This window comes from Blennius ocellaris, assembly GCF_963422515.1.
Source record: "Blennius ocellaris genome assembly, chromosome: 13".
In the NCBI taxonomy this organism is placed as follows: Eukaryota; Metazoa; Chordata; class Actinopteri; order Blenniiformes; family Blenniidae; genus Blennius; species Blennius ocellaris.
Window position 1 is genome coordinate 19,231,294 of NC_137662.1, and position 144,179 is coordinate 19,375,472.

Here is a 144,179-nt window from a genome sequence, read left to right on the forward strand (position 1 = left end):
CCCTCTCAGAAAATACAGTACTTTCCCCAGTTGAAAGTATAGGTAACATATTGAGTACATTTGAATCATCATATTCAATAATACAATGTTGACTGAATATTTCATATGAAATTTAATTATCAAACTCTTGATGAACGAGTAATTTTTCCAATCATGACTAATACTCAACCAATTTTGACCACAATTCAAAGCTGATTTTAAAAATGTGTTTATTAAAGGATATATGTAAACCCATGTTATTATATTCCCCCCAATTACAAAGAATAAGTCATACATTTCATGATTAAGTGCAGTATTTAATTTGCTTCACTGTGGGATGCAATGCTGAACTCATGGTTTCAGAGAGTACGATGTGACCAACTCCAATGAAAACGTGTAAAATTAAGAATATATAGCATCTAAAGAGCATAAAATCCAGGTGAGTTGGAGACTGGGGGGGTTCTGGAGCTGGTATTGGTTCAGACTCAGAGGCTTCAGATGGGAGGAAGCGGTAACTCTCTGACTTTAGGACCCTGCGCAGTGTGAAGCGCACATGGCACCGTGCGGCCGCTCCGGTACGAGAGGCGATGCCAAGTGCGCTCCACTATACTCCCCAACATCCTCTCGCTCTGACTTTTCTGTCGCCTCCATACATCCACCTCTCAGGAGCAACACCTCCTCTCACAACACATGTATCTGTGCATTCCGCCCACCCCCCTCAACGATTGTTTTTTTTTTCTTTCTTTCTTTCTTGTGAGGAAAAGTTTTTGACAGCTTCTTTCTCGAAGTGACAGCCTGAACGCATCTCGCTGTGGACTGTGTATGGTGAAGCGTTTTGGGTTATTCTTTTTTTTTTTTTTTTTTGTCTCTCCCTTAATATCTGCACCGCTCTGACCCGTGTGTCTCCATCCGATCACCTGTGCGAAGTATCCGGCTGCTGCCGCAGTCTGATCGGAGCGCCTTCGCGCCCACCCCCCCCCCCCCGGGATCAGTCCTCAGGAGAGCGGCCACGATGCGGACCTGGAGGCGGCGGAGGAACTTTGCTTTTCTGCTTTTCTCTCTGCGCGTCTGGTGCCTGTGCGCCGCCGCGCAAAACGCTGACCACACGCTTTCCAACGCAACGGAAGGTGAGTGGCTGGCAACGTTTCATTCGTCATTCGTCTGGTCGTTTTGTGCTGCAGATGTTAAAATCATGAGCACCTAAGCGGGAGATTTCCAGGAGAGTCGGCCCTGGATTTGTATTTATTTCAGTGGGAGTGACTGCGTGCTTAAAAAAAAACACATGCAACAGCATCCATTCATCCCTTACTGGTGACATTGTCGACCCCCTCCCCAAAATGTCTTGAAGCTCCTTCTCATTGTCATGCTGTGTCACACTTCGGGTCAGCCAGGGAGGAAATAGAGTTTGTTATTTTAGATCCATCTTTGGGTTGAGATGGAACAATAAAGGGAAGTCAGACCGCTGTCACAATGGACAGATGAGTTTACCATACAGGAGGATGCAGCTCCTCTGTAGGCTGTAAACATAAACCAAAACAGGATGTTGTTTTTGATCAGCTTCTAAATTTAAGCCACTGCATGAATGAGAAGTGATAACAGATTATTGTGCTGCTTATGAGATGGAGCATGTGCCACTATACCAATGTGTGTTGCAGTATCAGAGTGAAATTGAAGAAATAAAGGAGGAAAACAAATGGAAACCTGGATTTTTTTATTGTCAATAATAGTAGAGGGTGCATACATTTTGCTGGTCTGTCAAATACAAAGAGTGTCAATTATAATTGAATCCAGGAGATTATCTCTATCATGTCATTCAAATATATAATGGATCTGTAAAATGCACTGCTAAAACAACACTGCAAGTCATTCACATTCAGAGGGGAATGTACAATGCTCACAAAGTAAATAGGAATGTCCTCACACACTGATAAAAATAGAAGTTTGGTCACTTATACAAATAATTTATTACTTTCCACCTAGCAAAAAGTGAAGTGAAGCACGAGCAGAAATGCACTTATTGTTACACACTTGGTGCAGGCGAACATGAAGCCCGAGGGCACATCATTAATAGTATCGCAAGAATTAAAGCAAAGCTTCCCTGAAAATTACCACGGCTGGTGGAGACACAGAAAGATACGGCTCAGGAGATGTTTACTGCAAACATCCGCTCAACATGGGGTCATTAGAGCTCTCACTCACAGAGTGAGCTCATATATGAGTGCGGGGAGTAAAAATAGTTTTGAGGGGTATGGTGGGTGCTGAAATGGAGCAGCTGCTTTGAAGTTAGTGGGATGTTGACTTTGGGATTCAATCTGAGTTGTAACCTGGTTTGATTATGTTTATCATTGCTGCTGTCTGGATGTTAGTGACTTGACATGAAGATAAAGACATTTTGTTTGCCACCACATTCTCTATGTTCTCCTAGAAGATTGTTTAAATTGAATGAAAACAGGGTTTCATAGTGTTCACCTCACAGCAGGTTCAAATCCCAGCTTGGGGCCTTTCTGTGTTATGTTTACATGTTCCCTCAGTTCATGTGTTTCTCCAGACACCTGCAGGTCTGAGCAGGAGTTGGTGTTATTTTTCCTCTTTTTACATGTATGTCCTCCTGTGTTCCATCCTCACGAAACCAGTGTATAAGATTGTCATGATGAAGTATTGATTAAGAAACGTGGTAGCGTTTTATAGCAAATGCTGTTCCGGGTATATAAGGATTCAATATTTGCTGTAGAAAAATTGCAGAGAAAATAAAAAAAAGCACGGAATCTTCAGACAGCTTTATTAATTTCAAATATGACATATACCAATGATGTATCTTGTTTTGGTTTGTAGGAGTATTCATGTTCTCCCTGTGCCTGCATGATGTTTTCTGGGTGCTCCAGCTTCCTCGCACAATCCTAAGACATCGATGTGAGGTTCATTGATGGCTTTAAACTAGTTGTGTGTGCTTTTGTCTTTTTTTTTTTTTTTTTTTAAAGGCATTTCTTACACCTAGCAAAGAGCACTGTCAGATTATTCAATCCCACCGATCAGAATATGTTTGCATATCTTTTAGAAATGTACTGCTTATTTAATTTGAACGACTTGTTGCCTGATGTAATTTAAGTAGAAGTGTAGGTGAAGGATGAAATTACACATTATCTCGACGGAACATTAAATCCATAAATATCCATTCAGCCAAAATGGTTTGGCTTAAATGTGGCCTAAATCCGACACGACTGGTTACTTGACTTAACGCGGATTTGTGACGAGCGCCCTGCCAGAATCGACAGAGCTTGGGCCAGCTCCACGAGTTGACGCTTGTCCAAAGCTAGCCTGAGTGATGTTAACTAAAACTTTGTACCCTCAGTGAAACTCTGCCACTGCTACACTTCTACTGCCAAATCTGACAATCAGACATGGACCAGAGCTGACTGACATTCAGTCCTCCTGTGCCAGAACATCTCCGAGTGTGCCAGCTCAAATCGGGCTCCTGGACAGAGTTCAGAAACTCTTGTGTTCGCTGTTATTGAAGTAAGTGACGCATCAGACACTGAGCACTTTCTCTTCGTGAAGTCTTGATCGTGCACTGATGAATATAGACCTGCTCAGACAGTGAGAGTAATGCACAGCTGAGTATTTTTTAAAGGAGTACTTTTGGATTAAAGTCTTGCTCTTGCACTTTATTGAGGTAGAGAGACAAATAGGGGCCTATTAAAGGGTTTTATGTCATTCTATGATTCAAATGTCCATCACAGTATTTTTCTCCATGTTACACTGAAAGAAAGTCCAAAGTAAAACGTTAGTTTGTATTCAGCAGTCTTTATTTTACATTCAGAATGAATCACTTCATGTTTATGTATGCTGATCGAAAGCTCACATTCAAGATAGTAACATGAATCTGTTTGAATTTAAAATAAGTCTCTCTTTATGGATGCTGGTTCAATTAAAATTTAAAAGCGCAGGCTATCAAAAAAATCTACAAAGTCAAAGTCAGGTGATTAGGAGTCCTTCCAACCATCTTCTCATTAAAAAAGAAAAAAAAAAAGAAAAAGTTGTTTACTGGACTGTGGAGCACATTTGAGAAACTGTTTGCGTCTTCTCATGTCAAGTGTCAGAGCTCAATTGCCTTGTGAACTTCTGCGGCAGGAATATAAGACGTCCCATGAGGGCAAGAATCAAACAGGCTATGTTTACAAATCTTTGATGAATCGTTCTGTCTCTGGTTCCGTGTCTCTGTCTGACTCTCTTTGTTTCTCTTCTGCATATCAACTGGTTTTCAGAGGGTCTGATCCATCTTTTTTTTTTTTTTTTTGTCTCTGGGTGGAGGAAACTCAATAAATAATTAGAGACAGAACCAAATGACCTGGATTAGATTTTAGGATATCATCTGGTTAGACTGCAGCGTCAGACAGAATTAATTAGAAAGATTAGAATGTCTGTGTTGCCTAAACAAACCGGCCAAGAAGAGAATAGCACCTGCCCCAAGTGCCCCGAAACATGACGGAAATCCATGCTCGCTCCCTTCGGTTTCTCAGACGTGTGACCCACCTTTCAGCACAGTTTCCTGGGAAGTAACTCAAACCCATCGCGCAGTCCGTGGTGGAATGCTGACGTCCCGGTTAAAACAGCCCACTCTCTGCTAAAGCCATTTAGGAAGCATTTTCACCCTGTTCTGTCTTCCAGACCCTTGAGGTTGGTGTCGCCTGACATTTTGAGGACAGACTGGCATTGATTTGTTGGCCACAAGGGAAGGACGGGCAACGCTGGAAACGTCTCCTTCTGTTAAGCCTCATTGGCCATTATAGCCATCAAGTGTGATTTAGCTTTCTCCTGCTCTGTCTGTGGAGGACATGCCCACAGATATACTAGATAAGCTGAGCTGGCAACATAACGAAGTACTAACCAAACAGTGTCCGTGAAGCTGACATGTGCACATACAATAATGCTCTCAAGCGATTCAGATGTCTATAGTCACGGGGTAACTCAAGGTGGAGAAGAGGGGGAGAAAAAAGGAGTGTGGGAGAGTGATATTGCAAAACTTTGAGAATCTGGCATTAAGGCGACAGTGGAGCTAAAGACCACCGCCTGCAGAGGCCTGACAGACAGCAGCCAGTCATGTGCAGAATGGATGAGGGTGGATGCATTCTCTCCTCATCTGCATCAGCCTTCAGAAAACCAAAAAAGACAGACAGGTGTGAAGGCAGTCACCCACCTTTGCCGCGGTGATTGAATGTGTCATACCTACTGTGAAGCTCCGATATTTTTGTGGGACAATTTCCTGTGCACTGAGGAAAAAAAAATATTACTTTTTCGCAGAGCAAAGAGACGGAGAAGCGAATAATGAATAGATGTAGAGTGGCAAAGGAACATGGAGTCACTCCTGTCACAACTTATCTGTGAGCGGCAAACTGCTGATATTTCTGCTGGAATACAGAACGGAGGCAAATGGTGGATTTGAGAGTTGGGCAAACATGCAATTGTCAGTTTTCACATTCAAAATGACTGAGTGGCTGGGGGGGTGCAGCCGGAAAAACAGGGGAGCATTTTGGCTTGCACAAAGCAGCTGCTGAACATATTAATTTTTCAGAACAGCCCCTGCTTGTTTGTTTCTTTTTTCTTTTCCTGACAGAACGCCCTTCTCGAGAAATTTTAGGTTTCGCTTGGATGAGAATAAGGACAAAACAAGAAAGTGGACTGATGCAACAATGCGATTTGGTCTTGAGCCTCACACTGTTGCGCAGCACGCTGAACCACCAGGTCGCCCTACATCAATAATTTCACAGCAGAAAGGTTACCGCTACTCTGTGTCAGTGTATTTACCTCACAATGTCATTGATTGGATCCAGCCATGCTCTTCACCGTTATATTGCTGATGGTTTTGATGGAAGGGGAAGAAGCTGTTTGGAGAGGAATGTTTTGTGAAGTAAACACCTTTTTACACAGACAGACCTCTGCGGCAGTGGATGGTTTAGCTTCGCCAGCAGCATTCAGGGCCTCTCGATCCTTGTGCGCTGTGGGAGTGCGCACATACTTCAATTTTCGAGCTTGAACAGACGATGTTTGGCACTGTTGGGGTTTTGTGTAAATTTAGTACATGTTGAGTCAATATCTCATTGACTGGTGGTATAATAGATTGCGGTTGACCCATTATCTGCACAAATCTCCCCCAAGCTTTCAGCTTGCGTGTGATCCTCTAATTACTGGTCAAGTTTAACCACAATTGTGCTGAACAGAGATTTTATGCAGCTTGCAATTCAGAGAGAACATTTTGATGGGAAAAAGTGATTGAACTACTAAGTTTCAAAAGAAATATTTAAAATAGAAGTTTGTGTATTTCATACACTGTTCAAAGAAATGTTAACCCCTTAATCGGTCTGATCTTTGACTCAAAATTGTAAACTATTAGTTTTGTTGGCAATTACAAACTTTGTGTTCAGATTTTGTATCACAATTGCATACTGGCATCTTGGAACAGGAAAAGTCAGAGGACTATCACATTAAGTATAGGGCTCATCCTCTGGGGATTACAGATGTATATTCAACCATCAGATCACCATCTGACTGAAATGGCAACCCACAGAACTATGCCACTGGCTTGATTGAAAATCTATATTTTGTTGAACCCTGTCTCCACAAAAGGCTGTTAGGTGAACCAGAATGTGTGATAAGTTCCATTTAATCCCCAAATCCTTCAAGCTGAAATCCTTCAGAGACATAATGCCCAAATCTCTGCAAGTCAAGATGGGAATTGGCTTTTTTTTTTCCCCCCGCGGATGGGAATGGGACACAAAAGCAAACCAGCCCACCTTGGGGAGTGTTGTATTTCTCTGCATGGCTGTGCTTATTTCATCAGGCTAATAATGGGGATCTGTTCGGAGTGGATCTGGGAGGTCCTGCGTTCAAGCTTAACACCTTCTCAGCTTCAGCTCTGAGGACTCCAGGGTGTCATCGGGTGGAACGTGAGCAATGTGACAGCTGATAGAAGAAGGGAGTGCTAAAAGGAGGCAGTGAGGGCCAGACGACAGAGATGAGACAATATGGGCTGAGATTGCTCCACAAAAATGTAGCTGTTTCATTTTTTTTTTTTTTTTTTTTTTTTTTTAACCAGAGTGAGGCTGTTTAAAATCAGTATGGACACATTACTGGGAATTACAATGCTGGTTTGTTGTTTTCTTTGTTCATTGGTGAATGACTTTGACATATGGCCAATGAGTTTCTATGACTTTGTCAAAACGTGGTACTAAAAATCCCTGAAGGATCTTATAGACTTAAATCATACACTTTTGTCTTTAACCCGAACTTCTCTTGTGACATTGACATTTTTATTATCATATAAAATATTCTGACAGAAGCTGATTGCAATAAAACGTGCAAATTTCTTTTGTGGTCAGAAGATAAATCTCATGTCTTCAGTAATGCAGTAAAGTCCTTTTTTTTCCAGATGCTGCCAACAGGTCAGAATTTTCACTCAACTTAGAAGAACTTACAGTATATTAGCATCTGCAGTAAAAAGCATCCCAAATGTGGATTCAGGGGGGAGAAGTTTCCCAGACAATGTATGACATTAGCTCCGACCGGCATTTTCCTCAGAATTTCTGTCTTTTGAATTTGTTCAGCACATTGACTACAGATGTAGCAAAACTCTATCAATTCCCAATTCCTGCCAAATTTGGAATTGACTGCAATGCTAAACTACATCAAAGCCTCGAAACTGCATCTCCAGAAAGGTGGGAACCCTTGTGACCAGCTGACTAAGAAAAATCAAAAATGGTGGAGTGCACTCCAAACAGGCCGTCCGTTCATTGTAGGACCAACACATACTAAAATCTACAAACACTTTGTCTTCGATTTACCCAACAAACACGTTTTTGGATTGTGGAAGACGGCCAGATCACGCCCACGAACGCAAACCTTTCTAGAAAAGCCCCATGCTCATGTCTGGGATCTCCATTCTACGAGCCAAGCACCTCCAGTACGACCTTGTCGACTCCTAGAACACACCACATCCATCCATCCATCTTCTGCATCACTTTATCTAAAATTTTATTGCATGGGAGCTGAGGATTTCCTCTCCATGTGTCTATCTACACCACTGTGCAGCCTCATATTGGAGGTCTTAAACTACTTATGGGTTTAATTTCTGAACCATCTAAAAGCACAGTTTTTGACATATTTTGAAGATAGGGAGCACTGTGATAAGCACTATTGGAGTTAAAAAAAATATTTGTTTCTGCCTTTTGGGAAAAAGACAGACAATGCAGTAATGTGGCAACAATATTTTGCCGTCGTCACCCACAACCACAATTTCCAAATAGATATACTATTAACTGAACTACTACATGTTCATCTTTTTGAGGGTGCTTTCAGTACACACCTTTGAAAATCACAAGTGCCTGGAAATTGCAGCTCTGGTCACCAATGTCTTATTGAATACACTACAATTTCCATTTTACTGCTTGACAACGCAAACCAGCGCAGTAAAAGCAGGCCTGTTCGTGATAAAACACAGAGATGGAAAAATCCATTTGTGAATTTTAGTCTCAATGCAGAAGACAAACCTGTACATGTGTTTTCTGACTGAATTTTTTTTTTCAGTTGTAAGATGTTTCTTTGAAGTAGTTCCTCGCATCAGACATCAATTCATTTGCGGCAAAGTAGCTGGGACTTCAGAGAGCCTCAGTCCCCCTTTTTTAAACATTGCTATTACTGCGCCTGAATTTATTTTATGACTTGAGGAACATCATATTGAAGAACTGTGTCAGCAGCAAGGCTTCTTTTACTGTTTATAGAAAGAAGAAAGGATTGTATAATGTGCACTTTGATGTCCTGAAAGCAGGAAGTATTTGTTGTGAAAAGAAGCCGAAGCTTTGCCACGACTCGCACTGAGCCCAGACCTACTGTAATAACATGTAATGCAGTCAAAGATTAGCTTGATGTCTTACTGTGTCACATAGTCCCTGCTAATTGAATAAATACCAGGACAACCTTGCAGGCATCAGCGACTGATTCATGTTGTGGGATCGTGTCAGCTTTACCTCGAGGAACAGCTTTGTTAAGACCGTCAGGAGCTGCGCTGTTTCAAAGAGACCTCATTCACCATTCTCTTTGTTAAGGTCTTTTTATTTCCAAGGGCACATTGTAGGTGTGTCATCCATCGTCGTATTTAGGTCAGTGGCTTTTTTTTCTTTCTTCCACAGAATCAGTAATCAGGTGTTTATAGAGTTCCACAGCTTCACTTCAACGTAAAAATCAAAACAGTTTTCCACCTTTAATCCTCAAGTTACTTATCTGAGAGGATCTGTGGTTATCTGTGGCAGAAGCAAGAAAAGCCTCGACACCTCAGCAGCATATCATTCCTTTGCTCTAATTCCAGTTTTTCTCAGGAGGGTATATCTCACACAGACCCATCTAAACAAGCAAAAAATACATTGTTTTTGAAAAAAACAAACATACTATTGGTAATGTTGTATGCATTCTAATCCCTGATCCTAAATCTAAAAAGACAACTTGTAATGAGTGTTTGTTTAATTTTGAAAGTTTGAAAGAGTCTACTATTGTGTAGTGCACAAAAGGTATTTGTGTGAACTTTATATTATAGTTCTCAGTACAAGTATGCATATGCCAAACATCATTAAAATGTGTATACTGTATATTACCCCTTTGCTTGGTTTGAACTATCAGTTCAAAGCAAATCTTAACATAAACAATAGAAGGTTCAGAAGATAATCTGGTTCAACAAACGTTTCCATTGAGTTCCTGCAATGCTAACAAATTGCCCTATTTAGGTCATCGTTCTGTTTTTCAAATGCAAAGGAGATTGTTCTTGGTTCTGCAATGTAACTTTATGTCTCACATGGTTGTTTGGGAGTTCACAACATATGTGCCAACATTCAGCCAAGAAATACTCATCGTGTTAAATTCATCCATTTATTCAGATTCCATATGCAGTCAATCAAACGTGGCCATTTCCTGAACAACTCTCTGTCCATCACTTGGCCAATATTTAATCCCACAAACCTGACACAATGTATGTTGTCATTGAACAGAAAGTAATTAACTAAAATAGAAAGCGTTTATTAATTCCAGAGCACAATTAAATGATATCGTCATGGCACTTGCTTTACATTTATTCAGGACTACATCCCTGATGTATGTTTACATAAATTATGGAATTACAGAATGCTTTAGAGGTGCGAGTGCACGTTTCGTTTCTCTCGATTCTTGCCTTTATGCTAAACCGAGTCGCATCTCAGTTGGCCACAGTGTCATTCATCCACCCATCTTTCAATCCTGCTTTGTCAAAGTCACAAGGACTGATGTTGCCATAAATCAAGGAGCAGGCACTCTTTGGACAGGCTGCCATCCATCACAGGTTAAACACACACACTCAGAGCACACACACTAAACATTTAGGTGTCGGTTGTGGGAGAAAGTTGGCGTACCTTTAGGAAACCCATGCTGTCACAGGGAGACCACTCAAATCCCGCCATCAGCGAATTGTTTTTATTTTGTTTTTGTCTTGCTGTACAAATGTGGGGACACAACAATTTTAAATAGTGAGCAGCCCTACAATGATATACTTGTCAAGTCTGTAGTGCAGAGGTTTTTGCAAGTTGATTAACTGGTTTTTGTTTGACTATTTCAGCTTTAGGGTGGAAAAAAAGCACTCGATTACTGTTAAACTGGGAAAGAGAGTAGTTTCAAAGAGTTACCTTTTTTTTTTTTTTTATCTTATACCTACTATTCCACTCTCAGATGCTGAAAATAAACCTCATTAGCCTCACCAACCCAGTTGATGATCTATAATTAAACAGAAGAATATATAAACGCTTGTAGTTTATCTTCTGATATTCTCGATGTGGACATGGCGCCTGTATTTTTTTTTTCTGGTCTTAACTCAAAGATTTCTGCCTGAATGCACCATTGATTATAATCTTCACAAGCTGCTCTATTCTGCATTGCTTCTTTTCATTTCATTTATGCTCTGTGAAAGTGTCATCGGATAAATGAAACGTTTGAGAAAACAAGCTGGCCGCACTAATGATAACACCTACCTCACTTTTCATGCTGCGGTTTCAGCTTGGCTCGATACCTTGCCCATTTTGCGATCGATATGAGTGATCAATGCAGTGGGTACTTCCAGAAATGATTTTGGGTTTGATCCAGACTCCCATCGAATTTGCAACAGATGAACTCAACCTCTGGTGAGTGTTGTTCATCAGCGTTCTGGTGCAAGACTATCTTCAGATTTTTTTAATTTTAATTTTTTAAGCCTTTTTGTGTATGCATGTTAATTTCAGTCATTTTTCGAGGGAAAAAAAAAAAAAAAAGCTCTTGAGTGACTCACCCCTGGTCACAGTTTACCTGTTTAGAGTAGCTACAGATGGAGGCTCAGAGTGGCAGCTTTTACAGCCTCTGCAGATATAAATCTTTGTCATTATCAACTTCATAATTTGAATTTTCATCTTCTCATTTTTCGGTGTTGCCAAACAACGGTACATTTTTCTGTTACACCAGAGCCAAGAGAGTGTTTTAAAAAAATTTTTTTATGCACTTTCATGCTACGGCATAATTCTTTCTTGTCCATACAAATCCCGGCACATTGCACGTATTTCATATGCAAATGTTGTTTGAGGCTAATCAGATTGCAGAAGGTCTTAGAAGTCCCACTGTGACATTCACTCTCTCTTGTACTCCCTGAACACCTTTCCTATAGATTACCTTCATCCACCTGTTTTGACCTTGTTGATTTTCTCTTTTTAGTCTCAAGTGAGGGACTACTTAATGGCTGTGTTGTTTGAGTATATACCGCAGCAAAACAGGTTGCTTTTTTGCTCCTAAACAAAAACAATGCTCAATCTGCATCTGTCAATATCCATGGATCTACAACCCCACTTTCAAAAGGGCAGGGACAATATGTTAAATGTGAATATAAACTGAATGTAACAGTTTGTATGTTTATTCAATATGTAAAAAGTCACATTTATGCACGATGCAACATAGGCAGCATGGTAAAAGTGAAATATATGACCATATAATGGATTATTTATTGATTTCAGATAAAAGAACAAGGAATATTTGGAAAATTAAATGTGACAGGAACTATAAAAGGCTTGGAGGAGGGTTTCAGGGAGGCAAAGTTGCTTTGATATGAAATCGAAATCTAATCAAAAATTGTGGAACAGTTTTGAGAAAAAAAACATTTTATTCTAAAGATTATGATTCATTACCCATTATATATAGTAACTGTTCTAATAATTAGCCAGAGACTTAGAAAAATATCTTTGCGTAACACTGTCGTTCTATATATGTGATCTGTGGGAGCTCAAACAGCACAGAATGACCTATTGGAAAACCTCTGCATGGTATCTAGAACACATCCAGGAATCATTATCTGCCATGCCATCGACAAATGTTACTTACACACGATCCCTGTAAAGAAAAAGCCAGAATTTGTCTTCTCAGGGTATAATCTATTCACTATCATATAATTTTAGAACTGCTGTAGCAAATCGTGCCACACACCCATTAAAAGATAGGGAGAAAAAAAAAAGTCAAATCTCTTGGATGAAGTGGGTAAAGGTATATTAAAAAGACTTTCTGACTGAAATCAGACAACTTCCTCCGCTTGACAATTGTGGCTCATTCAGTTTGCTTATGTCATGGGCTGTGTCACTTCCCTGCTGAGTACATCAGCCACTGTTTGAAATCCCATCACCTACCAGCTCATCAGCTTTACAGCCTAAATGCAGATATTAGATGGAAAAAAAACGTCTTTGTTTGCTCATTAGACATGGAGTTCCCTTTAAAAGGAATCTGATTTGTGTTGCTGTTGAGGGGAGAGCGATTTTTGGCTGCCGAACAGAGCTTGTGTTTTTTTAGATACAGGACCCGCAGCAGATTCTCCCTTGTGTCCTGGATTGGGGTACAACTGTGGTTGGCTTAGCAATCATGATACTTGCAAGAAAACATGTCGGATAACCCAGTTTTAGTTTGAATTTAAAAGGTTCCCACAGACGACAGACCTATGAGAATGATGGTGAATGCCACATTGAAATGGAATTCATCTTCTGGGTCGCAGTGACAAATGATGCATACTGAGCAGTAGTATGGAGAAAAGGCTTGACACACACACACACACACACACACACACACACACACACACACGGTCTACCTTGCCAGTAAATGCCTTATTAAAGAGGTTAGCACGCATCAAACAAATTGCCTAAACATCAAACAGCCTCCAATACCTCTGAATCAGGCATCCAACATTAAAGACAGTCTATTACTTCTCTCAAAAACTAACCAGCAGTGTGGAGAAAAAAAAAAAAAAAAAAAGGAAACGGTACTGGATTTTTACCTCTTATGTATTTCCTTGTGAAAGACAAATGCATCCCATTTAGTCTTTTTTTTGTATGTTTAAACAAGTTTAACCTTCAAGGAAAGATTGCCTGAAAGTGAGCACAGACTTTTCATCGGCATCTATAAGAGCAGATCTTCACCACACATCAATTATAGCCCTCCAGAAACAACTATAAACACTTCAGTTCTTCGATGTGGTCTAAAAAAAAAAAAAGAAAGAAAATGTGCGAGCTCGTTTGTTTCTGTCCCACCGCAACCTGCAGTCTCCTCTCTGAATCGTCCTCATTTAATGAACACAAGCTTATTTAGTATCTGAGAGATCCGAATGATTTGTGAGGAACATCAGTGGAAGTGTCGAAGGCTTTTTTTTTTTTTCTTTCTTCTTCTTTTTTTTAATTAACAAGACGTCTGCCTGACTTTCCTTTTACGGCTCTCCTTTAACGGCGCTCTCGCCACAGCCTGTGGTCTCAGTCATGCTGCTTTGTCTGTCTTAACGCTGGCTTGCATGGACCACTAAAACCAACAAACTACCACCGGCACATGTTCAAATATCCCATTAAATGTAGGAGGTCTCTTTTATGCCCGTGTTAGCCTATTATGCACCGTGGATAAATGGAGAGTCTGGGCCACACTCGTAGCACAGGGCAGCCGTCGTTTGCAATTTATTTGATCCGGTAAGAGACGGAGGTGAGACGGTACCGGAGTCATCACTGATTTCTGTCACCGAACGCAAGAGCCCGTCAAGATGTTCAATAGTCATCGTACATGCAAATCAACACACTTCTAGGCAGGAGGATTTTAGTAAACAGAAGAAAAAATGATGCATCCCGGTCTGTAAAGCGGAACTCTTGTCGCATATTGTGTCGTTCATTAAACACATGCACACTGCAACAATCTCCAGAGACTAGGGGGACACGTCTAGACTTGATTGTAAATAAAGATGCATCACAGTCTCCCAGGCCTGATAGTCAGAGCGTGAAAACAACACCCCCTCCACCACACACGCACACACGCACGCACGCGCACACACACACACACACACACACACACACACACACACACACACACACACACACACACACACACACACACACACACACACACACACACACACACACACACACACACACACACACACACACACACACACACACACACACACACACACACCACCCTGCTCTGTCTCCACTGTCTGTGGGTTTGTAGTATTTATTGGGCTTCACAGGAAACCCACTGTGTCTTCTACAGTGCAGACATGCTCAATAAGACCGCGGGAACATTAGGGACAGCCTTCAGTTGTCTGCGGGAGAAGTGGGTAGAGAGCTGAGAGACACACTGAGGGGGCTGGGGGCTTGGGGCGGGCGACTGTGATCCTCACATTCAGCTTGAAGCACTAATACAATTTGGCATGCTTCATCTTACGCTTATGCTATGTATACATCCCTTACTGTTTGCCTCCCAAGTGAGCTGACTTTTAAGAGCTAATTAGCTTAACTGACTTCTAACTTTGCTAATTTAATTTCAGTGAGAGTGAAAAAGTTGACTTGAGTGTTATGTTGAAGAGGAAGTGGGAAAGCTCCTCTGCAGAGTCCATTTCTGACCTTCAGTATGAGCCCCCCCCCAAAAAAGAACTATTTCATCTTGCCAGTTGTTTTCTCCCATTCTGTTTTTTTGTTTTTTTTAAATAACATTCCCATGTGGCAAGATTGCACTGGACGAGTTACTCATAAACTGCGTGAGAACATCTATTATTGATGCCCTGTCTGTGGCTTTGGTCCTGTTGCAGAGGTCCTTTGGGGGGAAAGCACATCCACTCTCAGGAAATGGAGTGAGCTTTTACTACTTCTTGCCAGCACTGTCCACAATATTTAATAGTGCTGAGGCTTCCCTGCCTTTTGATGCATTAATGGGGCCTTCAGAGAGAAACATTACTCACGTTGTTGTCCCCTTTGTTTGAGTGCATTTTGAAACTTAATTGATTCATTGATCAGGGTGATGTTTTGCATATGACCTGGAGGTCAAATTAAAAAAAGAAAACGAAAACTATACAGACTACATTTTATCTAATTGTTGAGATGTGGATCATTTCTATTTGCAGTTGCAAAGCTGTGATGCTTGTTGTGTGACGCTTGATTTGATCAGATTCTCATTATACTGTGCTGATGATCTTTTCACAGGAAGTCGTCCAGACAGAGCCGAGCACCATGGGAAGGCAACCCGACCACAGCGCTTTGGGACCACCGTACCTCTGATGCTGAATGGAAAAGAGCGCAGACCTCTCAGCCAGCTCACGGCCGGGGTAAATACTCACAAGACCATTTAGCAGCACGACCTTCTTGGTCGTAAGCAGGCTGAGACGGCAGCTGAACCGACGCCAGCAGTCTCAGCCAAGTGTGGATGTCTGTCTTTCTGTTTGACATAACCACAGTATATGATTTCCTCCTCTGCTGCTGGCTTACTTGATTTGCTTCAAAGACTGTATTTTTGCTGTTTTCCCCTTGTGGTATAAACTCTGTTGTGATTCCTCCACTCCCTCGCTCCCTTCGCCTTGTTTTGAATTATTGCCTCTTTTGTTCTTTGAATATGATCTTGCCCTGTAGGCAATACAGATACTGGAATTACTCCTGAATCTTAACATTTTTGACAGTTTTACAATTCAGCAAAAACCAGACCTGAAGAGTTTGACCACTTTGTAGTATTTTGCATACTCTGTAATTTCCTTTCTATGTCACACCATACAACACTAAAATATGCACAGATACATACAGTCAAGTTATCTGTTTGTGGATCCCTCTGGTTTGTGTTCTCAGGCAAGGAGAGCGAGCATGTCCCACTTACCACAGCTGGAAAAGAAAATGTTTGAAATTCGGCATCCCCCACCGCAACGTTAGGGAAACTTTTCCAGAGGAGGGAAATGCGTAGGTGTTGAGAAACTCCCTAAGCAATCAGACATTTTTCCTGGTCCGGGGAAGTCACCATCTGAGAGAGCTGCTTTTTTTTTGGTTTGTTTTGTTTTTTTTTCCTTCTAACAGAGTCAGTCAGCAGGCGATTGCAATGATGTTAATTACATGAACATTACAAACATGTCTCACAGGCATGTGGGAAATCAAACCTCAAGCTTTATGGACTTCATTATGCACTCATTTTCAAAAACGTAAGAAATGCTTCCTCCTCTACCACTGCGAGCATGCAGCATTTTCTCTTTGGCAGAAACAACAATTTCATTTAAGGCTATCTCCAAATTGACCCCCTCCAAATTAAAGTGACCACAAGGGCAGCTTATGATTGTCTTATCAGAGATTGCAGTAAGCTTTAAACCTCACTGGGTAACAGATTTATATAGCTATTTCTTGTGCTGGTAGAAGGTTATCAAGAAGTAAAGAATTGCACAGCCATTTCTTACAGTCTTTGCAGAATGGATAGACACAAACATGCGCACACACACACACACACACACGCAGAGAAACAGAAACAGTCGACAAAGAGCTTCAGAATGACGACAACGACAAAGTTATTGGCCCGAAGGCATCGGTCAGCAGTACCAAAAAATGTCACACAGAAAGACCAACCAGTGCATCTCAAATGTCAACTCCTCACACATAATCTCTATCTGTTCCTCATTCAGCGCATCAATATTTTTAAGCATCTCTACAGGTTCAGATGCATGAACCTGTTTTGTTCTAAATTTCCCATCTTTCTTTGATAAGATGACACCATGGTTATCCAGCACGGACTTACTCTGCCTCCGTCCTGCTGAATGAAGGCTGCTTCACTCTGATAACAGCGGGTCTCTGAAATGCATGAAGTCATCTGAGAGCTATTTGTTGGGAAATTGGAGTTCTGAAATTTGATAGAGGCTCAAATCTCCCAAAACACATTTGAGAATGCCAGGAAAAAAAAAAACCAAAAAACTTCTGCATTATTATCATCTTGGTGGTGAAATAAGTAGCATCAAAACACTCACCGATAGTGGTCAGAGGTGTTTCTGCATTGAAATTGCCTCAGAAACTTGTTGCACTGAACTTATGTTCTAGGCTCGCTATAGAAAATGTGATTCACATCTTGTATGTTGCAAATATCATCATCCTCTGTACCAGTGTTTTTTATCATAAAAAAATAGAGAGCTGGTTTATGTGATGCAGTGGTAACTGTGGCAAAAGCAATCAGAGTTATTGAGGAGCAGCTATATTTTCGGATTTATAACTGGCATGTCTACTTGAAGTGCAGCCTAACAATCACACATCATTTCGATAAAGAGGTGAGTCACTGGCTTTTTCCATCATGCTATTGCACATATTGGAAGCAGTTTTTCTTTTTTCTTTTTTTTTTTTTTTTTACAGAACAACGGGGGGCTGTAAATGCGGTCACCTTGCAGAGTAGTTGCAGGTGTGCAGCCTGTCGCCTGACAATCTTCAGCTAATAACTTGGTCTGGCAGGTCCTTGTTTCCTATGCAAAGACTACAGAATAAAAATAATCCTGCAATTGAATAACAATTCAAATTTATTTGCTGTAAAATCTCTCTATTAAAAGTCACATCATGTGAAATGTTTATTATGAAGCAGGATAATGGACTCAGGCATGTGCAGTATTTGTCCATATGTATATCTCACTGTCTGATGAATTAAATTGATTAATTAATTCCGTTGTGAATACATTCATTGTACGAGGTTCTACAAAAATTCCAACCACTTTGTGACAGCATTATTAGATACATATTGCTTATTCCACTTGCCCCCTCTGGGTCATGCAGAGACTTGAGGAAGTACAGCATGTGGAAACTTTCTTCCTCTTCCTCTAACACCATTGTGTCTTGGAATATCCTGCTTTGCGCGCAGTCTCAAAGTAAGATGAAGCCTCCCTCAAACGCTGATCCACAGGCAGGATGGGTGAGATAGAGGCAACACCCCCAACGCTCCTGACATCTCCTTGTGTTTCAGACGTATCCTGCGTCTCTCCAGCTGCTGGTAACTGCGGAAGGTGAACGGCTCGTCCTGCTGCTGGAGAAAAATGAGTAAGTTTCTCCTGAGATGAATCACAATGTCCATTCCCATGTTCACTGTAAGCACAGAAAGAAAGAAATCCAATTATGAAACTTGATATTTTTTTATGCTAATTGAAGAGAGCCAGATAGTAAGAAACACTTACTCTTGACTATGGCTCGCTGAGTTATATATGCAAGAAGGAGGAGAAGTTGTATGAGCCTGGGCTATGATATAGTGAATTCAAGGAAGGGGAAAATAATATGTCCCCTTGTGATTGGACTCTTTTATGGTTCAGTCCCTCTGAAGGGCCGAAAGATGAAAGCTGATATATTAAAAAAAAAAAAAAAACAAGGCAGAGAAGAGCTCGGTGGATGTGCTTGTTGTGCCCTTCTTTTCTCTTTCTTTCTTCTCATCAATGCTTTTCCTTCCCTATGGCAGAAAATGATACGGTCAACTCTCAAAACGCGGGGTTGGAATCATATGGAGTTCATAAATATGGAGATACACACACAGATACTCCCAAACTGTGTCCTATTGAGTGAAAATATCCATAAAGAGAGGGGAAAGAAAGATTGCTGTAAAGCCAGAAGACAGGACAGGTCACATATCCTGAGAAATTTTACAATCTCACAAGAAAGATGTCCTCGGTGATTGTGTTCTCGTTTCTGCCACTATTTGTTATTCAGCAGGACTGGAGACATAGTATTTTATCCAGCTGCTGTGGGATACAGATATTTGACATTGAATTGATGGGCTTGGTCTGCTACTGGTCAGACCCCCCATCAGTCGTAACTCTTGAACAAACTCACATCAGACTACAGAGATTCAGAATTTGAAAATGAAAAACAGACACTGCAGAAAACCAGGGTTTCCCCCTCAGTGCATCGCATGCTTGGCAGGCAGTCGGCTCAGACTGACCACCATACAGGCCTCGGCACTGGATATCTTTCAAATCAAGATTAAACTGGGCACCGCATGCACAGTTTGCTAGTTGGGATAAATGTTGGTGTCACCAATGTGGCACCATCTGTTGTCAACTGAGGCATTGAGCTTTTCATCCTGCCTATATTTTCTGGAAGCATTCCTAATATCCAGAATATCTATGGATGAATTGTGACATTTGAGAGACCATTTAAAATGAAAACAAGTGTAGAACATAATAGGATTCACAAAAATGCTGAACAAACCGGCATTTTTCCCTCTTATTGTGTATCTAACTCCTCCCGAGCCAAAAATAGTAGAGAATCTACAGGGAGTTACAGCCCTGTTTTGGTGTCATTTATCATCGTGTGAGCAGAATGTTAAACAGAGGCGAAGGTGTTCAAGGAGGTCACCAACATCTCAATAGAGGTCAGAGCCCAATGCACAGCGATTGCACTCATATTGAGGAATTTTGATTCATATATTAAATCTCAATTTGTGAGTGTAGCAACTGTTCTCTATGCTTTACTAAATATCCATTACATTTGTAATATTTAACTGTTGAATTATATATCTCTATTTATCTATTTTGGACTCACCAAATAAGAAGCATGAAATCTGATCATTTAAAAATAATTTTGGAGAAAAATTAAGCCTGTGAGTGTGACAGAAACTGCATCTGAAAATGTGCAAATTTGTTTTTTGTTTTACTTTTTTTTTTTTGGAGTGACCATGAAAACCAAGCTTCTAGTGATTTTCTGTGAGGGGGGCAGCCCATTAATGTGGTGGTTAACATTCTCATCTCATATCGAGAGTATCTCAGGTTTGAGTGCTCATTGGGTTGTAGCCTCCCTGTGTGGTGTTTGAATGTTCTCCCTGTGCATGTGTGGTTTTTCTTTTTTCGTTCTTTTTATTTTTTTCCGACTAGCCAGTACCCTTACATAGAATAAAGCTGTATAGAAACTGGATCGATTCTGTCTGTTACAGTCTACAACTCAAACTGTGGTGCAAAACATTAAAAGAAAGCACATGTAGAAATAACTTTCACCACTCCACTTTCTTGACGGTGCTCACTTTTCTATCATACAATCCAAACTACTTCCTCCAAAACCTGAAAGATCTCATTGCATTAATGCTCCCGTCTCGAAAATGTGCCCCACTTTAACACACACAAAAAAGACTGTCCTGACTAACCCGTCCGCTCCTTGTTTTCTAAGTGACCTCTGGTGACCTCAGCCTCAGCTGTGATTCATCCGTCACCAGCCGTCACCAGCCCGGGAGCACGTCACCATTCCCATCCGGCCTGTTCGCTGTCAGGCCAGATGTGTCCTCTGATATCGCTTCACCAGTTCAGCCAACTCAGAACAGGTGGTCTCTGACCTCCGTGTGTCAGCTGTGTCCAAGTTGCATACGTTCAGTCTGGGGCAGAGGAAGCGATGAGGGCACATGGAAGGAAAGGCCTCGAGGTTCAGAGAGTTAACTGCAGCATTTCCCATTTTTACCCAGAACTGCCCTTCCAGCTTCACTCGCAGATGCTCACTGTCAGCATACATTTCTTCTGTGGGTTTATATTTTTATGCCTCTCTGCAGTTTATATTTAGTGCTTCAGGCCTGTAAGAAATAGGGTGTCTTTTCCTTCTCCTTTTTTTTAAAGAAACTTGATAGAAGGAATACAAGTCTACAGATGTGTCCGATTTAATGTATAGCTTCCGTCGGGTAAAAGCCCCTGCTGCAAACATTTTTTATATTTTAGGGCACCGAGCAGTGTCCAGACACAAAACAATTTGCTTCTCAGCCAGTTTTGAACATTGCATTTTAGGTAATAATGCTAAAATACTGCAGTACTTTTCCATGGTTGATTATGCTCCAAAATAGCAGCTAATGTACTTTAAATGTTTAACAATTTATTTGAGTGACCTCATGAGACAATAACATTATAGACATTAAAGCATTGGATTTTTTTAACTTCATTTTGAATGATGAATGCAGTTTCAAACATTTGGAGGTCAAAACTTTACAGTACATAGAGTAAAAGAAGAAACTAGCTCTAGTGGAGGAGGACAGATTGAAATGCAGTGCACAGACCTCTGGAGCGTTAAGTTGTGCCTCTGTGTGCTGAGTTATTGCAGGTTTTTCGATGAAGGCTCATCCTTTTTTTCCCTTCTTCTTTTATTTTTTTCTTAGATTTTACATGAATCTGCTGAGCCCATGCAGTTTACTCATTTGGCACTGCTGCACAGTGCACACCTGTTCCAAGGCCACTGTGAGATGATCTTGATGCTCACCAATATAAACACACTACTGGATCCAATTAATAAACAGTTTGTTAGCCGCTTGGCACCGTCCCACAAGTGCTTGGCTACTTGCAAGACAAGTACAAATTTACTGACGAAGTGGGGGCTCATTGTATGCATGTGTGCATGCGGATACATGCATGTTTTCTAAGTGGAATACACAAAGCTTTTTTTTTTTCTTTTTTTTTTTGGGAAAGCCTTGTAAATGTCACAGTTTATTTCATATGGTTAAACCTCATTAGACTGGTAGAGGCCATGTTTCCTGTGTCCTTGCCAGCCTCTGGGATTAAAACAGTTGAAAAAACACTGTTTTGCCGAACAAGCTCCTTTTCACAGACTTTGTGTCATTTTCACCAGCTATTAGCACAAGGATCGCCATTACAGTTGTCAAAAGAGGTTCTCAGCAAACCTCAGTACATAGTGTTTCTCTGTGAATGCCAGTGACAAATAATCATCATCTCAGAGTAAATATTTGTCGGTTTGTACTCTGTTCAGAATTTCAATTTCTTCAGGTTTGTACTTGAGTTCCTCTCGAGGAAGTGACTTAAATGAGCCTTTCTTCTTTGCCATTTGCTCATGTGCTTGCTCATTCAAACCCAGCAGTACAGTTAAACCACAGGAAATGTATGCCCATTTCCATAGGAGTGCTGAGAATAAGTGTATTTCAGGCTTGATGTGTTGCACAGTCTAAACGGAGCCAGACAGACATGAGGACGTGTGCCAGCAGCAGCTGCTTTGAAGTAAAGCATTGATCAATGGCACAGTTGCCCAGCTTCAAATGATTAATGGTAGTCGTATGGGACATTCCACATTAGTCTTGATTAAAGACTTCAATAGCACTGTCTGGGGGACCAAGGTGTGTGTGTGTGTGTGTGTGTGTGTGTGTGTGTGTGTGTGTGTGTGTGTGTGTGTGTGTGTGTGTGTGTGTGTGTGTGTGTGTGTGTGTGTGTGTGTGTGTGTGTGTGTGTGGTGCGTGTGCGTGTGCGTGTGCGCGTGCGCGTGTGTGTGCGTTCGTGCGTGCGTGCGGGAAATGAGAAGAAAGAAGTAGCAAAGATGGTGGGTGTCAATAGATTTTGTTCCCCCCCAAAAAATATGTACACATGCACGCATGTTGTTTTTTTGTTAAGATACGGCACAGCTCAAAAGGCCCAAATGGAAATAAGTTATTTGCATTCTTAATGAAAACCAGATCGAGTCAGGCCTCGGTTGGAAACCGTCTGAATTAAGTACCTGTGTGAGTTTCCTTAGGTTATGAGTTAGACCGTTTTCATTCCTAAATGGTAAAATACAGCACTTAGTCTTAGGGAATTACGGAAATTTTCAACAAAGACGGCTTCAATAAAACTGCCTTATCAGCCACCATTTAAAAAAATAGAGGTGGATCATTAAGGACTATACAGGTCAAGTGTCAATATATCTTAAATGTCGAAGGATCGATGATCCAGCATGTTTCTCAAAACCCCTGCCAGTTCATCACATTTCATTGTAGTGCAGTTGATGGTTTGCCTGATTAATCACTTTTGCGTTTTTTGTATTCAATACTGCGCTAACATTGCTGAATGTCATTTACGCCATTGTGATATTGTGATTCATTCGGCCTTATCCAACTATAATATCTTCCGACAAAAAAAATTCTCTTTTCAGCTTTTCTCCTTGAAACACAATGAGCTGGATGTGTCCGCGCTGGAACTGGCTTTCTACACAAGACCATACATTTCCCAGTGAGAGCATATCCTTTCATTCTTCTGTGGCAGGAAAGAAAGGAGTTAACAGCCCGTTTGAAACACATGGCCACATCTAAACAACATCATTATGTCTTTTTTGACAAAGAAAAAAAATCCCCATAGCAACATCCTTGGCGTGTTTTCCATGAGAAAGAAGATGCCACCCCCATTTCAAAAACTCGACTGACAATGTCAAGAGGAATCATGATGTGTGGTACCACAGAGGAGGTGTATTATTATTGTTGTTATTAGTATTATTATTATTATTACCCAGTCAGTTCAATGAGCAGAGTTTTGGTCCAGACAAAGAAAGATCCCAGGTTTCCTTTGGACTTTAATTGGATCTGTCAAGGGTATGCGATACGTTGAACTATGTGTGGCTCCCTCTGTTTATGTGGAAAAGCACATAGGCTTGTTTGGCTGTCAGCTGCAGTTCCTCATCAGGCTTGTATGTGTAACTAGTCAGCAATACTGCATTCCCATGCGGTCTAAATAAACACATGCTGACCTTATGACATCTGCAAGGTCAGGAACAGGATGGACACAGGATGTTGAGCGAAGGGAAACTTTACAGGCAACTTTTTGACAATTTTTTTTTTCTTTTTCTTCTTCTGCCGCTCCCTCTTGCACCGACTCTTCCATCACTCCCACTCCCTCTGTCCCTGCAAATCTGCAATCAGGTTGTTGTGATGCCTTTCTTCCTGCCACGTCCCACCGATTCTCTCCCTACATTCAGGTTTCTCTACCGCCATCTTCTCCTATACTTGCCTCCCACACTCTCTGCACTCTGTCGTGTTTTTACTGAGCAGCTTCTCTGTCACCACGCCACCTGAGACCCCGTCAAAGTTACCAGCAGGGAGCGTTGGACCTCAGGGTCTCGTTTAGTGCCAATGTATGTGTACTTGGACTTTGGTGCCAAGACAGCGTGAATTTCCTTTAGGTGCCAAAGCATTTTGTTTTTGCCTGTCGCAATCACTTCATGCATTATTAGGTGAAACACCAGTTCACCTACAGGGGGTTTACATTAGCAGTTTCACACTCGCTTTGACTTATTTTTTTTTTTTTTGTGTTACCCTCTGATATTCCTTGTGTGATACTGTATTACCTCAGAAAGAAAATACTTTCTTTGCGCATTAAATGGAATTTAAGAATTAGAGTCACAAAGGGGCCACATCAAACATTAAACACATTGCAAAAAGCACAAAAATAAAAACATTGCAACATCATCTTCAGAAAACTGTGTGCCTCCAGCAGACATCCTCACCATGCAAACAAAACTCTAATAAGTACAGTGCATCCGCATGCAGATACGAGTCTGATTTCCTGTCTTGACACATCACAATTTACCGTCCATCCTTGCTTTTCCAGCTCTTCTTCATGCCGGCTGTGAATGCTGGTGAAACTGAGGTCTCTCGGTCTGGACCACGCTGCGGCAAAGTCACTATAACCTCCACCGAGAAACTTGTGTAGATGGGCAGTCTTCCAATGTACACTGAAACTGCCGACCACATGCACAGCCACTCGGTTTCTGAGCACATTTAACATGCTTGAACTTACACAAACATACGCAAACATTTGCAAATAAACAAACGTGGGCAGGTTGGTGCATCACTGCGCTCAGAATTCAAAAGGTCAGTCTGAATTTCAAAAGGTCTGTGCTGTGTTTTGGGGAAACGATCTGTGCGAGAAGTTTGTGCCCACTCTTGAGAGTGTCTTTTAAATAGAGTTTGCTGAAAGGTGGGTTGTTCTTCCTCCTGACAGTGCCAGACTTCCCTCCGTTTGCGATGCAGGTTAACTGCAGTAAGTGTAGGTCATTTACCTGCTGCAGGGTTTTTGTAGGTGTCAGCATTTGAAACAAAGTGCTCGTGAGATGGGATCTACCCACAGGTCTCCTTTCACGCTATAGGTGCGTGTGTGTGTGTGTGTGTGTGTGTATCCCAAAACACACGCACATCTTGTTTGTTGGACTATCGCCTCTTTTTTTGGAATTCCACCACTTTTTTCCCCTGATGACATTGTAGTTTTTGTCGAGCTTAGAGCACATAGTAATCGCATTTTGCCTCCTGCCATCTTTAATTAGTTGGCTGAAGAGGTTGTGGATAATGCCGAGTGCCCTTGGGGAAATTTGCCAAGTCTTGAAGGACACAAAAAGAGAGAGAGAGTGAGAGAGGAAGGGGAAGAGATTTGTCTCAGGTGTTGCCTGAGAAAAAAAGATTAGAGTGGTCTTTTTTTTTTTTTTGACCTGTTGGATCAGAGCCAAGTTGCTCCAAGTCTTTCTCTTCAAGTCATTGGGGATTTTCCACCCCTGCAAGTCCCCCTTCTTTGATTCACCCTTTTCTCTTTGCCTCCTCATTTCCTAGGGGTCTGATTGAATTCTATCAGAAAGTTTCAGATGAGTTTTTCATGATAATATTTGTATGTAAATTTGTGATGGAGCAGCATTAAACTTTCTGGTAATTAGAAGAAGTCTATTACAATTTAATTTTGTCACACAGAAACACTTGTGTATTTTAATCATTGCTAAAATAGATTAATGATACATTTTGTTAATGTAGTATGTCAAGTCAGAATATCATCTTTTTGTTCCATCATCTTTTTGTAGTTTTAGGGTTTCGCTGCAGGAAAAAGAATGTTGGCGCCACAGCACTTAGCCACTATGGTCACTTTGTGTTTTATCATACTTTTTCCTCTGGCTAGCGACCCTTGATGGGTCACCCAACAATGGTAGTGAGCTGGTTGGACCCAGGACGGATAAACATTTTACTATTTTACATCTGAGCACTGTGCAAAGAGGATCTATGAAAATAGGAACACATAGGTGATGCATTTGCAGCTTTTGTACAAGCTCTTTGAAATGGCTGCTGCTCTTTTTATCTTAAATTAGACTCAGTCATATGCTCAGTGTGATGCAGGCTAGGTGAACTGTTACCTTGGTGTTGGTGAGGAGAACATCTATTATCAGTGTCAGATTGTTTTGATGCGGTAGAGTGGGGCTACAGATGTTGATGATGCATAATATCCATATTTGTCGCGGGCATCATTCATCTGCATCAGCAGGAAACACGCACTTGAGTATATGGTACAGGAGTCATTACATTACCTCGCTATACATAGATAGATTTGTCAAGATAATAAAATGCACTTGTGATTTGTACATTATATTTTCATCCGTCTTTGACAGGACACAGCCATTAGTTTACACTATGTGATTGCATTACCCTTCCTCGACCAGGGAATCAGTCCACAGTGGAGTGTATCATAATCACATCTCACACACAGCCTCCAAAAGTCATTAGCCATAAAAGCAAAGATGCGAGTTCCTTTTTCGAAGTAGAAATTGCTTCGTTTGTATGATTCAGATCCTCCCATGTAACTCAGCTCAGTTCGGAGAATTGGTTAATTGTGGTGGGGTCATGAGATAGAAGTACTTTTCTGCCTGAGACAGCAAAACTCAGCAGCTATTGGACTCTCTTAACAGCAATTGTCCATTATGGTTGGATCTAATCTCCACCAAGAGTCCATACAGGTGTAATAAGTTACAGATTAAATAGATTAATCCACTTGAGACTGATGCTCCCAAGCTGAAACTACAAGTCTGCAACCTTGTAAAGATTATATAAGTTGTAAAAGTTGTAAATCTATTCAAATACAGTAGATAGCCTTAATAGAAATGGGGGCATAACAAGCACATGTCAAGAGGTATGTTTTGTATGCAGAGGTCACATTCTGCACACACAAAAGCTATTTTTAGTGAACCGGTATTACACAAAGAAAATATTGTCTTTGAATCATTATTTTTAGGACTTGCTTTCATCTGTTTTAAAGAGCGTAACGTCCCTACGATGTGATACTCACCAGATTTGTGCGTGCATGCAAGGTAGCTGTACAAACACGAGAAAGTGTGTGCATTCACAATAAAGGCAGATGTGTGCTGGGAGCCCAGGAGGGCAGGATGTGTGGCACGTAACATCACAGAATGAGAGGAAGTTGTTGCTGCACTGAGTCTATATTGAATATTTTATCATATGTACCGGCATGCAGCCTCTTGATTTGTTTGGAAACTAAACCTTTTCATGAATACTGACACTGATTTAAAAAAAAAAAAAAATTAATTACCAAAAAAAGAATTTTGTGATCAACACATTCATGGTCACTCATTTTCATTGTTTGACGTGGTCTTTTATGAGATAAATTACCAAGATGTGTTGTTTCGTAATCTGTTGAGTTGATTACAAGTACAGCAGTGTGATATATGTTTATAATGCATCAAACAATCATAGAGCTGTAGAACGGAAATGGAATTAAATATTCCATCCATTTATTCTATACAGCTTTATCAAATCCGGAATTGCTGAGCATTTGAGCCAATTGTACTGCAGTTACAGCCTGGAAGGCATCCATCCATCAGGGGGCAAAAGCAGAGACACACACACACACACACACACACACACACACACACACACACACACACGATGCACGTGCTCCAATGGTAAACTCCATATTTGGACCCACAACCTTGCTTTTATGGGACGAGGGTATCAACCACTACATTACTGTGGGCCTCTTAAACCACATAAGGTCTGATCTACTAAACGCTTACTACCTTCAGCCGATGTGCTGCTGTGAAGCATTTCTTCAGCTGACTCACCATAGGTTTTGTTTATGAGTTCATTGGAATATATTTTCTGTGTTTTATCTCAAATATAGGCTTTAGTCATATCTCATGTTACCTTTTTTTTTTTTTTTGTTGCTAATTTCATATTTATTTGCTGTAGCGTGTAGAGGAGAAAAAAACGGTGCCGAGTAACCACCGCTGAAGTGAGTTGTAGCCTGTGGGTGGTGATCAGACTGAACATATAGGCACGGGGTGTCAAAGAGTCAGAGCGTAGGAAGAGAGGAAGGTAGATGGAGTTCAAACGGGGGTCAGGTACCAGGGTGAGTTTCAAGACTCTAGCTGAGGACCTCTGATGAACAAAAACATACAGTCAGGCAGGTCTACACGATCAGTGCGAGCACCACAACATCAAGGCAGAATAGTAGATCTGTAGTGATATAGTGATACACCAAAAGTTCTGACATGACAAAATTTTATGAAGGTAAAGATGTGTACACTCTGACCAAACTGTGATCTGACAGTGGTGTGATCTTTGAAACGGAGGGAGTGAAGGGGGATAGAAAACGTATATAAAGACCCATGTATCAGTGCTCAGTCGTCGTCGGGGGTGGGGGGGTGGGGGGGTGGGGGGGGGGGGGATCTATGGCTCTCAGTAGTCATTGATGAGATCCACGGCTTAGAGTGTTTGCTCTGGAAATTAAAGACTCTTCTGCATCCAAGTCCGACTTATCATCTACTTTTTACTCCAAGGCTTAAGTTTTTTACCATTAGAGTTGAAGAATTAGTGAAAATGCTCATGGCATCCAGTTGTGGCCCAGATCGACATGCCATGATTTATTCACAGCAAGCGCTTATATATGTTTGATAACGTCTGTGAAGGCAAGCAAATGAACACAGACTCAATACGTTTCCAAATAATCCTTCTCTAATGAAGGCAAGACCTGCATTTTATACTCCTGTCTGTCGTAACGTCTTTATTCTTAGTCGCTCGCAGAAGTCATACAAACTGAAAGCACAGTTTATTTACACTTAGAACACAATTTACGAAGAACATAAACAAACCGTCTTTCATTTAGAGCCATTTCCTTTTTCCTTTTGTAAATATGACAGATGTATGAAAATGTTTTTTTCTCTCATGGACTGAACAGGCTGGTCAAAACTATTTTACTTTGTGTCAGCAACTCTCAAACAATGCATGCTGGTGAGTTTGCTCACAAACCATTATTGTCCCCTTGGAAATATTGTTTAACAAATCATGTTTAACAAACCTAAAGGCGGAGACGTCGGTTCTAAAGTATAGCCTCAAAGTTTTAGCTGAACAAATTATAGCGGCTGAAAGTAAAACGTTTGTCCTTGTAGAAAACTGCTGAATTTCTGAAAACTGCTGAATTCCCAAAAGGCACCACATAAAAAAACTACTGTGGGGGTCCAAACTATAAGTTCAAATTGTTCCCAGCATACATGTCCTGCTGCTGTCCTTGCTCCGCATGAGTCAAGTTCTTCTATTTAGTTATCTTTGCGTCTATGTTTTGTCTGAAAATGATCTTTCAAACGTTAATGTTTCAACGCAGCAAAGATGGGTGTGCCTCGATCTATTGGACAAATAAAGCCGCCACCTTCGAAACAAATATTCTTTATTACATGCATCTTAAACACACATTTTTATTTGGTTCATAATTTATCATTTCACCTTCCCGGGTGTGTCAGGGACAGGATGTGGCCCACGGTGCCAAGCTCTGTTGTATGTTTAATAGTGTTCCTCCCTTCACTTATTTTAACAACATTGCTGCTTTCCCAGATCTCAGTTGACACTTTACTGTTATAATAACCAATAGAGCCCAAACCCATAAAATTGGACCAGAGTCGTAAACGTGATTTGAACTTTAAATAAAGTTATTACTCTCTCATGATGCGAAGATATGCTGCAGAGTTAAACCCCCTGAAGATCAGCAGCATCCCTTCTAATCCTTTTACAGATCTTACTGAGAGGCCATGGGCTTTATGACTTGTACATCCTGCGGTCAGCGGTTGAATGAACGGAGTGCAGTAAATGTATTTTAGAGACTGTCGGGGCTCCAGTCAGCCCCCTGTCCCCGCAGGTATCCGTGAACAGCTGGAGCCCAAAACTAGAGCTCTGATTAACTTAAAAGCATTTTGTTGTTGTACCACCCATAGGCCATCCAATAATTGACATCTCCCGCTCAATATCCAGCAGCCATGATGACTTATGTTACACCGCATCAGCATCAGTGACAGATTGCTCACCCCGATCCTTATGCTAAACTGATACATCAGTGCCAAGTGGAAGTTTCCATCCCCAGCATGTTTGCAGGGTAATGGACTGAAGAATGACAGATTGTATGCTATTATCTTATTGGAGAATCAGTGCAGCATGCATGAAAGTGTAAAAAGTGGGTTTAATGGCGTGAGACATCTTTTAAGAGGCGGGAAAGGAATGCTACATGCGGCCTGGGACTGGAAAGATGACGGTCTGGGATGTGTGCTGGCTTCGGCCTGGTATAATGAAGCAGTTGTTTTCCTAAATGCAGCCTGTTTGAGTTTGTTTGCCAACTTTTAAGATTTTAAAGTGAAGAGGGAGATTTTAATAGCGTCAGTGGACGCTGATTTTAATTGATACATTTTTTTTACACATTACAGGAAGCATTGACGGGCTAAAATGCATTGAAGTAAAATGAAAGACGTCTTTTATGTCTTTTTTTGCTCGATACCTATTTGCATATTTCCCCTGAAGACAAAATAAAAGTATGACTTAACAATGAGGCTGCCCAGGGGAGCCACCATAGATTAATTGAACAGATAAGAACCCTCTGATATTAACATTTATGCATTTGTTTACTCTTTTTCAATGAATAATAATAGGCCACCTCCCTTGAAGATCCCAAGTCTCTCATTAGTTACGGTGTGTAGCTTGTTATGGATGGGACTATTGAAACAGGAAAAGCAAAAACCAGTTAATATCAGTGCTGTAAAGAAGTATTTGTCAAGTTTTTAAACAAAAAAAAATATTTTAATGAGGAACTGATGCTTCTTGTTCCCAATCGCATCAGTTTCAGTACGAAGACGAGTGAAGGTCGGGCGCGCTTTTGTTGTTTTGTTGTGGCAATTTGTACAAAAAGGTACAAATAGCTCTCTGACATTTCCAGTGCTTTGTTTGTAATTATTAAGTGTAGATCTGAGCTGAATGAATGGTCGTGAAATATTTTGTGCTCTGTGTGAGTCCCTGCTAACATTTTTAATCACATTTTCTGTTTTCATCCCTCATAATAACTTTCAGTATCTCCAGTAATACTGAAGTACAATACACTATCTAAAAAGATTTCAATGTGTATTATATGGATGATATTTAGTTATTTTCATCTGGTGAGCCAATAAAAAAAAAAAGTTTTTATACAAAGTTCGTCCTCCACCCCCCAGGTATTTGAAGCATAATGTTTGGGATAAAACTATGTGAGATTGTCAAGAAGGCAGTATATTTTAGGCGTGACCTTTAATGGTCATGTTAACTGGCTGAATATTCTCATTATTCATAAGGAAGCAATGTTAATGGGCTATTTATGAGGTCAGTGAGTCGTAAATTGTGTTTAAAATATAACAGCGTTATAGTCAACTCAAAACTTATTACTCACATTTAATGTGGATGCAGATATTACTGTTGTAAGCTTGTAACTTTATGGTATTGCAGGAGGAAAACGCAAAGCTGTTTAGCTGATGGCCTTCACAGGTCCCATGCTGTCATAAGATACCAATAACAGAAATATCAACATGAAGTTGCAATCATGAATGCAAATGGTGCCTTCTTATTAGAAAATTAGAACAAAGCTGAATCAAAATGTTTCAACTGTACCAGTCAAGGTTGATAGAGGATACTGAGTGATGATCTTTGCATTAGTTCACAGTCGTGAGAATCTTTTACTGAAAGCTTATAAGGAAATTATGCTTCAATGATCGTTTAGTGGCTGTGCCCTCAAGCATTTTGATTGCACATTGTCGTCATCCGGTGGCGGGAAAACACACTGAGCTCCTTCATTTGTGCAAAAATAAAAGTGATTTACTTTGACCACACATTTCACAACAATGGCGGTGTGATGTTTAGCTGTGCAAGCTTTGCGCATTAATTACAACTAACAGCCTCAGCGGTTCAATATGTGGGCAGAATATAAAAATGCCAGAGATGGATTTCGCACGTGACAGACAGGTCGAGTCTGCGTTATAACAAACGACCGTGCCCTGAAAGGAATAGCAGGCGGTTGGCCTCAATTCATGCACAAGACTCACTCTTACTCCAGTACAGATGACAGCCTTTTCCCTCCCACTCATTTGACTAACTATTCCCTTTAAAGGGAGCATAGGGAATATGACATCATGCACTTTGTACAGTTACAAGAAAAAATATGTTTAGTGTGGGAATCATTTAATGGTGTTAAATATTCCGGACGTGTAGGCCAGCGGCTATGAAACGGTTCATTCTTTTACGACTCGACCGTGCCTTGCTGCTGAGGTGGGCGCCGCTACATTTTCCCGGTCGAGGAAAATAACAACAGCGATACAGCTTTGGTACAAATCGCAATGTTTCGTGCCTAAAGTGAAGTGTGCTTTTCATTAGAAGTATAAAAAAAAAGGTTTTTTTGGGGTTTTTACTTCACGGTATTTTTAATCCTTTTTTTTATACCTGCAGCCTTTCATTTTTATCAAGACTGTTTAAGAGTATGGCCTCATAAAAAGCAGTGCCTGTAAAAAAAAAAAAAAAATAGGGTGATGTAAAATAAGAAATAGCAAAAAGCGTAAAAGATAAGGTTACCATTCCCTGCAATAAAAGAAAAAAGTAAAGCCTTTTTTTTTTTTTTATAAATAAGTGCTTGAGATATAAGGTGAGTACAAATTGTGAGGAAGAAATTGATTTCAGTGATCTTAGGGTGCTTGAGACGCCTACATGTTATACAGGGATACAGTCACCAATCATGCTGCGAAGAGAGCTACAGTCCTGTATAGATACCTGCGAAACATCAGTGTTATGAAAGTATATCCTTTTCTTATCTCTATCTCTTATTTACGTATATCCTATCAGTCACTGACCACCGTCTGCCTCCTCTCCTCCAAGGAGAGAAATTATGACCTTTATGTGTCATCATCATTTTTCTTCCGATTGCTTTCCGTCAAGCCTATATATTCTCTTTTATGGCGGCAACTTTCTTTTCTTTACTTTAGTCTGTAACCAGTCAAGAAATCAAATGCTTCGATAGAAAAAAAACCCTAAAAAACTGTCTTTGACCGGCCTGTGATTGGCAATTTTAATAGGGTGTGAATGCTTGTTTTCGTGCGTGCGTGCATTTATGTGTGTGTGCGCGAGAGAGACAGCCTCCAATAGCTGTATCACTGTACAATGATTCATCACTCACCTCTGCTTTCCAGCACGGGGAGCCTGGTTTCTCCCTCTGCGGTTTGTTTCACTCATGTGATGACTTCAGTCGCCCGAGGCACCACATCACACACACGGCCATGAAGCCTGAATTGAGGGTCACAGACAGAGGATGCTGTTTGAATATGTGCGTAACCTCTTGGTGATTGAACGACATAAAAACATTATTTATTTATTTTTATTTTTTTATGAGTTATGAGCAATGAACCAAACACAGTATTTTCCTGTACTTTGTGGACCTGACCACTCGTAGAGTCATTGGCGCATTGATGTCTGCGGGGTTTTTCTTTGCTTTTATCTCAGAAAACAAACGTTGTAGGGATAACTCAGGAGTTGGTTGTTTTTCTTCTCTTTCCCCTCTTATCAGAGCATTATTTTGGACCTTTTGTGAACTCACTGCAGGATGATTTGAAAGTAAACCAGTTGTTCTCTTTGTGAAATAAAGTGGAGATCCTGACTCACACAGAATGGGCAACCTTTGCCTTTGTTTGTCAGAGGTCAAATTTTGATTTTTTTTTTTTTAATTTTTTTTTAAACTTCTTTGATATGCAGCTGCTACCTGCTGGAATATTTCTGGTGGAAAGCTTGAATCCTCTTTCTCATGACTTCATAGCTTTAACAACAGCAAAGTGTTGTGAATGAGGCATATAGAAACTTGTCTTGAGGGCTTCTGGACTGCAGGCTTTGACATATTGCCATTCCTTTTTCCGATACAGACTCTTTGACATCTACCAGGTTCTTCTCGGTTTTGGGAAAAGGGACTCCTGTCATAACAAATCCAGGTCAAAGAACTTTGAGTAAATCTGGTTGCCTTTAAAGCAAGATTAGGATTCACAGAACTTGAACAATGAAGCATCACAGATAATACAATATGAAGTTACTGTTTGACACATTTTGAAGCAAAAAGTCCAAATATATTGATGCTGTGCACATAAAGAAAGAAATCTAATATCAAGTTCACAAGGTATTTCAAACACAGCTCAGCCCTATTTCTATAGAGTCTTGACTTGACTTTTTTTCTGACCAAAGTAGTTGTTTTACTTCAATAAAGTAGTGAATAAAGTAACTTGTGTCTCTCTCTCTCAGTTAGGATGTCTCGTTAATGCTCACACAGCTCTGCTATTGTAGTTGAATCTGAATTGGCTCATCAAGTTCAGATGAGTGGAAGTGAGTTAGTTGGAAGTGAAATGGAGTGCCACACAATGTTCTGGTCCGGTTGAGTCAGTAATATATGAAATCTGGCATTTTCAACTGTAAAAGCTTCTCTCTGCACGCTCCAGTGTTTCAACAGTGATGCAAAACTTGGCATCACACCTGATCTGGAAAGAAACAGAATCATGAAGTAATAACGATGGGAACAAAACACAAACAAAACAGCTGAGGTAAAGTACTAACAAGCACATCGCAGCAGGCAAGCCTGATTAGGGTAAGTCGATGTTTATTTAGGGCTGAATGTATTGTATGAGCCAAGGCTGTCTTTTTTTCTTCAGTTTTCTTCATCTAGAACAAAAATACCAATTGATAACTTCACGGAAACGTCAGTAATGGCAGCAAACATTTTTTTTAAAGCGGTCATTTACCAACGTATTATTGCCAAAAGTACTGCCGTTACACAAATGCTTTAGTTAGTGACTGTTAATTCCAATACTGCTCATTATTAGGCAGAGATCAGCACACTGTGACCTGATTCCCTAATTTTCTGTGAAATGCAGTTCCGCCACATTTTAATTCAGTGAACGTGATAAAAACCAGCCTTGACCTATAAAGAACTGATTCATTTTATGACTTTTGCATTTTACAGACTTGCAGTTTCGTACAATCGGAATCAAGACAGGCTCAGATGGACATTATGTCTCTTTTACACAACCAGTAAAGTGGAGGCACGCCCTTTTTATTCTGCATTTTGGGGATTCTTTTTTCTGTTTTGCTTCCCCTTCTCTTCCCACCCTCATCTCTGTCTCGCCCTGTGTTTTTCTGGCTTTGCTGGCTTTGTACACTCCAGTGCACCCACCACAGCCAAGCCTAAGCTGAAGGGACACTGAGCTGTATGTAAATCAATTTGGAACGCAGCCGTATGTGGAAATAGAATTAGAGTTGTCAGCCACACCTCTTTAGTTCTTCTTCTCTTCTTCATCTCTCTCTTCTTTCTCTGGTAGTCTGCTCTTCTACTTTTTTTTTTCTTCTTTTTTTTTTAGTTTGGGGTATGCGGCCATAAGCAGCAGCTATATAGGAAGGCTTGGGGTTAGGCTTGTGGGGGAAGAGGGGATTAAAAGAAATCACTGAAGTTAGCAGTCTTCAAAGGAAGCAGAGAGACTGCGAGAGCAGCCATGTTTCTCTCAAATGGTTTCAGGCTCAAGGGGATTTGTGTAATGGTGAATTATTACATGAGGCATAAAGTCCCATATATGTAAATGACTCTCAGCAATTTGAAATTGCACTCTCTAGTCTAGATGTCCAATGGAGAGATAATATTAAATGCAAAATTATGTAAACAGCGAGTGGTGGGGCCGGGTTTCGGCTTCATCGATTATGCTACTGTGGTGAGGCTGTCTGCGCGAGGTTTGATTTGTTCTTCTTCGATAAAGCCCATCGAAACACATGTTTTGGTATGGCAACAGCAGCAGTTCCATCTGCTCTAATTTCAGATATGACAGAAAGTCATATTTGCCTGTTTATTTGATGCGGCAGAAAACGGGAGGAAAGATTCTGGATGGTGGGCTGAAATTAGTTTTTCCGTTGCACAGTCTGTATGGTGTCTGCATTGTACCACTCACATCTAAGACATCTTTTCATTGATTGTTTTGGATGAAATGTAGGCATGTTAGCAATCCACTTATGTCGACAGATGGGAAGGGAGCGGTAACATACCCCATGTTCATCTGAGACATCAAGCATCCCAAGTTGAAGGTTATAGATCAGCCATTGCAGCAACACAATGAGTGTTCTCACAAAACATGTGGGTGTCTTTTGATTTAGATTTACTGCAAGGCATTTTTCAAATAGTGAATCATACCCCTAATTATATTCAAACAATATAAGCAAGAGAATGTACCAGGCTCAGTAGGCCAGCTTGGAAAACTATTCATCTGGCTTTTTAGAAACAATCAATAATTCATGCAGTAAATTAATTTTCAGGGAAGCTGAATTAATTCCGTAGAGCAGTTTGCGAGATGCTGAATAAAAGAGATGGAGGATTATTTTAGAAGACAAATAACAGCATTTTGTGCCTCCCAGAGGTGCTGTTAAAGAACCCGTCATTCATCACAATTAACCTGGGTGACTATTAGTGAATTGTTAATTAGAGGTTTGACTGTGTCTAATGAATCGTAACACACACTTTGGAGCACTCAATCAATAATTATCGACTTGAGCAATTATAGGAGATTTATATAAGGTTTTAGAGGAGAAAAAAATCTGAACTTTTCGCTGTCAAAAAACAGTATGTAGCTAGAAGTACAGTGGCAAAGATGCACCATTGCGCCAGAGGGCACTCCATAAATCATTCTACAACCTATTCAAGAGCTACAGCTGCAGAATAAATTGACAGTTTGAGGCTGAAACCATCGTTTCCCTCGTGCGCAATGAAGACATGTTGAAAAAGACAGTGTCTTTGCACATTCACCAGAAGCTGTGCATTTCCGTTCCATTCATAAATTTTACCACCTGTCTCTTATAACGCACTCAAGGAGAATTTAAAGCAGCACTTGGAGAGTTCACGCTGGGTTTTCTGGCGACTATTTAGGCCATTTTTAGACATTTTCTCTCTTTGGTGCGCTCTATTGAAATCACAATTGATTGGCTGTGTGTTCCTTTTGACAAAAACAGGGATGGAGGTGGATCGTTGTGGGTAAGAAAGTGGGTGTAATCACATATAATTGTTCTGATATGCTGGAGAGAAACTGCACAATTTCTCTCCTCAGTAGCTTTGGATTGGGATAAGAATTTTACCGACACGTCCAAAGTGAAGAGAGGGTAACAATATGCTTTCAAATGTCGAACAATTTCTTCAACCACACAGAAAGCTGGGGCCGTTTTTCAATGATTGTATCAGTTCAAAATGGAGCTTTGCAGGAAAAAAATAACACAGGCAACTGATTCCTAGCGCGGTCCTTTCCAGCTTTGTGAGACACAACATGGAGTTGAGAGGTAACCAGCAAAGGCAGGAGATATTCTCTTCAAATACACAGTAAACATTCGCATAGCCCCGCAAACTCCTGTGTACTCCTGCCAAGGAGTTGATTACAGGGAGATTCCACCATGTAAATCCTGCAGCTTTTCTGCAGTGTGTGTCATGGTATCAGAGGCCACGCTGCCCTAAGCTGGCTTTTCCCAACATGCCCCCAAAAAGTACGGCACGGGAGCATTTGCTCGGAATTACCGCTCACATGACACAAATCCCGTCGTTTCTGCAAACGGGGCATTTTGAATTTGCCTTCCTTTCAACGGAAATGTCATAGCCAGTGTCGGGTCCGTGCTGTTAGGAAGTGTCTGTTTATCGGTGTCACACGGCTTCTGCAAGTTCAGTGAAGGAAAGATAAATATTCCGCGTTTTTCCATTAAGCATACATGACCCTCTGATGTCTCATCAATTTTTAATGAGACAGACGACCTCTTCAAAGTGATCGCAGGCTGCTTGGCTTATCAGATTAGGTTTATAACTTGCTAATGGCATGATAAGGCACATTAAATAGATAATATGTATTTAATGAAGTTAAATGTGGTTAGATGTGGGACACGGAGAAGGGACCTTTTTTTTTGACCACGTCATCAAATAAATAAATTTAAATATCCATCAAAGATATAAAAATTGTAAAAAAATGTGGGGAGAAAAAGTGCATTGTTTGCTGAAAGCAGTCTCATCTAATTCTGGTTTTTGGCACATGCAAATTGTGTGGGATGGCACAGCATTGGTGGGATATGCGCGATTCCCACTGAGGTTTGGCAAAAGCTTCTTTGCAGTTTTTAAATCCTCTCCATCTCCCCTTCTGTCTTCATGACAAGGCAGTTGTCCAATTAGGAAGCAAACTTAAAGGAGACTTTCTGTTAATTCCCTTCTTTTCGCTGTTCTTATGCTAATTTCTAAAGTCCACTATACGCTGAAGTGACATTGGAGGATTCTTGTTTTAGATAACTGTACGGCACGGGACAGTGAGCACTGAGTTTGATTGCGTTGTGAACTGTTTGAAGATTTGAGGCAATCATAAATACAGTGAAGCAGGTGTGAAATTACAAGAACCCGACTTTGCATGTTGGCCAGCTTATTTTTAATACAGAAACTGAGCAAAAGAGGAGAGTTTGTGAGTTATATGATGTATTTGTAATGTAGCAATAGACTATTAAAACACTGGATGAACTGATGTAACTATATTTACATTGGACCTCATGAATGTATTTCATTATAGCAATAATACAAGTATAGTAAATAGTAAAAGTGATATTTTGATAAAGTAATTTGATTGTCAAATATTGTGCAATTAGTGGCGAGTGCTTCTTCCTCCTTTCAACAACGTATAGCATGTGACAAGCTGAGTTTGCAAATGTGGGACAATCTGGTAAATGTTGCCTGTGATCGTACAGCAGGAGTCTAGGAGCTCCTGTAATGGTGGGTGCAAAGCTCTTTTTCTGTGTTTTCTCGTAATTTTTTTCATTACTGGAATAGGGGTTGCCCGTAAACCAACCGGAGGATCCGGTCTGGCCCTTCAAATGACCTCTCAAAGACACGATTTCACTAACTGTAGTGAACAATGAGACTTGAAGGAACAGTGATGCAGCAGTGAAAACTACCTAATTACTGCTAGCATGAGAATGTCCTTTGAAAAATGCAACTTTTGTTTGGTGTTGTTGATTCTTTTGGCGGTTTTCTGTTTAGAGGGAAACAATGGAAACATGTAGATGCTATTTATAAGATATTATGATGTCTTATTGAAGTGTGGCCCTTGATTATGAGTTCCAATTATGAGAAGTAAGCGTCTCATCATATCATCATAATCTTAAAGTGGCTGTTATGCATTAGAATCATCTTTGGATACAGGTATCAAAAGGTCAGCATATCAACCTTTAAGTGCTCATTTTTACTGTGTTTTTTGCCTCCCTGTTTCTGTCTCACTCGCTCCTATGAATACATAAACACATAGTCACATACATCCTGAGATCATCCTGCCTGATGTCAGCGTGATCATGCAGCTGTAAAAAGATGGGCGTTCCTACTGCTGCGCTGCCAATGCTCGGGGTGGGGCGCACTGTGTCCATCTGTTCACAGCCGCAGGAGGAAAGCACACACACACACACACACACACACACACACACACACTGGCACAAAGTTTCAAATGTGTCCACCGACACAAATGCACACCGGAAAAGACACATGCACGTAACAATTACCTCAGCGGGAAGTCGACTCAGTCATCCCGAATGCCCGAGGAATCATTGACACGTAGAAAAAAAAAAATAGCAAATCAGAATGAGGCTTTGTTGGTGATCTTTTTTTTTTTTAATCAGTGCAAATACACAGTCAATCGTTCTGGTGTTTGATGCCTCTTTCTTCCTTTCTTTTTGTGTTCCCAGGGGTCTTTTTGCAAGCCATTACACTGAGACACATTACCAGGAGGATGGAAGTGCAGTCACCGGGGCTCACAACTTCACGGTACGGCAGCACTTTAAGTGCTTTTGACATTTATGGCCAAGTTGACGTGCAGCGGTGCTCCGAAGTCATGGAAAAATCTGACCCCTGTAGAGAATTTTTCCAAAGACAGATATTTTTTATGTATATTGGGTGTTAATTGAAAACCAAAAATTGAATCAAAATGAGATATATTCTTTTTTTGGGGGGGGGGGGGGGGGGGTGTGACCCATTTTGGAATTAAATGGTGTTGCTGTGTGGAAGGTCTATCATGTGGCCTACTTGATGATAAGCTGTGATTTATGCTGTTTGCTGTTCAGCCAACTTTGCCATCAGGATTTATTTTTTTTAATGGAATTTAGCAGCTGATGTTTTCCTGGGGGCTCATTTTGATTCAGCAGCATGCAAAGTGCTTGCTTCTCTTTTGAAAATGAAGAAAAGATTGTTCATTCTAGATTTCTAGCACTTGTCAAGGCCGCTCACTTTGGCACATCAGTGATTGGAATCAGTTTGCGTGGCTCACAAAAGGAAATCATAACTGATTCTTCGTTCAGTGATATTCACAAAGGAGAGAGAAGCATTTCTCAGTGGCTGACTTTGAAAAGTTCTTTTTGTACCATTGTTAGTAGACTCCTGAACTTTTTTTTTTTTTTTTTTTTTTTTTTTAGCTTAGCTGGATTGAAATCATCATGTTTAACTGAGCAGCCGCGGGAGCACAATGACAGGCTGCTTTACAGTTTGCAGGATCAGTGTTTGGTAACGCGGCAATGACTGACAAGACAATTTCCCATAGACTTTTACAAGCACTTATCCTACACACTGTCTCTCTCACCTTTAATTTTGCAAGCGCGGGATGGTACAAGCGTTACATCAGGCTGTCAAATAGACATATTGTATTGTCTGAGATAAGCTTCATACGGCTGCACACTTGCATGCTTGTCACTGAGCTCAACACTCTGCCATATGTTAATCATGCCTCAGTGGCAAGATACAAACTATAAATACACTTTGCCTTTCTATGAATTATCCCAATCCAACACGGGAACTATTTCTTTATGTTGCTGGTTCTTCAGCATGACAAAATAAAAAAACCTGAGCTGCCACCATTGCATCCTGTGCATCATTTATTGCAAATCGATCTTCATTTTCAATATATTGCTAAATATAAACATCTAAAATTTGAGCATATAGAACATACAGCATGGAATGAGGATACTTAATTCGATACCAAGAGGCGTACGCATTTTTGAAGCTGCAGGGAATTTTCCTAAACTAAATATTTCAAGAGGAGTGCATACAGCGACTGTAAAAAATAAATAAATTTAAAAAAGACAGGTTGAGGATGAAACAAGAGCACCATCACTGCCTGATGTTTTCATTTGTAAAAGGTGAGCTAATCTAGGTCAAGCATGGCCTAAGCATAGAGCCTTTGTAGCTGTTCTATTTTTATACTTAATCTAATGAATTTCAACTCCATTACCACCTGGCTCGCCAACTTGCACTGAGCTTTTCAAACCGAACACGGGACCTTTTTACATACAAGTATTTCCTTCCAGAGTTTAATGTCGCGCATGAGGAATGGTCAACGTGGTGGCCAACGACAGCTGATTTAAGCGGACTTGAGAGCCGCGAGACACTAACTGGACGTCTGTATTCCCTCCTAATGAGAGTCATTTCCTCTGCCCTCCTTGTGCTCAGACAACAGTGTTTTTACTGTCTGAGGAACCTTAAATGTTCCCTTTTCCTCCGAGCCGACCCGCCTGATGGAATAATGAACCATCAACAATTACCGTATTACTGTCAGCTCCCATGTGTGTCAGTGTACTTGCCTCTTGCCTCGACCGTGTGGGCCGCGTTCATTTCAAACAGCTTGTTTGTATAAAGAGGGCGAGGAAGAAAGTGTGTTCTACAGAGCATGCTAATCTATTTGAGCATGAGCCAGGACAGCGTTAGCAGAGTTCCACTGTGTCTTGTCCTCTTTTGCATGTTTGAAGTCAGGTAAAGGCTACACTACGTCTACAATAAATGTGACACACTGAGGTTTTTTTTGTTCTTTAAATATAATACATTTTTAATGGGACCATCCAGTGGGTAAAGCTTTTTATTTTTCCCTTTTTCTTTTTTTTTTTTACCCCTTTATCTTGTGTTTTATTATGTACAACCTCTTTCAGAATAACTGCTACTACCATGGGGAAGTGCAGGCGCATCCCGGCTCTGATGTTACCCTCAGCACCTGCTCAGGCCTTCGGTAAGAAACACAGGAGCAGTTTTGTATTCGAGCGGCATCCCAGCACTGCCCTTTAAGTGCGATTTGCCAACGCAATGTTTATATTTACTTAAGTCACTCAGCACAGCAGCCCATCGCTCTTAAGCCCCTTAAGCGTGCTGTCAGTAAGTTGTTGTGTGACTCGCAGGAATAGGAGAAAATGTCACACCTCATTGTCTACGTTCGCAGAGGCTTCCAGTAAATACCCGCACTCGGTAATTGGCATTTTGCTCCCGCTAATGACCGAGCACAATTCCAAGTTTTGTAAACTGAGCATTAGCCGAATCTTAACATACACAATTTCATCTCCTGCTTAATTAAACAACCAGAGAACATTAACGGAAAGAGAAAATGTGCAGTGTGCCATGACGGCCTTTTATTGACTCAGTATGTGCTAATGACATAGAACATTTAAGTTGCAATTTGTGGTAAATGTTCCCGATCTGACGTGAGAAATGCCGGTGAAAAAGCACTGAGCTGAAATAGCACTGCTGTGATTTGTGACTACAAAAGTATGAAGCCGTGAGAAATGTTTAAGTGGTTTGATAAAAGCATGTTTTATAGATGCAGTTGGCTGAACTAAGAGTGAGCATAAAGAAAAAGGGTTACCTTGGTTGTCAAATATTCCATTAGAGAGAGCCACATTCAATCACACTCTTACTTTTTGAGAGAGTTGTCGTGTTTTGAAGCTTTGTTTTCACACTTGCGCTCGCTCTGCTGTCTCTGCAGAGGCTTCATCGCACTTGAAAACAAAACCTTCATTATCGAGCCTGTGTCTGGCAATGACACTGGAGCACACTTCATCTACCGAGTGGAGGAACTGCGTCTGACCCCAGGAGCCTGTGGCCACGGCTTCAACATGTCCTCTGTTGCACCTGAAAATCACATCAAAAGCCCCTTCCAGTCCTTCCACAACAGGGTGAGACGAGTATTATGTTGTTTCCAATGCAAAGCTCGTTTCATAGCCACTGGATAGCACAGTTCAAAGCTGTATTGTCTTCAATTTAGGCATTTTTCACTGTCGAACGTTTCCAAAGGGAAAAGGCTAACATGGAAATGATGAAAGATAAATGGGCGTTGGACCAAAGATGAGAATATTGGCAGGCATACCTGTTTGGATAAGTTCCCCGAGGGTATTGCCTTGGGCTTGACACTCATTTTATCTGTGCTCAGAGTCCAGAGTCAAGGGCCCATGCAGAAGGGTTGGCTGATAATTTGCCTACAGCAGGTGTGAGATCCATCTGGCCCTATTTCTAGGCATTAAAAACTCCATCTGAGTGAGGAAATGAAACTTACCTATATAGAGTATTTAATGACCTCAGAGTAAAGCAGCACCTTGGCTGTGGCTTTTCAGAACCAAACTCATTCCACCTTAAAAGATAGGACACTGGAGTGAAAGTGATGGATGGATATAACTTGGAGAACTGGTGTGGTTGTCTCTCAAGTGTTTTTAATAATATAACTGCTGAATAACCCCTAAAGTGGTGCCATTTTATTCTTTTTTTTTTAAGTTTCACAAACAATTTAGTGGGAGAACCTGTTTCGTTTTATTCTTTTCTGTCAGGTTCATCAAAAAATGCAACATAAAACACAGTTAATCAAATCTACATGTTGTAATTGTCTTTGCTGGTGGGACATTGACCTTGATTAATCCTGGTTTAAATCCCACTTGAAGCAGGAAAAGAAACCAGTGTAAAAGCCAGTCTACTTGAAACCAATCCGCAATGCTTTTCTGTGGTTCCCCGTGTAAAAACATGCTGCTGGAGAGTAATTTTTTTAATATTTTGGAAATATTATGTTCTGGTCTATGTTTTTTTTCAATCAATTCTAATACACACTCTCATTAGAAACATTATAATTTGTAATATTCAAGCATGTTAAAGCTTTTCAAGCCTATTAGTGAAACATGTTGCATCCACTGTTTCCCTAATAGACATTTCAAGATGCCTGCAGATCTTTGTTAATCTGAAACACTGAAATCTATGTACATCCAGTTGAAAATGGAAATAGGAAGCTGTTAACCTCAATGTTTGAAATGTAAGTTATTATTAGGAGCTGTATATTTAACTAATGTATTGTATTCTAGTCAGGATTAAGTGAGATTGAAAGGTCCTGGTTGTTTTTGTTTTTCCGAGCCAAGCTTGGTGCAGCTCTCACCTCCAGTGTTCATGCTGAGCCAAGCCAATACACCCTTACACATAGCTTCACATTCATTGTAATACATGTCACTTGTATTGATCTGCCTGTCTGACTCTTGGCATGAGAGTAAAGAAACTGTTTCTTTCTGCAAAAATACAACTATTGCTTTACTGCTTGCTGTAACATTGAGAGGCTTAACGCAGGTTTATAACATTAGAGAAGAGGTTGTCCAAATTTGTATATAGTGTCAACAATTTTAGGATGGTGAAGTAGAAAAGGATGAATTCTTATGAACATGTAACTTCAATTTTTTTTCTTTACCCTAGCATAAAAGACATGCTCAGAAGACGACCAAATATGTGGAGCTGATTATTGTGGCAGACAACAGAGAGGTAATGCACCCGCGCCACTTCCCTTCACAAATACAACAGAAACAACATGGTGGGAATACAGCCTCTCCTGGTGGAGTAAGCAAAAAGAAAAAAAAGAAAGAAAAAAAAGCACACAGGGCAAGCTGTAGTTACAATAGAGCAGGTCCCACTAGAGCCCCAGAAATGGGGTCAGTGTGCAACAAGCAGTGTGGTCCTGTGGCAACAGCTCCAGTCTGACGGGAAATGCTGCTTTTTGATTCCCCAGCAGAGCAGACGGGAAACAGGAAAAAAAAAAAACACGTGGACACAGAAGCGTCTCCCGTAAGCACTGGCAGGCTCATTGTAGGGGGTTTCCTCCCGACATCCCTCTGCTCAAAACATCGACCTGAATGGAGAGGGAGGAAATGAGGGCGCAAAGTAGGATCAAGGACGTTGTTAAGATTCGCCTTGCAGTTGGGCGTCAGTGCAGGTGAACACGCAGTCGGGTGGATAGAGACTGAAAGCTTTGCAGGCTGTCGTATCTGCCAATATCCCCGCTCTCTACGGCTGCGGAATCCAACACCGGCAGAATTTCCTAGATCCAGATGGTCGCAGCTTGACAAAGTGCATAATCCACAGAAAGATGCATTGCGTCAGACTATAGGCAACTCATTTATACAAATATAATGGTGCCTCATGGTTTTCTGTTCTAAACGTATCGATCTCACTTATGGCTTGTCATGAATAATTGATCCTTGTGGTTGTAAATAGTGCTTCAGCTGACTGTCTACATTTCTTTTTTCTTACAGTTTCAGAAACAGGGGAAGGACCTGGAGAAGGTGAAACAGAGACTTGCAGAGATAGCCAATTACGTGGACAAGGTAAAACATCCGCTCCCTCTTGCGCAGGAGGAATAAATCACTTCTTTAAAATAGAAATATTGTTGGCAGCAGAGATTAATGGGATGAACGTGTGATATATTAATTTCCTGCTAAAGCAGCTGATCTTAGTCTGCCTAAAACCTCTGCCAGAGCTGCGGATCTGCGACCAGCAGGCGATGCCAGCAGATAGATTTACTTCAGGGAGGCATGGATAAAGAGGGGGAAACAAGCATGCTCTGAACCTATGAAAAACATGTGAAGTAAAGGATTTAGGGCTGCTGTAATGAGAAGGAATATAATTCCGTAGACTGCAACACAAATTGTCTCACACAGTTGTTTGAAGGTCTTGTAAACACAATAAAAACATACAATCTAATCTCACGAAGCCACCTGGCATTTCTATTCTTTCTGCCGATGATCGTGCTCTTTTTTAGTTTTACAGAGCCCTCAACATCCGGGTGGCCCTGGTGGGTCTGGAAGTGTGGAGCGACTCTGATAAATGCCCCATCACACAGGATCCCTTCACCACGCTGCACGAGTTCCTCGACTGGCGGAAAGTCAAACTGCTTCCTAATAAACCCCACGACAATGCCCAGCTCATAAGGTAGACGTCTGATTATCCAGAACTGCCAAAATTGCACAAAGTACATTTATATCAGTACTCTGAAACAAAATCCCAAAGGTCTGCATTGATAGTTTCACATCTCAGCTCATTAACCACAAATTCACATCTATTTTAAGTTTGCCAGAGGATAATGTCGATTTTTACACAATATTGACATGTTTTTAGATCCTGTTCCTCATTATTCAGGCATTTCCATAAAATACCCCATACATTTTATGAGTTTTCTTCTTGGGTTTATAGACTTGTTTATTTACTTGTCTATATACCTCTTTATCGGAAAAATAATAATGGAGAACATGATTTTGAGAAACATTGTTGTGGTATTTTTACATGACTTCCTCTCCTATTTTATTCCTGTCATGCAGTGTTTGCACCAGAGGGTGTTTACAGTTGTTTAATCCAATATAAATACAATAATATGCACCATCACTGCTGCCTCCACGTGTATATTCAGCACAAAATTGAAAAGTTGAATAGTTTCAAGCATTTAAAAAATGCACCAAATCTGAATAGATTGAATCAAAATAAACGGAATAAATTTGGAGGCAATGTCTCCTCCAGTGTATCATATTGAAATATATTATATAATCAACAAATGCTGCCACTCAAATTACAATCAGTGATTATTCTTTTTTTTACTATCAAATCAACACAAATACCTCTCAGCTTTATAAAAAGTTAAAGATGATAACAACTAGTGGAATGATGTACTTCAACTGCTTTAACAGCTTTATCTCTCCCTAATGTTGTTTGCAGCGGGGTTTACTTCCAGGGCACCACCATTGGCATGGCGCCCATCATGAGCATGTGCACGGTGGAGCAGTCTGGAGGCATTGTCATGGTGAGTGTCCAACCTTCTCTCTGCTCCCACCACTCCCTACCCCCACCACCGCCCCCCCCTACACCCCTCCTCTTCCTCCGTGCAGCCTGATGGTATCAGGGTGGACATTGTTCAGATTCAGCTGGCCGACACAATCCAGACATGATTCACACAGAAAAAGGTGTCCGCCGTTTGCTGGAAGGGCACTTATGTCTGCTCGGAAGTGGTGTTTCAAAGCCTAATTATATTTTGAGCTGGCACTCCTCTAACGTTACCCACATGCACCAAACAATATGTAGAAATGTTCTCTTAAAAGGATTGGTCTGCATGCGCGCGCGCTCAATTGAAGTCCTGCAGTCATGCAGTCAGTCTTCGGCGTGTCAACTCCAATTCCTCAGTCAGACCCACACAGTGACACGAGGTACGGGTGTAAAAGGTCTCTCTGTATGAGTCAGCCAGCTCGTGGTGTATCATGTGTTATTGCTCATGACGATGACCGTATGATATTTCATATGGCTTTGAGCAATTCTCATTGTAATCATGGAAGTACTCCAACTTGTTGACATAATGACTAAAGAAATCATGCTATGAGGTGTATTTTCTTTTCACATTCTCAAAGTAAAAATACTCTTCTGATAGTCATCACTGTGTTTTGCTGTCATTTAGCTATGCATGTGTTTTGTATTTACCATTCGTGTATCTATTTGCGTCATATTAAAATAAACGTAGCTTCTCGGAGCTCAAAACACAATACAGTATTACTGCAGGTATAGTACACCACAACCTAACAATCTGCTCATATTTTACCCTGGAACAGTACAACAGCACAATACTAACAAATGAGTTGATTCAGCAAACCAATGTCTGTTTTACCGTAAATCTTTTATAGAGTATTTTCACATTCAAAATATGTCCTTACTGTTAAAATGTGTTGCATTTGTCTTGTGGTTATGTTTGTTTTTTGACAGGAGATATATTGACATTATATGAAATATATGAATGCCTTGCCTAATGACCTACTCTTAATTAATGAATATTCCTCAGTCCCAAACCTTTAAATCCAGAACCCTGAAAAACAACAGCATGAAATTAACTTAAACAAAAAAAAAAACATACATACATACATACAGCCACTTATTTCAGGATTTAGTAAAAAAAGAAGAAAAGAAAAAAAACCACTGGTCAAAAAGTAAGTACATGTATGTTTGTGGGTATACCTATGTTGGCAGTGTTCTCAGTAATAAATCTTCTACCATTGGAAATTCTGTTTTTTTCCCCCCCTTTTAAATGGTGCTATATTTGTAAGAAAAAAAACATTTGTGGGATGAGCAGCAGAACTGAATTTATGGGTTGTGTCGATAACAAATTACCCTAATGCATAAATTTATGACCACTATAATGTGCCTTATTTATTTATTTATTTTTGCTATTTTTTTTTTATGACGTCGGTATAAGCGGAGCAGAGAAGTGAAAACCCGACATAAAGAGAGGAAAATGAGCAGGCCGGCATCTGGGACGACAGAAGGTCATTCTGAAACTTCATTTTCAGCTGGTAGTTACTGGGATATTTCGGCGTGATTCTCAGGTTTATAAGCGGCGTGATTGGAGCTGCAGTGCGGCGTCGAGTCTGTTAACAGGGAGACGCAGGGTGACAGCTGTCGCTTGAACGAGTCTGACGCGCGCTGAACGTGCGTTGAGAAGACTCACCTCATGCTGTGTGCAGATCTGCTCTGTGGGAGTGGTATAAAAGGGTTGGAGGGGCACAGGGGTAAATCAAATGCCACAGCATTTGAACACAGCCACATTTACATTTTTATGAGGTGTGATAAATTGTTTATGCCATTTCTTACACTGCACACGTTTGAATCGAAATGCCTCTGCTTTTTTTTTTGCATGCATGCATGCATGCATCGCCTCAAGTACACTGAGTCACCACATACAGTAGATTATCTGGCTGTTAGGATCCCCTGCCTCTTATAGCACTTGACACCCGTGCCCGATCGCAAAGTGGTTATCAGCCCAATGCCATTTTGCTTCAACACAGATGTGGATGCGCCATTAATAGATATGTTTTCTGCTGGCCGAGCGCTGTGGTGAGGTTTCTCCAGATGTTTGTCTTCCCCATTACGTACACCGAGCAGATGGTCTGGACCGAGATTAAAGTGCCTCATAAGTAGTTAGAGGGCAGTCAGAGGAGATGAACTGTTACTCAAGACACCGTTCATTTGCCACGAATCTCAGGCGTTTTGTCATTTTATACATTTTCAACAGTATAATGTCATTCGTTTCATCTCTATCCTCCTTGAAGCACAGGATTCATCTTGGAAATAGCTGGAAGTCTTCAAGAAAGACAGTCGAAAAAGTGCCCCAGTTGTTGTCAACACAGCAAGTTTCTCTCCATCGCAAGAGTATCTCACAGCTCCTTTTATTGTAATGACTGCAGCTTCCAAGAGCCTCATTCATTTTCTGCAGACTCTCGCATTACAGTTTGTTGTTGGGAATTGTTAGGCTGTGAAATACACATGTTCATTCAGGGTAGACGTAAAGCAGGAGAAAGTTCGGAGCCGTGTCCCATCAGGCTCCGAACTTTCATCAGAGCAGGAAGTGGCTCAGCTTTGTCTCAATTCTGACTTATGAATTTGCCTTCAATTTGTGTTTCTCTTACATTGGGCTGCCTTTTCCCTCAGGGACTGCAAGAATCAAAAAGCTGAACAATGCATGTTAGGAACATGTTAAATACACACCCTTATATCAGATTGTTTGATATGAATGCGAGTTTTGCAGAATTTCTCCTCTTATGCTTCAACAAGATCATTCTCAGGGCTAAAAATCCCCAAAACAAAACATCCCAGCATTTCCAAATCTGCCATGTGGCATACATTTCTTGTTTGACGCATTATAAATTCCGATTTCCGTGTTTGGTTCCTTCGCTGACCGACATAAAAGAATCAAAGCTAACATACTGAGACTGAATTTGCTACACAAACTCACTGCACAAAGATCTGCTCCATCAAATTACAGTGCAAATAGATCAACTGCACTTGGGATGAAGCTGCACACTGCATAATCATATTGTAGTAATAACATTTGTCTCTTTCTTTTCACCATATCTCCACTCGTATTTAACATACTGTATATTTCACAGTGGCTTAATTTCTCAGTTCCACTCCAAAGGCTCCTTTGTCTCTTTTACTACCTCCCCTCCAAACTGTCTGTCTATAAAAGCGAAACACCCACCTCTTTCTCTTCCTCCTTCCTTCTCGTCTGCCTTGAGAAGGGCAGTTGTCTTACTTATCAATGCAGTACCAATTCCTACAGCGGTAGGTTTGTGGAGCTTCCTGCAGGAGCTGTCTGCACTGTCAGTGGGTATGATTGGGTCTGCGGGGGTAGTGCAATGGCAGATGAATTGAAGCCTCCATGAGGAGAATAGGTAATGGAAGAAAGTTGAAGGGGGGGTGGGCAGGTTGGACAGTTACTGCACTGTTTTGTGAGTCTGTAGCTGAAAAAAAATGTGTCTTTGAATTTTTTTGCATTTTCCTCATGCTTTCCTTCTCCCTCATTTTTGGTCGATGCGCCAAAAAGACCAAGATTTTTCTGTGTGTGTGTGCAGTTTTTGGACTCAAAGCTTTTTTCATGTAACTTCAAAGTGAATTAGAAAAGACAATTGCACATTACTGTTATGTTTGCTTTTCAATGCATTGTAGGATCACTCCGAGAACCCTCTGGGTGCAGCTGTGACTTTGGCGCATGAGCTCGGACACAATTTTGGCATGAACCACGACACCCCGGAGCGAGGCTGCGGCTGCAGGATGACCGCTGATCGGGGAGGCTGCATCATGACCCCGTCAACAGGGTGAGATTTATGCTTCTGTGTAAATATTTTGGAATATCAGTGTTTCGCCACAATTTCAATTCGCCACAGAACATCAATTAGGCTGAATGGTGTTTATTTTTAAACCTACAGGTGAAGTTTTATCTTCATTTCTATTCACAGTATCTGGCCCACTCTTACAAAACCTTGAAAAACATCGGCTCAGAATCCAAACGTTAGAAATTATTTAAAATAATATGACTAAATATGACTATTTTTAGATATATTTTTGGTTCAAGCTAACTGAAAACTGTTTAACAAACTTAGCTTGGCTAAATTCAGCAAATCAAGCCTCTGTAATTATGTCCAAAAAGCAGAGGAAAGGTGTTCCTGGCTCAATAAAACTTTTTTTTTTTTTCCCACTTTAATTTGCTTCCATCCTCTTGAAGCATTTTCTTTTCCCAACGATAATGGCCCCCCAAATTCCGGATAAAAATTCCGTATTAAAATGAACAAGACTCAACTTTACATAATTATATGACGAAACCACAACAAAAAACATTCGATTTACGAGTCACGGGCTTCAAATGTGTCTGGATATTCAGATTCACTCGGGAAAACGCCGCCAAATAGACCAGTGAAGAACAGCTGATGATGATGATTGTAGATCACAGCTTTGCAACCATTTTAAGATGGTTCAAAATAAAATTGCACTAACCAACAGCTAAGAGTCCAAATATGGATCTGTGTGAAATTGATGTTGAATTAAATTTCCTTTTTACCATAATCAGTCCAAAAAAAAAAAAATTTAAGTTGCAGTAGTCTGACACACGTGGTCATATACTGTATGCATGGTGCTACGGCACATGTGTTCATGTGTGAGAGAAGGCACACAGAAACACACGCTAACGCTACACAGAGCACATTGCACGCTCTGCACTCTTTGGCCTGAGACTAAAGAGGCCGGTCTCTGCATTCTGCTCATGTTGCCTGGGTCGCCAAGATAACAGAGCTGCTGCAAGTGATGGACTCTGTGAATGTTGGTAAACAGCGAGCAGATAAGGCAAACCCAGAGCGCAATACCAGATTTCAGCCCTGGTCTCGTGCCAGTCTGATTTGTCTGAGGGTGAATTCCCACAAGCCACAGATGAATGTGGTCAGGATGAATTCCACAACACTGTGAAGAATGTCTTAATGGTATAGCTATTGCATTATGTATCAATATTAGGGTTTCAACAACATAGCAAGAATAAATATTAAACTCAAATGAGATCATACATACAATGACTATTTGAAAGCACACGTGGAAAAGATCTCTTAATAGTTGATTGATTCAAAGAGAAGAAAATGCAGCAAAGGGCTGCAGAAATAAAGAGAATGAATGATTGTTCATCAGTGAGATAAAGAGATCTGAAAAACAAGGAGATTGTACACAATGCTGCTGCTTATTCAGCATTAACCATAATGTTTTAATGGGAAACTAAGCATCAGCGAGACGCTGGTGTAATATATTTCGTCAGAAGTCCTTGTTGATGTGTGGTTTTATTTGTTTTACTTGTGTCTGCTGTCATTAAACATTGACACTAAAAGCAGCTGAAAGCTGTTTTTGATCATTGTCATAAATCAGACATGGGAAAAAATAAAAACTACAGGCTTTTAGAGTGTGGGGTTCAAAAGCACAATACAATATGTTGACACTTCAAATAATGTAACAGTATGATTCAAAATTGTTTCAGAAAAACTTTATTGACCTCTCACTTTATAAATTGAGGGGGAAAAGGGGCATGGCTGTCAAAAACTGCTCATTTGTACGGCCGCCAGCAACAATGAGCTCATCCTTATGTTGTAAAACATTTATTAGAGCACAAACATGAAGAGGAAGAGAAGGGAGGAAAAATCATGCACATCACTGCTGGATTAACGCAGCACGTCTTCAGAGCGAGCAGTCAGCGTACTGACATGACGACTTGGCTTCAGCAAGCTTCCTAATGATGTCATGCAAACGGTTCAGAGAAATGACTGTCTCATCGAAATGAGTCACAGTGAGTCATGTTATTAAATCCTTTATAACGGCAAAAAATAATGAAACACATTTTTTTAGAAACCCCCCCCATTATAAAATTACACATATCAACACTACAGAAAAATAATCAGTGACCTTCTCGTCTGAACCCCCCTTTCTCCGTTTGCTAGTCAGACGATGCAGATCAATATATACACGCCGGTACGCTGACATTTTACTTGTCAGCGTTGCTTTGATGCACCAACGCCACTTATCAATATTTCCCTATTTAATTATTATTGTTGCACTTTGACCGTTGCTCAGTGCGGTCTGTGTATTTCATAAAGAGGATCATTGATGTTTGTTGTGGCTCAGTAATGAGAGTCAATGAGAAGAGTGCGTTGAAAACCAGAAGAAGTCTGTTGAAGGATTGACTGAGAGAGCAGTTTATCACAGGAATACACAGACCTTTATTTACTCCTGCAACCCATTGCAGTTATTATCATCGATCGTCTGTGTGGGAGTTCGTTGATTCATTTAGGGAAAAAAAAATCTTTAATGCGACACTAATTACTGCTTTTGTATAAAATGTACAGTCTGACATTTCTATTTATGTGCTACAGGCTAACATTGAACCCAAGCTTTATATGCAGATGTGATATGAATAAACAGGAAATAACAGTTTAGCTTTTCATTGTCTGTATGAATAGCGAAACACAAGTGAATGAAAATGCAGTCTTCTCAATTCCACAGTGTGCTTTTTCTTCGACTCAGTTTTATTTACATATATAGCACCCATTATGACATAGCCGTATATAAATGATATACAAGATAAACCCCTGCAATTCCGCATGAGCAAGCACAGATGATATTAGAAAAGAAAAACGATTTTTCACCGGGGAGAAAATCCTCCACAACGCTCAGAGGTGGGGCACTGTTTGGGTTTAAGGGATTCGCACGAGAGGAAATGGACAGGAAAGTGAGAAACAAACACGATGACATCAATCTAATTTACTCACTGAACTTGACGAGAACACTAAGTACAGATTGCAAGTTACCGGCTTCACGGTCAGAGTTACATGTAGGATTAGAGTGTTTGGGTCGAGTACGACATATTGTTTTTGAGGAAAATTATCTCTCGTCTAGGCTTTTATGTCTTTCAGACAAACTTAAAGTTTTATTAGTTACTTTATATGAAATCTGTGTAGCAGTGCTCCATAATAGGATTCCTTATCGGAAACTGGTATATTATGGAAATTGCATCCGTTTATCCTTCTTCTATACTACTTTATCCTTTTGAGACGATCCCAGCTAGCTATTGGCGACATTAAGGAAAGTATGGGGACTGAAACTGAACAATCTTTACATTTTCACGAGAGAAAAAAACGTGGCGTTATTGAATCAACATTTTGTTTCCTGAACAAAATGGAGCTCGCAAGATATTTTCCTGTGGACTTGGTGTAAGTAGATGGCACAAAGGGTCAAGCGGTCAGAGCACTGGACTGGAAAACATCAGGGTGAAGGTTTGAGTCTGCTGTGGTTATTAAATTCTCTGGGTTGTGACCTTAAGCAGCTCTGTTTACCACACCGCCTCCTTCGGAGTCAAGACATGTTGGCTTACATATATATTGTTCTCTTGCCTACATGAGATGGATGTGTGACGTAAATACACTTTTAAGGCTTTTTTTTTATGTTTTAAAGTCATATGAATGAGTTTGGCTGCCAGAGCTTAGTATTGAGGTGAAACATCCCTGTGGTTTTCTCATAGTGTCAGATTGTGAGCTTGTAGGCTGAAGATATTTCATGGGACAACAGATTTACTAAAGTTTCGTCAAAGATGAAAATTAGAAAGTTACTCAAGTTCAAGCTTGACTTAGCTGCTTATCTTCTCTTAAATTGAATTTCCTGAACTATCAGCCTGAATTTGCAGTTTCCTGATGACAAAAACCAATAATATTCCAAACCAATCTAGAACTCATTTCCTCCATCACAGATCCAGTTTCTCTCTCTCTCTTTTTCTTTCCTTTAACTATTAGCAACCTCCTTTGACCCTCAGGCGAGATGCCTTCAGCATGATAAACGCAGCGTCCGAAAGGCGTGTAGCTCGTTTGAATGTGTGTGTTTGGGATACTCTCAGCTTAGACTTGCTAATGGAGGAGAGGACAGGCTGCATCTAAATGACGTGATTATCAGTGACGCTGCCAGCTGCAATCAGGGCCAGGGCACAGAGAGAGAGATCCGCAGAGAGGTGCTTTATGCCTGGATAGACAGACGGAGGGAGAGGGGAGCCGTGGTTTCATTTGTCTTTTATCTCCCACAGTGGCAAAGCGGGACAAGATACACAACAAGGGATAGAGGTTAGAGTGAGAGGCAGACATCAGAAAGAGGACAATGAATGGATTATTTTTGAGAGCATGAGGGGGAAAAAACTGAGACAGGTCGCAAGAGCTTTAAAGTTTGTCTATGAGCGGTTTGTGTCTCCACAACAAGTGAACAGAGGAAAACAGCGGTTTACTTTGGCGTTTTTGAACAGGGAATGCCTTTTAGAAGTTGAGCTCAGACTTGCGTCATGTGAATGCTGGTGAGAATCCTCAGAAGTACTCTCCTGTGTCTGTATCTGTATCTGTAGAAGTAGACTGATGAAGCGCAGTGGGGAGCTGTGGCTGGACTCGGAGGCCAGGAGGTGAGCCCATTGTCAAGACAGTATCAGGGAGCTCCTAACTCTTGTTTTTCTCTTGTCAAAATGACAATGCAGGGGAGTTGAGAAGGTACCAAATGCCATTATCTCCCGACATTTTGCTGTGTGGAGGAGGAAGGAAACCAGTGCTTGTGCTTTTTTTTGCTTGTTTTCCCCCTTAATGTTTAATCACCACATGCCTCTGCCTCAGTTGCAGCCTAACATTTACAGAAAGGTCAAGCATGTCTCCTGCTTAGCTCGGACTAAACGCACGTCAGTTGATGGTCCAGCTTAGAGAGCGATAGACCGTCTGATGTCAGACAGAGGGCTCACAGACAGACGAGCACTTCAAAACCACAATGTAACCATTGAATCTGCTCTCGACACACCTGTCTTACTCGGCATCCAGTCACCCACTGACCTTTAGTCATGTGCTGATCTGGCAGGAGACATTTAAACTGTGCATGAGACTTATTTCACAAAAAGCAGTTTGGTGCACTGAACATCACATCTCTACATCTCACTGCAGCGTAATATCATTTTGTCAGCGGTAATGACAATGGCAACTTCCTGTATGGCCTTTCCACTTCAGTCAGTGCAGCTTGCAAACAGTACAAATGTCTGTTGTTATAGGTACTCATAATTGTCTGGAAAGCAGATGAGAGCCAGCTGCACATCGGTAGGAGGGCAGAAACAGAAAGCTGTTGTCAGGGTGAAATCACAGACCCAAAAATGTTTGATCTGATTCCTATTAAAATGCCAAGTTATGCTTGTATGCAATTTGGGAGTTCTTTTAATTATGACAGGGTGGCCTTTTTAAAATCCCTGGAAGGGCTATTTGTGATTTTGCTTTATGCTTTATCTTCTGGTTGTCATTGTAATGAAGTGATCTGTTATAGTTATGTGGTTGAAATCAAACGGGCACAGGGAAATTGATCATTTCTGCACATTAACATACAAGCATACCAAGAACAAAACATAAAAATGAAAGCACTCCTGTTTCATATTTGATCTTTTATTCTGGTTAGTCACACAGGCTACCTTGAGGTTGTGTTCAACTTCGTGGTACAAGGTTATGGTCTAAACCAAAGTGAAATAAGTCTACTCAATATGTTGTCACCAAAAGAGCTGAACAGACAGTTCTTTAGGAACCCTTTTCACTTCCACAACACTGCTGCATGCTCTGGTTTATGCATTTGTGTGGTGATTTAAAGCTTAGTAAATGTATGAGTCAAAACCTCTGCAGGAATTTCTTCCTTCCATAAATCAGTGGTGCATCCAGTACTGCATGTGGATGGTGTGGACATTTTTTTTTTTTTTTGGAAGGGAGTGGTGTCTGTACTTAATTTATTATTCAAACCACTTGTTTGGTGTGCAACAAGGCTTCCATACTTCCACATATGAACTGTGGAGCTATTGGACACAGGAAAATATTTTGATGACAATAATTATTCCATGAAAACTGTTAATGGAGGAAAGATAGGACCGCAAAGAACTCAACGAGTTTTCTTTATAAAATTTGGTGACAGATATGAACTTTTAAAGCTCTGTAGATTGTACTGGATTTACTGTTTTCATTGCTTTTTGTCCGTGTGAGAGATTTTGAATCTTTCATTTTTGTTCAATTCTGTCTGAATTCTGTCATTATTAAATGCTGGATTGATCACCATGCTTTTTACAGCATCACTCATAATTGAAGAAAAATACAGGGAAAAAAAACGCTTCTTTTTGAAGAAAAAAACTGCAAATCTGTGTCAGTGTTTCACACACTTACATCATTACCTCCAGTCAAGGGTTGCAGTTGATGAGTGGACACGTCAGTCATGTTGCACAGATCTCGGCTTACAGGTTTAAAACTGTTGTGCAGTATGTCGATGTATATGCTGTAGCTGGCTTTCAAACAAACTTGTTCTTGCCAACAGAAAGTGAGAAAAGTGTTAATTTCATGCTTTGTTTGATATTATATTTCCTTTGAAAGCTTTGTTTCAAGGTGCTCACCTCAGCAGAGTGCGATCCAGCCGTCCTTAAAATGAAAGGAGCTTTTATTAGTGGTGAAAGGAGCGGAGGTGATGGCATCTCGCTGTGAACTGAAGTTCTTCTCTTTTTTCCTATTGTCTTTTCCTGAACTTTTTTTTTTTTTACATTTTGATGGCCTCCTGCCTTTACTTAAGATCTTTCCAACCTACTCTTCAAACCGGTCCAATGCAACATTTTTCTTGTCTGTCATATTCAGACTGCTGCTCAGAGAACAGATGCTCCATCTTAGTGAAGCATGCATTGGCAGATAATTAAATAAATCCCACCTCTCGAAAGGCATGTCAATGTGGGACGAGGTAAACGCCCTCTCTTTTTCTCCCATCAAACACAACAGAACAGAAATGGCATGTGAATATATTGGGCGCAGCCAATAAAAACACAGACAACGGTGATGGATTCTCCCTTGCTGCAATGTGGCACCTTCACTAATAGAGTGTAGTTCGTGCGAAAGCGCCGCACATTTTTCTCCCAGATTTATGAGGCTGTGTGGCCGCTGATGAGATTAAGATTTTTAACAGTGTGTGTCATTCACAATGCAAATGACATATTTGTCTTTCAAACAGTGACAGCAGCCAGAATAGGGCCTGACTAATTAGATTCGGTACAACTGTTGTGTGCAGCCAAATTAGTTCCACCACAGTAAGCCACACCTGGAGAGGGTGCGGGGCATTAAACCAATATTATCCAGGGAAACCTACACTCGCTCCTTGGCTAATTTCCTGGACAGCGGAGCAGCCGTGCGGTCTCGGCTGCGATAATATGCACATTTGTCTCGGCTCTTTTGAAAACTCACTGGAGCCGTTTCTACTGTAAATGTATAGAACCGTTGCGGTTGACTTTAATCAAGTTCTTTTCTTTTCACTCAGGTATTGCATTCGAATATATTGAATGGGTCTTTTTTTTTTTCTTTTTTTTTCCGAACTCAATCTTCTATTCTTGTTGATGTTTAATGCAAGAGACAGACAATTTGGAATTGAAAAAATGTTGGTCTGCCAACAAAACCGCCGCACTGAAACTTTCGCCACACTTGACTGTCAGTCACGTGAACAATGATTCTGGGCTGCCTTGTCCTGTTCTCATACATTTACCAACCCTCCCCCTCAATCTGACAGAGTTTCAGCCAATGCCACAATAGCCCTCAAAGAGCACAACGGCAGATCTCCATCCTTGATTGCGCATTTGTGCTCATCTGTGTGTGTGTGGACAGGACACTCCTTTGGCGCATCTGCTCATTGTCATGAAGGACTGCAGCAGTCAGCGGGTGACAGAGTATTTCACACAGCGTCCCTGGGCACCGTGTCAGGCTGACACTGCATCTGTTACCAGGATGGAGTGGGCATCTGTTACCTGGAGGAATGTCAGCTGCAGATTAGCAGCGCAGCTCAATTATCAAAGAACTGCCGATACACAATTGCCGGCCACATTAGACGCCAGTTAAAGGTTGATCATTTAGAACAATTTCTTGGCTCCCTTCCCCCCACGGCTCCCGTAGATGCCCTTTGCATTAAATCAGCAGGCATTTAAAGGACAGAGAGGTGTTTTTTTTTATTATTTCTTAAAATGTCATTCTACTTATTTTAAACCAGATTCATTAGTTTCTGTTGTGATAAAGGTCTCAAGTGGACTCCTTATTTCAAATATTCTGTTAAGAGAGAAATCAGATCAATCTGGATGTAAAAGTCAGTGCTTATATAGATTTAGTTTTATTCGTGTGGAAAATTACAAGCATAGCTAAAAATACCACATGATAGCAGGTGTGCAAATACAGCCAACAAGCACCAACAGATGCCACCAAAATGCTGGACAAGAAGAGCTTCAGCTGCAGTGAAACCAAGGGACCTTTTTCCAAATGTTTCGTGATAAGCAGAAAAACAAGTGGATGAAGAGGGAAACACCCAACTCTCCAAAAAGAATGCATGCAAACGTTTCTGATATCACAGCTTACTCGTGCATTCTTCTTTCTTCTGGCTAAATTCAAAACGGATGTTTTCTTCCATGGGAAACGTCATATTTGGATTAATAGAAGATGTTTTTCCTCTTCTATCGATGGGTTATCTTTACTAAGAACAAATCATAGATGGAGCCCAAAATAAGAAAATGTCTTTATGTCACGCTTCTTATACAACTTCTTCTCTCAAAGGAAAGTCAAAAAATTTTGACATTTTTCACTTATCTTACTATATGCGCTTTAACTGAAACATGTGATACAAATTGGAGTCAGATTTTAAAAAACTGATAAAGGAGAACCTTCTTCTCATGTGCTTACCTGTGTTTAATGTACCAACATTATAAAAAGGAATGAAAATAACATATATTTGAAAATACAAGCTTAAAGCATAGGATGGCTCAAAAGGCTTTGTTTTTTTTTTAGTGGAGCCAATTGGATGGCTGTACCAAATATCTTGTGGTGATAGCGGACACATGTTGACGGATGATGAAGTGAATTTTTGATTCCTGTTCAAAGTTGTTGCACAAAGAAAGTCCATAAATCAAAAGGGAGTTGGCCCTAAAAACATGTGCTGTGTTTAGATTTTGCCTCAGGGATTCAGATCTTGATTTATGTTGCTTTTAACGTGCATTTATCTTCCAGATCTTCCTAATAGTTTCCATGCCGCACTTATTCGGCGCTACGAAACCGGATTTTCCTCCGTGAAGAAATGCAACTGTCCAAACTTTAGCCTCTAATGCCAGTTTATGGAGTGCAGACGCTGTTCACCCCTTGTGCGCGTTCCATCTGCTTTCCTCAAGCATGCCTCTGTTGTGTTATCAGCGACAGTCCTTTCTATTTACAAGGCCCGCTCCGAGCCAGTTTGATATGCATAGTTTGTCTGTGCCTGTTTTCATTGCTGGCTCTCCAACGCACTGGAAAAGGCAGCTCACCAGTCCATGTAAAAAGAATCGAACAAGTGGATTATGTGAGTCGACAAGGTGGTGCAGAAGCAGGTAGATTGTCTCCTTGCCAATGGGAGATGAAAGCGGCTGACATTCAAAGGTGGACAGTCAGAGTGAAGTGCAAATAGCAGTTTGACCCAAGGGTATCAGTTAGAAGAGGATGTTTTTCCCAGTGTTCTTTGGGAATCTGTTTCTTTTCAAAAAAAAAAAAAAAGATTTTGTTTCCATTGAATGCCTCCATTGTTATCTCCTGCTCCCTCCGGAAGAGCCTCACTATAGTCAACTAACAGCAGTGAAATATCCATGCAGTTGCAGCAAGCAAATCCCCCCAAGGCAAAGGCAAAGCATTACCCCCCCCCCAACTCCGTCCGATGCCAGGCTTCACAAACATATTCTGTGTAATGTTGAATTTTCACAAATCGGCCCTGTCAAGCCTCAAGCTTTGCAGACAGTCTCCACGCCCCGATGCGTTTGAAGACCCCAGTCAGTCTATCGCTGCATAACTACGTGTATGACATGTTTCTGTCTGAAGTCGAGCATATCAGGCCAGCTCCCTTTCACTGTGCCACGTCTGTCAATCCTCTCCGCTAACTTTTGCTCTCTTGGCTCCCCAGATCCTCCACCTCCTCTTTTTGAAGCTAGACTATGTCCCATGATGACTGGTGTGAGCTGTGAGATACCAGTTTTACACCCCCAAAGACCACTTTTCGAAGAATTGTTTTGTGAGGCAAGTCTTGTTTCTTGGCTGACATGAAACAAGAGGCAAGGTCTTGGCTACATCGCTACCAAACACTGGGGATGTTATGCTGCTGTATATGTCCTGTGGCTTGTGTTTCGCACTGACAACAAGAGGTCAAAGCCGAGCACAGGCTTCAGACGAGACAGCACAGTGGCAGATTTAGCAGCATTTGACCGCTGAGACCAGTGCAGTGGAAAGGGGAACACACTTGTGGAACACTTTTAAACAGACGACGAGTCAAAGGCAACCAAAGAACTATACAATTAAAAATATAAACCTCATCAGTTCTTTCGAAATGGAGCCATTCTTTAAGTTACCCCTCAAAAATCACATAACCAAAAAAAGAAATAAAAAAACCCTGGTCTATTTAATGAGTTTTAATGTCCAATTAAAGTGCCAATAGCACCAGCATCCCTAATACAATTACAAAAGTAATTTGTTTATTTGATGTTGGTGTTATATTTAGAGCATGTGTGACTTATGTGTTTTTGTAGCTTTAGGTTCAGTAGTTGAATTTTTAACGTTACATTATTTGACATGATTAGTGGATTGATTTATGCTGCTTGTGGCAGAGCTTTCCATACATACATACATACATACACACATACATACATACATACATACATACATACATACATACATACATACATACATACATACATACACACACACACACACACACACATACATACATACATACATACATACATACATACATACATACATACATACATACATACATACATACATACATACATACATACATACATACATACATACATACATACATACATACACACACACACACACACATACATACATACATACATACATACATACATACATACATACATACATACATACATACATACACACATACACACTTCCATTTTTATGTATGTATTTTTATCTTTGTTTTGCTGTACTCACGTTATGCTGTTATCGACTTTTTCGATCACTTCCTTTTTTTAATAGGGGACATTTTACATGTCTTTTTTTATTTCATTGCATTGCATTTTGTGGTTTTGTTTTGTTCCTTTTGGTGGCTATTCCGAGCTCCTTTATAGTCCTTTAGGGCTGGCTGTCTCCTCTGTCTAACCACCTGGTGAAATAACAATATTTCTTTTCATATTTCTGTTCCCCTCTCCATAGACACTTTCCTTGTCTTTGTTTCTGCCTCACAATGACTTGGTCCATTTTTGCCCCCACTGTGTAAAAACCTCCTCTTCTGCGCTATTTGTCTACAAAATGCTTGTTTTTCCTTTTTCCATCTCTCATTCCCTTTTTCCTCTTATTTATCTTTTGTCATTGGTCTGTGTGGCTGCAGCAGTTCTCTCTTGCAGGAGGACGGTTCCCCCGGGGCTTCTGTGCAGTTTCATCTTTAAAGTCATAACATTTTCCTCCTTTCAATATGAAATTCCATCTCTTTCCTCGCTAAATTAGATGTTAGTCAGCACTTCAGGTAAGTGATATGAGGGAATGGAAATTATGTGATTTCGGGGCTCGATGTTTCATTGAGGTTTTCGCATACACATTCATCTTCACACACAAATTATCCACACCCAATACACAACTGCCCAAACTACTCCCTGAGGTCAGTTGCTTAAATTGTCTTTTTAGCCCGACTATGCCTTCTCAAAATGTGGCTGCCAGAGAAAACGTTTCTTCGGACATTTGAATCCCGTTTATTTGTTGAGCACAATACAAAGATAGAAAGAAAACATCCTTGACCTGATGGTCATGCAATCTCAGTAGTTCATTAGATTTGTGTGAACAGGCCTCCTGAATGAGCATTTTGACCAAAAGAGTGAAGGCTGCATTCATATTTCATGCCAGCAGAATTACTGAATTCGATTTTCTTGAGATCATGTGTCGCATTTTTTGAACAGCAAATGTACACATCAAGCAGGATTTATTAATACTCTTCATTCTCGCTTTTCACTCAGCCTGTTCTTTCTGTTCTTCTTCCAGGTATCCATTTCCAACAGTGTTCAGTACATGCAGCAAGAAGGACCTTGCTGCCAGTCTGGAGAAAGGCGTAGGCATGTGTCTCTACAACATGCCTGAGGTCAAGGTCCTCTATGGGGGACAGAAATGTGGCAATGGCTATGTGGAGGAAGGAGAGGAGTGTGACTGCGGTGAGCCAGAGGTCAGTAAAACATGTACACATGAGGCAGCCATGTGAATACTGCACATTTGAAAGCAGCTTGATTGCCGTCAATAACTGATCTACTGGCAAACATAAAAGCCCAACTTTCAAACTGCAAATCTCAAACGAAGTTACAAGTACAGCTTTTTCCATGAATCATGTCGTCCTGACCTCCTCTTGTTCTCTCGTCACCTCACGATCGATCCAATACATGACTGAATTCTGTGCTGTGATGTGAAATGTGATGTTTGACAATGATTGGAGTTATACAATGCAGCCCTGTGTAACGTCATCGTATAATGATGTTCTGGTGAGTCATGATTGAGAATAGTTTCAAATGTGGCTCTTTCCTCCTCCTGCCTGAAGTAAGCTGCTCCTTAAATCCATCCGTCCACCATCTTCTTCACCCCCGTGTCCAAGTCAAGGTTGCCGGGCCGTGGAGGAAATCCCAGCTGACTGTGAGAGAACAGGGCCACAAAATGTCATGCAGCTCATTGATCAATCTCAAACACAGGTTTTTGGCCTGTGGGAGCAAAACACACACATTCAGTCAAGTCACAAGTTAGATCACCACCTGTTCACATGCCAAAGTGTCCTTGAGCAAGGCGCTGAAGCCCAAACTCCTCCCAATGGATGGATCGAGTGCCTTGGTGTGTGAGTAGTGAATGTTGCTGTCAATGTAAAGTGCTTTGGGAGCTACTAAATCAGTGGAAAAGCTTTATTTAAGTGAACTCCATTTCTAATTTACACACACAGAGTAGAACATGAAAACTATTAACGATTCCACCACTCTTTAGCTGCACCTAAAGTCAACATATTCAGTCCCGGAGTAAAGACAGACTTGACAGAAATTAATTTCACGCATTGTAGGATTTCTTTTTTAACTTGACATTCCCTTTACAAAACCCATTGTCCGACTAAAACAATGATAACTGTCTTGTAAACAATCAAGCAGAACCGACGCAGGTCTCAACAGCTCACTCAGAGGCCCCTAACAAAGCACAGCAAACTTCAAGCTCAGCTTTCTTTTGACACTGATGTTGTTATTGTGACCTGAATGCGCTGAACGCTGCTGTGCCATAAAAGAAATTCCTTAAAGCACAGCCACACAGGGCCTCCAATGTAAGTGTTTTATTTACATCGCACCTCCTCTTAATCTCCCACATGTGCTGAGCAGAGCTCTGCCGGGCTGCCTCGGTGATGTCATATCCCCGCTGAAAGCCCATTAATCACACCACTGTCCAACTGCGTGACAAAGGAAACAAACAAAAGCCTAATCGGGTTGAAGTTGAGGCAAGCTTTCCTTGGCATCCTTTACGTGTTGCAAACAAATGGGACTGCGTCCATGCAGTTATTCTTTGTGTGTTTTGCTGTCATATACGCCGCATAATACCATGGGAAAAGAGTGAGAATCATATTCGAGGAGCAAGTATAATTCAGAAATATCTCCGGCAGCTGTATGTCTTACTGTGCCTGATTCCCTTATGAGTTTGCAGGTTGATCTATATCCAACAGCAGCAATCACTGTCCTACAAGCAACATGTATAACTGAAATATTGACTTCATGATGATGTTAAAAAAGAAAAAAGATTACATTTTTGGTGCTTAATGATAAATTTCTCCCACATAATGTTTCCTTCCACAATCCAGTGATTGTGTCTTTCTGTGTTTTAGAGTGTACCCTGCCTTTGCCCATAGTCAGCTGGGCTCAGCTCCAGCATCCTGTGACCCTGAGTTATATAAAAGATGGATATGTACGTATGGTATAAAAAATGAAGGAGTGGGTAGAAGTTGTGCCGAGGTGTGAGGGAGTGCCTGTCTCTCTTTGTTAGCCATGTGTTGAGCTGATAAAAGTCTTATAAAACAGCTGTAGAAGATGAACACACATGCTGATTTTATTATTTCAACAGCACATATGACACATTTGACATATGACACATTTATCATGTTCAATCATCTTCCTTATATTTGTTAAAAAAAATATATGTAAGCTTGACTTTTTCAGATACCTGAAATTATAAACAACTAAACCCCAAAGATTCAGATTAGTATTTATCTTTCACTCGCTGAGCTGGCAGAAACGCCTCAAAAATGCCAAAATGAGATCAGCGGAGGATATGAAGCGGTGATAAAATATGCATCAGATGAATTAAAATAACAGTTGTAGCCCACTGAATTTTACACCTTATTTTTCAGAAGCAATTTACTCTGGGGATCCTAATGTGGAGCTATTAGGCTGATAAGCTTAAAATATTAATACGGTAAGAATAAAAGTTTAACCAGGAGATTTTCCTGAAGCTGACGTGATGTGATCAGCAAGATTGTTTCCCTGGAGGAGAGGTTTTTTTTCTTTCTTTCTGCTGATCTTGCTGAGCTACAAAAACACGCAACCCACTAACGGCTATAGAATGATGTCTGTTGATGATGTATAATTTTGCTGAGTTGAGTTTTCAACTCCACCAATGTGGCCATTACGTTAAGCATTGTTATGACCGTGCGCCATCATTCACTTAGTGGTAGGTGGTATATGTTAGTGGAGCCATTGTGTATGACCTCCAACGAACCGGCTGTGCACTCCACTGGCCCCGTCTCTGCCAGTTTGCTCCTCCATAACCTCCACGACGTCACCAGAGAGCTTGTTGGATGTGTTGGTCCAATTGAACCAGGGGATGAAAAGCAACATTTCATTTTGTGCTCTCTAAACAATAGTCTCACGTCAGAGCTGAGAGGTGAACGACCAGACTCGTGAAATCACGTATCCACTGAAAATTAGACGTCCGGCAATCCATCAGCTTCCATTTCCTAGCCTTCACTGTGTCATTACGACACAGCCCCACAGGCAAAACAGCCATGTTGTTTCCTGGGTGATTTGTGGCAATGCTGAGGCTGAGTAGTTTTGGCATGTCGTAAAAGATAAAGATCACCAGATAAAAGTGTCACTTTTTTTTTTTTTTTTTTTTAATGTTTCTACTCGTCTTTGAAACTCTCCCGACGTATCCTCAATCTTCTTGGTGTTTTGCTGCCGTTGGCCAGCTGATCTCGACAGGATGCTGAAGTGTCTACCATCTTCAAATCCCACTTACTGCCCCTGGCAAAAAAAATACACCTGCCACATCTCTTCGTTACGCACATCAAATTTTAGAGGCGGTCCTCCCGAATGCCACGTCTGATTTCTATCATTTACTCCTCCGCTGCAAGCAGGTCACTGCAATAAACACACTCCTCTTTGCACAGGTCCGAAGGGTCCCAACAAATCTGAAACATATGAGGTTTGCCTAATTGGTCTCTTCTCGTCAGGGCAGGATTTGCTCCCTCGTGACCTTAAATGTCTTGATCTGACGGCTGGTGGAGTAACTTCAGGGCAGTGATCACGCCCACATGCTTTTTAACTACATGCTTCTCCTTCCCGTCTTTCAGGAGTGCATGAACCCGTGCTGCAACGCCACCACATGCACCCTCAAGGGCGACGCTGTGTGTGCCCACGGACAGTGCTGTGACGACTGCCGAGTGAGTGCTCTTATGCAGGCCTCAAAATATTCTCCCCGGTTCCTATTATTGCACTTGTGCTGTCCTAATAGATGGAAAAAATCTTGAAATTGCTTCTTTCTTTCTTTTTTTTTTTTTAAAGCTTTGCTCGTTCTGAAAACTTTCTGAAACTCGGTTAATTATCTGAGGAAGGTTATTAACAGACTCATAATAGTGGGTTTGAGTATATAATGCCGAATCTCAGGTCAGCTCATTTCAGCTGTGTATAGTCTATTTCAATAGTTGGATTTCAATTGAGGACAAGTTCAAGATCGATGGGCTATGATTTACCTCCCTTTAATTATTAGTGAATTTTTTTTTTTCTTTTTATTAAAATCTTTTTCTAACATTGCTAATGTCCTTCCTCTCATTTGCAAAGGTACTATGGCTAAAGGTGGTTAAAAGCCTCCATTCTGTTTATAGCATCACACAAAGGTTTGACCTCCCAGCATGAGGCTTTATGAGAGTATCACAAGCTGAAAACATTATTTTGTAGGATTTTCTTTTGTACAAGTGCGATATATTCGTGGAAGGCTCATCTGTTACTTTGTGCAATGCAAGATCCACTGGTTTTCTCAGGTATTAAATGAGTGCCTTCATAGCATTTAAAGGTCAATCAAGCTCAAGGTAAAGTACATGCAGAGGCACCACGCTTTCTTTTTCGTCTTATACAGCTTCATCTTGTAGGAAAAAAATATGTACTCAATGACTTTCTAGGGAGGGTTTTGGTGAGAATGAAAAATGAAAGAATCAACCACTGATTATGACAGTTAGCAAATGTATCTGTGACAGTTAGCATTCCATCTGACCTATATATTTATCTTACGCTCAGTGGTTATATTATCCTTCATTGTCAATCATGGTCCTTGACTAAAACCAGTTCCAATTTCCACCATTCAAGTGTCTTTTCTGCAGTGATATCCATTGAATAGTTGCTGAATTAATCACGTGTTTCTTTATTCTTTAAAGGGTCAGACATCAATTAGAACACTTGAGATGCAGCTTAAACGCCCTCAATTTGTGCCAATCAACTGTCCACAATGAAAACATAGTTAATCTTTTGCATTGGATTACTAAATACCCAGATGTATTAATACCTATAGGGCATGAATGTCAATTTCAGTCTGAAGTCAGACTTGAATGTTTTTAATCCTTCTTTTTTGAATCATGCGATTGGATACCTGTCAGGAAAAGTGAGCTCATGATGCGTCTGTCTGCAAAATACACAAAATGTAGCAAATATTTATAAACCCATGCATGCAAATAAATGCATTAGATGCTGGTTTTGATATTGTTACGCCTCTTAAATTAATTTTCTTCGACCAGGGGTCACACAGCTCGAGAACAGCGCATGACTCTTCAGCCAGAAATCACATGGAAATGAATAGTTATTCGTGCAGTTTTGAACTTGAGCTTTGAAACGAAGACTTAGTGAAACATTTGAAAAGCCGTGATCCAACAAGTGAGGTGAGGAGTGTGTGAAAGGGGCTTTAACCCACTGTGTGTATTTACAGCTCAAACCAGCTGGCACCATGTGCCGGGAGTCCAGTAACTCATGTGACCTGCCAGAGTTCTGTACCGGCGCCAACCCTCACTGCCCCGCCAACGTTTATCTCCATGATGGACACGCCTGCTACGATGTTGATGGCTATTGCTACAACGGCATCTGCCAGACTCATGAGCAACAATGCATCACCCTGTGGGGACCGGGTAAATCAGCGGATACTAAAAATCCGGGTTGTGTGAGACAGCTTCATTTCAGCGACGGAATCCGTTGCCTCATTCTGATGACTCTATATTCATTGTGTCTTTGCATGCAGGTGCCAAGCCGGCCCCTGGGATCTGTTTCGAGAGAGTTAACTCTGCAGGGGATCCTTACGGGAACTGTGGGAAGGATTCCAAAGGCCTCTTTGCCAAATGTGATGCCAGGTAAGACTCCGCAGCTGCGCTGATGGATTAAAGGTACAGAGAATCGCTGCGCAAAACACAACTAATTAGCTTAAGTAGTGTCATTAGCAATCATCATTATGGAGTGGAATCTGACATGTGAGCTTCAAACAAAAGTTTACATTGCTGAAAAACGTAATTTGAGAAAGATAGCAGCAAATTATGGTTTAAGAATGCATTTATGAATCATTTCATGCTATTCTTGTCGGCTAATTGTTCTAAAGATCTTCTCCCTTTGGGTGAATTCTGTAATCAAGCTCTTTGTTAATTGATGTAATTGCTTTAATGACCGGAGGCCTGGAGTATTGCAGTGCTCGTCTTTCATCTTTCTCTGCACTTGCTTATCTTTGTCAGTGATTGACGGGCTTTTGAAAAGTTTTTTTTCCCCCCCATTAAGAGCTGTTGTCCGTGTCTTCTAATATTACATGCTTTTGCCTTTGCAGGGATGCAAAGTGTGGTAAAATCCAATGTCAGGGTGGAGCCAATCGCCCAGTGATAGGCACAAATGCAGTGTCTATTGAAACCAACATCCCGCTTCAAGAAGGAGGGCGTATTCTGTGTCGAGGAACACACGTTTACCTCGGAGACGACATGCCCGACCCTGGACTCGTTCTCGCTGGGACAAAATGTGGAGACAGCATGGTGAGTGTCCACCGTATGACTAACACACTGCAAAGAAATACTCTTGGATTCGAACATAACGTGCTTGATCATATCGTAGTGCAATGCAAAGTGCATCCCTTTTTACACCAGCTGCAGCTTTGAAATTATAGTGTTCACACGGCCATCACAAGTTGATTGGATGGCAAATCAGGCCATTATCCAAAGAGTTCTGGTAAAAGTGGAGCTGCTTGAGCTGCGTGGTTTTATATTAGCAAGCGCACCATCAGTCGTGTCTTCACAGCTTGGGACTTTGGAAATGTTCATAGCTTCATGTAGAGTTACAATAGGTATTCATGTAAAACTGACTGAAATAAAGTGTAGACTTAAAATGGGGGCTTAAGGCCTAATAATACAGCTAAGATATGACATGATCTCTTGATATAAGACACATTTCAGGTATGAATGTCTTCATATTAATTCATGTGATTTCTCTGGAGGGCCCAGGATACCGACGTTAACATTCCGTCTCACTTGTGCAATGTTGAATTTCAAAGTGTTATATACATTGTGTGAGACAGCATGCGGTGGTACACTTTGACGCATGACCTTTGCCTTATTCACCAGAATAGCAATATGTAGTAATGGACTTTTGTGTCAGCAAACACAATAAACACAATCTAATTCTTGTCTGTAGTTTTCATCCGTAATTTTCATTTATGATTGCATGTTTCCTCTGCCTGATGTTGTTATGTTTGTGTGTTTTTACTTTAAAGCCTTCTCTTTATAGAGAAAAACCCAATTATTACAAAACAAACAAATTCCTTTTAACAGAGAGAAATCTGCAAAACCAGACTCGGGGTTTCTAATGTTCTGGTTAGGGTTTGGGCATAGAAAGAGAGAAAAAGAGAGGACAGCACAGACCTTCATAAGAAGGCAAATTAATACTGACGTGATGGGGCAGGAGGCTCAAATCACAAAGTTCTAGAGTTGAAGATCCTGCGGGACGGTACAAAGTGAGTAATGGTGAAGTATGTATGGGGAGTGAGAGAGGAAATGAAGCTCAGTGCAGTCGAGGTTTCCCAGCACTCTAAACCTTTAGCAGCTTAACTAAAAGATGCTGCCTTGAACCAGCCCTAGTTATAAAGTTAATCAAATAAAAACTTTTTAAGCCTGATCGTTACAGTAGAGACTGATTCCACATGAGAGGAGTCTGATCATTTAAAGCTCATGAAATACTATATTTAAAATAAAAGGTGACATTGTCAGTGTTATGCAGACCTAAAGAGAATGACACTTAAAGTTACAGAGTGAAACAAGTACAAATGCACAGCTTGTACAGATCGCGGTTCGAGCTCAACAAGTGCTTCAGAGAAACCAGTTACGTATTTCATCAGACGCTCCTCTCAGGTTTGCCTCCCCATCAGGTCAGTTCCTGCCAAGTGAGCGGCTGCCATCTCTGAGCTGGAGCACTTTCCTCTTTAAAGGTCTCCTCAAAAGACTTTATAAGAGCTGTTCTCCGACCGACCACCAGCAAGGTTGTAATGATGTAAAACCGCCTCCTTGACGGCGTCAAAAACGTCTCCCACTGATCCACGTCAGTGAAGAAGAAGATGTTAAAATTTAAAGAAACTCATTAACGGTGGTGGATTATTTGCTCATTAGTAGCGAAGTTCCACCTCGTTCCTTATTCTGCTCCGTCCTCTACACTCTCCTCATGGTCTCAGGTGAAATGCTGTTCAAGGATCATACCTGCTTGTTTTCCAGAAGCTTTCTAAATCATGCAGCTTGTGAAAAGAAAATATTTTCCTGAACGTAATAATACAAAATAACTACTTTGTACAAATGTGTGGTTTAGATAAAGAAAGTTCATAGATTATAGTGCATCATAAGAAAAAGCGATGAAGGGAGAGAATCACATAGTTGTACTCAGTGTGTGTAAAGCGTTAGAGAAATCAGCATATCAAACAAAACTCTCCATCAGCAGGTACGGAAGAAAATGATGGGGTCTCAGAGTCCAACCAGTCCTTATAATCTTTTTTTTTTTATAGTTTCGCCAAGCAGATTTCTCTTGGTGCCAGAAAGCCTTAGTAACCCCTCTGAGCTTTGTGTTGCGAAATGGCCACCAGCCAGGTTAGTTTGTCTCCTGGCGACAGTCTCCCAGGTCACAACTTAGCTCCGCACGTTATCTGGAATTTTCGATGGCCTGAAGGTGGGTGTTTGTCACAGGCCTTTGTTCTTCTTCTTCTTCTAAAAAAAAAAAAAAAAGGTTTTGTATTTTCCATGCCAATCAGGGCATTAAGTTGGCAGCGCATGGCCTGCACAGCCGCGGCAATTTGAGGAAAGATGAGTGCTCGGAACTGCTTGCCTAATGCAGGCCTTATTTTCTACATAAAAGCAAACCGGCAGCTGGCTTTTTTCTCCCCAGTCTGATGTTTTCCACACAGTGCTTTTTTTTTTTTTTTTTTTTTTCCCCATCCATCACAGCATTACGGTTTGCGCGGTAGCTACCTGTGCAAAACGCTCTAGCGTCACGTCTGAAAGAGAATCTGCTCAGGTTGAGGCACAGCTCTACGAAAATGCCAACTTTAGTCATGAGGTAAAACTTAAAAGGTTTAAGTCAAATCGGTGATTATTCCCAAACACAACACAAACACGTGGCTAATTGTTGCTGCAGTCTGCTCTGTGAATAGGAAGAAATCGATAATGCAAATGCTCCTTAATGGCAGACCCTGTGCATACGTAGATCAGATATGCCCACCTGTCACACTGGGCTGTAAACATTTCTTTATCTTGTGGCTTGGATTTTGTGTTCATCTTCATTAGCTCTCCAATGTGTTGTTTAATGACGCTTTTCTCTTCAAAGGTGTGCCTGAATAGGCAGTGCCAGAATGTCAGTGTCTTTGGCGTGCTCGAGTGCTCTGGGAAGTGCAACGCACGTGGGGTGAGTGCAAAAGTGCCTATTAACTCTGTACTTAGCACTAAGGTGTGCATTGTAACTGTGTCACGAGCCTGTAAAACGGAGGGTGGGCGTGGGTGGGGGGGGGGTGTACTGAATGAAGATGATCCATTTAGTCACTTTTTGACCGGCTGAACAAAAAATTAAAACAACCACTCTCCCCTGTAATTGCAAACAATGGCAATAAGTAACAGTGTATTCACAGTGTAGCCTCTGAGTTATGGCAGCCGCTCCTGTTCTCTGCAATCAATCTTCATCGGCCCACTGAGGTTCAATCAATCCAATTTAGCAGCATCATTTGGGGTCTACTTAAAGTGTTGTCCATCATTTTTTTGAGCATACACCGAGGGGAAGATACAGTGGAGGGAGATTACTGTGGTAATTGTGTTGCAGAAACATCATCAACACTCTCTGCCCAGAAATCAATCTCTAAGCATATCGTATTAATAATTCAACAAAGGAGGCTTCTATGTTTTATTTACTTAGTTGTTTTGCTTGTGGTTTAAACATTCACCGCAGCCTCAATTATCTCGCAATAACCAGTAATCTCTACTGTTAATATGCCAGTTTATAGAGCAAGCAACAAAAAAAGAAAGCTAAGATCCTATAATTGCACATCATTTTAAGGTTGTTGTTTTTTTCTCATTATCTTGTAATTTATCAAAGACATCTGAAATAAATCACTGTCAATAAAACAACAACAAGAAGCAGCTGCTTGTTGATTGGCTGTCGGCAACAAATATAATCCTCTTAAAAATGTCCTCTTCTTTTTTCGTAGAAAAATTCTGCCAAAACACTTTGTCTGCTGTTTTTTTTTTTTTTTTTTCAACACTGCGTACCAGACCTGACTGGAAATGTAGCAACTTTAAATTTAACTGTAGGGGTTTAGGGAAGATTATTGTTTGCCTACAAGGCTTTAACTTCAATTTCTAAATATTGATATGATCCTTTTTTTAAGCAGGTTGAAAGCAATTTTCTTTTTTCTTTTTTTCTGTCTGAAGAACTCAAGTCAGCTCCACATAAGTAATAAAGAAATCAATCAAAATAGGAAGGCTATTGTTGGATGCAATGAATACAATGATGTCAGCCAGTGAGCATCGTGCCTGATTGTTATGCGTGCACAAAATACGATATCCTTTGACTGATTGCTGCCCCTTCTTATTACTATTTCAAATATACAAGATGTCCTCAGACACTATGAATTATTTATTGCTTTTTGAAGTGAGCATAGAGAGGATGTAATCTATCGTTGATTAACTTATTTTCAGTGTACATCTCAACCTCGACAGGATTTAACAGACTGGGCTAACTATGCATTACATCATTTGCGTGTGCGTGCAGTAATTTCATACAAGACCTTAACCAGATATGTTTACGCTTTGCTTTTAAGAAAATGAACAGATTGCATTTGCTTCGTGGATTGCTCATGTTATGTTAGGGCATTTCTCTGCACGCGAGAATCAAGTCTACACCGAATCATCCCTCCCCCTGAGCCTGCAAAATGCCTCTTAACCCTGTCACCCGATGCGAAGCGGCGCCCATGGCCTGGAGGCAGGGAAGGCACTTGACTGTACATCTGTGCTAAATGTAAATCCCCCATCAGCTGCACACCTTCTCCTGTACCTCGCTCCCTCTCCCCGCCTCTGACAGCTGGACGGCGTTACCTCACCAGGGAATCCTCCTGGATCAGACTTCTGCACATGGAAACCCGAGGCTTTACTTTGGCTTTACTTGGAGAGACTCTCCCATGCACATGTTTTATCTATTCCAAGTTTGCACACACACCAAGCCCGTGTCTAAATCAAAATTAGAAACCCATTTGTGTATTTTTTTAATCTTGATGCATCAACGCAAAATTTCAGTATACAGTGAAACTGTTTTCTTTACAGGTGTGCAACAACAAGAAGAACTGCCACTGTGAAGCACACTGGGCCCCCCCGTTCTGTGAGAAAGCTGGCTTTGGCGGGAGCATTGACAGTGGGCCAATGAGACTGGCAGGTAGCGCAGACAGTTTAATCTCTATTCTTTCTCATCCAGACACAAAGACACTTGCCCACAAATAAGCAGGGAAAAGCACAAAGCACTACCAGCTGCACCTTCTAAATCTCTTTTCCTGGATTGATGTGCAGTTCGGACGGGTTGTGTAACCCTCCCACAACAACACACTCTCTTGCACACAGTGATCTGTTCGACCAGGGGTGTCAAACATACGGCTCAGGGGTCCAAACCAGGCAGCTCCGGCCTCTGATCCGGCCAATGGAATTGCATTAGGAAAAACAAATCAACAAAGACATTAACTGCAATTTATTCTTTTCAAAAGCTGCTATTCATAATGGTTCCTCTGTGGGTCTGAAAAGCCGCTTGCAGCAAAATGTTGCAGTGAACAGATTTCAAGTGAAATATTAAATCCGTATCCATACTGGGAGTTTGTGAAAAACCTGCACGCTGAAGATTTCACAAATTGTTTGCCTGAGTAGCAAAAAAAGTTCTATTGAACATTAGTCTGAAGAGGAACACTCCCTGGAACAGCAGTGCAGAGGATTTCAGAAAGCACTTTTGAAAAGTTTCAGGCTGCTTGTAGTAGCATTTGTTAAAAACTCCATTAAAGGAGACACTTTTTAGAATATCCTACACAATAGAATAGACACGATGTGATTAAATGATAATGGAGGTTTACTCATCAATTCAGTTGAATAATAAAATCATACCTGCACAATTCAGACAGGTCTGTCAGATGTGAATCAGAATATTTAGTTTTGTTTAAATTAAATCTTTGATAATTTATGGGTTACATAAATAGCTTTAAAAAGTCTGGAATTATATTATATCTTCTGTGTACTGGGAATAAGATAAAAGATTAAATGTGGTTTTCATCACACAGCAAAATCAGTCTGTGCAAAGAATCAATCAGTTCAAATGCATTCTTAAAAGTTCCTTGAACAACAATTAAAACTGAATATTTTCATTAATTAGAAAAACGGATCATGTTGTGATTTTTTTCTGTTCCGACTAACAGATCAAAACTGCGACGTGTGTGGGCCCCTGAACTGAAATATGTTGGACGCCCCTTCACTATACTGCTCAAATTGTGGTGTTTAAAAAAAAACAAACAACAAAAAAAAAGAGCAAAAGTAAGGAGCATAGATGATGAGAGAAATGTGAATTGTGCTACTGACCATAACAGCCTGCATTATGTCCTGTCATTGTTCTGTGCTGTAGATGTGCGTGTGTGTGTATTAATGTGCGTGTTGTCATATATGGCATCAGCCGACAGTGTGCTCATTGTTGTGGCAATCCTGGTTACCCTGGTCAGCCTTCTGGCAGCCTCAGTGGTCGTCTTTGTGAAGAGGAAGACTCTGCTGCGCCTCCTCTTCGCCAATAAGAAAAGCACGCTGGAGAAACTCAGGTAACCCGTCTCTCTGAGAAGCAAAGCAGATGGTGAGGATAATCTTTGCACAGTGGCGTGTTTTCGAAGCTGCAGGAAACGGGAGAGAAAGAAAAAAAAATGTAATCCTTGCATTTTCATTCAGTCCTGATTATCGATTTGACTTTTCATCAGCACTGAACATCACTTTTACAGAGCATCAAGCTTCAGCTCAATTTCAACCTTTCATAGATTTCACTGACCTGAATTCAACCCCAGTTTTTTTTTTTTTTTAACTTTGAGCTCAAAGTTTGGTTTCTGCTAAAAACCTAAGGCAAAGTTTGCATCTTTATCTGCTTGCTTTTCACTGAATTTAAAATGAGTAAGAAGCTACTACTGCACCACTTACTTATTACTAATTACAGACATGTTCTGAAGAGTTGATGCGGATAAAAGATCAGTAGCAGACAGGAGACCCTGGGCAGATCACGAGTCCATCAGAGGCAATTTATTGTCACCAATTAACCTCAGTGCCCAGAACACTGGGCGATGGCTCACAGGGAGAACATGCAAACTTCACACAGTGAGGCGTGGAACACTGCTGGAGATCTTGAGTAGTACAAATACAAAATACTTAATAATTTCAATGCCATATCTTTCTTAGGAAATACCAATTGTGTTATAGATGACAGATTTTAATGTACCTATAATCCTAAATCAAAAGAATTTAAAGAAAATACAGATTTGACTTTGATCGGATGCCGTTTGTTCCGTAGATCCGTGGAAGCGAACAGGCCCATCAGCCCCATCAGGACCGAGTCGCTGTGCAGACCCACACCGCACCGGAAGCCTCCACCCAAACCCTGCGGAGCCAACATTTATAAGGTGAGTCGCTTTACAGTGTGTCTACAGCATGTTCAACTTGCACCCATACCTTTATTGCGTATGAGTATTTGGGGGCTTATTCCTGTCACAGAACATTAGATTTCCTTTGTAATGACATTTTTATAGGAGCAAGTCACTAAACCGGCAGCCGAGCTTCAGCTTAGGGCCGTCATGCTTCTGGGCGTGTTGACAAAACTAAAGATGATCGAAAGCCGGGTAATTGATTGTGCCTCACTGTATCGCTCTCCCCAAGAAGAATTAATTGCTATTGTAAATGGGAATGAGAGAAACTTTAATTGAGGGATTATTCCATTGAAATATGACCAGGGGGTTGTTAAGTGAGCTCCTCGAATACACGTTTGTGATGAAAGTAATTTGTTTTTTTTTTTCTCTTTATTGAAAGGAGTTGAGTTGATTCAGTTTAGTTTTTTTTTTGTTGAAAATGATAAGCGCAGCTGTAAAACCGCCTATCATCTGTGTTTATACGTTCATATGTACGAGTAGTACAAGTGCAGATTTGATTTGTGGTGTCCCCCATATCAGCGTGCACCATGTATAAAAGTTAGATCCAGTACTATAATTGTGTGGAAATTCGTTCAGTGTAAATTTTAATAGCGTGCGGTCCACCCGAGCAGCTTGTCCGCTCTTATTACCGTGACGACTTCAGCCAGTCGCTGATGTCCAGATGTCAGTCACAGCAGATCTCTGGGAAGACATCTGCATTGTGTGTGTGTGTGTGTGTGTGTGTGTGTGTGTGTGTGTGTGTGTGTGTGTGTGTGTGTGTGTGTGTGTGTGTGTGTGTGTGTGTGTGTGTGTGTGTGTGTGTGTGTGTGTGTGTGTGTGTGTGTGTGTGTGTGTGTGTGTGTGTGTGTGTGTGTGTGTGTGTGTGTGTGTGTGTGTGCCTGTTGTCCAGCAGCCAAATCCTTTCTGGCCATTTTAAGTGTTATTGGTTTGTTCTGCAGCAGAGGGCAAACAGCTGGTCAGAACATTTGGTCACACACTTCTAATAGTGCTGTGTTTCAGTTTTATGACTGACATCTGATTTTTTTTTTCTTAATACCAGAAATAACTTCATGACCGAAAACAAAACTGTCCAACAGGGTTCACAACACAGTGTCAATCATGGCTGTCCAACTTCCCTCACCCTAACATTTTTGACACGTCACGTCCGGAGTTTCAGTTTCAGGTTCCTGCCATCGAGCACGCCGGCTCAATATCACACCGTCATGCCTGGCTGCAACTTGTGGAATTACTGAAAATCACTCCCTCTTATCCTCCTTCCAGCCGTCCCTCCTGAGCGCCGAGCCTCTCCTCCCGCCGCACAACTTCCACTCTCACAGCCTGCGCAGACTGCCGCTCTATCAGCCCCTGCACATCAGCCACCCCATGCCGCTGTCTCTGAGCGTGGGCCAGCCCACCCTGCCTCCTCTGCCGGCCCACCACAGGGTCCTGCCGGCGCACACCTCGCTCTCGCCTCCTCAAGTGCCGCCGTTCCTCAGCCTGCCGCGCCACCAGCCGTCATATAGAGCAGAGCAGGTTTGTTTTCGAAGATTCTAATGAGTGCTTCTCGCTTGCATGACTTACGCAAGGAGTTCATAAACTCTACACAGTGTGTGGCTTCTTTTTTTTTTTCTTTTTTCATCACCCGCATCTTTAATGGGCCATATTTATACAGCATAGCCCATTAAGTTCAAATTGTGTATATTTTACAATACATTACTTTTGTCTGTTTACTAAAGCCATAACCACGAGTCTCGAAATGAAAGTCTTCATCAACTACTTAGCCATCGCTTTTATTTCTTTTTATTAAACTGAAGAATGAAGTGGACCGAGCGTTCAGTGGGAAAGTGAGAGACACAAGCTTGAGTTGGTTTTGTTTGAAGGAAGGATGATGGCCGTAGATGTCGGAAAACGGATGCTCCTGGTGAGGACTTTTATTATTTTATTATTGGAGAGAAGAAGGACATACGAGTCAAATGGAAGAAGATGCTCTCTTGTTGCAACCCATAGTGAAAAAAATGCTAAGAGAAGAACAAGAAAGTGTAAAAATGAACCCAAAGACTAATGACTCACCAATTTTGCTTTCAACTGGTGAAATTGAATTTAATAGGTTTTTTTCTTTCTTGGTAAATGTGACATTCTCAGTGAATATTTGACATTTAAGGACACGCTGACATCTTAGATTAGAGCAATTCCTCCCTCAGAAGATAAGATTTGCTTATAATATATACATTTGCAGAAGTTCATTTTTTTTTCCATCTTTCGGAGCTCTTTAAGCCCACACCGCCCACATTGGCTTTAAAAAAGAGATTGGAAGTTTTCTTCTTGACTTTGGATACCGTTGTCCTTTAGAAATCTTGATTTAAGCATTTAGAATTAAAGGATTGTTCAGCAGGCACCCTGTGCCCGAGCAAGGTCATGTTTTGAGGAGAAGTGAGCATTTTGTAAGGACGTTCAATGAAACACTCTTTCCAAAGTCAAGTAGTATTTTCAGTAAGTCAGAAAGTATTTTTTTTAACCATAAAGAACATGAAAACATAATACTTTTTTTTTTTTGCCACTTAGATATATATTTGGCTTTTATAAACATACATAGAACAAAAATGTAAAATGCTCACATTTTTGTTTAGGTATCAGCATTACAGTTGAATATAGTAATTATTCTTTCCACCAGTTTGAAACTTGTATTCAGTCCATTTTTTTTTTCTATTTGCTGTCCATTCGTCCTTCCTGCAGTCACAGTTTCTGGGTTTGTTTTTCTATTGTATGGATCTTTGTAATATACAGTACACATATACAGTACATTACAGCACATTTGAATCTTATAACCCAGTATTTCTTGCAGCTTTTCAAAAATCCCTTCCCAAAACAAAAGTATTTTTTGAGAATTCCAAAAGATACGTGAACGATCCACATCAGATTCTCCTCATTCTCTCCAACACTTTTGCTGTCGATTTAATTGTTTTCTCTTAAACTTTGGTATTATAAAGAAACACACCAGGTTTTTCCAGGAGAACTCCCTCCAGATCCGTGAAGGTTGTTTGGTGTGTCTTACACATATCAAGCCAATCATCTTCTGTCATTTCCACGTTAAGTTCCTTCTCCCAATTCTGCTAAAAACATAATACATTTTACAGTACACATTGTACAAATCACCAATATGGACATGTTTCATTCACTGAACAGTTCAAGCATTCCCAATGTTGTCATCTTGGCAAGAGTGTTTAGTTTGAGACATTACTGATTTTTCAGAGCTGATTTCAGTACATTTTTAGATTAAAACAATAAAGTTCCTATTCAGAGTATCTAGACTTTGCCAGACAAAGTGTGATTTATAAATAAATCCTCCTCGGAATGTATTTTACGCCAAGAAAATATGATGTTGCATTATTTGCATGCCTTATATAATTATAAGAAAGTTTTCACTGAAGTCAATCGAACAGCAAATGTTCTCTTAAAATAACACGTTCCCCTTTGGTCATTTTTTTTAAAAGTAGCAGCAAAGTTGTTGGATACCCCAGCATTTCTGCACTGCGGTGTGTTCGCTTGCCCACATATCGACAGAGAAATTCAATCTGTCTCCATCGCTGTGGCCCATCTCCTGAGTAAGGCGCGGCTTCTTGCTGAAGCAGCAGTACGGGATGCAGTGGCGATAGTAAATCCATCTGGCCTGTTCTGGTGGTGGATCCGAGTCCTGATCCATTCGGGTACCTGCAGAGCTGGACAGAATATTGGCCCTGTGTGAGTCACGGCAGGGAGCAGCGGAAATCGACAGATGTGTGGTTCTGTTAGACAAAGGGAAATAGTTACATGAAGACGCGACCCAAAATGCGAAGCCATTACATGGGGGACTTTTAGAGCTAAAACTGTAGAGAACCAGTGTGTGAACTTTCAAGGTTCAGCATCACACTGTCAAGAGCAAATGTGGAAAATGAATGAAGAAATTTACTGGACTTGTCAAACCAACATTTTATAGTTCTAGGAGTTTATTAAGCTTTTACAACCCAGTGCATCGGGTTAATGGAAGCCTTGAGGATAGCAAAACAAACTGGCTCGAATCTGCTCCTGACTGGTCACAGCTATGGCTCTCTGAGCTAAGTCTCCAACTCCCGATTGCCCACGTTGTATCGGGGGGGGGGCAAATAGCATAAAATGTAAGCCATAGACCCCAGAATGGAGCAGCGAATATGATCTCCTCTAAAGACACAGTTGCATTGCCAAAATCAAATTAGTAAGTCTTCTCCTTTTAGCCCTCTTGCAGAAACCATGTCCTTTTTCGTGTATTTGAATGTTTATCATGCTTCTTATTTGCTTTCATTTATTGGGTTTTTGATCCAGAAATGTAAAACAAATCATTATCTGACAAAAAAAAAGTGAACATCAGACAAAAATGGGCCAACTGGAGAGATTCAGCTCACACCAATACAGATAATTGGAACGTGTACTTCAATCCATCTTTTTTTTTTTCCCCCACTTACTTCAATTGGAGTCAGGATGGTAGACCAACCAAATAGTATAATCTACCCAGTGGGTCCTGGCTGGACACAGGATCTCTTCCCTGTTGGTCATGATTAGTACATATTAAAGCTGACTCGTGGGAATCACCTCAGCCAGTTCCTCTCTATGTAGAGGAAAAGCAGCTCTCCTGGATGGTCGAGTCTGTCACTTCATCACCAAAGCTATGCTTCTTTATCTGACTACTTGGCTTGACTCCTTTCCCACCCGTTCTACTGACTTGTGTCCTCTGTAGACCATATCTCTCTGTCATGTGTTACGCTGAATTTCTGAACCTCCCAACTAAAATGAAAATCACCCAAAAAATAAAAACCCATAACACCTAGGGTAGATAAATGTGAATCACTTTTTTCTCCCTGTAATCACCAGAAACATCTGGAACTACCTGGCAGCACATCCAGTTATGGATGCTTTTGTGCTGTCCATCTAACCTGTGGATGCACGTCATGAGTTCATGCCAACTGAAGATGTGCACCAGCTCGAAGGCCTCTGTTTGTTCTGTAAAGTGGCTGCTCACGCCAAGCCGACAAAACGTCACTACCTGGTAATACTCACCAGCTCATTTTGCTGCGGTGAAACAGACGGAGTGAGTACTGACAGCACATGTAGGTCAGAAACAGGAGAGAGAGCACTCTTAGAGATGTAGAAGCAGGCTGTAAGGCAAGGACGTAAAGGATATTAGTCTTTAAAGTGCGTCAGGAGCTTATTGTAATACTCGACACAGCCTCTGCTCTGGCCTGTACCATTACGTTTTATTTAAAAGACTTATTTTTGTCATTTCGGTCTTTGTGCTGCCTAAACCACATTCATATCAGAGGACTGAAGTCTCCCCCACATTTATTACGTTGAAAAGAAACTGTGTGGGAGCACAGTATTTTCAAAAACAGACCTGTTTGTTATTATCTTGTCTGGCTGAGGCGAGAAATACATATCAGAAAGCTGCAGTCTTGGAATAAATTTGAAGCAAATGAGCTCCAGCCCAGTTGAGGTGCGCCGCGAGAGCGGACTGCAACATCGAGTGCACATCATGCCTTTCCGAAATGTCATCTTTTCAGAAACTTGGGGAAAATAGTTTTGTTTTTGGCAAGACGACCACATGTTTTTCAGTCCCTCCTATGGGCTTTCAGAGGTGCCTGTAAGCCAAAGATTCATAGATCTTTCTCAAACCACAGAGGCAGCACAATCCTTCATTTTGAAGTAAGACATGCGAACAGCACCAAGATTCCAGTTACAATGAGGCAGTGTTTGCCGAGAGTGGTATTAGAATAGACCTGGTTTCGTCCATTCACACCTTTGGGCTCTTTATATTTTTGTCTGTTTCGCTCCTTTATACATCCAGATAGTGCCTGTGTTCGCTTTACTGTCCATAAATTGCGCAAGTGTTGTGTTTTTCAGCAGTGGAAGTGCTCTCAAAGTAAAGCTCACAGTGGGAGGTACGCTATGTGTGGATGCTTCACTTAATATTTCTGGGTTCCACTAATTGGATCACAGGAAGACAAGGTTGTATTTTTTTTTTTTTTTCACTACCCCTAAATTCAAGTACAATCCACATGGGCTTGTGATGCAGAATAAAACAGGCCTGCTGTGCTGAGCCCAACCTGATTAGAGCATCATATCATCTCCACTCTCTTCAGGGCTTCTCTTGTTTGTAACTGAATCTGCACTGCTCTGGGCTGTGAGGCTGTTAACTGCACGATTCAGCTCATTTTGAGTTTGGAAAAAATTCCCTCCCCCAGTCAACTCAGAAGTTTGAATAGTAGTCTTAAAGCACATAAATAAGATATTGCTTTTGTTCAGTTAACAGCTTTTCTTTTCTAAAATGACTTTATCAAGCATGCTTTAGAAAAATAAAAGTCAATATGACCAAAACAATTCAGACTTTTACTACTGAACATTGTTTCTGCAGATTAGATTATATATTTAAAGACTTATTTTGTTTTTCTTTCTGTCAGTTTCATAATATTAATTGTCGGTAATATTAGATACGATTATAGTAATGGGGTGTCTGACTCCTTTAAGTCGACTCCAGGTGACTGCGAACAGATTTCCTTTCATGGCTATCTGCCACAAGACGGTGAGGCTGGTGTCAAATTATCACCACTTGGTGTTGTATCTTATCCAGTTTTGCTGAGTTGAAGAAAGTCTTCATAGGAACTGATTCATTCAGGAGAAAGGCAGCTCTACGATAATACAACAGGAGACAAAGGGTGAAAGGCCTCAATGTTATTAACCGTGATATTATTGATGGCACAAGATGAACGGTGTTTGTCATTTTAAATCTCACTGAGTCGTGATACAAATCTCTTCATTTACAAAAAAGGTCCTTATGAAAAATTTCCATTTCAATAGAACCAATCAGCAAGCATGTCTAAACCACGCAGACCAATCCGGGCGTGACGAATCTTCATTTCACCTGACGTCTCACAGATGTCACCTGGAGAGAAAAAAAACAACAAATGACCATTTTTGAACTGTGACTCGGTGAAACGTGAGAATGATAGGAAAACAATTCAATGATCACTCACTTACTTCAAGCTTGAAACAATGTGGGTTTGTGAGGGGTCGAAGGTCACGGCAAGATTTTGAATCTTCCTACATTCTGGAAGAAAAAAAAATCCCAGTTTCCCAGTCGGTGTTTCCAGCAACATCAAAAAGGCGGAGGAGGTTAAGGTCAGAAGGTTTATTCTTTAGAATTCATCTTTTTGTCTCTCCACTATCCTGTATCCTCACACTGCCCGCCGGAAAGCAGAGGGAGCATTGTCCTTGGGAGTTCTCACGAGCCCCAAGCCACAGAAGTATGGGATGTATAAGACAAGCGCATGCATGCAGTGATTTGGTAATCGCTCACCGAGGTTACGTTTATGAGGGTAAAAACTCCTCCTTACAAAGCCGTGTTGACGTGAAGCAGGACCGTGTCTGAGTCGTCCTGGGTCACGCGGCGAGCAACGGCCGCAGGTGCAACAATGCTGCATGTCGACGTGACAAACTCAGTCATGTCTTGTCTGCATTCATGAATCTTTAAAACCTTCCAGCTCTCTACATCTTATCCATGCATGATGCAGATTTTTTTTTGTTTTTTGTTTTTTTTCTCTTCGCACCAATAAATCTAAATTTGTCCATGTCCTATTCCTCTGTCGTTGTGCATGCATGTGTGTGGTGAGGTTTTGTGCATATATTTGTGTGCGAGGGTAACCGGGCAGCCGGTAGCAGATGTTTATCGCCGCCTCGCCTCCTCGGTGTAGATTAGTAACACATGATGGCGTCTCATCCAGATAACCTTCTACACTCACACACAACACTGCCACAGAGGTGGAGACGAGCAGGAGGAGGAGATTGGGGGATTCATCTCTTGTTCGACGTGAGAACGAAAAGGGAAGACACTGATAACACAGTGCCCTCTAGTGAAACGTGTCTGTCTTCGTGTCCGGATAAACCAGCACACAACTAATCCATTCTCATGAGGAGTTAACGGTGGGAAAATCTATTAATCGGGGGTTTTGTTCACTTTGTTCAAATTTGTATTGGGTCAATTTTTATTCGATTTGTTGTTTTTTTTTATGCATTTGGTGTCCAATATGGAATATTGACCGCGTGCACTTGATTTGACCTTTCTCCTTCAGGACTTTGACAAGCCCAGCCCCCCCAGGAAACCCCTCCCTGCAGACCCACTGGGTAGGAGCACTCGGCTGGGTCGCGGAGTCACAGCGTCAGGGGTCCACATGCCCGGGGCTGGGCCTCTCCCCATTCCAACGCCGACCGTGCCCAGGCCTCCGCCCACCATCCCTTTACCAAGCAGGTCAGTGCAGCGTCATATAAGCTCTGTCAGTCGTGGCGTCACTTACAAAGAACTGGGCACCTGGTTCTTCAAAAAGTACCAACATAAAGGAATTACTTTTCTATTAAACCTTTAATTAATGATTGTTGTGTGAGTAAGGGACTCTTATCGCTCCTACTCACCAGCGAATTAACTTAATTACCCGACCAGTCTCTCTTTTCTCTCGGTGCTCGTTTGATCCATGTTTGCTCACATGCTGTATGTTAAATGTATTCCTGGATATTCCCATTTTCAGCTGAAAGTGCTGCCCTGATGATTATTTCCATACCACGAGGGGGTTCTTTCCACGAGATTGGCTCATTTGCAATGTTTCCTGCTTCAATAAACCACTTCACTTTTTCCCATTATGGAAAAAAAAAGTTGACGAATAGATTCACTATACTGCGCTTCACGAGGGAAGCGAGACATTTATTTATTATCCTCTGTGCATAATGTGCTGCTGTACCCTTTACTTATACCTGCGGATGGAGTGAATAGTGGAAGAAGTTTATAAGTAAACTGCTTCGAAGCGTTTAACATTCAGTCTTACAACTCTAAATTTCATTTAGCAATAAAAGCATGTTTACACTGTAAAAACACACACACAAAAGAAATGTCGAGCAGTAATGGAAGCAAGCAGCAGTCTCTCTGGTATATTGGTTTGTTTGGGTGAAAAAGCTTCACTGTGGAGATTTTGAAGAAGCATGAAGTTTATTCTTTATTTTTGCTGGATTTCATTTTCAGAAAAACTTGGGGAAAAAAAAAACATTTGGGAAACATTTCAAAGAAAACATTAATAATTAAAAAACAAAATCCTAAACGTAGCAGACACAATGACCATGACCTCATTGTAATCCAACCACTACGTCTTCCTGCTCCTTTTCATTCATACAAATGTAGATCAAGTGGATTGTGTTGTTTCTTCGTTTGTGTTTTATTCATTCAAATGTTTCTTGTTGTTTGTATTTGTATGTTCGGAATAAAGACTCATTCATTCATTCACTCATTCATAACTGGCATTAATCTCGAAGCCATGCTGTCTGGGTGAGTTAGTAAAAACATGCATAGTGCAACAGCTGTAGGAGAAGGATTTTATTTATTTATTTATTTATTTATTTATTTATTTTTTACATTTCACTGTATTTGCTCCAAAAGGTATAAAATAAAATTGGCTTCAGGTTGAGATTGTTGAGATAGGGAATGAAATTTTGAAGCCCGCAGTTTGACAAACACCCCGAGATGGTTTGTAGGCTCAAAGAGACAGAATATATTAAAGAAACTGCATTCATTCCGCCGATAGCTTGTTATGGTTCCTTCCATTTTTATATATATCTTTAGAATTGTGCCCGGGTTTGCTGGGGGTTATCTAAATTTACAACAGAAAAATTTAGAATTGGGGTGAATCAAGAAAGAATTCGGGAACGAAAGCTATATAAAACCTCTTTATTTCACGTCCTACAATAAATAGCAAGCGGTTACATGTTGGTGTTACATACATACATACTTTCATGTCTACTGCAGACCAGGAACAAACCTTGAGCTGGAATTATGTGGTCGTCTAATGTTTGTCAAACTCACTCAACTCTTTATGCTTTCTTATGGCTGATCGGTGTAGAATTTAAAAAAAAAAAAACGTTTCTCATGCTACGTCTGTGTTCCTGTTTCAGACCCGCGCCGGCGTTGCCCTACAGACCACCAAAGACTCAGAAGGACTGCTGAGTTTGGAGCATAATGGACATCTCCCACTAAAAGACAGAGACTTTTCTCTTTTGCACTAATGACTGACTCTCTGTGGGACCTTTCGAACACTTGGAAACGTCACGGAGTTTCTCACGAAAAAGGGGGCTAACATCGCACCTCGGTGCTACGCCTCTAAAAGGTGCTTTGTTGCCCTCGCTCAGGTACCAATGAACTATTTATCTATTTAACTATTTAACTCCAGTCGGGCTTGTTTGTGGCCAGATTGCTCTGATGAGGAGTCGATTTGGGGAGTTTGAGAAAAGAACGAAACCACGGCGTCATTTCGGAGATTTCTTTTGCATTCTTTTGTGAATTTTTATACTTTTTTTCTTTTCTTTTTTTGCAAATGAAGTGCTGAAATATACAATCTTTTTAAATACAGTCGCTTGAAATATAGAAATGCAAAAAAAAAACAAGTGTTTTGTTTTTGTCTTTTTCTTAACTTGGATGACAAGAAAGGGAAAAAGGAGCACAAGTCAGCAAGCAGTCAACGAGCAGCGGTTTTATTTTTTTATTTAGTACCAAATCCATCTTCTGGAACATAACTGCCATGGTGCTGAATTAATTGCGTTATTAAACAGTTACTTTCCGTCAAGTTTTTGTTGAGGAATCGTTTCAAACACTACATGAAAAGAGTGTGACTTCATATTACAGTTTTGTTTTTTTTCTCCATGTCGGCTCCACTCCGTTTTGCAGCTTCACCACCAGCCTCCTTTATTTCCTTATAAGCTGAGTTTTGCAGTGAAGTTCAAACAGGAAAAGTGCTCCTCGCCCTCTGCAGACTGGCTCCGACATACTGCTCTGGGGCATGTGCTGGACGCCCCACACGCTCTCCTGATACTGGCAGGCGCTGCGGAGCGTCAACGCATTTTTTTTTTTTTTTTTGACAGACTGATTCTGTTCCAGAGAATTACAGCAACACCAAATAATTCAGCATTAACTGTGGTTGTTTGTGTGTTCCAACGTTTACGCTCACTTTGTCCTGGAGCGTGCGAGCCAAGCCGGATGACTTGAGCGCCGTGAGCTTTTTCTCCAGGCCGCTCCGTGTCCAACGAGATGTTTTCACCGCATCGGTCCCGTGTCCTTCTCTTTGCTTTCCGCGGCTCCTCTGGAGGTTATTCACACACTCACAAGCGTCGCTTTTACGGCTTCAGAGCTTGCTGTTGCACTTTGAGTTAGGCACTTTTCTTGATGTCATGTGTTGACTTGCTATAATGTGAGGAGGGATTCAACTTCACAGTCGACCTTTCACCCTGTGTTAGTGTTCACTTTTGCAGTGCTTGTTTTGTTTTTTGTTTTTTTTCGTTTTGTTTTTCTCACCACTGCAGAATGACGGCACCGTTCTTCTTATCCGCATTGTGTTTGTGTGTGCAAGTAATGCTTCACATGGGTCAGAGTACCAAGAAAATGTTTCTTAATGATGTGTCAATTAGCCGTTAAATGTTTACGCCACCTGTAAATCCTTAATGTACTGTGTTGATTATATTTTAAGTGTAACATGTTTAAAAGCCATTGTAACGTGTTAATATTGTACGTCACTTATCATTCCTCTCCTTTATGTCTTATTTAGGGTTTTTTTTTTTTTTTAAAGCGCAGTATTGTAAATCTGATTTGGAGTTTAATTGAGAAATACATTTTTTGACCATTTACAAACTACACACATGAAGGTCAGACTCAAGGGTTTGAAGATGAAATTAGAGCCAAATAAAAGTTCTATGACTGTTTACAAGGAGTTCTTTTAATTGTATGCTCATTTTAGTTTTTGCTTATCCAAATGCGTCCTCCTGCACTTTAAAGTGACAAACGAGTCAGTTCAAATCATCAGTTCCATTTCAAAATATTTATTAAAAATAGTGACATGATTACATTTTTATACTTAGTTACTGAACTTCAGTACAATGTTCTGTACCCAAGCATTTATTTTTGGGACTATTGAAGGTGTTGTTTCCGGTCCCTTTGAGCAGTCTGCTGTTGTCCAACACTGCCACCTGTCCAACAACGCGGGACATCACAGCCTCGGCTCCTCATCTCTCTCTGAGGATTTAACTCGTAATCTCACTATAATGTGCTCCAACTGCAAATTGAAGTTGCCCTTGAATACTGATTAAGGATCAGGACCCCTAATACTTGTTAACTTACAGCATTACTGACACAGAATACCAAAACAGGGGGAGAGGAGGGAAAAAAACACAGAGCTCCAGAAGTCCCTGAGTGGGAATTATAAGAGATGATTGAATCAAGATGAAACAATATATTTTACATATGTGTTTGTGATCAACTAAAAATTGAAAGAGTGCACACAATTCAACAATTTTGTTAAGTTCAAGGAAACTTATAGCATATTCAAGATTAGTCTTACCTTAAAAAAAAAAAGAGAGAGAGACTTTTTTAAAGGCATAAAAAGAATACTTTGGGATATATTCTGTGCATTAATTAGTAATATTCATACATTTATCTCTCAAATTGAATTCTGGAGGATATGAAAGTCATTCAAAATATTAGGGTTAGGAGTCGCAATGTGTTATATTAAAAATGATTTAATGCATGAAAATAACATTCCCACCATCTTGCCCTTTAAAACGTTCCAAAAAAACTTTTACTTATCTTGTTTTTGCTAGAGCGAGCGTTTGTTTGGATTGTTATATAGAACGATAAAGACTATAAAGAGCTCAAAATGAAGAAAAGAGAAACCGAAATTTGTAGTTTTATGTGATCAGCTGTTTTTTTCTTTTTTAATGTTTCGGGTTCACGTTTGTAACTTCACAAAAAATGTAAGTTAAAAACTTTTTAACGAGTTCTCATTTGGACTTCAGCGAGAAAAGAAAAGTTAAAGCTAAACTGTGTTTCTGCATTCATCTGTAAGCGTAAAAACACATTAGTGACTGAAAACGAAGCAGACATGTGGAGTGCGCTCTTATTATTTATTATTTTAGAATGAAGTTAATATACGATTTCCTAAATTACATTTGTCAGCTTGTGACCTCAAAGTCTTAAAGCCAGTTGTTATTATAAGCACTGAACTCTTGTGAGTCTGCGCCAAACCCTTTGCTCTCACACCAGTGTGTGTGTGTGTGTGTGTGTGTGTGTGTGTGTGTGTGTGTGTGTGTGTGTGTGTGTGTGTGTGTGTGTGTGTGTGTGTGTGTGTGTGTGTGTGTGTGTGTGTGTGCGTGTGACCACACTTCTTTTGGATTAGTGGCCACATGACAGCACTGGGCTGACCGCCTACTGAGCCTTTCATTTGGTTTCCCTTGCAGAGGCGTTCTGTGAGTCGTCAGGGGCTTTACTGAGAGCTGGAGATTTCCAAACTTAATTTCTTTGGATCTGTAAATGAAGTCTCGCCCGGGCAGTCTTGGAAGCTGACTCGCGATGGCAGAGGACAGTACCATCCTGACTGAAGAGGATCCTTTTGATGAGAAATCCCCTTGTTGTTCGGACACAGAAGCTTTGAGTCAAGGGGACAAAGATTGCGATGACATCTTGGAACTTAATCAGTTTGACGGGCTGCCTTATTCTTCCAGGTTTTACAAACTGCTGACAGAAAGGAAAGAGCTGCCAGTGTGGAAGGCAAAGTGTGAATTCATGGACGCTCTGGCGAAAAGACAGTTTGTGGTCGTCAGTGGTTCTGCCAAAACTGGAAGGAGCTCTCAGGTGAGTACCGTTTAGATTGTATTTTCATGACAAACATACCAATTGTAATTCGTGCAGAGGCAACCTTGCACATTTTGGTCAACTTTATCCGATTCTTCTTTTTGAACCAGATCCCTCAGTGGTGTTCTGAATTCTGCCTGTCAGTGCAGTTCCAGCATGGGATGGTGGTTTGTACACAGATTCATACGCAGCAGGCTGTAGATCTGGCCCTGAGAGTGGCCGACGAGATGGACGTCAACATCGGCCATGAAGTTGGCTACACCATCCCTTTGGAAACGTCCTGCACTAACGACACCGTCCTCAGGTGGGATCAGGCTGCGATTTCAGATGGAGTTTGTGCTTCTTCCCTCTCGCTGGGTCACAATAATGCCTGGTCATGACACACACACACACACACACACACACACACACACACACACACATACACACACACAGAGCTAAATCACCCCGCCTTTTCTCATTGTAAAGAAAGCCAGGAACAAAAGGATGCAGGGGCTCTTTTCAGGGGCCACTCCGCAGCTGCCCGGCTCTCCGTCTGCCCATGTGTCACACACCCTTCACATTGGTCCCTCGTAAGTTAGTAAGGGAACAAAGAAGTTGCGGAGGGAGACAAGATGAACAGGCAACCAGAAAGCACACAAGTCCTCCCTCCCTGCACTAATTCTTTTAGATAATTACGCCGACGGGGAGAAGCTGAAGAGGTGGCTTTCATTAAAATCCCACACTGAGGTGCAGTGAATAGGGCTCCAGAATATACAGTTCCACCTTATCAAGTGCCTCTGTGTGTCTGCGTGAGAGGAGATAATAATAAGATAATAAACACACTTTCTGTTTATCAAATACTTTTAAGTCCAAGTACAGGTTCAACCTCCTGTCCTTTATTGTTTTTTAAGACATAACAAGGACATACAAGTAAAAAGTTATCTATTGCAGGACAATTCTGCTGGTCCTTTGTATTTTTAATGTGAAATTGGGTGCATAGCTACAGTGGTGTCGTGGTTGTCACTCTCACCTCACAGGCCTCACAGGACATTTCTGTCCTCCCACATTTGAAGCACATGCATCTGAGGATAACTGGTGATTTAAAATGATGCCTGAAGTGTAAATGTGAGCGTGTGAAAGTCTGTGCCCCTGCTGTTATTATTTCTAATCTGCTCTACAGATACCCAGAAACTCAGTCTCATTTCATGCCTCACCACAGGTACTGCACAGACGACATGCTGCTCAGAGAGATGATGTCAGACCCTTTGCTCGAGCGCTATGGCGTTGTGGTTGTGGACCAGGCGCACCAGAGGACCGTGGCCACCGACGTCCTCCAGGGTCTGCTGAAAGACATCGCCCTGCAGAGGCCGGAGCTCCGAGTGGTCCTCCTCGCAGCAGTCAAGCCCGGCCCCAAGCAGCTGGCTCACTTCTCCGGCCTGACAGTGCCGGCGATTCACCTGGAGACCCCGGGTGCAGGAGAGGTGGTGTACAGCGGCGCCGGTGACAGCTACTTCTGCTCTGCTCTGCGCCTGGTGCTGGAGATCCATCGCTCTGGCGAGGAGGGAGATGTGGTGGTGTTCCTCGTGACTAGACAGGTTTGAAAAAGAAAAAAAGAAAACACACCTGGATGAAATCAGAGGATTCAAAACCTGCTTTTTTTTTTCCTCTATCAGGAGATAAATCTTGCCCGCGACATCCTCTGTCATGAGAAGTGCAGCCTGCCTCCAGATGTGGGTGAGCTTCTACCCATCGCTGTGCACCCTGGTGAGCCTGGGGAGCCACCAAACCCCGGGGAGGAGGAGACACGCTGCGCCCGCAGAGTGTTTCTCACATCCAGCCCAAATGAGGATTTCTTCTGGGCTACTGGCTCAATAAGCTTTGTCATCGACGCAGGGCTCGAGAAGCGATACGTAGGTCTGCTTTTACATCAGAGACACGCAGAATCAATAATATTACCGCCAAAGCACAAACCCATTGCAACTGTAAATGTTGTTGTTCCTATAAGCAGGAGAAACTGCTTTCACCTGCAGGGTGTTCTTAGTTTTAATGGCATCAAGTTGTTTTTCTTCCATAAAAAAGCAGTATTTACTTTGCAATTGTCGTTAAAGTTAAAATATTTCATCCTCAAATGAAACGTTTTTTAAGTTTTGATGTAGAAATGTGAGACAAATTCTAAATGATTGCTCCTCCAACGAATAATAAATAGAAATAAATTGAGTTTTCTGCACTTTACCTCATGATTATATCTTGATGATAGAATTGGACTTTTAAAATCTTTCCAAGTAAACAAACAGAAACTAAAGTATTAATTGTGAGCTGATATATTTGCAGCATTCAAAAACAAAAAAGAATATTCCTGATAACTGCGCACCCTTTCATGAGCAGGTGGCTGCACGTTTTAATCCGTCAAAGCCTTTTTCCTTTTTTAATCTATTGTCACGAAGTCTTTGATGCTCATGTTTAAGCGGCTAACCTGACGAACGCTCCCAGTGAAAAAACAAACAAAGGCAGTGACTTTCAGTTTTCATTATTTCTAAGGTACACACTGCACATGACCAGTCCTGTTATTTGGTGAGCTTGGGATAGTCAAGTTTAAATACATGTAGAAGAGATGTGAATGGTAGGTGTCTTTGCTGAGTGTCAACGAAATTGAATGTCCGTTCCACATAAATCAGCTATTTAAGTAGGCTATATAAGTGTTTCAAGCAAGTAAAATTCAAGTTTTTTGGTGTTCGCCTCTGAAAGCAAAGTAATTGTTAAACAGATACTTGAGAAATTGTCATTGACCGCACAACAAGATATAGTAAAAAAGAGACTTACAATACAAGAATGTATACAATGTTGATAGTCTATAACAGTGGTTTGGAGGGTCAGGGTGATGAAGAAGGTTCAAACTATTAATACATTTAATCAAACTCATATTTAAAATTAAATGTACTGCAGGTGTCGTAGAGACAGTTCGATAAAGTAAGGTTTACTGCATTCTAAATGTAAATTTAACAGCTGTGGAAGTGTAGTGGTAGTGTACATATTTAAAATCAAAAGCAGGATGAGTTAAATTTCTAGTTTTTTATTATTGTGTATGGATGCCAACTGCAGGTCACAATGTGTGGTTCAAGCTCTGTGACTGGGGGAGCTCATCTTCCAACCCTTTAAATGCCAGTGACCTACAATGTTGATTCACATTTTATATTTTTGACCAGTGTAATTGCAGAATTGTTTTATTTAATCTCCTTTTTATAAATACTTTCAATCCCACCCTATTTTATATTGCACTATATCATTAGGCATTGTCTTTGCAGGTCTACAACCCTCGAATCAGAACAAACTCTGTGATCATTAAGCCCATCAGCCTCAGTCAGTCGGAGAGCCGCAGGCAGCTGGCAGGTCCGACAGGTCAGAAGCAAAAATGTTTCTGTGTAAATATCTGGCTGATGAGTTTTTTTTCTGTTGCTGCCTGTCTAAAAGGAGCCTCTTTGTTTCCTGCAGGAAAATGTTTTTGTCTGTACCCACGGGACAGGACGCTTCCAGCTGAGATCACACCACACATTGTTGAGTCTGACATCACATCCACGGTGTTGTTCCTGAAGAGGATGGAGATTGCCGGCCTGAGCCACTGCGACTTCATCGACAGGCCAGGTCAGATTTGCATAACGTGACAATGTAACAATGGGGGAAATTTAGCTCCCCAGGTTTCTTGCTCTGAGAGATAATGTGAATTTTGGGTTCAGCCAGTCCGTCCCTCTTTTGTTACAACTTCTTTTTTTTTTTTGCTGTTGTTATTGTGGGGCAGTGAGCCGTGCTTCAGCTGAACTGACAGTTCCTCTTCCACCAGTACCCTGTTAGAGCTGACCTGCTTCCATGTGCTTTTGTTCCCCCAGATTAATTCACCCCCACTAACACAAACACACACTCTACCATTAGCTGATTAGAGCCCCGGCCATCTGAAGTGAGTGAGAGGGGGCGAACAAATGGCAAAATGAGTCGTAATTGAAGGTTTGACTCGATTCCTTGTCAGTGTGGCTGCTTTTCCTTGAGAAACTGTTCATTAGAACATGTCTGTGCTAAAAATTTAATTTAAAAAAAGAAACCAGGACAAATAGATTCTTTTTTGTACCACGAAGCCCTTTTCATTTTACATAGTGATACATGACAGATGTGGGTGAGGATTATAAAATCCTAATCTGATGCTGCCCACTCTCACTGAGCATTCACACCAGGGGGCCACTATACTGAGGGGATTTATCTCAGTGGGTCGGCACGATGGATTACAGCATATAAACATATCATTAACAGTTTTACTGCAGTGTATTTAGGTGTAATTATTAATCTTCTAGTTTAAATACTTGTGGACATGTATTATATGTATTCACAGATCCTGGTGGCCTGATGCAGGCCTTGGAGGAGCTGGACTACCTCGCGGCGCTGGATAACGACGGCAACCTCTCCGAGATGGGCATCATCATGTCTGAGTTGCCCCTGGAGCCCCAGATGGCCAAAGCCGTGCTCGCCTCCTGCGAGTTTGACTGCGTCAGCGAGATGGTCGTCGTTGCCGCCATGCTCACGGGTATCATGCTCAAATATGCTCTCTCCAGTGACGTCACATAAAAGGGAGAATAGACTCTAAACATCACTTTTTGTGGTGTGTGTGTGAATGTCTGCTTCTTCTTTTCTTTTTTAAAGCTCCACCTTTTTTTGTGGATCCCTCGATGGAGCTCAAACAAGACGCGAGCCAGTGCTACATGAAGTTCCAGCACCCAGAGGGAGACCACTTCACCCTCGTCAACATTTACAAAGCCTTTAAACAGTGCCAGCAGGATCCAAGTGAGTGCAGAGAGCCTCTTTAATTTGCCCAAGAAATATGAAACAATGGAGTTAGATTACAGCGACGCTCTGATATTTGTCGCCTCTGTTCTTCTGTTACCGCATAGCCGAGATATTAGTCTCTCGAAGCCATCAACGAAAACACAACACACAACAAAAAAGATCTTAAATGGAAAACAGAGAAGAGAAAAGCAAACATTTATGTGGCCAGCAAACAAATAGCTCTGTTGCTCCTCTTTTGAACACACACAGAGCAAACAAACCTTCAAAAAGTCTTCATGGACAGTTTGCCTTGCCCCGTGGACGAGGAGTCTGGATCCTCCAGTAGCTCGAGGTCCTGGAGGTCTGTGGAAAGCACACATCACAGAGTCGAGCAGAAAGCCACACTGGAGTAACTCGTGACCGGCCAAAAGCGGCTCAGTCGGTCCAAATAGTCCACTTTGTTGCCCATCAAACATAAATCCGCCCGTCTGTGAGTCCCAGATTTGAAGTTTGGTTTTACTGCAGCACAGATACCTTCAGCCATTCATCGATGCTGCAGCCTATCTAATAACAACAAATAACAAACTAATTTCTCTCACATTAGCATGTGAGTATTTCCACCGAGAAAGCAGAGAAACTATCGTAATATAGGTTTACTTTTTTGTGTACATCATTTTTGGACAGTCTGTGTTGACCTGTATGCTTGCGTATGAGTTTATCCCTAATATGAAAACAATCTTGCCCCTTTGGACTTGTTAGGCTGTGATGAAAGGAAGTGGTGTGAGGATTTCCACCTGAGCCACGCTGCTCTGCTGGCAGCCGACGCCCTGCAGACGGAGCTCACAGACACCCTGAAGAGGATCGAGCTGCCCGTTTCAGCGCCCGCCTTTGGTTCCCGCAGCAACTCGGTCAACATTAAGAGAGCCCTGCTGGCAGGTTTCTTCATGCAGGTCAGATGTGTTGCAGCACTTCAAAAAAAAACAACTAAATAAATAAATCTCTACCCCAAAAAAATCAGTGCATCTGTTTGGAAAAGTAGATCAAATCATCACAGGGCTCATGAACACTCTTTTAAAAGCCTTTTGACTCCCACTGAGTGAAACTGGAGCAGCAATTATGCGTGCGCTTTAATTGTGCGCAGTGATACAGTGCAGTGATATTAATTTCCACAATTATTTGTCACAGAAATTTAACATATTGACAGCTTTTTTTTCCCTGAAATACTTTTTTATTACTACATGATATCATGTCCTGTGGTGATCTATCATCACATTGCATTGAGCATAACTGTGAAGATGAAAGCAAAAGCAAGCAAACATTCACAAAAAAGGAAGCTGTGGATGAATGACAGTTGTGTGTTTGGGGCCCTTTTCTCTTCTTATTGCCACCATGACTTAATGGGAAAAGCTGGAATGACTAAATACACTGAAATTGATTGATTTTGCTACTGAAACTGACAATCTGACTACGTTCAGCTGCCGTGTTTGATCTGACAGATAGTGACCGCGCCATCGTCATCCATTCGGTTCAACTGATTGTATATTTACTCAACAAACATTTCAACTACTTTCACAGCATTTCAGCTCTGAAATTATAGCTGAATGAATAGCTGGTGATGGATGGAGGAGCAGAAAGAAGGCAGGATGTCCATAGCCCAAAGGTGGTTGATCGATTAGTGATTTCAAAATATGGATAGTTCCAATACCAACATGATTTGAAATCAGATTTTTTTTTTTAATCGATGCCCCCATTCAAAATTTTGTGTAAATATAGACCAATTGTGTGTTTCTGTTTTATACCCTTCTGTTTTGTATTTTAGTCTTCTACAAAGTAATCAACTCTTAAGTCACTCTTAATTATTGCCTTTTAACCTTCTTTGCCGTTTCAAAGAAGTTGAAAGTGTTTCTGTTTACACAAGAATGAATTCTGATTGTTAATTTAAACTTGTCAGTAGGTGATAGCAAAATGATAATGTTGCTATCATTATGTGATATGTTTTTTGTTTCACATTGAACTTCCACTGTTTGGTTTGTTGTGTGTGTGTGTATGTGTGTTTATGTTGCTTTTTATGTATTAATTTGTAATGAAATTGAAGGAGACCCCAGGCAGAATAGCTCCTGCAATAAGTCAGAAGCTAATGGGGCTCTCAATAAAATGAAATGAAATGAAACCAAATTTTTACCCCAAAAATCCTAAGAAAGAAAGCACTATAATAGCACTTACAAACATGTGAGATCAGGATGAAACACTCACATCGACGACAGAGCAGACTGAGAGCAGCAAGCACATCCATGACCTTTTATTAAACAGAAATGTTTGAAATTGTCAACGAGAAATAAATAAAAGAAAATGACCCTTCAAAGGGCTGCATTTATAGTCAGAAGATATTGAATAATTGAATAGCCTTTTCTCTCGTATGTTAGTCTTGGTGAAATAAAAAAAAAAAATCACTCAGCATGCATCTTCTATTGCTTCTTCCAGCAGCTCACGAATCATTTGCGCTCCGTTTCCAAGCTTGAAATGTCTGTTTGGCTTGTATTAACACAAGATTTAAATTTTACCTGCAGCTTTCCAGCAGCCGCGAGCGCTCAAGGAATTGAGCCTCTTTTTTTTTTTTGTTTGTTTGCTTTTGTTTTTCTTCATTGTCTGCTGTGTTTTCTGGGGGGTTTTTTGGACTCTCTGGCTCTGATTCCCTCTCAGGTGGCTCGAGATGTGGACGGCGCGGGGAACTACTTCATTCTGACCCATAAGCACGTGGCACAAATCCATCCTTTGTCTGGCTACGGAGCCAAGAGCCCCAAGCTGGGCCTGCCGGAGTGGGTTCTGTTCCACGAGCACTCGTTCTCTGAAGACAACTGCCTCCGCACTGTAACCCATATAACGGCAGAGGAGTAAGTCTCGGCCTTGTTTACATTTTGCTCTGTGCTCAGCCTCAACCGTTTTGCTTTTCGTGTAAATATATGTGGACGAACTACCCCGGACCGCAGCCTCTTGTTGCGTCGAATGCATTAGATTACCTTTGTGTCTTCACATTTGAAGAGGCTTAAATGTAATCAGACAGACACATTCCTCTTTGCTTTTGAAGCACATGTAAAGCTTCAGTTCAGCAGAGACTAGTCATGCTGGTGGTGGAGGGTGGTATTATAATCCAGCTGGTGGTGGGGGGGTTGGATTATGGATTGCAGAGATCCCCGAGAATGTGGAGCCGCAGCTTAATGGAGGAAGAGAAAGCTGCAGCCTTTGTCATGCTCTCTTAAGTTTCCCATCCTAAACTCCATGGATCTGTTCATTGCAGCTCAAATAATGTGAGGAGTGGATGTACTGTAAGTCGACAAAAACAAAAAAATGATGTCACTCAGAGTTAAGGCAGATTGAAGTCAAATTTGCAAATTGAAATGTAGTCATCATGAGATTAGTTGGGGGGAGAAAAAAATGTAAAATGTACCATTTATGTCTCCTTCCAGGTTCATCCACATGGCGCCGCATTATTTTTTCTACAATCTACCATCCAGCGAGAGCAAAGACATCCTTCAAAACATTTTGAGCCATGAAACTTCTCAGGATCAAGAGGAAACAGCTCAAACGTCACAAGAGGAACCAGAGCAGGACCAAGCATCTGATCGCTGTGTCATACAATGAACAGCACTATGTATTATATACCTATATGTTTAATGTATTGTAAAGACGTCTGCTTAATCGACACATCATTTTATTCATTTTCTAATAATTTCTTCTTTTCACTGATGTTATATCCCTCATGCCCATATCATGCTGTGTATTTATATTTGAATAGATCTACAAAGTGCACTAATATATTGAATTAAAACAAAGTTCTTAAACTGGGTTGCAGCGTCTGATTTCTTTAACCTGCACTTACAGGCAAATCTGTTTAGTTTATCACTTTATTCTACACTCAACCTATCAATACATTTTACAATTTATATATTTTACTTTTATTTATATAGATACAATAATACAGAAATAAAAGAAAAGCCTCTAATCAAATGACATAAAACTAATAAATAAATAATAAATAATAAAAATATTTGAAATGGTGTAGTGGTTGGTGCTCTCGCCTCACAGCGACAATATAGCATTGGTGTCTGGTTGGGGGTCTTTCCCTGTGGAGTTTGTACGTTCTCCCTGTGCGTCTGGAGCTTTTCTCCAGGTACCTTGATTTCCACCCACAGTCCAAAAACATGCATTTGGTCCACCTGCCCAAGGTTCAGTCTGCCCTTAATCTGGGATAAACTTCAGCAACGTGTGACACCGTAAAATGGATGAAGTGGAAAAAAAAACATGGATGGATGGATGGACTTCTAAAGAAAAATCATGTAGAACACAAGTAAAGAGGCTTGCAAAATAGCAGGTTTCCCCTAAATCTGAAAAGTTTGACACTTCATATAATGGGAAACAGGAAAGTATCTAAGTTTGATACATGCTTAAAACTTTGAATTTTCTTTTTTTTTTTTTTTTTTTATTCTCTCCCTGATTAATCATTTATCGGTTCTGCGGCTTCATACCTTGCCTCTCCGATTCAAATATTCCACTCGGTTACTGTCCAGCAGTCAGTCACCCGTGGCAGCGAGCCTGATTAACGAGGAGCCGTGACAATTTTGGACATGCCTGCACCTCCATCTGCTGCAGGGACAGCTCAGTGCCGGTGGGGTGACCCACTTCACCGACACCACGGTCAAAACATCACGTTCCCCTTCCACAACCAAACCGCCAGTGTTGCCGAACCACACTGGAAAAAAACCTATTATGTTTGATCATGCTGTGGATCTCAGGAAAAGGTCACATTTCCCACTAGGCCATGAATTACATAACACTCAATGTGACAAAGCAGCAGATTTTTCAGGTACTTCATTTTTGTTATTTTTTTTTACTCCTTACACTTGTTTCTTCTTTCAGTTTCTCAGGATGATAATTCAGAGTTACGGTGAAAGCGTCAAAGCAGCTGGAAGCAGACTGAAGCTGCAGTTCACGCATGATAATGGTCAACAGAATTCATATTGTTAAATATAAAGTCCGGTAAGAAGATCACCTGTTTCAATCTCAATTGGAAAATTATAGTATTGATGTTCCGATAGTGATGTGTGTGATACATATATGTGTGTGGGAAACACCAAAGCAAAGTTCAAGGTGGCTTCATTTGGGAAAGTTGTTCTTGATTCTTTGAAAATTGCCATTATAAGTTAATGAAAATAACAGAAAATGTCACTATTCTGATTACAAAAGAAACGCGTTTTTGCGTGACACTAGATGCAAAAAGATGAAATTAATAGAAGAGGAAACCTGTGAAATCTGTTCAAAGATGAGAATTTCAGCCTATTTAGATTTTTTTTAAGTCATTGGGAAAGACAAGGTCATTTTGATCCGTGTTTTCCCCCCATATTAACATTTGTGTTTATTCTAATTAAAATAAAAGTAGGTTTTTAAATATTATTTGACAACAATAGTGTGTAGAGATTGTCCCGTTTAAAATACAACCCAACAGTCAGAGAAAGACAAGCCTGTAAAACTTAAAAATCTCTTTAATTCTTATCTCACAGCACACCATGCTGCTATTAACACACTTCTGTACATACAGGATGTTGCATTGAAAGTTGCCAAACTATTGCACGCTGTCACTTTTGGAAAAGCAAATATTCTTCTTTTTTTTTTTTTTAGCTTATTTCAGCCTCTCCACCATCTTTTCACACAGCATCACTAGTACAGTTCGTACAAAAGCAAATCAAGTCAGAGGCAAAAGGAAAGATGGAAGATTGTCGATGAGCATTTTGAGAATGAATTTGAAATACTTAAAAAGGTATTATTTCCTTTCTGATACTTCAGCATTTCTCACAAACTTTGGTCTTCATATTAAGCTCATAATCTTCTGCGGTTAAGCCGTCCCCCCCCCCCACACACACACACACATCATTTCAACTGATTTATTTGTAAACTTGTTTGGCCTAATTCTGCTGGTATGTGTTAACTTTACAACTGATATATTAACTCTGTTCTCAACTTTTATTTTAAACTTCACAAATCTCACAAACTGCAAAAAAAATAAATAAAAATTGCAATCAAATCAGTGGGGGGGGGGGGGGGAATCAGCAAATGTATGAAAATTTACTTTGAGCTTGTGTGAAATAATTTTTTTTTTTAATGATCTTATTGTAGTATTTGTGAATAATAGCGGATGCTTACATTTTTTTGGTTGAGGAAACCTTCACAGACGTTTAATAGAGCCAGAAACAGATCCCACATATTTAAATATACAATTCATCATAAAAATGTGCAATTTCAAACCTGTGAGGATGGATTTCCTTTAAAGGCGCAGGAGGTGAAGTTCGAAGTAATTCAGAGTCGCCTGAGCATGTGCCTGCTAACAACTGTGGGTACAAAACATCGTGTCGCTCGGAGGATTTTAGAAAATGCCAAGTGTTTCCCCCCGGATTGTGACCCTGGAAGAGGAGGCAGATTCTTGGTCTCGTCTCCGTCACGCTTTATGTGCCGCCGCGTCGTCGCCTCCCGTCTGTGGGGAAAGCTGCTGCAGGAGTTCAATGTAGAGTTCCACGCGGCTGAGCAGAGGGGTGTTTTTCTCAGCACGCAGCAGCGTCGAGTAAACGTTCTTGTAGGTTTTCAGCAGCTCCTCGTCTTTATTGCTGTAATGACCCCAGATGACATAATGATATATCTCACTTAAAGGTATACAGGAGGATTTTCAGGAATTTTAGGAAAGAACCGCCCTCTCCACCGTTTGAAAAAAATGCGCATGCGCAACGCTGTACCTGCTCCCGAGACGGAACGCCTACTAAAACGCGTGCGAGAGACATGCACGAGCCCAGTTCTCCTCGTGCACGCTCTGTTTACAAGTCACAAGTCGGCATCGCTCACATAAGCTCACTTTACAAGAAGATTTGCACCAGAGGGGGTGAAACTGTGTAAAAATGTCCGAGAATAATGCGTCGGGTCGGCCACCGGCATGATGAGAACCGTGTGGAGTGAGCTGCGCGCAGGGACGGGCACGTACGACGGGCTTACGTCATATATCACCAGAATGATTGACAATTGGGAGGACCAGTTATTTTGATGATCCACCCGGAAGAAGAAAATCCTCTACTATACCTTTAAACAATATGATGCAATTTCAAATGGAGTTCGTTTCAATGTTATTTTTTTGACAGTAGTGTCGTTGCTGCTCTCTTATCTCACTTTATATTACAGTGTAAATGTGTAAATATCCTTTTTACGACTAAGATATTGAACAAAAGCCATTAAATCCTCAAATCAATATTATCAGAAAAAAACGTGCAATCACATATTGTGATGAAAATTGAAATTGACCCATCTGGAAAAATATAGAATAATCCGTATTTTGACCATATCACACATTCTTTAGTTTCACAGATATGAAGAGAACAAAATGAGGTCTTTGTTTCATAAATCATCATTTAATTATATTTTCATATAGTCCATCTAACTAAAACTAAAGCTTACTGAAAAAAAATCATAAATATTTGAACTTGATATTCTGTGTATTTATTAAATGGCTCCTCTCATAATGGGGTTGTTTTCGATATCCTCCATTAGTAACACACATAATTAAAAACCTGATTACATGCATGTGATCGTTGACATTGTTAATGAGTTATGTCATGGTGAGCACTACATTTTGTCTTTATGTGCGAGTTTTCTATACAATTCACTTTTCTTCCACAGTCCAAAACACGCATTTGATTTGACATTTAAACTGCTGACTCGGGTACTTCAAAGTGCAGGTGTTCAGACCGACTCATCATGGAAGGATTCAACGGCTGAAAGCAGCCACAGGACACTGCTCACCTTGGTTTCCGCTTCGTCGTCGACATCAGTTTGATCAGCTGCAGCAGCAGGAAGGAAAAACTTGGCTCAAACACGCCGATCAACTTCACGACTTCCTCCAGGTTCAGCGCCGACGCGGGCCCGCCGGCCACGTCGGGAGAGTCGGCGTCTGCTTCGCTGAGCTACGGGAGGAAGAAGGCGTCGTTTACAGCGCGTGGAAGTAAGCGCGAGTGCTTCCCCATCTGTTACATACCAAACTTACCTCTGCCTGCTCATCCAGAAGCTCTTTATGAATCAGCTTGAAAGCGTAGCGAGTGTCTGTCATGATTTCGATGGCGCCTGTCAGACTCTTCAGCTTGGCTGCGCTGCTGCTCTGACCTGTGACAACACGAGATCGACCAATCACTCACAGAAACATTTGGAAAGAAATGTTGCTGTGTTCTCCCAATCCCCCCCCCCCCCCAAAAAAAAACAAAAAACCTGGCATTTCTGCCATCGTGATAATGATGAAGAGTCATTCACCTGCCATGCTAAACTCCGCAAAAGCCACCCTTTCGAGCAGCGTGCGGAGCAGCTCGCAGGGCGCGTCTTTGAGGCTGAGGAATAAACAGACCGCCTTGCCGTAGTGAAGCTCGGCCAGGCTCCGATGCTGCTTCCTCAAGTGTTCATCCCCCACCTGTCACACAATTCGGGGCCAGAAACAGAGACAGTCATCAGCGCATCAAAGCGTTTCACTCTGAAACACAGACATCACAATTCATCCGGGATTCCCTTGGGTATCAACAGACATCAGGGCGGGGCAACAAAGCTGGTAAAATTAGTATTACAAATGTGAAAAAAAAAAAAATATATATATATAAAATGTAAGGAGCTGCCAATCCTGGAAAACTGGCCAAAGCACAAGCTTCGTTTGAGAATATTTGAGAAGATCCGAACTTCACATGCGAGGGTTGAAACACAATAATATAAATGTGGTCGCAATCAGCCACTTTGAAAAAAAAAAACAAAACCCGAAAACAGAACTCGGCACTCTCGGGGGTGCCGAGTTCATAGAGGCGTTTTCTTTATTACTGCTGCTCTCCAAACGCAGGAAAACAGCTTGGGTTTTTTTGAGGTCTGAGCCAACTGGAAAGCAGCATCAAAGATTAAGTTTTCATTAGCTTCAAACACCGAATCCAACGAGAGAGGAGGCGCAGGAGTGCAGTGTCATTGGATTCACAGCAAGGGAGAGTTTTTATGAAAACTGTCTGTTTTAGGAGGGGGAAAAAAAAACAACAACCTTTCACTGGATTGAATCGTGAAACAGCATAATGGGAGAGCATGTCCTATATAACCATACAGGTTGCTGCAGGTTAATGCAACACTCTTTTTTTTTTTTTTATTATGCCAATTTTATATTAAAGAACCTTTAATTTAAAAAAAGAAAAAAAAAAATCTTATGGAACATTTCACCACCACTGTTTCCCAGACTGAACTCAATAGCTTTTGTACGGGAAGTACTCCCACCACAGCTGTTTAGTTTCACAGCAAGTCCTGATTGATTTGGCAAAACTATTCTTTCGTGGGTTTTTTTTTCCTCTGTCATTCAGAAAACTGCTTGTGGTTTAAACGCTATGTTCGCACGTAGAAGCAATTTTTATAACAAGTCTTAAAAGGCACAGAATGTTGAAAATGTCAACTATTATAACGACAAAACTCACTGGTGATGACTTTACATGATTGTTTAATAGTAATTTTACAGTTTGCGTCAAACATTTCGTGACGTTTTCAATGTGTGTCCGAATGCGACCAATGTTTGGGAGCCACTGATGTGCAAAAATGCCGAGATGACTGAAGACCCATCTTGGTGACCCACCTGGTTGCGAAAGCAGCTGTGGTACATGGAGGCCAGGCGGTGGTGGATGGTGGCGGCCCTGTACTGGTAGAGCGGCTGGCGGGCCGACTCGGTCTGCACGTCACAGTATTTGAGGGACTTCGTCATCGCCTCGGTCACCTCGCGCTCAATCTGTGAGCACGCACACAGGTGACGTTTATTACGTGCTATCTGTAAAACGTGACGTTATTGAGAGCATTTGTTCATTTTTTTATTTATTTTTTGGCGCCCCACCTGTTCCTGGGCTTTCCTGGACAACGGGGCGTAGTCCTGCAGAAGCGTAGCCAGGGTGAAATAGGTGGTGGACAGCTCCCAGTTCACGCTGTCCCACACTGCCAGGTGACTCTCTCTGCTCGAGAGCGACTTCATAGCCCGCAGGTAGTAGTCTATAGCCTGAGGTGCGAAAAGTGTATACGGAGCGCCTCAAATTCAGGATGTGATGACATTGATAAAAAGGTCAACGAGCACTCGAAAGAAGTACTGTTCCGCTGGTTAAGTGCCAATTGTCAGTGCGAGGATTTGTGCTTCAGGCAGTTTGCTGTGTCACCTTGTTGTAGTAAAGAGCCTCTTCAGGCGAGAACTCGCCTCGGCTCTGGTCGGCCGATACGGCGCAGTGGGCTTGAGCGCAGATTCTCATCAGTCTGCCGGTGTTGCACAACAGTAAGGCGGTGTTGGTGCTGTCCCCAATGGCTTCAAAGTCCTTCATTCCCTTCTCAAAGAAGGCGAAACTCTTTTTCCACATTTCCTGCTCTGCTACAGACACAGACTTTTTTACTGGAGAAGGAGAGCAGAAGGCTAGTCAATGCATATTTATGAATCATTTTAATCCATACTTTCACTGATCCTGGCTGAAAGTTGTTTGTTTTTTTGTTTTTTTGGTTGCAATTTTCCTTCAAGTGGAAAGCAACAAGATTTCAATATTACTTCAAATTCTAAAAAAACACAAAGCAAATTGCATAAATAAATACATGAGGCTACCCTCAGAAGTTCCAAGGAATCACGGTGATTATACTGTTCTCCGTCTGGTCCTACATACCCTCTTTCTCAGTCTGCAGGGCTGCAGCTTGGTTCATGTGGTACACTCCCATCTCGTTGCGGATGTTCCCCAGCCTTTTGAGGACCTGAGCCAGCTGGTCCGACGTGTGATCTTTCAAAGTCTCAGAGATGAGCAGCTCATACGTTGCCTCATAGCACTTACTGCTGACAAAGAGCTGATATTCAGGGTCCATGGCCAGGTCTGTGGCCATATTGAAGGCTAATGTGCGGAGAGGGGAAAGAAAAAAAAACAAAAAACAAAAGACACATTTTAATCATATTGCAAAGATAAACTGTTATAGATCAGGCCTTTAATAGTCTGCTCACGCAAGCAAATGTGTGTCTTTATTGACCGACCCTGGCAGCTGCTCTCTCTGTGCAGACTATGCAGGATCTCCTGGTCCTCTTTGGTCTGGTAGCTGTACTCCTCCAGGTAAGCTGCTCTGTTGTTGGCATTCTGGGCCAACATCAGCTGAATGTCTCCACACAGAGACAGGCACTGGCTGTGAAATTGCAGCACTTGTGGGAGCAGTGCGCCGCTCACCGAACAATAGGCATCTGAAATAAAGAGAAGAAAGGAAGGTCGAGTTATATTGCTTCATAAAATATTCAATCGAGGTGCTTGTCCTTGGCAATCACTGTCTTTATAGTTCACAAAGATATATAGGAATAAAGAGGTTGTGATGTCAGATACATAAACTATAAATAAAATGTCATCAATAGAGCACCATTACCCAATACACACTTACCATAACACTGCAAAGATAACTTGATGTATCGCAAGGCTCGTCCGTACTTCAGCAGGTTCGTGGCTGCATCCGACAGGACGTAGTAGGCTTTTGAGGCTTTGAGGAAGAGCTGCAGCTTCATGCGGTGCTGCCAGGAGCCAGGTATCATCCCCGAGCGCGTCGGGTGCTTCTGGTCCATCTGCAGGGGCCCCACTGCTTATACACACACACACACACACACACACACACACACACACACACACACACACACAGAAATGAAGAAGAGCAGAAGAAACGCGTCGACTTCAGTGAGAGGGCACGGATCCGTTGTGAAGAAGCGGTGATTAGATCAGCAGTGAAAGAAACACAGGGCGCCGACCTCTTTCACGTAGAAGGGAGATTCCTTTCTCGGCACCACAGGCGGCGTTTGCACTTTTGTCCTCGTATTTGAGCGGGATTGGCGTGTTCGGGTCTGCAGCCGGGAGATCGCTCTCCTTCTTGATGCTGCCGTCCACTGCCTTCAGCCCCTGGTGAGTGTAGTAACAGTGGATTAGAACCATTTCCTTATCGAATACTGCAAATGCATCCTCCTTACAATACCGAACATTGTGGGTAAAGTACTGTACAACTTACATTACCCACAATGCAACTCACTATACACTTTTGCAAAAACTTTGGAGTTCAGACCTTCTTTCGAAAATAGAAATCATTTTTTTAAACACTTCGTTTTGAGACCTGAGGTGACTTGAGATCATTTATAGATCTTTTTATCATTTTTGTTGGGTTTTTTTACACAGAGCATTAATACGCTGCAAACAAACTTAAAATCTAACATTTTGAGATATATCACTTTTTTTTTTTTTTGCTTACCATTAACAACCCAACATTAAAAAAAAGAAAACTTGCCTTTAATACGCAGCTGAGAACATGTCTGCACCGCTCCTCCTTGTCTTGAGAAATAGGAAAAGCACAACTTGGCTGCGGAAATTGAAGAAAAAGTTAATTATTCCTGACCTTCACTACAATGAATTTTCGCCGTGTTCTGACCCCGCTGGCCGAAGTGACGGAAAAGTCAAGAGGGTGATTTAAAAAAGTGACTCACTCTAATCAGATGAGTGGATTTGTATTTCTCTGGGACCGACAGCTCACCGACCGACCGGATCACGGCCACCGCTTTGCTGTCGTCCTGCGGGGAAGAGCTGTAGGAGCCGTTGTCGTTGCTGTCCTCCGTCAAATCCTCGTCCTCTTCCTCCCCGTCGTCGTCGCTGTAGCTGTCCTCTGAGCCGCCGGCCCGCAGCGACTCGCCTTCGTCTTCTTCGGGGGGCTCGTCAAGCTGGAACAGCTCTGACAGCATGTAGTGGGCCGAGGCAATGATCTGAACAGACGGGAGATGGAGGACCATCAGGACCGGAGTCAAGTTGAATCAATCTGAGCTTCTGAAGTGAATATTGTAACTGACTGAATATGGATTTTTTTTTTTTTTTTATATAAATCAATACCTAAAGTCAATTAAATCAGGATTTTAATACTAAAGTGATTTCAATTTAGAATCTTCCAGTCTGTTTTACTACCCGTCTATCATTTGTCTAATTTGTCTTACGACAGCGGGACCTGACTTTGAACCTAATCCAGGTACTTCGTTACACATCATCGTCCCCGTCTTCTCCCGACATATTTAACTTTGAAATATGGATGTCTTCTGAAACACACTCTTACCTGCGGATGCCTGTCCTGATCCAGAAGTTTGACGCAGTTTAAGAGGAGAGTTCTGATCGTGCCGTAGTGCTTCCGGTTCTGTCTCGCCTTCAGCATTAAGTTGCTGGCCACTCTGTGCAAAAAAAATAAGGGGAAAAACAATTACTGCATAATACTTCTAATCACTGCTTTCGGTCGCATCATAGAGTTCATGTGCTTACTTTTTATAGAGTGTCGAGCAAAACACATACAGATTCTCCCGTGCTCAATGCGTCCAAGATGCTCACCTGTACAGCAACACGGCCACAGGGAGAGTGAAGGGATTCTGACACTTCTCTTCTTCCGCCTCCTCACACAAAGTCGTAAGATCATAAAGCTTCACAATGTCACTCCCGCTAGCTGTGGAGGAAATCAAATATATTCAGAAAGGTTATAAACAGATGAATGACGATGAATGACAGCTCAAGCGCTCTCAAGCTTTTATTGGCCTTTTACCTTTGAAAAGCCAGTAGGTGTGACCCTCTTTGGTGCAGTTGGACTTGAGAAAGGAGAGGATATTTTGGGCAATGTCTTTCACCACTCTCGTGGAAAAATTGGAGTTTTCGAGATGAGGGATGTCTTCGGTTTTAATCATCTCATATTTCTGTCGAGAAAAAAATAAAATAATCAAAAGGGAATAAAACACATTACTGGCTGTCAGTATGTGCTCATTAATGCAGAAATCCATGCAAAGGGGGAAAAAAAAAAAAAAGGAACCTCAGTCTGATAAGATCAATATTTCATATGGTGAATATGTGGTGTATTAATGAAGTTTTCCTTCTGGGTTTAACGTCAAGTTTTATATTTACACGATCATGCTAATGTGAATACGAGCAATTACAAACATCAGTGTGGAATGATGAACAATATCAGAATAAGTGAACGATAGTTTACCTGGACAATGCCGTTGACGTGAAAACACATGACAAGTTCTGGGACGTTGCACATCAGATTGTCCAGCCAGTAGTCGATACCGGTCAAAATGTTGATTGGCTTATTGTTGTCCCTGGAAAAGATAAAGAAAGTCGGACGCTTGAATATGCAGGAAGGCAGTCGGTCTAATGTGTGATTCAGGTGAAAAATTGTAATTTCTGGTTCAACTACTGAGGTCAGCTAAACCAAATCAAAACCTGACCAACAGGAACCAAGTGAGAATCACAGCTCGAAACAATCTGTTATTTTCTCTGCAGATTCGCTTGCATTGCAGACATTAACACCTAAAAAAAAAAAGGCAACACAACCAGAAAGTCGAGCAATACATGCTTTGATGGTTGTGTTTTGTTTTGTCCTTTTTCAAATTGATAAATAATGGTGAATGGAAGCAAATGCAAAGAAATCCTAACCTGAGTCTCAGACTGACGGCCGGATAGCGACCACCTCCGAAAATAGGCATATTGGACCCGACCAGCATGTGGATATCCTCGAACGTCCACATGATGTTTCGCACAAAGTCGTTTCTTAAACCCTGTCAGTGACAGCCAAGTGTACATATCAGTGACTAAGCTGCTACTTGTAGTAATACATGACTGAGACACTGTAAAAGATTGTGCTACCTGGCTGTTTTCCCCTTCGTTGAAGAGAGTTGGGAGGTTCTGCTCTTTGGGTACAGATGTCAAATGACCCAGAGCAAACTTGCTGTCCACAGAAACGCGTTCCTACACATTTGATAACATCAGTGTTATATGTACTTTATTTTACTCTCTCACACATTGCAAATATATATATATATTTTTTTTTTAAAGCAGTAAATCTCTGCTTTCTTTAAGCTGGAGCCTACTGGTTGACTGTGTACCTGTTTCGGAGTGTCCGATTCTTCCACATCAGACGACTGGCTGGTGAAGGCGGTGGGCCATGATGAGCTGAACTCCTCGGCCTCGTTCTCCTCTCGTCCTTCATCCAGGTTGTCTGGTACAGGCTCCGCAGCCCCGTCGCCGTTTATACTGCAGAACACACAGACCGTATTAAAGTACAAAAGTGAAAACCGTGTTCTGTTAAATGAGGTGTACATCAAGTGATTCAAATAAGACAAAGAAAACCTCACCTGTAGTAGAGGAACTTGGACAAGATTGCTTTCTGGTACCAGTGCTCTTTGCTCTTCTTTTTCCGCTGCCATTTCTGATCGATCAGTCGCTGATAAAAGTCTTTCAGCCATGTCCAGTCTCCTGTCTGCAACACAAACACATCAGAAAGATTATGATTACTGAAACAAAGTGACATATAGTTTGTATTTTTTTTTTTTTAAGTGATTAAATAGAACAAAAAAAGACACAACCCCAGAATCATGACTTTGTAAAGTGTGGAAGTCGTGTACCTGAGACGATCTCATGAAAAGCTCCTGGATGTCCAACTCATCTAAAAGCAGCGTTCTCCCCACACGGTGGACGGCCATACTGACGTGGGACTTGCTGTAAGGAATTTTCAAAAGCTTCTTGATGTTCTGAAGGCGACAGAAGACATTGTTAAACGCTCCGTTTTTTTTCTTTTCCTTTCAGGCGGTTCTGGAGAGAGAACTTGCTTTGAAGCAGATTCACAAACCTCTGAGTCCGAGACCACGTCGACGTCATCCCCGATGCAGTCGATGAAGTCGTAGGCCATCCCAAAACTGCAGGAATACAGAATGCAATTCTTATCATCAATAAGTCATATTGATCATCAGTAACTCCCTATTTTAACCAGAGCAGATAAAGACCTATTATACTGTTAAGTCTCTTTTGTTTAAATTAGTTTATATAATCAGAGCAAACTAGCAGAACACATAGTGTGGTTTAGACACTGTGCCTAATGCGGACACGCCGCTGAGCACTGATGAGTCTTCATGAGTGCATTCAGACTAATAACGACGGCGGCCATCTGCCCAGCAGGTTGGTGCGGTCCCGCAGAGCCGTGAGCTGTTAGCCTTAAATACAAGTGCCCTCCTTTTTTTTTTTTTTAAGATATTCGAGACATCTCAAAACTGAGATGTCTTCTTTTTTTTTTTTTTTTGCTGTTTTGAAGCAAAGAAGTAATCCATACAATAGTGATGAGTATCAGCAATGAACTGATACCTGGAAAAGGGCTTGCTCTTGCTGCTGGATCCTAACACGGTGGTGCCAGCACTGCCCAGCTGGGGGTTTTCTCTCAGCCAGTTGGCAGGCGGCAGCTTCAGATCGGTCTGTTCCTGCAGGAGGGCATAACTGGTAGGAGGCGGGGCAGCTGAGTACTTGACCACAGCGCGGCTCTTTATCTCACTGGAACCCGAACAGATTGCAGAGTCCTGTGAATAGAAAAGGAAAAACCGTCACAGGAAAGGTGAAATGCATTTAGCACACTGGCTTGGTGTTGATCATTTAAAATGAGATTTCTTTCATTTTCTGTATGCTCCATAATACTGTACTGGATGTATACAACATCTTGAATGGTAGACTCTTGACATTTTTAGAAAGAAGATATTTATTTTACTATCCGGGTTCATAATGTTGAAATTTTGTACAATTCTGGTCATTAGTACACTTTAAATTATTTGCTTTCAATTTATTGTTTTTCTTACTCATGTTGCAAAGTGTGGACTGTACAGAGGTCAAGTCTAATGTTGAGTATAATATCCAGGATCAAAGTCTGATAATCATCAGTACCTGCAACTGTTCGAGCACACACGACTCAGCGTTCTTCACTGTTCAGGTTTTGTTGTTTACAGTCTTGATGTGCTATACCAAATAAGATTGAATTATTAATGATGGTTTATCAGTATAGTGGTTGGCATATTTGCGTCACAGCTAGACATGTAAAAAAAAAAAAAAACAATGCAGTGCATGTATGGGTTTTCACTGGGTGCTCTGGTTTCCTTCTACAATTTGAAAAGATGTTTCTGTGCCACATGTGATCGCAACTTGCCCATAGGTGTGACGTCGTGTGTCTTTGTTTAGGAGCCTTGTGACGGATTCGTAATCTACTCAAGGTTTACTGTGCCTATAAATACATTGTTTTAATGTCGGTTTATTGCCATTTCTGCACAGGTGGAGCGGGAGAGAACCAACGCAGAACCAAAAGCAGAATTTCTGGTTTGTCTGCTTGCAGTTCATGTCAGGCCATGAAAAAGAGCAGAAAAAAAAGAGTTGAATTGGACAGAGATTATACAAGTCGCTAAAGGAAATTTAGAGAGTTGTATTCCCCTGTCCAAGTCGTCTGCCTATTGTTTTGTTTGATGGTCCGTTCGCTGGTCCTCTGAGCCCTCTTCCTGTTACCGGTGCCCTCTACATCCTGCATCTATTTATCACCACCAAATGTCCCAATAATGCGACAAAAATTATCTAAGTAACCTAAATAGTCTCCCAACAATAAGCATAAATGGCTCCTATGGTGCCTTTTGCTAATTTTCCAGCTGCAGCTTTTTTGGATCACAACCCCGATAAAGTCAGTGAAGCACATGGATCAATAACTGAGTGAATGAAAAAAATATCAGTACCTTGGAGAAAATGTTGAGTTACAGAATGCAAGTTAGGCTACGTTCACACTGCAGGTCTTGATGCTCAATTCCGAAATATATGTGTAATAATAAACATACCACAAACGCACGAAATAAACAAAGTAAGAGAGTTTGGCTCCTCAATTAGGGGACACCGCTATCTCTGGCAGCGCTGGTCCGTGTATATTCATTTTCAAGTGGTTGTTAAATACAAGCCGATGCAATATAGACATGAGGGAAAGGAGGAGGAAAATGAGGAAAAAAGGAGAGCAGAGTTTTTAACTTTTAGCTTATAACTTCCTCCGGCACTTATCAGTCACACATCAATGATGAGGCAGTCGCGTGTAAAACTTGGTACCACATATACGAAGGAGGCCTGGGTCTGGTATGAAAAGAATCTGAATTGGCGCTTTCACATGGCCAGAAGAAGTCCCTTACAAGTAAAAAAAATCTGAATTGGGTCGCATTTCCCTGCAGTGTGAACGAGATCTAAATGCATATCACACGGGGAAGTAGCGGCCTAGAGATTAGAGAAGAGAGACATGGGATTGGGATTGCAGGTTTGAACCCCACAGCTGACAGGTCCCTGACCAAGACGTCTGACCCCCATCGGCACCTCTGTATTCCAGAAATAGGATTGGTCAAGGGAGAAAAAAAGAAATTTCACCAAGGGGGTGAAATCATAAAGTATGATTTGTTTATATTTTGCTAGTTTATTATTTCACACCTATATTTAATTAAATAGGTACAAACACAACAATAGCTGATTTTCTTAGCCTGCATGTTCTGCAAGTGTATGTCTTTTATTCATTTTATGTCAGTAATAGACTGTGTGTCACTTCTGCTTGCATTTGGGGATGTAGAGTTTGTTTTCCAAGTTTTAACTACTGCATGCCACCGTGATAGTGGCGAAATCCATAAGCAACTGTGGTTTACTGGTGACGAGGAAGACAGGTAACATTTTAACTAATAAATTAAGCATCTAATGCACTCGGAGCTGGTGTGATTCCTCACTCACATGTTTGTAGTCTCCACTGATCTCTTCCTTTTCCTCCAGGGGATTCTCAGGCTCTCCGTCCCAGGCTGATGCGCTCATGCTGCACACTTTAATCCAGCAAACACCGGCGATCTCTCATCAACCACACAGCATATCCACACCTCGGCTCGTCTGTCAACACTTTAACTCTTTTTTTAAGTAAATTATTCTGGTGAAGTTGATGATAACCGTGGTTAGTTTGCTAGCCTGGCGAGCTAGCTCTTCGGGAAGAGCAACGTAGACTCGTAGAGCTTTAAAAATGAAAACAAAAATGAAATAAAATAAACAGAGACACAATATTGTTAGTGGATTACCACTAAAAGGCACTCACACGAACAGCCGCAGGTGGTTTATAAAGTGTGCCAATATTGAATTTTTAGAGGTATTTCTCGCTGTCAGCAGTCAGCAGTGTATTTACAGGGTACACGTTAAAGACCGCAGTGACAACTTCCGGTTCACGAAATTATAACTGGGTTAATTAACTCTATTCATCATTTAAACAGTTTAAAAACACGAATACATAGAGTTTGTTAAAATTATGTACGTAAACTAATAGTTGGAGTTGGTTTGCAGTACTTTCCGTGCACAACACATAAATGAATACAAATAAAAAAGCCACGACTAAACCGGAAGTACTTTTAGTCGTTTTTTCTAGAACACTGGAGAAATGTATCCTTCTATTATTATCTTATTGCGAAATTCCTTACCGGAAGTGGAATACACTTCACTCACGTACACGCCAAAATAACACACTTCCACATATTAAGTACATTTTAGAATTTATCTTGGTTGATTTTATCTTGCAGTGAAATGTTAAAGCATGTATTTAAATATGAATATAGCCAAACACATTTTAGTTCATAGGCCACATACAGTCCAATTTCATCTTGAGTGGGCCAGACCAGTGAATATAGTGCCATAATAAGCTTTAAAACTAAACTTTAAAGTATTCAGTACTTAGTTGTGGCGCAGAGTGGGTTTGTAAAAACATGCACAATGCAACAGCTATAGAGGAGTTTGGGACATTTCCCTGTTTTGCATCAGAAGATTTAATTGAAATTAGTTTTATTGTTGTCATTTTCTGTACCTATTGTTAGATTTTTTTTTAAAATTATAGACATTTTCATCCCATATACTCTGCATTATGCAATGTTTTACAAGGTGCCTATATATATATTTGTTTAATTCTTTAAAAAATTCAAATCCACTTGTTCTTTATGTCGATATGATTCCTAAGAATATATGACATAAGAGGATTGTGTTTGTCAGTCTAAAACATGAGCAGAAGGTGCATCTGTAGCTGCTCTCTGGACGGGGAGGAGTTGTGAAACTTGAGGCGCTGATGGTTAACTTTTGTCAGCTGCTTGAGATTACTTCCCAACATAAAAGCGAGCTGGTGTGCTGCTTTGAGAGGATTTGGAGGAAAAATCATTTTATCATTTCAATGGGAAGGTGGAAGAAGGACGTGCAAGCACGGCTGCAAAGGAGAGACCAGACAGAGAAACTGCCTTTTGTAGGCATCTTCACAAGCTGTAAGAGGAATGTTTGTCTTTTCTCACTTTCAAATGCGATTTAAAAAAAACCCCAACACAATACACCTGCTTCTTGTCAGTGTCTCAGATGGAGGAAAGTCTTGAAACCAGACAACAGATTTTGGCAGAAATTCAGTCCAAAGGGTTAGAAGATGACTCATTTCAATTATCTCATGTTTTACCTTTCTACTTCTCCTGTATTTCTAATCACAATCTCTTTTAGGTTGGGAACAAGTGCAGTAGAGGCAAACACTTCATTGCTTCAACTCCAGCTGAAGGAGAGTGAAATCCTGGCTGAAAAGGGGAGTTCATTCTTTTCAATCTCCTCGTCTATAAGAAGGCTGGTTTGGACATAATACCCTGATTTACTGTTGCAGTTTGTGCATACTTGATAGAAACACCCACATGAGGTAACCTGAACATGCATTTACCTCTTCAAAAATAATCACTGTAAATGACGGCACCCTAAAGTGTATTATTAAATGGCCATAAAAATCAGGGAGGTAATATTTTGCAGTCTTGCATTTCTAGTGAAGGCACTAGATTGGAGGATTTCTCTTTAGAAATTTGAAATGTGTAAAACTTCCTTGAACAGGCACTATGCAAATAAGTGTCCTTCCTTAAAAGATATACCCCCAAAATACTAATTGGTCAATTAGGGCAGTTTATATGCAAACAGAATAAATAATTGGATGGATACAATTAAAGGACTGGAACCAATCTTTCACATTTTTGCTATACAGTTTCAAGAATCTTTGACTCTTTAAGTCCTTAAAGCACCAAAGGTGGTTTTTGGATACCTTCACCATCCTCTTTAAAAATGAGGTCACATGTGGGAATAACGTGAGTATACATGCAGTGTTTAATTTGTGTGCAGGTAGTGAATGCTCAACTGATTGACATCCTCCCATTATTCAATCCGCTAATTGTCTTCACAGTTGTCTCAGACAGTCTCTGACCTGACCGCCGTTCTAAACCTGAAAGAGGCTGAACTACAATACTGGCAATCACGGTAATTTCTAGTTGTCAGTCTCTTGGCCCACTGTTGGAGGCAGCAGATTATACGGAGTATTATTCCACTACACAACAAGCACTCTTTGGCTGTTAGTCATCTTGGCACTTGTTTCATATCTGGTATTCTCTTTGCAAATATGGGTTTTGTAGAATATAAAATTTACTGTTGGCAGCCCACTGATTTCCAAATAATCTTTCACATTGTTCAATCATGACCTCAGTTTTGATTTGCACTTTTTTTTTGGTGTCTCATTTTATTTCTTTCGGGAGCAGCTTAACATTTTATCATTGTTCAGTAACATTGTATGCTTGTGCTTTTCAGACATCATTGAGTAGTGTGACGAGTTTTCTGCTTTCAAGGGCTAGTGAAGACATTTTTTTCAAAGTATACATGAATGCTCTGTGTCCAACTAGGCAAACTTGGAATCAAACAAACCAAGAGTTGTTGGTATAAACTCATACTTTAGTCATCATGGGTCAAGCATCCCTTGCCTCTCCTTGTATTTTTCTACCTTCAGCTTGACTATCATTATCAGCGAATCTGTTTAATTTCTTGGTTGTTGTAGTGTGTCCCAATACCGTCAAGAGGCCCTGACTCTGGCTCGGGGGAGCAACCGCCTGAAGGAAAGCCTCTCCGAGTTGGAGTTCACTGAAGAGTGTCAGGCCAAAGAGTTATCAGCCCTGCGGGTGGAGCAGAGTGGCCTGAAGGAGGCGCTGGAGAGAGCCTGGCTGGAGAAGGAAACGCTTCTGCAACGATGGATGGAGGAGAAGAGCGAGGAGGCAGACAGGCTGAATAGATACAATCGCGCACAAGAGCGGTGAGAGGAGAATAAGTTGTACGCTCTTTGAATGACGACGCAGTCGGGAGGTTTGAAGTTCTTCTTCTCTCCAGGTGGCAACATTTGGCCAAACGGATGAAGAAGCAGCTCGAAAGGGAAATGAGAAGAGAGTGTGATCCCATAAAGGGAGATGTAATGTCTCCATCGGCCGTTCAGGGTAAGAATTGGGCTTAAATGAGATTAATGCCAATCATCTACTTCAAAGCTGATCTCTAAGTATTCAAGTGAATGCGTTTCTCCTCAAACTCTCACTTGGGTCAACCACAAATTAGAGATGGAAAAAGAGACTCAATGTCTGAAAGTGTGGTTCTGCTGTCTCATGGAATCACAAAAAACCATCAACATATTTATTGATCCATCTTTCAAATATGAGCAGGAGAGCTGACTTTTTAAACCATTAGAGAAATAAATATAGATTTGCACATTAGAATTATTCATTGAGCATCAATATTGGTTCATGCATACAATTGGCGACTGAGATCATTCATGAAACAAAGTGGCTGTAAAATGTAATTGACATCATTCCCCCTTTGGAGTTTTGTAAATTCTTTAGTTAAATCAAACCACGGAACATTTTTTTTTAAAAACATTAAGTAGATCAAATGGCTGATCTAAATGTGATTTCAAGGACTTCAGCTTAATATACTGTCCAATGAATCAATACTAATCTCCTGAGCTGTGAGTCAAATGTAATAAAAAAGGTATTATTCAACCTTTTAATTGTGTCCATCTTGTCTTCAGGGATCAGTAACGGAACAGATGCACATCAGGAGGCCGCAGACTGAAATTGGGTCTCAGCTGTGGCAGAATTTCCCTCGGGAGCGTCCTCAGTGGTCTCGGCTCCCCGTCGGTACTCGACGATCAGAAAAGTAGCCTGAGGAGGGACTCTTGAGATAAACTATCAGTTTTCACATTGACTTGAGATTCCCTATATCCTCTTGGTTGTATATATCAAATTTGTCCAAATCTTTGACACTTGAAGTGATAAACCACATTTGCATTGTCTCCACATCTGGCATGTTTTCTTTTGTTTTTTTTTTAAAGAATAAGCTTGATGCTCTTTCCCTGGCTAATATGTACCCCTATATTTAAGTATGTGTTTTTTGCCTCATCACTTATAAAGAATAAAGATTCTTTTAAGCAAGATTTGTTTTCCCTGATTACTTTTTTTCCTTCAGATTTTTTTTCTCATTTGTGGAAGTGCTCCCATTCTTTGAAAAAGTAACTGTTTTGAAATGTATTTATGGACACAAGTGAACGAATTATTACTAATTGATACACGATACCATTATAGTACATGGTGTGGATTAATGACTTTAATATTGACATGCAAAACAAAATTGCATTTAAAATGTACATATTGACATTTTTAAACTCTGAATAATGCTCCTACTGGTTAAAACAAGATTGTTTCAAGAATGGAGTAAAAAGTCATCAAATGTAGACACTTAAGGGGGAAAAAGCCACATATTCAGTAAAAGTACTCAAGAATAGATTCTTCATAGTGACAAGATGATTGGATATTTGTGCATTTAAATATAAAGTATCTCATTAAATTATACAATGTGTAGTCTTTCCTTTTCAGAGGCAGAGCTGGGCAAAAAAAATTATTTTACTTCTACTGCATGAATATTATACTAGCATTTTCTTTTTGACCGGTTTCAGCTCCTGCAATCTAACAAATTTGAACCATTCAAGCATCAAAATGTGCCACTTTTTAAAGACATCCTTGCTACGTGGTAACGTTTGAGTATCTTTTAATTTTAAAATATTTTTACTTTTCTACAATATCTTTCCCCATGTAAATGAATGGGGAATTTATTTATTTATTTTTTTTATAATTTTTAGCATTGAAGTAGATGGGGAAAACGTATCTTTAAACTCCAACTTTGAACCACTACAGGTTTGCTATACTTTCAGCTAGAGACGTCATTTAACTTTTAAAGCGTCGCCACATCTGCCCGCTATTCAGGTGACATTATCTGTCTGAGTCCCGCAAGTAGCGAGGAACCATTCAACGCTGCTTGCTTACATTTTTTTTTTTGTTGATCAGAAATGTATTGGTCTGTTTCTAGTTCTGACTGCCACAATTCCTCTTCTCCATCTCTGTGTGATGGGATCAGATGTCATGTTGCTACTGTGTGCAGTGCGTTTCCATGGTGACCAGTGTTTGCATCAGTGAAGTTGGACAGCGTGTGTTGCGCTGCTGAAAAATCACTCGGAGGACTCAAAAGTCCGGCAAAATGGTGAAAGGTGGAAAGCGATATTCTTCAATGAGCAACGATGGCAAATGGGTAAGAATTATTATTTATCTTTTTATCACAGACGGATTAAAATCAGCTGTGAAGCGTGGCGGTGAAAGTGAGGGCTTCGTTTTGTTCTCAGTTTGCTCATGCAGTTCCGAAAGAAAATGAGACAAAGACTCGTGAGACGCGTACAAGCACTGGGATCATGCTGTCTCAGATTGAATCATCACTGCCTGAGGCGTTACGCTTTGAACGCTATCCTAAATGGAAAACTGAGCAGGTGTGTATGGAAACAACTGCCTGGCTGTGTGATGGGGTTTTTTTTAGTGGGACTTTTTTTGCAGCAGCAGCAGCATAGTTACTGTTGAAAGACTTAAAATATTTCCACATCCTTGTACAGCAACCAATATTGTGACAGTGATTTTAATGACCTGCCTTACAGAAAACCGAAAATCGATTCTCAGACCATGACAACAAGAATGCCCTCAAAGACGACATCTCTGTCTTCTCTCATGTGAGTATGCAGCAACAACTGTAGTGGATCATCGATCCTTATCAGACATATTGATGCATCTCCATATTGATGAGTTGTTGACAATCACAGAAGACATTAAATAAATAAATAAATAAAAGGAAGCAGTTTGAGCCAGTTCTACAAACAGTTGTTGTAAATGATGGTTGAAAGATGAATGAGCGCCAAATGAAGGGTTGAACGTCCAGCTTGATTATGTAATAAATTACACAGGTCTGTATCTTTCAGGGCGTGGGACGGAAAAAGTGCCTCGACGATCGCAGACAGCACAACTCCCACTTCTGCCTGTGTCACAGAGGCGCTGACAGTCTCACTGAAGACACCGGACCGAGTCTCACGGCCTACCAGAGCGATTTCAAAGCGAAAGCTTCTGACGGTCTCCCAACAGGAAACAGGAGATTCACCCACAGCCACCGGCAGAAGTGTGCAGAGGCAGCCCTGGTGCGGGAGCAGTCCTTCTGGTTTGGGCGAGATGACTCTGTCCTTCCATAGACTGACTTTGCTACCGTCCAAATCTGAAGACACTGCACAGTCCTCAGGAAAATAAATACAAGCAAAAAGACTTGATTTTCATTGAAACTTTTTTTTTTTTTTGTTTCTCCAAAAGTATTATATGGTTCAGATGTATGATACATGCACTGACACTTTGGGGTTATCATGGGATTGAAAACAAAGTCATTGCAATCAATTGTTAATTTTTCATGATGCATTGTTTGACCTTAGATAACGCAAATAAAAAAACCTTCTGTCGTGTTGCACATTTCCTATAATGTTTTCATTCATATAAACACATTTGAAAGAATGCTCTCCAGAAGTAACTTCTATATTACTTTTGTTTCGAGAACTTCAAAACTGCAAAAATATATTTAATATAGTTTTTTTTTTTTATTTCAGCAAAAATGTTCAACATTTCTGTTACTGTGAAACATGTACTTATCACTAAGGGATGTTTGGAGTTTTATCTTAAATCTCTGAAATGTCTGTCTGTTTTTATGTATTCGGGTATCCCAACCACTTCAGTGTTGTCCATGATTTAATCAAGGCATGTGGTGGTTCACACTCTTGTCTCAAAAGGAGATTATCTACCATTTGAATTTGGGCGTAGGAGCCTTTTCATTTGGAGTTTGCATCTTTTTCCCTATGTAGCCATAGGTTTCCCCCACAGTCCAAACACATGCATTAATTGGTGACTCACATGCCCATGGGTGTGAGTGAGTGTGTTTGTCTGTCTCACTGGGTTTGCAGACCTCTCCAGACTTCGTTCTGCCTCTACCCATTGTCAGCTGGGATTGGCTCCTGCCCTTTGACCTTAAATTTAGATCGTAGAAATTTAGATGGTTCTTTGTTTGGAGTCCAGTTTCACCAGCAGAGGGCAGCATGTCTTCACGGATTATTATTTGACCCATCGAGAGCCTCCGAGTTGTTCAAGCGCCAAGTTGTGAGAGAAATGCAATAACCAAACCCCTGTGTAATGTGCACGCTCTGCAAGAGAAAATAATTACAAAAAAAAAAAAAAAAAAATCTTGCTATTTTTGTTCAACGCATATCAGCATGGAGACATTAAATTAGAGCATGTGAAGTAAATTAAGCTTGATTTGAGTCATGATGCATGGTTTTGTTTCAACCCTGAGGATGAAAGAGGTGTGTGTGTGTGTGTGTGTGTGTGTGTGTGTGTGTGTGTGAGAGAGAGAGAGAGAGAGAGAGAGAGAGAGAGAGAGAGAGAGACAAGGGAGAGGGAAGCGTGGGAGCGAATGAGAACACTGCTCAGAGAAAAGCACTTAAGTGAAGAGTATCCCCGACCACTCTCTCCAATAGCTGATGTTTTCTCCAGAGTATGCTCTGACCAGCTGCTTTCTTTCTTTAAGTACTCGCTGGGGAGATGGGTTTTTCTCACAGGCTTCCTTTCAGTGCTTGTAATTAGCTGATCCACATACAGCACCGACCTTGTAGGAGTTTGTTTCACTTTTAAAAGGTGAAGTGGGTCTCACAGGTTTCTTCTTCTTCTTCTTCTTCTTCTTCTTCTTCTTCTTCTTCTTCTTCTTCTTCTTCTTCATCTTCAGTTCTTCAATACTGCCACACTAGAAAGCCGTGAGATGTCCATGTGGTACGGCAGTCCTTTGTGATTTCACTTTGAGATTATCTCACTCATCACTGCCAAAAACTGATCCCTTGATGCAGGTGCAGGATGACAAGGGGGTTGCAGGGAGAGGGGATCGTAATCATCATACCTTTGATGGTTCCCAGCTTCATTCTAAACCCCCATTTTCTTTTTATTTATTTTTTGCCATGTCATTGAAACAGAAGCCCTCTTATTATTATTTTGGTGGCCAGGTTCGGATTTAAATTGATGGGAGTTTTTTGTTTTGTTTTGCAAAAGCGAGCTGCAGTGGTGCTGATGATGGAATAGAAATAAACGTTTATTGTTAGACAACACCTGTGCTTGTGCTGGACAGTCGGCTCTGTCTGCTCTATCCTCTGGTTGTCTGACACCTTCGCTTTGTACTCGTGGGCGCAATTCGCCACACTCTGCTTTGGACGTGCCACAACTTGAAGAACTCCTCTGTGCGGAAGCCACCCAACACTTGATAATCAGAAACTCTCATTAACTCTGTCAGAATGGCAGCAAGGCTTTTAATACTTCACAGAGAAGTGAGCACTCTTAGCGGCGCAGTCTGAAGTAAGTGTCAGTCACCAGGCAGTGTGCGGCTGTACGCGTACTGTATGTGTCACCTTCGGAGGGATGTGCGAGTGAGTGCGCTATGTCTTGTAAAGGCGAGACCGTGAGCATATGTAAATACTGTTGCCTGGTGGAATATCAAACCTTCTCCCAAGGACAAAAGACACATCTCAGTAAACAAGCATTCAACCACCAAAGCCTTGCAATTCATGAATATTAAATCAGACACTTTGAATCCTACCTCTTTGGTGTTAGGAGGCCCCAGTCAGGATTCTTACCATTTGCTGTGATTTATTCACAGGTGCATGTGTCTCTTTGATGTGTTGAGTTGAGAGGTTTTGCACCTGTTACGGGGAAAAAAATGCTTTGAAAACAAGAGGTGGATTTGCCAGACAGTCAAAATAACAGCAACAGAAGGAAGATTTGTGTTGCCATGGTACATTGTGTGCGTGCGTGTGCGTGTGTGTGTGTTTGTGTGTGTGTGTGTGTGTGTGTTCCTTTCAAAAAAGACTGCTGCGCTGTTTTGACATATTCTGTTGTGTGCAGCAAAATCACTTTTTGTCAAACAAAATCCACCTTCTCTGTGTAGTTCCCCCCCCCCCCCCCCCCGCTGTATTTATTTTTTGCTGGTGTCAGTTTTGGCATCTGTTCTGACATTACCAAGTTGTGCATTCTGCATTTGGTCCATTACCTATTCATTAAAGATCTTACTTGAAAGAGAGTTGCTATGGAGATGTTGCAGTTAAATCGCAAATCTGAGAGATTTTTTTTTCCCTCTCTGTTTATTCTTTTGCCAATTACAAGTAATTTCTAGTTTCCCTGAGATTTTTATTGCCTCTCTTCCAACATCCTTTTAGCCAGATGTCAAGGCTTGCCGCATTGCTATTCCTTACGTCTAACATCTCTTCTCAGTCAAACATTAAGAATTGTGCACAAACAGCTTCTCCAAAGCCGACAGCCTTTGACTCCTGTGGTAGGTTTGAACTCAACAAGGTAAAATACCTACTTTTCCCATAATATTTTCTTTTATGCCAGTGTTTTCACACTTGTGTTTACTAACCTGATATATTACATTACCTTGCAACTGAATTTTGTTTACCATTTCTATTTATTGTTCGCATTCCTTGTAGCCATTTCTTGCATAACAGGGAGGGGGGGAAAAAAAACAAATAAAAACAAACAAGACATATGCAATGAGACGAAGCAGACATGAGAGGGAGACTTGACCACGGAGAAAAGACACCTATCAAATGTGACACAGAGAGGTACTTGTGCTGCTGCTAGACGCTCTTATCAAAAGAATCAATTTGTAAAAAAATATTTTGAGATCTCACTTGCTCTGTTTTACCAGGATCACCATCGAACGTCACTGCGACTTGCACTGTTGACTTTGCTATTTTGTATTTATTTATTTTTTTGTCACAGATGCTCTTCCTGCATCAGCAGGGAATTGATCCCAGGTTTCCCCCACATTCTAGGTCTAAACTGAATCCCAGGCACTGACAGTAAGGACCAAACAAATAATGCTATTTATTTAATGGGTCTCTGGAACATCACAGCCACGCACGGAGCATTTTATTGTGTGAAATGCTGAAATTATCAGTTTTGTCAAAATGTATTGGCTGGTTGAAATGTAATTTAATAAATGGCTGCTTTATACTTTAATACTCTATGTACTGACTCTGTGTTATTCCCTGCAAACTTAACTCGGATAAAGCACATATAGAAGATGGATGGATAAGTACATTTGAGAGAATACATTTTCTTACTTTCATTCTCACTCTTGCAAGGTGTTTTTTGTGTGTGTGCAAAAGAATCCACACTTCTGAGTGAAGATTGAGCTTCTGCCACCTCTGGTTAAGCTCATGCTATAAGACTCCTTCCAATCTCATGTCAATCATTCAAATTGCAGTACTTTTAATTCCCTTGCAGCCTCTTTTTTTTTTTTTTCTTTTTCCCAGAAGCCAGTTGCTTGGTGTCCTGTGGCAGCCTCCTGGTTCTTGTAACAGCAATGGTCAGCATCCCTCCAGAGTCTGAGGGCGGTGATAAAGATGGCCGGCTATCTCGTTCTCACAGAGGACTAGATAAAATCCTGAGAACATTGCCATCACTTGAGGAGTTTGGAGTGACGAGATAAGAGTTTCCCCGCTGTAGCCCTGCTGGGAAGCCATTTGTTTGTCTACCCACTGTACATGCGTGTTTAAATGCAGCCGCTTGGAGCGATGTTCATGTCAGTCTCGTCCATGTTGTAGCTTGCTGTGCGTGTGTGGCATCATTGAACAGCACCGAGGCGACACTTTCCTCCAAAGATCAGTCCTATTTCTGCACTAAATCACATTCCTCTGTGCATTTTTCAACCCTTCGACACAGCGTGCATGCTAATATGTGTGTAGGTGGGAAGAATAATTGCATTAGGGCTTGTTATAAACAAAGACCTACAAGCAGCCATCTCCTCAAGCATCCCATCAGAGGGAGCGAGAGAGAGGGAGAAAATAGTTTATACAAGGTTGGATGAATCTATAATGCATAGTTTATGTTCAGTAAATTGTACTGCATTTGTTACTGAGCTGCTTTAGCAGTAAAAAAAAAAAAAAAAGTGGGTTGGTTCAATGTTTACCCTGCATCTTTAGCTTGCAGAATTACATATTAAATATTGGGGTTTTTTTTCAATCGGATTCAACTTTTCACATTTCTGACGGTGTTTTTATTACATCCTGAGAAAAAAGAGGAACAAATATAAGAACGGACACTTCACTGCTCGGAAACACACTTTCAAAGCTCCGACTGCAGCTTCGTCAGGATTGCCACATGTGTACAACATTACCAAGTGTTTCATCATTACTTAAGCAGCTCCACCTCTCAGTTTCATCCAAACTGCTCATTCATATATAAGTGCAACATCACAGCATTTTAATCTTATTAGGTAAACTGCACCAAATCTACAGTGATTTAGAGATCAAGAGCTGGACCACACAATTCATGGAGTCTCCCTCTTTAAATAGTTATTTGTGCTTTACCATTAGAGAGTAATTCAATCAGACATCCAATGAAAAATACATCAACAACTCAAGTTAGGTACTTTTGACTTTGTCCTCTTAATGAGAAAAGTGGAACTGAAACAAAGCGACTTCAAATTTAAATCCTACCTCCTTCACAGGGTTTTTTTTAATTTATTTTTTTTATAACCATTAGTAGTATATAGCTGTTATTTTGGGATATGACCAAATAACTCCCTGCCATCTGCTTCTTCACTGTATCTACATTTTTGATTGTTTACGATCTCATTAATATTCACAGTATTCTGTTTCCTGTTGTAGGAAAAAGCACCCAGAAACCTCCCCACAAGTCCAAACAAGTGTTTTAACACTTATTCTCCAGTCAACGGAGTAAATCTTTCTCATTTGCATTATAGCAGAGGCATGAAAACAAAGCAGCGAAGGCGTTCTTGTGTCTTCGAAAGGCTGCTGGAGAATATGACACAGGCCTTAATGTAGCGGAATATAATTAGATGTGAGTGCGGTCAGAGTGGTATTATGTGGCTTTTGTTTGAGTTATGTTGCTCCATCTTGAAAGCAAAAGGCATTCTGCTGCTGCACTGTACGTGTACTTACTGGAGGAGGGAGCCACATACTGCACAATGACACATTCTTAACTATTTGACATTGTTTTCAACCGTAAACTACATTCCCATGAGCTGATCATGACAATATTCCATATGTAGAGTGTGTTGTGAGTTCTCGACAACCTCGACTTTGTAGCTGCGGAGAATCATCAGTCCTCTGGTGGCTGATGCTGGAGTTAAATTAGCAACATTTGCCTTTTACAAGGAAGATGAAAGATGTGAAACGCCACTTTGAAATCACAGATTGGGGTCAGTACACTGATAACTAGTGATTTATATAAGGTTTTTCTTTTTTTGAATGCCAGCAGATTGTTTGATGAATAGATACAGAAATGTATTGACTAGATGAATGACAATCTTCACGTTTAATTTTGATGCTGTGAATCAAAAGACCCAAGTGTCATAGGATGCATGCAGCACCAAGTAAAACGAAATTCTATGCAATAAGGTTGATTTAGGCACGAGAGACTGATTCAAGGTTGCAGTGAAATATTCATTCAAATGAGGTAAAGAGTGGAGCAGCATAAGAATAACCCGCCTTTAAAGATTAACATAACCCTTCGAGGTGTTATTGTATCCCCGTAACCAAGTCAAGACTTCAGCAGGTGCAGAACAGTTCTCCCTCTCCGTGAGTTACTGCATTAAGTCCCTCAAATTTAGTAGCACAATCATGAGCCTCCCGTTCACTCTCTGGAGTAGAAGAATCGCTTTGCATTTTAAAAAGGTCAAACACTCAGATCTCTGCCAGGAGGAACTGAGGGAAGAAATAATGTCTCTCTGCAGAAATATGCAGTCACACACTACTGATCCTCTCAAATACCCACTGTACAGTGAACAGATTAGGCGTGTGTGTTTTGACTGACGTCCTCCAATGAATAGGTATAAACAAAAACAAAAAAGATGCTGATATACCATGAAATCCCATAATGTGGTGGGCATTTTAATAGTGTACAAGGTATTGATTTACTGATATAGATTTGTGTCTGTGGCAGGGGAATATCACAAAAAAGGGACCTATTGTTGAGTCCTTTCTGAGTGGTGTAATTTTTTTTTTGCTTTTAAATGCACGAAGGGTAATTAAGCCTTTGTGTGTTTTTCTCTACAGCGAGGTGTTCCACTAATGACCTACAGTAAACACCGCTAAGCTTCTAACAGGCAAACACTACCTTTTGTTGGCTTTAATCTATGACAACGGAGTGGATTTTTATGCAACCCTGAATTGCAAATGGCACAAACAGGTTGTGGATGATGCTGTCACGTGTGACGAAGATATTTAGAACAAACAGCATTACACACGGAAAGCTCAAAATCTGACGTGGTTAAAACCCTGCGGTTCGTGTTTGTGCCTCCCTCCTTCTGTTATCCACCTCCTCTCTTGTTGCTGCAAGCATATGCTTCGGGTGGTGTCCCTTGTTGGCTGCTGTTGGTCTTTGGAGTGTTTGGGTTCATGCCCAGTAGTGACATTGTGCTGAGATATAATGACCACAGGGAAAGATGCATACAGGACACTGGGCCAAGAGCCCCCGGGTCAAGGACCACACACACAGGGTCCAGGGTACAAGATACAGAACAGAAAGTATGTAAATGATTCATCTGCAGCTTCAGGTGCTTCCCCTTTTCCCCATGTGAAAAGCTCAAGTCAACCACAATGATTTGGTGGACGTGTTGGAAAAAGTATGCCGAGCTTGAAGTGACCGGTAACCCCAAAGATGCACCCTGCCATCTGTGCCGCGCTGTGTGGCCGGCGCCACAATGTGAGCAGTGAGAAGAGGGGTGGAAATCACTCTGCTGCTCAAACTGGAACTGAAAAAGGGTCGAATATAGATTACATGTTTAAAGCATGACATCAAGGAACAGCTGCAGTCGCTGCAATCTGCACCTGCGGCATAAAGAGGACTGAGCTGAATAGATATGCATTCCAACTGAAAGACATCTATCTATCTATCTATCTATCTATCTATCTATCTATCTATCTATCTATCTATCTATCTATCTATCTATCTATCTATCTATCTATCTATCTATACATACATACATACATACATCAATACATTTACGTATATGATAAATTGTTGCTTGTTGCTTCTATACCTTTAAGAGCAGTTCAGTTATTTTATAAACTCTGTTTTCTTGAAAGACCAAATCCACATTTCATTTCACAATTCAATACTAATCCATTTAAATTCACACAAAAAACAAACACTAAGTTCTATTAAGTTCTATTATTCTAATGACTATATATCTTCTAACGTACAAAACAGCATGAACTTTTGGGAGAAAAGAAAACCTCAGACCAAAAGACTAGTCAAACCGTAATGCTCTCTAACACGTTAGACATAAACTCATAAAACACTCTAACTAAAAGAAAACAAATAGCATCTGACTGAGTGCTACATTACTGTGAGTACTACATTACTGGGAGAGTTTCAGATGTAGTATGTAGTGTAATAGCAAATGTGACTCGCACACTGGAGCCTGAAACATGTGATAAACTGTTGATAGAATTTGAATTTGGGCTTCGGGAACAAAATATGGCCCAACAGCATGCTCAAATAATGTTTTTATGGGCATCATTATAAGGTACTTGTTTCAGCTCAGCTTATTTCTTATTATTCTCAAGAGGTGTAGAAAAAAAGATACAGTAAGTTGAGAGTTAATCAGCAACTTGATTGATCAAGATGCTTTTTTCATACGGATTAACCGTCTATTGGGCATAGTTCTGTTTAAACATATGGAAACATTTTATGCCATATTTACTTGTGATAACATTTACAGGAAAACATAAAAGCCACTAAAGTCCCACATGCTGTGTTTCTTGCTTGGGAAGTTCAATACATTTCTTAGTCGATATTTGTTTAAACATCTTCCTTCAAATACAATGTCTTATTTGCAATAAGTCGGCTACGTACGTTTTTAGAAGTGTCAAGCAAAACTATTTCAAATTCTGGGCATTCTATACAATCAGTTCCTATCTGAATGGTTTGCACAACTATTTAATCCATTACAATCAATCCATTTGCAATCAATGATTTTGTAGGAAGTTATTAATAAAGGTCACTTTTTTGATAAGGATTTAATAAGTATCTAACCAGATACCAATACTGCAACTTATGGTGAAATCATTTGAAAGCTGATAGAAACATTCAACTAAACTAATTATATAAACTGAAATGTGTCTATAAAGCAGTAGTTCTCAAAGTGGAGAATCAGGGGGAGCCTTTTCCTATTTTCTTTATTATTATTTATGAAAGACTCATGACACGGTCTGGGGGGTAAAACCATTGCTTATTTAACAAACCAAAATAGCTGTATGATCGTATGTGGACATAATGTTGAGAGATGTAGTAACAATATGATTTGCAATAGATACTTTTCTGTGTTTTTGCTTCAAAGGTTTTTCTTCCACATAACAGTGCACTTTCTCTTGGCCCCTAAATTACACCCACTGTGACAATTTACAGCTGAATTGTTGCTGTTGTTTTCCAACTTCACATACAATTCCCGCCAGCTCTGTTTCAAAAGAAAAAAAAACATTTCTTCTTCTTTTTTTTTTTTAATTAGTTCATTTCACAGTTTTAGCAAACTAATCACATTTTTCTTTCACACTGAAAATTTGAATATGCAAAGCAAAACGGCACAATCCTTGATAACAGAATCTGGTCAGCCAGTATGTAAATTGTGCATCATGATGTGCAGATAATGATCCATTTGCCATATATTGTGCAGCTCGAAAAGAAACCCCCCACACGTGTTTATACATTTCTTGGTGACAAATCTAAATTGAATGTAAAATTGAAATTGAAATTGGTAAATAACCTTCCATGTGTGAAAGGCTGCAGTTAAAAAAATGTGAATGATAAAAATGCTTTATTATGGATCTATGGATCGCAACTGTGGCAAACCACTACGTATGTTGTATAATGTCACACATATTTAAAGATCTTTGGCTTGAGACAAAATGTAAAGTAAACAAACAAAAGTGTTTGTTCAAATGGTCTGATCACAGGAACTTTGCAGTGATTCAATGAAATGGGTTTTACTGTTGCAGCTGCATGGGATTCAACAGGAATACATGCAAACATTACAATAGATTAAAAAAAATATATACACTCCCAATGTCCCATCTCTCCATTAACCGCAACAAGAGTGTGTCATTTTGTGTGAGTGTGTGTGTGTGTGTGTGTGTGTGTGTGTGTGTGAGGGAGAAGTGGGCAAAGGCTCCGCCTTACTCAAAAAAAAAAAAAAAAAGCAGCGAGAGGGAGAGAGAGAGAGAGAGAGAAAAAAATGGAAAAGCAAACTGATACACACCTCTCAATTCTGGCAGGAGGGAAAGAATAGGAGTGTTTATGAAGCGTGTAAGTAAACAGCAGGATAACCAGGCAGGCACGCCGCGCTCGAGGCGACCTCCCCCCGCTAAAAGCGACAGCACGCACCGCTCCCCAGCACCGACACGAGACTGTCCCGTTTGCCTTCAGGATTAAGTTTTTTTTTTTCTTCTTTTTTTTCTCTCTCTCTCTCTCTCTCTCTCTCTCTTATGTCATCTAAAGGTGGATCATTATCTGAAATCCGAGATAACAAGCGAATTTTAAAATGCGTAGCCTGCGCTGCTATTTCTGGAGCCCCAAAAGCCGACGTTTGAACTCTCAGTAAACATCCAGCCGAGGTAGGATTCACAGATTCTCGCAAAAAAAAACAAAACACAAAAAACAAACAAGATTTATTTCGGGGTGTAGTTTTAGGGGACGTCGCTGTCCATGTGTCCCTGCGCCATCCGCGAGGAGGGACGAGGCAGGAGGGAGGGGAGCAGACGTTAGATCCACTTCTGTAGAGATGTGGGGGGGGGGGGGGGGGGGGGGGGGGTGGTAGAATAGATTTATATCAAGTTTCCCCAATGAGCAGAGCAATTACAAGGTGTACTAATGATTCAATTATCAGAAGGAAATGGTAGGTTCTTGCAGTTCAAAAAAAAAAAAAAAAAGAGTTGATGAAAAGTTTTGGTGTTTGGCAACAGTGTTTTCCCAAAAAGCCAAATGTGTGCAAGCAAGCAGATCCAGACTGGACCTGTGTCATCACGGAGCACAGTAATTAATGAGCACTTCATTAGTGACCCTGGTCAATATGCAGATGCACAAACAAGACGAGGGGGGGGGGGGGGGGGGACCCTTCCATTTCTCAGTGTTTGCTGTGTTGTAAGAGACTGCTCCTCAAAAAGATAACTCTCCCCACTCTCCTCTCTCTTTTTCTTTTTCTTTTTTTTTTTTACTGCATTTGGAAGCACTAGTGGAAGAAAGCTTCAAGTGGAGGAGGAGGAGGAGGAGGAAGAGGAGGAGGAGGGCGGCTCCATTGTCTGGCCAGTGAAGGGGTGGGGATTGAAGCAGTATGCAGATGTGCTGCTGGCAACGGACATCTGCTCAACCCCCCTGGGCATTGTCACAACAGGCAGGGGGAACTTTTTTTTTTTTTTTTTTTTTTTGTGGAGCTTTTATGCAGAGAAAAAGGCCCTTTTGTTAAATGATGTGCCGGCCTGTAGCTCAAACCCCTCCACATCTTGGTGTTTTGCACATTTGAAATGCAACATTTAATCATCTGGAGAGCCTTGCTTTTTGATGTTACAGTACAATTACTCTAAAAAGATGGATCAAATGCTGATGATGCAACAGATACTTTGGATTTCCTCTTTTTTTTTTCTTTCCTCCTCCTGCTTCAGCTGCTTCAGTCGGCACCACCTGCACGCCACCCGTCTCCTCCTCCTCCTCCTCCTCCTCCTCCTCCCCCTCCTCCTGCCACCTTCACAACCCCAATTGGGGGTTGAACTTCCTTTCCTGCCTTTGTGGCCGCCGTTTGTGCGCGCGTGTGTGTGTGTGTGTGTGTGTGTGTGTGTGTGTGTGTGTGTGTGTGTGTGCGCGCGTGTGTGTTTCAGATATGAAAGCTGCCCTCTCGCAGCGAACGCATCAGAGGCAGCATCAACAATGTACATGGCAGCTCCTTATCTGGCTGTTTGATTTATCGCTGAGGAGGGAAATGCCAAAGAAAATGCAAAGTCTACACTTCAATATTTATGATCTACGCACACACGCACATACACACACAGCCTCATGCTTGTTGGTTGCTATCAGTGTTCGTGTGTGTGTGTGTGTGTGTGTTTGTATTGGGAATCAGGAGTCTCATTTGCCTCAACAGATATTCCCTGGTGACTGGTGGAGTCTTGTACTGTGATTACGAACATGATTTGTGTTTGTAGAGAGCGCCGTTGTACACGGCTGATCTGCTTGTGGCGCATGCCTGTGTAGGGACTGATTTGCGCGTCTCTGCTGTATCACAGCACGGTGGAGAGGAAAAGCTAGCGCGAAGGAGAATGGGATGATGATGGTGTTTTTGAAGGCACAGGTGCCGTCTCTTACTTTGATCCCCACCCAGCTCTCGTGGTTGTATTCTCTCTCTCTCTCTCTCTCTGGTCACAGGATGTTTATTGTGTTTGTTGCTGTCCGTGTCCTTATTATTGACAGGGTCACCTCAGAAAGAGCAAGAGCTCGAAGCACGGCGGCAGAGAGGAGCCAGAGTACCGGCGGGCCTGTTTGGAAGCCACGCAGGCGAAAGCCATCACAATTAGTTCGTCGTAATTCTCACAGCCTAATATTCCATTTAACGCGGTCAGTTGGACACTGCAGAAATAGCTCTCGTCAACTCTTCTGAGGATCTCTCCGTAACGGCCGGCGCGCTAAAAGTTCCCGAAGGTTTTCAGTTTGAGAGGGTTTCGCCGTCGTGTGACTTCTGCTATGCATTGTGGGGAGGAGGTAATGGGTGTGAAATTACACTGTGCCATCTGCAAGGAGCTGAAAATATACAGCCTGATGTCATTCAGACATATTGAAAAAATCACAGAGCAAGGAGGATTTGGGATTTATAGTGCAGGGCGTTTGACGCAAACACTTTTAATCTTCTAATAAGTTCAAGTTTGGGGTCTTTTTTGCTGACTTTTTGTTTCTGAATGTAAAACTTTGCTCTTTGCCACAAATGCCCAGCTGATCTTTAACCTACATCCTCAGATTGTATTAAAGACTTTGACGTGGGAAAACAAATATGTGTTACTCCCTCACAAATTTTGCAACCGTGTGCTTTTTTTAACTTTTTCTAAGGTGATAAAACAATCGAGGGAGCGGTTGCGTTCCACTCGTTCTCCCAGCAACTGCGTCTCGTGTTGCCCGTCGATAGTTTTGTCTCAAAGAACAGACATTTTTCTTTTAATCTACTGTGTGTTTAGTGTAATTGGCACACTCCACAGCCTCCTCCTGCACCTGTCTCTCGCTTGTTCGAACATGCTCTGTTGTGTCTCGGATGCCTCTGAGTCGCCGGCTTGTTGTTTGCGGTTGTCAAGGATAGTTTTGGGAGAGTAGATGTTTGAGTGCACCAGACAGCAGCAGGTGTCTGATTCTGCTCACTGATAAGACCTGTTTGCCCGTCGTGCTTGAAAGACGCCTGACGCTCTGTTGGTGTGTGTGTGTGTGTGTGTGTGTGTGGGTGTAGGATGCGCGTTTGTCTGCCTTCACTGATATGATATATACAGTACAGAGAAATAAATACATCCTCAGTTGTCTGGCTTTCAAGTGCAGCCAAGTCATTCCTCATCCTCCTGTGGTTATTTATTTATTTATTTGTTTTTTTCCGATGGCTTTGTCCTGCCACCTTGGCATCCCACAAGCTTGTTTGTAAGCTTTGCCAATTCCAAATAATGCATTTAACTCTCAGCTCAGCTCGTGTGGAAGCCAGAAAACAAGCAAATTATAGCCCACTGCTGTATTTGAGTGCGTTAATGTTTTTAATTGAGATTATCAAACAAAACAAAACAAACAAAACAAAAAAAACGACAAGCTGCACATTATCGCCAAATATTACAAATTAAATCCAAAGTGATTAACTGAATAATTTTTCACCATTAGTTTTTTATGATGGAGTGTATTGCTTTTAAGGGCCTCTGCATCATTTCTGAGTCTCTTTGAGAGCAATTATTTAACAGCTTGAGGTTTACAGTTTCCCAGATTTCTTCTTAATTCCTCAAGAACTTTGATTTTTTTTTTCTTAAATTTGAGTTAAAACTTTCGCTTTTGTCAAATTTTATTAAAAGACATGGACACTTTTGATATTTTACAATTAAACAGATCTTTATTTGCAGATGGTGCTGTCTGCAAATGAACTAAAACATTCTATTTGTGTTCATATTAAGCAACCATAATTTTGGAAAAAACAGTGAACATTCAACCATATGAATTTCAGTATATATGGAGACCAGTTTCAAAATTAAAAGCACCTTTTTGAATGAGTTTTCCCAGATAGAAGGGTTGTATCCAACTTAGTTTTGCAAAAAGTAAAACGATGATGGAAGCCTGTTTTTGTTCCTAGTCTAAAGTTTTGTCTGAAGTGTAATTATTGTTCCAAAAAAAAAACAACTTGCCCAAAACAAACAGAGTGAACAACTTCTTGCATCAATTTTAAACATTGAACGTTCTTTTTCCCCCCCCAAATAAAACCTTCCTTTTTTTATACACCAGCAATGGACAGGTGCATCTTGAACACGTAGATGTTTTTTCAGTTAGTTCTGTATTCATAACATATAAGATAAAGACTTTTAAGTATTTTTAATAGTTTATTAATAATTATGGTCTCTGGTAGAAGTAATATGAAATATCTTTTTTGATTACCATGACTTAAAATCTAAAAGTGTTGAGAAAAAGCTAAATTTTGTAGTCTTTTCTGTCTTGACTGATTTCATTCAAAGAGAGAAAACAGATGCCCAATATCTCAAATACTACAATAACGATTATAATGAGAGATGTTTGAATAGTTCTATAATTATGAGTAACGTACTGCAGTTTCTGAGTTTCAAGATAAAACTGGGCATTTCAGTATGTCTTTTTCAGCTAGCGCATATTTTCCCAATAATATGTCAATAGCAATTACGGAGAAAAAGGACTATTCATCAGAGACTGTATTTTTAGATGGAACACAATAGTTGTTATCGGTTCATAATTAATGAGTTTGGTGTATATTTTCCCTGGAAGGTTGACTACAACTCACATTATAGTAAGTGTGGCACAGTATGTTGTGGGTGCATAAAAGAGCATTTCTCTAAATTATTAACTCATTATATGATTGTATTAAAGCTCTTGGCAGCAGTAGGGGAAGAGTGGAGGATGTTTACTGTTCCCCATATTTATGATCATGGGAGTTTGCTCACTCCACTTGCCTGTCTAATAGCCTCCCACCTGGTGTAAACCATCACACTGTGGATTCCCACTTAATGACTGGCTCATTTTCCTCCGTAAAAAAAAAGAAGTCCTAATTGCTCTCAACTGCATTACGCCAGAGAGGGAGGGAGTGAGGAGGCAGGGGGGGGAGGTGAGGATGGATGAAGGGGCCAGAGTTTGGAGATGTGATCTTTCCAGCATGGAAAAGTGTGTGTGTGTGTTTGCCAGTGGGAGGGGGGTAGATGAAAAGAAAGAGTTGATCTCCTCCCACTTACCTTCCTGTCTTGACTTGGCATTGCCGTAGCTTTAAACACCTGCCATTAACTTTCATGGAAACCACAGAGGATTAGGGGATGAATGGGAGCACCCTCTTCCAAGTATATGTGCATGTACATGTGTGCCTGTGTTTGGTGCCTGTGTGTGACTTCTTTTTTTTTTTTGGTTGTTGGAGGAACTAGCAGAGACAAAGCACCATCTGCACACAGCAGGCTGTCCCGAATGCCTGCTTCACTCTGCTGGGGCAGAGAAGAAGCTTTCTGCGAGCATTGTTATGAAACCGATTCTGTTGCTGCTGCTGCTGCTGCTACACTGGTTGTGAATGCTGACACCTAATAATGTCCTCCTGAGTGACTGTGCAGTGCTGGAGCCAGAGAGAAAGACAGGGACTAATGAAGTGAGGCAGGAACCGAAGAAGAGAGAACGACAGGTCTAGCTAGAAAAGGGAGATACTATCAAGGCGTTTCGCTCTGTTTCCGAGCTACTGAAGATGATTAAACGCGCGTGCACACAGGCTGAAAGTAGACACACTTGTATTGTGTTTTAGTTCCTCTTTTTTTTTTTTTTTTTTTTTTGTTCCTGTCTTCCTTCTCGCTCTGAGCATCTCAGGAGGGAGGCGGCACGAGCAGGAGAAAGGATTTCATTGTGTCTCTGCAGAGACTCTTTTCCAGTCCAGCTGACATAGACTTGTGTCAGGAGGATCCATCCTGCTGATGTTAGGCAGGCTGTAAACTGAAAGAGATGTCTGAAATGCTGAAGTGGGCCCCGGCCGGTGGAGAGATGGCTCCGTTTGTTTGCCATTCTGCTGAGCACCACTTCACAGAGAAAACTTTTCTGGCCAAATTTGCTGACGGACAGAAAGGGATAAAAAGAGAGAGAGACAGAGAGAGCGAGAGAGAGAGAGAGTCAGGGTTTTAGGAGTCACTCATAAGCACACAAAGCTTTGCCTATTGTGAGTCTGTGACATTGACATTTGGACACGGAGAGGAAACAGTTAAGAGCTTACTTTTAGATATTTTCTTTTTTTGCCATGTTTTACCACACAAACTGTTTTGCCACCACTCACGATCGTCAGAGACAGCAGTCATTGAACCCTACAGCCACATGCATATGCATGATAAGTCCGCTTTTCTTCTCTGCCCTCTGAGCGCTGGTTTTCTTTTTTTTTTTTTTTTTTTTCTACCGGAGAGACCTGTCGTGTTATGTTTGATTGGCCCTGACATTTGAAAAGGTCCTTGAATTAAAAAAAAGAGAGAGAGAGAGAGAGAGAGAAAGTTGTTTATGACAACTGGAGAAGTCTCCTTGCAACAGAGTAAAAATGGCATTTTGAAAGGAGCACAGCTACTGCATATTTAAATGCTAATGGCTCTCTGAATGTGCAGGCTAATAGGATGTTTCAATCTGGAGTAGTGCAGTACGTACACTTTCAGTATGTGTGCGTGCCATCTGAGTGCTGCTTGTAATAGTGGCAGAAGGTGCATCGGGTCGTTTTATTAACTGATTATGTTGAGTTGTTTTATTTAATTTTATTTTAACATTATAAAGGATCACATTCTTCCTAGATGGTAGCGTGGAGATTATCTCAAAAGAAAAAGGCTTATACGCAAGAAACGAAAAACCCTCAGGGAAGTCTGTTTTTGAGAATCAGGCATCTGTGGTGTGTTATCATAATGGTTATGATGCAGATAAAGTGTAACAGCTTGTTTTACAAGCTTGCTGTTGCACTGGGCCCCAAGTCCTAAAACAGGGTCCCGAGTGGTCCTTGTGGGCTAGCTGGCCTGAAGTGAGACATCAGGTTCTTGTTTTGGAAGCAGTTGTCAAACACAAATGGCACGGGATCTCGCTCGACTTTGACCTTTTCTTTTTGTAATCCTGCTTTATGTTGAGGTTTTTAATGGACTAGATTACTACCGCCATGACTGGTATATTATGGAATTTCTTATCTGATTGATTCCTATTGACTTGTGGATTCACTGGTATGGAAATGGCACATGTCGGATGACTCGACTGATACTTAATTCTTAATATTTCACCACTAATCGTCTAATGATCCCACCGACTGAGACGTTAAGATCCTGGACAAACCTCGGTCAATTAAGACAGACTCTTCAGAAGTGATTAAACACCAAAGTCGAGGATACTTGACCTGCGTTAAAATGACTACAGATTGCTTTAGGCGTGATTGACAATGGTTATCTGTCTCTTCGTGATGGACTGATGAATAGAGGAAACTTTTCAGTTGCATCTCTGCTCTGTGGACCTTGGTCTTTTACCAGAATCAACAAGCCACATCGCTTTTGTCAGTGTCCCAACAGTTTAATGCTATCGAAAAGAAAAGTTACCGATTGCAGAAAAACCCGTCGATAAGAAGCATTTAAATATCCCTCAAAAAGACATAAGTGCTCATCATTTATATTTATATATATATATATATATATATTTTTTTTGTGCTACAGAAAATAAATTTTGTGCCGATCTTAAAAAAACAAAACAGAAAAACCTCCTACCTGGTCTGATGATCATGCCTGGTGTGAATCACCGCTGCCACCTGATCACGGTACAATATTATGGAGTATGAAATATTTTCCGTTATACACTCTGGGATAATCTATCTCAATGTGTTACTTTTTCTAAATGACTCTATTTGGAAAGATGCCCAAGCTCAGTCACTGTTTGTCTTCAAAGTCTATTTCTCCATTGGCCTTTAGGTTCTTGTGTACTTTCCTTCAATAAGCTAAAGCATTGAACTGGACTGGAAAGTCTTTCTGGATTAACTTTGCTCTTTACTTGCTGGAATTCAGGTTGATTCAGGTCAAAACTATCCCCACACTACAGTTTCATGCATCTGACCACCTCTTTGCTTTGGCAGGAGTCCAAAAAAAAAGGAAAATCTGGCTGCTGTCCATGAAACCGTTTGACTCTTGAGCCACACTGTTAAACGAGAGCCTGCACTTCTATTTGATTCAAATGAGCAGTGGACATCAGGATGGTCCTTGCTGCAAAGCATCACTGATAGTACACACGCACACACACACCCACATACACACACACACACGCGCTTATGCAATGTCACACAAAAGCAGCCGTCGACTTGTTGCTGTGGAGAGAGCTAAACAGGGAAATCTGTCATCCAGTGTCTCATCACTCATCCGTGGTGAAAAGTGGCATATTATCTCCTCGTCGCTTGCAGTTATGGAAGTGTTGACACAGTGAGTGGCGGAGCAGAGCGGCGGAGTTTTATCACCTCAGCTATCTCCATTATGAATATGGATATTACCGATGTTTGGCGAGCCTCGGGCTAATTCTTTGATTCTCGGCTGCTGAGAAGCTCAGTGGGATGGCTGGCTTTTCAACTCGTCAGCTTGTTCGCACAAAAGACATGTTTGATTTCCACCCGTATGGAGATGTTTGATTCCTGGTCCTGAACAAAAAGGATTTACTGTGGGTTAATGTTTCACTAAGCCACACACACTTTAGTCCCTCCCACTCAGCCCTCGGTGAATACTCCCCCCAGGGAGCCTGTGTGAGGTTGGAAATAGGTGTCGCTGGGGTTTTAAGGAAGCCTCATCAAAAGCTATTTCAAGGCATTGTACATGTTTGCGTGGTGGTTTTTCAGAATCTTTTCATTCGAGATGCTTTATACTGGAGCAGAGACTAAACTGTTAAAAAAAAAACATTTTGAAGCTGATTTTTTGTGCCTAGAATGGAAGCGCATGCTACTTTATTTATCTTGTCTCTAACATCTTTTCAGCTGGTGAACATTTTTCCAATAATTAAGTTTTGTGCCATCAGGAAGAGACGGTGGGAGTGCATTAATACAATATCCGAGCTACAGCTTATTGATATTGCCCTGTCAGGAATTTTGCTGATGTACGAGGGTTGTGTTTTACCTTCAGCTGTAATGAAGTCGCTGCTTTAAATAAGGCAGACAAGCTGCATTTAAATGAGGTGAGATGCTGCTATAGATTTCATATCTCTGCAAAGTACAGTATGAATTCTAGGTAGTAGTCATTTTGCCCAGGTAGTTTATAATGTCACATGATTCCTAAAGTGTCTTGTTCAACCTGAACATTTTGCACACACACACACACACACACACACACACACACACACACACACACACACACACACACACACACACACACACACACACACACACACACACACACACACACACACACACACACACACACACACACTCACACTCACACACACTCGCCTTCACACATTCTGGCAATTTAGAGTGACTGGTTAACTTACAAAATATGCTTTTGAAGTCTTGCGGCGTTGAAGCGTGTTAATTTTTTAAAAGCATGTTTTACTCTTCTTTCCCCACATGAGACTTTTTCTTTGACGGCACACAGCAAACTGAAATAATGGCAAACCTGAATGAAAGCTGTATGTTTTCGGCTCTTTTGTTCCCCGGGGAAAGTTTCAGCTACAGAAATCTTTCAAATACCCAAAAGAACATAGTATTTTGTTCCACTTTTCACCCACTTGTCCGTGTCTTTTCTCCCTTGGCTAAACCTCATCCTTGACCTTTCTCTTCTTTCAAATTTTTTCCCCTCTGCTGCTAAGCTCTCCTTCCCTTATTTTCCTCTGAATATCAGTCATGCTTCCTAATCCGTCTGTGCCCTTGTCTTATCTAGGTTTGTTTTTCTTCAGTTTCATCTCTTTTTGCTCTTGCTCACAGGTGGCTGAGGGGTGTTCTGGGCTTCTTCTTCACTGGCTGTCTGTGTTTCTTCTCTTTGGTATCTATTGAATACCAGCTGCTGTCCTTGGAAGGGGAAACATGCCAGTGTAATGAACCTGACTGATACGCTCGTGCATATATACATAAAAGCATGCAAACAGTCGCATACTTGCACAAAGACCCAGGCAGAAAATAGTACACATGGATACGGTGATAAATTGGCCTTATTATCAGCAAGCTATTAATCCAACAAGGAGGCTGAAAAGAGACCACCACAAGCATGGTACTTCATCAGAGGTGAAATGAATAGAGAGACAAAACCCCGCTGTCAATTGAAAAGAGGTCTTTTCAGGTTGAAGCGGACACGAAATGTTCCGTGCAGTTTGTTGGTCATAGCGGGAATGATAAAGCCTCGCAAATGGACACTGCATCATAACTGGGGTCGCTTCCTCTGTGTGTGTCTCTCCCCATGTTCAAGCCTTTCATGCTGGGCAAAATTTCTCACAAAAAAAAAAAAAAAACCTCCTCCTCCCCCCTCCTCCTCCTCCTCCTCGTTGGAGGCAAGATGCAGTCAGACACCCACCTTGGCCTCAGTTCCCAGCCGACACGTCTGTGTTTTTGGGCGTCCGTCTGCATACGTGTGTCTACGTGTGTGTGTGTGTGTGTGTGTGTGTGTGTGTGTGTGTGTGTGTGTGTGTGTGTGTGTGGGCTGCGGCGTTCAGCGGCGTTCTCACAGTCCAGCTGAGACTGACAGATGGAATCATTTCACACACAGACAGAAAGGCAGGATACAGGAAACCAGGGTGTGTTTAATAGTCCTGGTGCTGCTGTGGTTGGTATTAATCTAGGTCAGTGGCGTTTAGCTCACGGCGGGTCGGCCTTTGGGGTAAGCTGGCCTCTGGGCAAGCTCGGCCTTTCCTTAACCCCATTTACACCCCATGTGCTTCACTCATTTGGAGTGTGGTTGTCCTGTGTGTAGTTTTGTTTTTTTGTTTTTTTTTTTGTCTTGAAAAATGTAACTCGATGCTTTTAGCATTGGACATGTTACGACTGTCCCTGGTTCGAAGGCCTTTTGTAATCAGAGCAGAGTGGCTTCTCCCAGCAGCCCAGATGGTTCACACCATTAAAGCCCCTGGACCTTGATAAGACACTAAAGTATGCAGGTCGCTGCCTAGTAAGCTAAAAGGTTTCATTTTGATCATTGTAAACGTGCATGGGTTTCTGTCCACGTGTGTGTGAGAGAGAAAATGTCCGACCAGGTGAACAGAATTCAGCTGATCACACTCACAATGCCTGCAGGCTGTTTAAGCTGAGGATATTGAACCTGGATTTTCCAAACCAGACCGGAAATGATGCCATAAAATTATAACTTATGATTTGATTTATTTTACACTGTGTTTTATTGAATTACTGACACCAAGAGTCCTATAAAAAAAACCCCAACATATTTTCAATTACATTAATATTTGGAATGCCACCAAGAGTTCTCCAAGAACAATAATGAATACAGATTTAATGTTTGAGTTTGTTTCACTTTCTATTGAACGTGATCAATTAGGATAAGCGAAAAATATAATGTCCAGAATTATGTTTTGATGAAAACATAATCACCTTGGAGATTCATCTTATCTTAAAATAAACCCTTCATATCAATGCCGAAGAAAGAAAATATAAACACACAATGCCATATTTTTGTCACGTTTCTTTCTCTTGTATATAAGAATTTAAATGCTTTTTTTTTTGGTGGTAAATTCCATATTTATAACTTATGAAAGAAATAAACAGTCAGACCAGCATGTACGCTATGTCCTCTAACACTGACATACTGAAGACGCTCATGTCAATAGCCTGTTCTTTTTCTCACCTGGCTAGTCTGTAACGTCTTGTCTTTTGACTGCGTTTTATACAGTTCTCAGGAATGTCAGCTATCATATTATTAGTATCGTCGCCTGGCCTATGGATCGTGTCCCAGAAATTGTGACATCTGACATCCTTACCTTGTCTTGTGTAATAGCCTACACCAATGGGATATTTAAGCGTATTTTGATGAGATTGCATGAGACGCCCACATTTAAGGCCTCATTTTCATGGTAATGTTTTCAAGTGAAAACAAAAACACTTTTGTTGCGTTTTGGATGTCGGTGGTCAGAGTCACCGAAAACAGAACTTTTTGAAAAGTGCATCCAAAGTTGCTCCAACTTCGTGATAGCGGGCAAAAATGCAAGTTCTCTGAAACACTGCTCCTGCACATGCTCTCCACGGCCCGAGTAAATAGATGTCTATGCAGTGAATGAATGCTGTGTGTACTCTTCTACCGAGTGGGCTCAAACAATGAAGAATGACAGTTTAATGAAGCTTCAATTGTCAATGCGTACTCTTCTCAAACGACACCCACCGGTGACTTTCGGCTTTTCTGTCATTTCTGTGCAAACTGACATCCTTTTCCAAGCATTGCTGTCTTATTTTGAAACTTTTCTGAAATGAAAATGCAGAAACAATGAGTTTTCACTTGGAATGTGATCGCGTTAAAAAGGGCCCAACAGGTCAAATGGAAAACACGAGAAAAAAAAGTGTTGTCTTGGCAATGCATGTCGAGGGTCAGTGGCAAGCTCATAAGTTGAAACATAACTTCCTGTTACAAAAAACAGAAAGTAGTGATGCCATCGGTTTACTGCAGAGGAATCAAGCAGGAGACCCACACAGAATAAACAAACATTGTGTCTTTTGAGGGCCGTTAGCAAGCGTCATAGTGAGACAAGGCAACTTCATCTGCTTCATTTGATTTTAGCAGAAAAGTCATTCAAAGCACTTTACAATAAAAAAAAAAAAAAGGTTTTTGTAAATAAATTTGAGGGAAGAAAATGCATGCACGTTTACGTAATGCACTTGGTAATCCTGCTAAGAACAACCACAAATCTGAATTCCTCCTTCCCACAGTGAATGTCTTCGTTGCTAAAAGCCGGTCGCTTCCCAGGCCGCACAGTTTCTACAAACTTCAGCATGTATGTTTCCATGAATTCTCCCTCACGGAATAAATTCAATGCTAATTTCATTTTGCCTGCACAAAAGGTGGCCGCAGCCGTCACTGCTGCATCTCGCCGCAATCGATCGATCTGTTCTGGGTCTCAGTGTTATATTTTGTTCTTGAAACAATGCAAATCCACTGTGGACAGACTGGAAATAGAGTTTTCTCTTCCTGAAAAGTTTTAGTTCGCAGCACTGGACCAGGTAAATCAGTGGGGATGGATGCATGCATTGATGTTACAACGTTGTTTTGTTTTAGCCGATCTTCATTATGAAACTAAAGAGAATTCAAACACCACTTCATTTAATTGCAGAAATGACAGTTGTCTCTCGATCTCGCTAATGCAATTAGTGAATGAATCCAGTTTTAAATCTATTCTGCTGTGTGAAACAAATTTTTTTTTTTGGGGGGGGGGGGATGAAATGTGTTTACACGGCAAAGGTCAGATATGATTTTACAAGAGCTTGATGAATTAGAAGTGCTTAATATGAATAGCGGGTTCACGAAAGTCTCTGTAATGAGGATTACATTTCTGTATTATGGCTCACTTCCCTGAGAAATGAGAAATGGTAAATCAAAGCTCACTCCAAATGTGATCATTTGCACTCACATCGTGAACTCATCTCTACAGTTAATTTGCAGTTTAATTGCTTTTGCGGTTGTTGCATATGCATCAGGTGCTCAGCACTTAATTGGTAGAAAAAGACAGATCATCAGGTTCAACAGTTAAAAC

General features: G+C 41.0%; 4 protein-coding genes across 5 annotated transcripts in view; 3 read left to right on the forward strand and 1 right to left on the reverse strand.

Annotated features, from left to right (window-relative positions):
- Positions 1 to 991: 991 nt before the first annotated feature.
- On the forward strand, positions 992 to 88,319 carry adam12b (ADAM metallopeptidase domain 12b; the record flags this gene model as incomplete). The annotated part of the gene is made up of 23 exons (XM_080507951.1): positions 992 to 1,106; positions 15,501 to 15,622; positions 18,262 to 18,335; positions 39,862 to 39,940; positions 42,088 to 42,164; positions 42,912 to 43,101; positions 44,648 to 44,713; positions 45,481 to 45,552; positions 45,987 to 46,156; positions 46,934 to 47,018; positions 50,702 to 50,850; positions 63,127 to 63,304; positions 66,722 to 66,811; positions 68,344 to 68,539; positions 68,650 to 68,758; positions 69,220 to 69,418; positions 72,243 to 72,320; positions 74,225 to 74,333; positions 75,555 to 75,741; positions 76,476 to 76,584; positions 77,869 to 78,120; positions 84,720 to 84,895; positions 86,581 to 88,319. 23 exons carry the CDS (start codon positions 992 to 994, stop codon positions 86,630 to 86,632), a joined length of 2,934 nt encoding a protein of 977 aa, XP_080364077.1. The 3' UTR covers positions 86,633 to 88,319.
- A 1,700-nt stretch (positions 88,320 to 90,019) lies between these two features.
- On the forward strand, positions 90,020 to 98,785 carry dhx32b (DEAH (Asp-Glu-Ala-His) box polypeptide 32b; the record flags this gene model as incomplete). The annotated part of the gene is made up of 11 exons (XM_080507481.1): positions 90,020 to 90,301; positions 90,412 to 90,605; positions 91,503 to 91,878; positions 91,957 to 92,193; positions 93,586 to 93,679; positions 93,773 to 93,922; positions 94,659 to 94,850; positions 94,967 to 95,107; positions 95,849 to 96,039; positions 97,790 to 97,980; positions 98,554 to 98,785. The coding sequence occupies 11 exons, from the start codon at positions 90,020 to 90,022 to the stop codon at positions 98,726 to 98,728; spliced, it is 2,223 nt and encodes a 740-aa protein (XP_080363607.1). The 3' UTR covers positions 98,729 to 98,785.
- A 1,856-nt stretch (positions 98,786 to 100,641) lies between these two features.
- On the reverse strand, positions 100,642 to 114,085 carry edrf1 (erythroid differentiation regulatory factor 1). Its single transcript, XM_080508187.1, has 25 exons — positions 113,731 to 114,085; positions 111,316 to 111,524; positions 110,807 to 110,873; positions 110,583 to 110,708; positions 110,313 to 110,437; positions 110,064 to 110,211; positions 109,825 to 109,926; positions 109,615 to 109,736; positions 109,166 to 109,277; positions 108,728 to 108,875; positions 108,520 to 108,631; positions 108,254 to 108,365; positions 107,640 to 107,912; positions 107,444 to 107,515; positions 106,917 to 107,064; positions 106,559 to 106,750; positions 106,167 to 106,367; positions 105,811 to 106,029; positions 105,322 to 105,548; positions 105,009 to 105,167; positions 104,757 to 104,906; positions 103,424 to 103,577; positions 103,164 to 103,279; positions 102,923 to 103,083; positions 100,642 to 101,742 (listed from the first exon to the last, which is right to left on the reverse strand). Exons 1-25 carry the CDS (start codon positions 113,806 to 113,808, stop codon positions 101,577 to 101,579), a joined length of 3,699 nt encoding a protein of 1,232 aa, XP_080364313.1. The 5' UTR covers positions 113,809 to 114,085; the 3' UTR covers positions 100,642 to 101,576.
- Positions 114,086 to 130,507: 16,422 nt separating this feature from the next.
- ctbp2a (C-terminal binding protein 2a) overlaps positions 130,508 to 144,179 on the forward strand; it is a 73,898-nt gene continuing 60,226 nt past the window's right edge. For both annotated transcript variants that reach the window (XM_080507573.1, XM_080507570.1), the window contains exon 1: positions 130,508 to 130,873. The gene's annotated coding sequence lies outside the window, so the exon portion shown is untranslated. The remainder of the gene's footprint in view (positions 130,874 to 144,179) is intronic.

Coding starts and splice junctions, on each gene's coding strand:
- edrf1 (XM_080508187.1), bottom strand. CDS start 113,808: ATGAGCGCATCAGCCTGGGACGGAGAGCCTGAGAATCCCCTGGAGGAA. Junction 111,525..113,730: donor TCAGTGGAGACTACAAACAT/GTGAGTGAGGAA, acceptor TTCTATTCACAG/GACTCTGCAATCTGTTCGGG. Junction 106,368..106,558: donor GTTATCTTTGCAGTGTTATG/GTAAGTGTGTAT, acceptor TCTTTATTTCAG/ATGCCTATTGTTCGGTGAGC.